The following is a 140,000-nucleotide window of genomic DNA, read 5'->3' on the forward strand; positions in this document are numbered from 1 at the left end:
AAGCAGCGGCGGCACAACTGCATAGACAACGGCACAAACGAGACAGACAAGAGCAAGGTCCACTACAGCTGGGAGACCGGAGACGACCGCTTTCTGTTCCGCCGTTTCCACACCGGGATCTGGTACTCCTGCGAGGAGAACATCCACGGTCCAGGTGAGATGATAATGTTCCTGTTAGTTAGACGCGCTCATAACGAGTCATTAGAATTATTTAAATCCGGGTGAATGTTGACTAATGGTCTCGGGAAATCGGATAAATGGGTTGAAATCACAACTAAAATCTAAGTTTATTTGTCATATGCACAGGATACAATGGGATGTAAACGGTAGTATGTAATGCTTACTTGCCAGCTCTTCTCTCAACAGTGCAGGAATAATATCAAAACATTTCAATAAGTAGGTAAAGAAATACGATGTTGGTATGATAAATAGTCTTAACAAATTGTGCTGACAGTGAAACGTAACTTCTGCTGTTTATTCTCTTTTATAGGCTAAGTAGAATATTACGACCAGAACAATCAGACAGTTATTAGTTAATATTGGACTTTATTTAATTAACAGTGATACTTAGGCCGAACATTTTCACATTGATTGATCTGCAACGTGTATGGTGGACACACCCACTCGTCAATATCTCCCGCGGTACATAACTCATATGAGCTAATCGTTCACTTCAACAACAGGTTAGTCTCAGACTCAAAAATCGAATTAAATCAAAGTTTATTGGTGCATACACAGATAATCAGATGTTATCACAGGTGCAGAGAAATGCTTGTGTTTCTAGCTCCAACAGTGCAGTAATACCCAGCTATACAAAGAAATAGGCACATAATCCACAAAGTAAAAAGAAAGAAATTACAAAATATCACAATGAGCAATGACAGGGTCTTGAATATATATTTTATTTCTTTGTTTTATTACTTTTTTGATTATGTTGTTTTGTATTGCTAGGTATTATTACTGCACTGTTAGAGCTAGAAACACACTGCAGATCAAACACGTTTCTATTCATATACTGTCCATACTGTCGATACACACCATTATATAGAAACGCTGTCTAGGATGCAGTACATATGAAGTAGGTATAGCTGTATGTAAACATTACTAAAGTGACCTGTGTTCAAGGACTCTATGTACATAGGGCAAAGCAGTTTCTAAGGTGCAGGGTAGAGTAAGGGGTGGTAGCCGGTGACTAAGGTTCAGGGCAGGGTAAGGGGTGGTAGCCGGTGACTAAGGTTCAGGGCAGGGTAAGGGGTGGTAGCCGGTGACTAAGGTTCAGGGCAGGGTAAGGGGTGGTAGCCGGTGACTGCGGTTCAGGGTAGAGTAAGGGGTGTTAGCCGGTGACTAACGTTCAGGCCAGGGTACTCGGAGGAGTCCGGCTAGCGGGGAATGTTTAACAGTCTGATGGCCTGGTTATAGAAGCTGTTTTTCAGTCTCTCTGACCCAGCTTTGACATTTCTCATCCACATATTTACCTATTCTTATTCCATTCCTTTTCTTAGATTTGTGTGTATTAGGGAGTTGTTGTGAAATTGTTATATATTACTTGTTAGATATTGCTGCACTGTCGGAAGTAGAAGCACAAGCATTTCTCTACACTTGCAATAACATCTGCTAAACATGTGTGTGTGACCAATAAAATGTGATTTGATTTTGACTTGATTTACTGCTACTAGATGGTAGCGGGTTGAACAGGCCGTGGCTGAGGTCCTTGGTGATCTTCTTGGCCTTCCTGTGACACAAGGTGGTGTAGGTGTTCTGGAGGGCAGTCAGTGTGCCCCCGATGATGTGTTGGGCTGACCGCACCACTCTCTGGAGAGCCCTGCGGTTGCGGACGATGCAATTGCCGTACTAGGTGATGACACAGCCTGACAGAATGCTCTCAATGGTGCATATATATACATTTGTGAGGGTCTTAGGGCCAAGACTAATTTCTTCAGCCTTCTGAGGTTGAAGAGGCGCTGTTGAGCCTTCTTCACCACGCTGTCTGTGTGAAGGGACCATTTCAGGTTGACAGTGATGTGCATGCTGAGGAATATTACATTTTTCACCCTCTCCACTGCTGCCCCGTCAATGTGGATGTGGGCGTGCTCTCTCTGCTGTCTCCTGAAGTCCACGATCAGCTCCTTCATTTTGTTGATGTTGAGGTAGAGGTTATTTTCTTGGCACTACTCTGCCAGGGCTCTCACCTCCTCCCCGTAAAGTTGTGTCATCGTTATTGGTCATTAGGCCTACCTACCACTATTGTGTCGTCAACAAACTTAATGATTGAGTTGGAGACGTGCGTGACCATAAAATCATGGGTGAACAGGGAGTACAGGAGGGGGCTGAGCACGCACCCCTGTGGGGCCTCCATGTTCAGGATCAGCGTAGTGGAGGTGTTGTTGTCTACCTTCACCACCTGGGGGTCGGCCTGTCAGGAAGTCCAGGACCCAGTTGCACAGGGAAGGGTTTAGACCCAGGGCCCTGAGCTTAGTGATGAGCTTGGAGGGGCACTATGGTGTTAGGAAGACTGAGCTGTAGTTGATGAACAGCTTTCTTACATAGCTATTTCTCTTGTCCAGGTGGGATATTGGCACTGTGCAATGCAATGTCGATTGCGTTGTCCATGGATCTGTTGGGGCGGTATTGCGAATTGTAGTGGGTCTAGGATGTCAGGTAAGGTGGAGGTGATTTGATCCATAACTAGTCTCTCAAAGCACTTGATGATGACAGAAGGGCGATAGTCATTTAGTTCAGTTACCTTCGCTTTCTTGGGTAAAGGAACAATGGTTCCGCATCGTGGCTGACTTTCCCTTTATAATCTGTGATTGTCTGGGATCCCTGCCACATACGTATTGTGTCTGAGCCGTTGAATTGCGACTCCACTTTGTCCCTGTACTGTCATTTTGCCTCTTTAATTGTCTTACGGAGGTCATAGCTGGTCTATTTGTACACGCCCATGTTCCTAGTCACCTTGCCGTGGTTAAATGTGATGGTTCGAACTTTCAGTTTTGCACGAATGCTGCCTAATCTAATTGTCACAGAGCAAACAACATCCTCTATGCACTTCCTGATGAACTCAGTCATCGAGTAAGTGTATACGTCGATACTACTTTCAGAGGCATTTCCCAGCCTGTGATGATCAAAACAATCTTGAAGCATAGATTCCGATTGGTCGGACCAACGTGGAACAGTCCTTACCATGGGTACTTCCTGTTTGAGGTTCTGCTTATTTGAGGGAAGCAGCGGAATGGAGCCATGATCTGATTTGCCAAAGGGAGGGCGGGGGAGGGCCTTTTAGCCGTCCCAGAACGGAGAGTAGCAATGGTCAAGAGTTGGTGTTGCTCGTGTAGCACAGAAGATGCGTTGATAGAATTTCGGTAGCGTTTTGTTTCTCAGGTTTCCTTTATTAAAGTCCCCAGCTACAATAAAGGTGGCCTCAGAATATGCGTTTGAGAGAGAGAGAGAGAGAGAGAGAGAGAGAGAGAGAGAGAGAGAGAGAGAGAGAGAGAGAGAGAGAGAGAGAGAGAGAGAGAGAGAGAGAGAGAGAGAGAGAAAGAGAAAGAAAGAAAGAAAGAAAGAAAGAAAGAAAGAAAGAAAGAAAGAAAGACAAACACACACACACACATGCAGAGATTTATGGGAGCTGTGGTAGCCAATGTGGCCTGGTGAGCATTATCTGGCCAAGCCCTTCTAGTTGTTTCAAACCTAACCCAAGCCTTAACCCTAACCATAACCACACTGCTAACCTTAGCCTAACCCTTACCCTAACACCTCTGCCAACCTTATGTCACGACTTCCGCCGAGGTTGGTCCCTCTCCTTGTTCGGGCGGCGGTCGACGTCACCGGCCTTCTAGCCATAGCCGATCCACTTTTCATTTTCCATTTGTTTTGTCTTTGTCTTACACACCTGGTTTCAATCCCCCAATTACTTGTTCATTATGTAACCCTCTGTTCCCCCATGTTTGTTTGTGAGTAATTGTTTGTCTTGTATACGGTCCGTTATTGTGGGCTCGGTATATTGTATTGTATTTGTGTAAACTTGAGTAACTCTCTACACCAGCATCACACAGGACGATTACACCTTATGCCTAACCCTAACTTTAAATTAAGACCAAAAAGCTTATTTATCATTTTTTGGGTACAAAACAATTTGGACTTTGCAGCTAGGCCATTTAGTGGGAACCCAGTGTTCTCTCCTCTCTCTGGGCTGGTAGGCTGGCATTACCTCGTACCTAAACTCCACACACAGCTTTCCTATGTTATCTGCCAGGCAAGCAGGCAGGGTGTGTATGTATGCGTCTCTGTGTGTGTGTGTGTGTGTGTGTGTGTGTGTGTGTGTGTGTGTGTGTGTGTGTGTGTGTGTGTGTGTGTGTGTGTGTGTGTGTGTGTGTGTGTGTGTGTGTGTGTGTGTTTGTGTGTATGCTGCGGTAGGCAGACTCTGACAGACTGTAGCTCTCTCCTGCAGCTGTGGAGGATACTGGTCTTCCTGGGTCTCCCCCGTTGCCACTGGAATTTCCCCTTCCTACAGTGAAGTAGTGCTGTTGGGGATTGCACACCTTCAGCGGCACTTTAACCTCTATGGGACCGGCGGGACGAATTCGTCCCACCTACGTAACAGCCAGTTGAATCCTGTGGCGCGATTTTCAAAACCTTTGAAATGCTATTACTTCAAATTCTCAAACATATGACTATTTTACAGCTATTTAAAGACAAGACTCTCGTTAATCTAACCACACTGTCCGATTTCAAAAAGGCTTTACAACGAAAGCAAAACATTAGATTATGTCAGCAGAGTACACAGCCAGAAATAATCAGAACCCCATTTTTCAAGCTAGCATATAATGTCACAAAAACCCAGAAGACAGCTAAATGCAGCACTAACCTTTGATGATCTTCATCAGATGACACACCTAGGACATTATGTTATACAAAACATGCATTTTTTGTTCAATCAAGTTCATATTTATATAAAAAAACATATTTTTACATTAGCATGTGACGTTCAGAAAAAGCATACCCCCGCAAACTTCCGGGGAATTCACTAACAATTTACTAAATTACTCACGATAAACGTTCACAAAAAGCATAGCAATTATTTTAAGAATTATAGATACATTACTCCTCTATGCACTCGATATGTCCGATTTTAAAATAGCTTTTCGGATGAAGCACATTTTGCAATATTCTGAGTAGATAGCCCGGCATCACAGGGCTAGCTATTTAGACACCCGGCAAGTTTAGCCTTCACCAAAATCCCATTTACTATAACAAAAATGGTTTTACCTTTCCTGTTCTTCGTCAGAATGCACTCCCAGGACTGCTACTTCAATAACAAATGTTGGTTTGGTCCAAAATAATCCATCGTTATATCCGAATAGCGGTGTTTTGTTCGTGCGTCCCAGACACTATCCGAAATGGTAAATAACAGTCGTGCGCATGGCACATTTCGTGACAAAATTTTTCTAAATATTCCATTACCGTACTTCGAAGCATGTCAACCGCTGTTTAAAATAAATTTTTATGCCATTATTCTCGTAAAAAAGCGATAATATTCCGACCGGGAATCTGCAATTAGCTAAACAGCCGAAGGAAAATACTGCACGGGGTCGAATCGGGCATGCGCCTAATTCCATTGTCCTCTGATGGGCCACTTGGAAAAGGGGATAATGTGTTTCAGCCTGAGGCTGCCTCGTCATCGTTCAGGTTTTTCCCGGGCTTTGAGAGCCTATTGGAGCCCTAGGAAATGTCACGTTACAGCTAAGATCCTGACTCTTCAATACACAGAAGCAAGAACAACAACACCTTGTCAGACAGGCCACTTCCTGCATGAAACCTTCTCAGGTTTTTGCCTGCCATAGGAGTTCTGTTATACTCACAGACACCATTCAAACAGTTTTAGAAACTTTAGGGTGTTTTCTATCCAAAGCCAATAATTATATGCATATTCTAGTTACTGGGCAGGAGTCATAACCAGATTAAATTGGGTACTTTTTTTATCCGGATGTGAAAATACTGCCCCCTAGCCCAAAGAAGTTAAATAACTTCCTTTGTGCAGGTATCCACTTCTGACCTCGGTGAAGCCATCAACCGGAAACCGGACTAAAGTCTGGTGGCATTGGGGTGTCTGGTGAAGGGGGCAGGATTGAATGCACCGGGAGCCCTTTTAATTTATTTAAAAAAATGTATTTAACCTTTATTTAACTAGGCAAGTCAGTTAAGAACAAATTCTTATTTACAAAACGGCCTAAACCGGATGACGCTGGGCCAATTGTGCGCTGCCCTATGGGACTCCAAATCACGGCCGGATGTGATGCAGCCTGGATTCGAAAAAGGGACTGTGCCTTAGACCGCTGCGCCACTCAGTAGCCCCAAGATTAAGCCTAGTCTTGGACTAAAACACATTCTCAATAGAAAATCTCCATTGAAAGTGCTGTTTAGACCAGAATTATAGGCTTAATCTGTGTCTGGCAAATTTAGAATACAAATTATAACATGAGAACATGAGAATACACATTAGAACATGAGAGTACACATTAGAACGTGAGAAAAACTCATTAGAACATTACAACATGATAACATACATTAGAACATGAAAATACACATTAGAACATGAGACCATGAGAATACACATCAGAACATAAGAATACACATTAGAACATGAGAAAACACATTAGAACATGACAACATGATAACATACATTAGAACATGAAAATACACATTAGAACGTGAGAATACACATGAGAACATGATAACATGAGAATAAACATTAGAACATAAGAATACGTTAGAACATGAGAATTCAGTTTAGGACATGAGAATACACATTAGAACATGACAACATGACAATATACATTAGAACATGAGAATATACATTAGAACATGAGAATATACATTAAAACATGAGAATATACATTAGAACATGAGAATATACATTAGAACATGAGAACATGAGAATATACATTAGAACATGTCAACATGACAATATACATTAGAACATGAGAACATGAGAATATACATTAGAACATGTCAACATGAGAATATACATTAGAACATGAGAACATGAGAATATACATTAGAGCATTAGAACATGAGAATACACATTAGAACATGAGAATACACATTAGAACATGAGAATATGCATTAGAACATGAGAACATGAGAATATACATTAGAACATGAGAATATACATTAAAACATTAGAACATTAGAATATACATTAGAACATGAGAATATACTGTGGCAAAGAAGGGGGTCGAGTGATAAATGGCAGATATGTGAGAGCAGAACTAGTAAACGGGCTCTGCCCGATCACTAAAATGGCCACCCCTATCATTCTGCGTGGGCCGAGGCACTAATAAAAAAAACGGAAACCGGGACCGGGAGTTGAGGGGGTCTCCCCCCTGAAACCTTATTATCTGTTACAATTGTAATCGACCGGGACATATTGCAGCCTACTGCCCTATTAAAGAAGAGCCAATGCAATGTAACCTCGGTGAAAAAGTTGAGATATGGTATGCATGTCCTGTGGTAACCACTGTACTTGAAAGATCAAGAAACAAACAGGGTGCAGGTTGTGCAGGGTGAAGGTTGAAGGGAAAGAGGTTGTAAGCACTGCTGGATTCCGGCAGTATGCTAACCATGGTCGTTGCAAACCTAGTGCCGACTCATAAACTGGATACAAGTCAGGATATCAGTGTTACGTGCATTCATTGGGATACCCATCTGTACCCCACAGCCTTAGTGAGCATACAAACAGAGGACGGCCTGCGGGATTATGAGGTTGGCGTGGTCCCAAAGATGCCATATGATGTAATATTGGGTAGATACTTTCCTAACTTTGCGAAGTTAGGCCAAAAGAATGGCATATTTGAGAAGCCAACAACTCTGACCAAGCAGGAAGAAGCATGCTTCAACCAAAGTCAAGAAAAGAGGTCTCCCAGGAGCCAACCTCACAGGTACTAGTAGGGGAGGATGAGGATGAAGTGGAAAACCTCGTTGATAATGAACAGCCCAGTACTAGTGGGCCTGGGGTCGATCTGAATCCAGAGGACGACTATCTAGAACCAGCAGACCTGGCAGGATCCATTACTAATTTCAGGACGGCCCAAAACCAGGATCCAACCCTGCAGCAAGCCAGAGCAGACGTGCAGGTCGTAGATGGTACTCCCATAAATGATGGGATTATGCCTAATAGTTTTCCCCACTTCATCATGAAAAATGGTTTGGTGTACAGTCTCAAAAATAGGGGTTGAGGTGGTGGAACAGTTGTTGGTCCCCACCCGGTACCGGAGGACAGTACTGGATCTAGCTCATGGGCACATTCTGGGTGGACACCTTGGTATCGATAAAACCTGAAACCGTATTGTAAGGAGGTTTTACTGGCCGGGAATTCAGGCTGAAGTGGCTCGACATTGTGGAGAGTGCCCGGAGTGCCAGTTAACAGCTCCCGACCAGCTGTTAGAAGCCCGTTAGTGCCACTCCCCATAATCGAAACGCCATTTGAGAGGATAGCGATGGATATAGTGGGCCCACTACCCAAATCCGCCAAAGGGCACCAATACATTCTGGTCATTCTAGATTAAGCCACTCGCTACCCAGAAGCCATTCCCCTTCGGACCATGGCTTCCAAAAATATCGCCAAGGAATTGGTGCTCTTGTTCACCAGGGTAGGGGTTCCAAAGGAGATCCTTACTGACCAGGGGACCCCCTTTATGTCCTGCCTTATGGCGGACCTTTGTAAATTGTGGCACGTAAAACAGTTGAGGACATCGGTTTACCATCCTCAGATGGACGGGCTGGTTGAGAGATTCAACCGGACCCTGAAGTCAATGCTCAGGAAGGTGATCGATAAGGATGGGAAAAACTGGGATTGGATGTTGCCGTATCTGATGTTTGCCATTAGAGAGGTTCCTCAAGCCTCACTGGGGTTTTCTCCCTTTGAGCTGGTATATCGGAGGCACCCCCGGGGAACATCGCCCGGGAAACCTGGGAGCACCAATCCACCCCATATACTAGTGTCATAGAGCACGTCACGGCAATGCAAAACAGGATAGCCACAGTCATGCCCATCGTCAGAGAGCACATGAGACAAGTACAAGAGCACCAGCGGCACACTTATAACCGGCAGGCTACCCTGAGGGAATTTCAACCGGTAGATAAGGTGTTAGTGCTGATCCCCACAGTAGAGTGCAAACTACTAGCCACATGGAAAGGACCATATGAAGTACTGGAGAGAATAGGAGAAGTTAATTATCGGATCTGACAGCCAGGTCGATGGCCCCAGGAACAGATTTATCACATAAACCTGTTAAAAGCATGGAGAGAGAGAGAAACACTAATGGTCACGTACCCCACACACTCAGGAGACAGCTGAAGTAAATATTTCACCTACTCTGTCCCCAGCACAAGTACAGGAAGTAAAGACCCTGATCCAGAAAAAACAGAGATGTGTTTTCAGAGGTTCCCGACCGAACTGAGGTTACGGCTCATGATATCGTTTCCCTACCAGGGAGAAAAGTGAACATGAGGCCATATCGGGTACCCAAGGCTCGACAGGCCGCGATTAGAGCAGAGACGGAGAAAATGTTGACAGCTGGAGTGATCGAAGAGTCACATAGTGAGTGGTCTAGCCCAATTGTGATGGTCTCCAAGCCCGATGGGTCTTTGCGGTTCTGTAACGACTTTCGGAAGGTAAATGAAATCTCCAAGTTTGATGCCTACCCCATGCCCAGAGTAGACGAACTACTGGAGAAAATTGGTAAAGCTCGGTACATTACGACCCTGGACCTGACAAAAGGGTACTGGCAAATTCCTCTGACCTCCAGGGCCAAAGAAAAGACAGCCTTTGCAACCCCTGATGGTTTGTTTCAATACACTGTCATGCCATTCGGCTTACATGGGGCCCCAGCCACCTTTCAACGGCTCATGGACAAGGTCCTAAAACCGCACCAAGCATACGTCGCAGGTTATTTAGATGACGTGGGGATCTACAGCCCAGATTGGGAATCCCACTTACCCCGTGTACAGGCAGTGTTAGACGCCCTTAGAAAGGCAGGGCTCACGGCGAACCCTGCCAAGTGTTACGTGGGGTTAGAGGAAACAGAGTATCTGTAATACACCGTGGGAAGAGGGTTAATCAAACCCTAACGTAAGAAGGTGGAGGCAATTAGAGAATGGCCGAAACCCGTAAATAAGAAGCAGGTTCAAGCCTTCCTAGGGCTGACCGGTTACTATCGGAAGTTTATCCCAAGTTATGCCACAGTGGCCGCCCCACTCACCGACATGACTAGAGCTAGAGGGCCAAACATGGTCAAATGGGATGAAAGGGCCACCAAAGCATTTAGGACATTACAGGAGGCTCTCTGCTGTAATCCAGTGCTGGTGGTACCAGACTTTGAGAGAGAGTTCGTGGTTCAGACGGATGCCTCAGAGGTCGGCTTGGGAGCAGTGCTATACCAAGAGGTAGAAGGGGTGGAACACCCCATCCTGTTTTTAAGCAGGAAGCTGGAACCACGGGAAACCAACTACGCAGTCATTGAGAAAGAGGCGCTGGCAGTAAAGTGGGCTCTAGAAAGCCTGAAATACTACCTGCCACTTCACCCTCATCAGTGACAATGTCCCACTCACCTGGATGCATAGGGCTAAAGAGAAGAGCGCTCGGGTGATGCGGTGGTTTCCGAGTCTCCAACCGTTTCACTTTGACTTGAAACACAGAGCAGGGAAGGAAATAGGAAATGTGGATGGGTTATCCCGCATGCATGCATATTTTGCTGCGGAAGCCCAACCTAGGGGGTCGGTTCTAGGGGGGAGATGTGTGGCAAAGAAGGGGGTCGAGTGATAAATGGCAGATATGTGAAAGCAGAACTAATAAACGGGCTCTGCCCGATCACTAAAATGGCCACCCCTATCAGAACTACAGATCACAAAATAGCCGACTACCAAAACTACAATTCCCAGAAGCATGGGGAACCCTCAGAAGGTGGAGCCGACCCACAGATAAAGGGTCAAGACAAACCAGGAAGGGGAGGAGAGGCCTGGAAGGATCTATGAACCATAGAGAAAGAGACAATCGATATTGGCTGGATTTACCGTGTATGAGCTGGACTGTTTTGGACTTACCTGTTGGCGTTTAGACCTGGACCTACCGAGAACCAGATTTGTGTACCGAACCCTGCTATCCTTGACTTTGCCTGCGGCCTGGGTGGACCAGGACGGAAAAACAAACACACAGGTACTGTCATGTTCGAAAGAACTTTCATTCTGGGCTGATTTTGGTGACAGTTTGGTAATAAATTTTTGACAAACGCTCCTAACCTTGAAGAGGTTTGCCACAATACATTAGAACATGAGAACATACATTAGAACATGACAAAGTGAGAATATACATTAGAACATGAGAATATACATTAGAACATGAGAATATACATTAGAACATGACAATATGAGAATACACATTAGAACATGAGAATACACATTAGAACATGAGAATATACATTAGAACATGAGAATATACATTAGAACATGAGAACATGAGAATATACATTAGAACATTAGAACATGAGAATACACATTAGAACATGAGAATATACATTAAAACATGAGAATATACATTAGAACATGAGAACATGAGAATATACATTAGAACTTGAGAACATGAGAATATACATTGGAACATGAAAACATGAGAATACACATTAGAACATGAGAATATACATTAGAACATGAGAACATGAGAATATACATTAGAACATGAGAATATACATTAGAGCATGAGAACATGAGAATACACATTAGAACATGAGAATATACATTAAAACATGAGAATATACATTAGAACATGAGAATATACATTAAAACATGAGAATACACATTAGAACATGAGAATACACATTAGAACATGAGAATATACATTAGAACATGAGAATATACATTAGAATATTAGAACATGAGAATACACATTAGAACATGAGAATATACATTAAAACATGAGAATATACATTAGAACATGAGAACATGAGAATATACATGAGAACATTAGAACATGAGAATACACATTAGAACATGAGAATATACATTAAAACATGAGAATATACATTAGAACATGAGAACATGAGAATATACATTAGAACATGAGAACATGAGAATATACATTAGAACATGACAACATAAGAATACACATTAGAACATGAGAATATACATTAGAACATGAGAATATGAGAATATACATTAGAGCATGAGAACATGAGAATATACATTAGAAAATGAGAATACACATTAGAACATGAAAATACACATTAAAACATGAGAATATACATTAGAACATGATAATATACATTAGAACATGAGAACATGAGAATATACATTAGAACATGAGAATATACATTACAACATGAGAATATACATTAGAACATGAGAACATGAGAATATACATTAGAAAATGAGAATACACATTAGAACATGAAAATACACATTAAAACATGAGAATATACATTAGAACATGATAATATACATTAGAACATGAGAACATGAGAATATACATTAGAACATGAGAATATACATTAGAGCATGAGAACATGAGAATACACATTAGAACATGAGAATATACATTAAAACATGAGAATATACATTAGAACATGAGAATATACATTAAAACATGAGAATACACATTAGAACATGAGAATACACATTAGAACATGAGAATATACATTACAACATGAGAATATACATTACAACATGAGAACATGAGAATATACATTAGAACATGAGAATACACATTAGAACATGAGAATACACATTAGAACATGAGAACATGAGAATATACATTAGAACATGAGAATACACGTTAGAACATGAGAATACACATTAAAACATGAGAATATACATTAGAACATGAGAATATACATTAGAACATGAGAATATACATTAGAGCATGAGAACATGAGAATACACATTAGAACATGAGAATATACATTAAAACATGAGAATATACATTAGAACATGAGAATATACTTTAAAACATGAGAATACACATTAGAACATGAGAATACACATTAGAACATGAGAATATACATTAGAACATGAGAATATACATTAGAACATGAGAATACACATTAGAACATGAGAATACACATTAAAACATGAGAATATACATTAGAACATGAGAATATACATTAGAACATGACAACATGAGAATATTCATTAGAACATGAGAATACACATTAGAACATGAGAATATACATTAGAACATGAGAACATGAGAATATACATTAGAACATGAGAATATACATTAGAACATGAGAATATACATTAGAACATGAGAATATACATTAAAACATGAGAATATACATTAGAACATGAGAATATACATTAAAACATGAGAATATACATTAGAACATGAGAACATGAGAATATACATTAGAACATGACATGAGAATATTCATTAGAACATGAGAATACACATTAGAACATGAAAATATACATTATAACATGAGAACATGAGAATATACATTAGAACATTAGATGAGAATACATATTAGAACATGACAACATGAGAATATACATTAGAACATGAGAATATACATTAGAACATGAGAATATACATTAGAATATGAGTATATACATTAGAACATTAGATGAGAATACACATTAGAACATGACAACATGAGAATATACATTAGAACATGAGAACATGAGAATATACATTACAACATGAGAATACACATTAGAACATGAGAACATGAGAATATACATTAGAACATGAGAATACACATTAAAACATGAGAATACACATTACAACATGAGAATATACATTAGAACATGAGAACATGAGAATATACATTAGAACATGAGAATATACATTAGAGCATGAGAACATGAGAATACACATTAGAACATGAGAATATACATTAAAACATGAGAATATACATTAGAACATGAGAATATACTTTAAAACATGAGAATACACATTAGAACATGAGAATATACATTAGAACATGAGAATATACATTAGAACATGAGAATACACATTAGAACATGAGAATACACATTAAAACATGAGAATATATATTAGAACATGACAACATGAGAATATTCATTAGAACATGAGAATACACATTAGAACATGAGAATATACATTAGAACATGAGAACATGAGAATATACATTAGAACATGAGAATATACATTAGAACATGAGAATACACATTAGAACATGAGAATATACATTAAAACATGAGAATATACATTAGAACATGAGAATATACATTAAAACATGAGAATATACATTAGAACATGAGAACATGAGAATATACATTAAAACATGAGAATATACATTACAACATGAGAATATACATTAGAACATGAGAACATGAGAATATACATTAGAACATTACATGAGAATATTCATTAGAACATGAGAATACACATTAGAACATGAGAATATACATTATAACATGAGAACATGAGAATATACATTAGAACATTAGATGAGAATACACATTAGAACATGACAACATGAGAATATACATTAGAACATGAGAATATACATTAGAACATGAGAATATACATTAGAACATGAGAATATACATTAGAATATGAGAATATACATTAGAACATTAGATGAGAATACACATTAGAACATGACAACATGAGAATATACATTAGAACATGACAACATGAGAATATACATTAGAACATGAGAATATACATTAGAACATGAGAATATACATTAGAACATGAGAATATACATTAGAATATGAGAATATACATTATAACATGAGAATACACATTAGAATATGAGAATATACATTAGAACATGAGAATACACATTAGAACATGAGAATATACATTAGAACATGATACTATCAACCCAATCTCCAAATAAAATGCCAAACTGGTGTAACAGAGTTACACCATGGCTTGATGCTTTAATTACACCATGTGGTAGTTACTATGAGATTCCATATATGTTGTTTCATAGTTTTGATGTCTTCACTATTATTCTACAATGTAGAAAATAGTAAAAATGAAGAAAAACCCTGGAATGAGTAGGTGTGTCCAAACTTTTGACTGGTGCTGTATGTCAGCTGAGATACAAGCCGGTGCAAATGACCAGTGCATCTGTGTTTTATTGAGGTACTTGCCGACGTGAGTTTCATCCCACTTGATTTGTTCCATCCCACTTGATTTTCTTTCCAATGGGATAGCAGCTTGTAGTGTTGGTAGTAACCATCTGGATGTTACCATGATACAGTCTACTCCACAGTAGGGACAGTTTGAGCTGCAAGATGGCAACACAACAACACGGGCACAGTGTCCTCCGATCCCGCTTGCTGAGCATTGCTCTCCAGCTGTAAAGATAGGGAAGTAGCTAGATAGTGTTGTCAATATTAGGTCAGTAAGGGGGGAAGTAGCTAGATAGTGTAGTCAATATCAGGTCAGTGTGGATAGGGAAGTAGCTAGATAGTGTAGTCAATATCAGGTCAGTGAGGGGGGGAGTAGCTAGATAGTGTAGTCAATATCAGGTCAGTGAGTGGGGGGAGTAGCTAGATAGTGTTGTCAATATCAGGTCAGTGAGGATAGGGAAGTAGCTAGATAGTGTTGTCAATATCAGGTCAGTGAGGGGGGGAGTAGCTAGATAGTGTTGTCAATATCAGGTCAGTGAGGATAGGGAAGTAGCTAGATAGTGTTGTCAATATCAGGTCAGTGAGGATAGGGAAGTAGCTAGATAGTGTTGTCAATATCAGGTCAGTGAGGATAGGGAAGTAGCTAGATAGTGTTGTCAATATCAGGTCAGTGAGGATAGGGAAGTAGCTAGATAGTGTTGTCAATATCAGGTCAGTGTGGATAGGGAAGTAGCTAGATAGTGTTGTCAATATCAGGTCAGTGAGGGGGGGGGAGTAGCTAGATAGTGTAGTCAATATCAGGTCAGTGAGGGGGGGGAGTAGCTAGATAGTGTAGTCAATATCAGGTCAGTGAGGATAGGGAAGTAGCTAGATAGTGTTGTCAATATCAGTTCAGTGCGGATAGGGAAGTAGCTAGATAGTGTTGTCAATATCAGGTCAGTGAGGGGGGGGGAGTAGCTAGATAGTGTTGTCAATATCAGGTCAGTGAGGGGGGGGAGTAGCTAGATAGTGTAGTCAATATCAGGTCAGTGAGGATAGGGAAGTAGCTAGATAGTGTTGTCAATATCAGGTCAGTGAGGATAGGGAAGTAGCTAGATAGTGTAGTCAATATCAGGTCAGTGAGGGGGGGAGTAGCTAGATAGTGTTGTCAATATTTAAACATTGGTTACGTTGTTGTATGGTAATCATTTTTAAACATTGGTTACATGGTTATACAATAATCATCCTTAACCGTTGGTTATGTTGTTATACGGTAATCATCCTTAACCGTTGGTTATGTTGTTATACGGTAATCATCCTTAACCGTTGGTTACATGGTTATACAGTAATCATCCTTAACCGTTGGTTATGTTGTAATACAGTAATCATCCTTAACTGTTGGTTATGTTGTTAAACTTTAATCATCCTTAAACATTGGTTATGTTGTTATACGGTAATCATCTTTAACCGTTGGTTATGTTTTTTATGGTAACTGTGCCAGCCCTGTGTGTGTGTGCCCGTTGAGAGAGAGAGAGGAACGATCACATCCTACAGGGATGACAGACAGAGCTGTTACCGTTTAACGAACCTCCATAACGACCATCAATTAACTAATGAACCCATAAGGAGCTCGGTCCATTAGATCAACCTATTCCATTAGTGATTAACTTCCAGAAATGTTTACAAGCTACTATACTTTTACAAGTTACCTATAGACAGGTCTAGGATCAGCTCAGATCTAGGATCAGCTCAGTACTAGGATCAGCTCAGATCTAGGATCAGAGAGAGAGAGAGAGAGAGAGAGAGAGAGAGAGAGAGAGAGAGAGAGAGAGAGAGAGAGAGAGAGAGAGAGAGAGAGAGAGAGAGAGAGAGAGAGAGAGAGAGAGAGAGAGAGAGAGAGAGAGAGAGAGAGAGGGAACCTTATTGCAGCGAGTATGTCTGTGTGTGACTCTCCCTCTCTCACACATGGATGCACACAATCACTAACACACACATGTTTAATTGGGTGTTCTACATCTTGGAAAGTGAGGGGGGAGATAGTGTGGATGTGTTATCCACAAAAGAGAAGGAGTTTCACCTTCAACTGGGAAATAATGTATTTCTCTCTCTCTCTCTCTCTCTCACACACACACACACACCCTTTTCCAGTCTAATGTTCACAGTGTTTTCCATCCAGTCCATTCATCCAGATTTAATTCCAGCTGCTCTCTTTGCTGTTAACAATATCCCTTTCTTTAAAAAGTTATTTAAAAATCTGAATTGAAACTCTTCTGACTCCCCAAACAATCTGTCCTAGGCTTTGTCCTCCACAAGTGTTTGCTAAGACTTTTCATTATGTACTATGTTGATTTGTCAATGGAGAATAAGGCCTGGGATTTAATCCCATTGCACTTTGTCAGCTTCGTGCCATTTAAAAGGAATTACTATGTTCTGTTGTCTATGGAGAATAAGGCCTGGGATTTAATTCCATTGCGCTTTGTCAGCTACGCTCCGTTTAAAATAACTCCCGAATGAGCCGACATATGCAGCATTTACTGTGAATGCGGTCTCCAGGGAACATTGCCTTTAAAAGGTACATAGCTGACAAAACACAATCAGATAGAATCCTAGCCTTTTAATATTTAAACTCTTTACTGTGTTTTGTACTGTCTATGGAGAGTCATATCCTGAGACTATTTACTAGGTTCTGTTGTCTATGGAGAGTCATATCCTGAGGCTATTTACTAGGTTCTGTTGTCTATGGAGAGCCATATCCTGAGACTATTTACTAGGTTCTGTTGTCTATGGAGAGTCATATCCTGAGACTATTTACTAGGTTCTGTTGTCTATGGAGAGTCATATCCTGAGACTATTTACTAGGTTCTGTTGTCTATGGAGAGCCATATCCTGAGACTATTTACTAGGTTCTGTTGTCTATGGAGAGTCATATCCTGAGACTATTTACTAGGTTCTGTTGTCTATGAAGAGTCATATCCTGAGACTATTTACTAGGTTCTGTTGTCTATGGAGAGTCATATCCTGAGACTATTTACTAGGTTTTGTTGTCTATGGAGAATAAAATCCTAAGAGAGAGGTGTAGTGTAGGTCGGGTCAGTTTTAGGTTTTAATTAGTTTAAATTCTTTATGTTAACAGATATTCATGCCCTTGTACCCCCCCCCCCTCTCTCTCTCTCTCTCAGGTGAGAAGTGCCGTAGCTTCATTGATCTGGCTCCGGCCTCAGAGAGAGGTGAGTAATGTGGTTGTATGTTTGTGTGGGTGTATGTGTGTGTGCTAAGGCCCTAGGTCTGGGATTTGTCTGTACCAGGCTGAAGCAGCATCACCACTGAACAGCTTTTTATAGGAGTTAAAGGTGGGCTGTACCAGGATGAAGAAGCCTCACCACTGAACAGCCTTCTATAGGAGTTAAAGGTGGTCTGTACCAGGCTGAAGCAGCCTCACCACTGAACAGCCTTCTATAGGAGTTAAAGGTGAGCTATACCAGGCTGAAGCAGCTTCACCACTGAATGGCCTTCTATAGGAGTTAAAGGTGGTCTGTACCAGCCTGAAGCAGCCTCACCACTGAATGGCCTTCTATAGGAGTTAAAGGTGGTCTGTACCAGGCTGAAGCAGCCTCACCACTGAACAGCCTTCTATAGGAGTTAAAGGTGAGCTATACCAGGCTGAAGCAGCTTCACCACTGAATGGCCTTCTATAGGAGTTAAAGGTGGTCTGTACCAGGCTGAAGCAGCCTCACCACTGAATGGCCTTCTATAGGAGTTAAAGGTGGTCTGTACCAGGCTGAAGCAGCCTCACCACTGAATGGCCTTCTATAGGAGTTAAAGGTGAGCTGTACCAGGATGAAGCAGACTCACCACTGAATGGCCTTCTATAGGAGTTAAAGGTGGTCTGTACCAGGCTGAAGCAGCCTCACCACTGAATGGCCTTCTATAGGAGTTAAAGGTGGTCTGTACCAGGCTGAAGCAGCCTCACCACTGAATGGCCTTCTATAGGAGTTAAAGGTGGTCTGTACCAGGCTGAAGCAGCCTCACCACTGAACAGCCTTCTATAGGAGTTAAAGGTGAGCTGTACCAGGATGAAGCAGACTCACCACTGAATGGCCTTCTATAGGAGTTAAAGGTGGTCTGTACCAGGATGAAGCAGCCTCACCACTGAATGGCCTTCTATAGGAGTTAAAGGTGAGCTGTACCAGGATGAAGCAGACTCACCACTGAATGGCCTTCTATAGGAGTTAAAGGTGAGCTGTACCAGGATGAAGCAGACTCACCACTGAATGGCCTTCTATAGGAGTTAAAGGTGAGCTGAACCAGGCTGAAGCAGCTTCACCACTGAATGGCCTTCTGAAACGGGCCCATAGCTATCCTCCAGGTCCAGAATAAAGCAGGGCCACATGAAAACAGAAACAGACTGATGCATACTGCAACTGGCATTCTCCTATTTACCACATGATATAATCTTCTGTCCAAAACAGACGTCTTCACTTCCATGTACTGTGCACATTCAATATAGGGATCACTTTTAACAATGATCAACTTGATTGGAATTTGTCGACTAGCAGCAACAACGTTTAGCGTTTCGCAAAGGTGCACAACCACACCGACACACGGAGCGCCGACACTGTGGGAAATATGAACAAATACAACTTCAAATTGAATGAAATGAAATGAGCAGAACTTCTATCTCCTGAGTGTTATGATTACACGTAAACCTAAACAACTTACCCCTCTGAGGTAAAAGGCTAATTTAGCTTGAATAAATTAACTTTTCCAAACAGACATTTCCTAGTGAACTGGGCATTGTTGAAATATAAAGCTACTGTACCTTACTGCTTACAAAATAACTCAATAATAACTCAATGCCAAGAGCCAAGCTGTCAATCTGTCATAAAGGCAAAGGGTGGCTACTTTGAAGAATCTCAAATATAAAATATATTTTGATTTGTTTAACACTTTTTTGGTTACTACATGATTCCATGTGTGTTATTTAATAGTTTTGATGTCTTCACTAATATTCTACAATGTAGAAAATAGTAAAAATGAAGAAAAACCCTGGAATGAGTAGGTGTGTCCCAGCTGTTGACTGGTACTGTATCTAGTCAAACGTTTGGACACACCTACTCATTTCATGAATGAGGCAGGGTTTGTCAGCTAGGTTTGGCCTCGGGCCACATTTTTTCTGAGCCAATAGTCGGTGGGCCAGAACATAATTAGTATATAATATTAGCACAATTAATTGGCCTACACTGAAAATCAAATAACATTTTTAACACGTCTGATTAGTACTTAATACAGTCTGTGACAATAATATACACATTTTGATCTCATTATGCTCATAAAATCACCATGTCTCTTTTCAGTTATTATTGTTGTATATTTCTCTGTGCGTTGATTGGTGGGGAAAACAGGTCTATGTAGCCTACTGTAGTCAACACTACTTTTTTTAATGTCAACATTCGTTCAGAACAATTAGCTTGACAGCAAGAGAACATGTCACCCTCAAAAAGTAGCAAAAGAAAGGTGGATAATGAAAATCAAAAGTTTCAGGGAAGAGTGTACAGAGAGATATGTGTTCATCTTTCCATCTTTTCACAATGACAAGCCAGTGTGTCTTATTTGCAATGAAAATATGGCTGTTTGCAAATAATTCAATCTCAGACGTCACTATGAATCTAAGCATGGAACTTTCAAAGTGGCCTTCTCGCCCCAGACAGAGGCCCGACGCAGAACAATTAAAGCGTTAACTGCAAGCTACACACACAGTTTTTTGGGCTGACATATTCTGTCACTTAAATGAGTTAAATCTGCAGTTACAAGGAAGAGGGAAAACAGTTGTGGACTTGAGGCCTTTACTAGGAAGCTTGAGTTGTTGGATTTGGACTTGTCATCTGGAAGACTACTGCACTTCAGCACACTGAAGAAAAGACAGGCAGAGGGACCAGGTCGCAGCATTGTCACAGAGTTGATGGAAGATTTCATCAAGCAGCTGAGGGACAACTTCTCCACCAGATTTGAAGACTACATCATGCCTGCACGACTTGGCCAAGGACGTTTGTACGTGACCATCTCACAGTCCGCCCAGGTGGAGAATTCTCCTCCCTTGCTAAGAAAATTATACCCTCACTGGATGAGGCCGCAATTCAAACTGAGATGATTGAATTCCAGACATCGAGCCAAATCAGGGATGCAACCAGGAGTGCCGAGTCCTTGTGTGCGTTTTGGATGGCATGCTCAGAGGAATACAACACAATAAAGAAACTTGCATTTTATGTGATGACATTGTTTGGATCGACTTACACCTGCGAGTCCTCATTTTCTACTTTGAACGCAATCAAGAGTCACGACAGGAACCGGCTTTCACATAAGTCAATCAAGACTCACGACAGAAACCGTCTTTCACAGAAGTCAATCAAGACTCACGACAGGAACCGGCTTTCACAGAAGTCAATCAAGACTCGCGACAGGAACCGGCTTTCACAGAAGTCAATCAAGACTCACGACAGGAACCGGCTTTCACATAAGTCAATCAAGACTCACGACAGAAACCGTCTTTCACAGAAGTCAATCAAGACTCACGACAGGAACCGGCTTTCACAGAAGTCAATCAAGACTCGCGACAGGAACCGGCTTTCACAGAAGTCAATCGAGGACTGCCTGCGCATCAACATCACATTCATCTCACCTGACATCCACAATATTGTGTCCGAGGGAAAATGCAACTCTTCCCATTGAGTAAATAACTTAATGGCCTATATGACTGTATTTAGTAAATACTAACATTATTATGAGTGCTTATCCAGGAATATTTAGGTGTCAAGATGACAGTATTTTCTGTTTGTTCTGCCGGTACAGGAGCAGGCTATACCAATACAGACATTCAGATACAGATATATTTTTTTCTTCTTTAAATGATTGTTCTTTGTAGGATGCTACCTTTTTGGCCAGTTGGCCTAATAGTCGGCCTAATAAATAAATACAAATCCCTCTTCTATTAGGCCATGTTGTTGTCTTGTGAAAGATGCTGTTCAGCCACATAGCGTAGCTCAGCCAGTTAAGTTATTTTACATGGGCCTTCGCACTGAAGAAATAGACTTCAATTAAGCACTCTTGTTGTTTGTAAAGTCAAATTGAAATGAAGATTATTGATGAAATGACTTACTCTATTGGTGTAGGTTTTCTCCATCTGTTGCTGGGCAACACTTGCATAACAAGTAAGCAATATTTTCAGCACCAGGCGCTGTTCACCTCCTATTGGTTGTGCTGCAGTTGCAGCTTTATGTTTTAGCACCACAAAATGGTCCGCTGCCTGCTTTATTAGTTTATTAGTATATATATATATATTTTTTTTAAATGAACAAAATGTTAATGTCACGTCCTGACCAGTAAAAAGGGTTATTTGTTATTGTAGTTTGGTCAGGACATGACAGGGGTGTGTTTGTTTTGTGTTGTCGGGGTGTTTTGGGTATTGTTCTATGTTTTGTATTTCTATGTTCGTATTTCTAGTTGTTCTATTTCTATGTTAGTTTTGGGAACGACCTCCAATTAGAAGCAGCTGGTTCTCGTTGGTTCTAATTGGAGGCCATATTTATATGGGTTTATTTTCTCTTGCGTTTGTGGGTGGTTGTTTCTTTGTATAGCTGGTAGCCTTACAGGACTGTTGTTTGTGTTCTTGTTTTGTTTAGTGTTCACGTTTAGTAAATAAAAGTATAAGTATGGACACTTACCACGCTGCGTATTGGTCCGATATTTCTTACTCCTCATCTGAAGACGAAGTTTATGACAGAACCACCCACCAAACCAGGACCAAGCAGCGGAGGAAAGAGCAGCAGGAGGGCTATAAGGAGTCATGGACCTGGGAGGAGATCCTGGATGGGGCAGGACCTTGGCACCAGTCTGGGGAGTACCGGCGCCCTAAGGAGGAGCTGGAGGCAGCCAAGGCGGAGCAGCACCATTACGAGGCGTTATACGCGCCGAGAGGCAAGTGCGAGAGTCAGGATGGAGACCTGAGCCAACTCCCCGTGCTTATTACGGTGAGCGACGGATCAAGAAAGCACCGAGCTATGCGGAAATGCGCACTGTATTGCCCAGACGCATTCAAAGGCTGGTGCGATCGGTAGAAGCTCCTCAGTATGGCCAAGCTATATTGAGCACTCAGCCAGAAGGGGTTGTGTGCTCCAGACCTCTAATGCGTGTTCAAGACCCGGTGTATCCAGTTCCTGCTCCTCGCACTAGCCTTGAGGTGCGTGTCCCTAGTCTGGTGCCTCCTAAGCCAGCCCCACGCACCAGGACTGTAGTGCGCCTGCCCAGTCCAGTATGTCATGTTCCTGCTCCTCACACTAGCCTTGAGGTGCATGTTACCAGTCTGGCGCCTCCAAAGCCAGCCCCACGTACCAGGCCTGTAGTGCGCCCCTACAGTCCGGAACCGGCGCAGCCAGAGTCGCCCTTCAGTCCGGAACCGGAGCAGCCAGAGTCGCCCTACAGTCCGGAGCTCCCAGAGACGCGCCTCAGCCCGAGGTCTCCAGCGACGCGCTACAGCCCTGAGCTTTCAGTGGGGGTGGACAGGTTAGGTTGGGGACTAGGGCCGGAACCTGAGCCACCTCCGTAGGGGGGAGGATTGGGGAAGGGGGTGTGTTTGCACAGGAACTGTCGGTGACGGTGGACACCCTCCCTTCCCTTCCTTTATTTTGGGGTTATTGTGTTAGTTTTTTTTGTTTCAGGTGCATCCGGGGTCTGCACCTTTGATGGGGGAAGGGGGGGGGGTACTGTCACATCCTGACCAGTAAAAGGGGTTATTTATTATTGTAGTTTGGTCAGGACATGGCAGGGGTGTGTTTGTTTTGTGTTGTCGTTTTTTGGGGGGTATTGTTCTATGTTTGTATTTCTAGTTGTTCTATTTCTATGTTAGTTTTGGGAACGACCTCCAATTAGAAGCAGCTGGTTGTCATTTGCTTCAAATTGGAGGCCATATTTATATGGGTTTATTTTCTCTTGCGTTTGTGGGTTGTTGTTTCTTTGTATTGCTGGTAGCCTTACAGGACTGTCGTTTGTTTTGTTAAGTGTTCACGTTTAGTAAATAAAAGTATAAGTATGGACACTTACCACGCTGCGTATTGGTCCAATATTTCTTACTCCTCATCTGAAGACGAAGCTTATGAAAATTAATAATTCATTTTAGGGGGGATAATATTACTGAAGGGCCAGATTGGCCCGCTGGCCGCCAGTTGGGGACCCTGCACTAGAGACTCAGAGGTGTTTCAACAATGTGTGTCTATATCAAATGTTATTGGTCACATACACATATTTAGCAGATGTTTTTGCTGGTTTAGTGAAATACTTGTGTTCCTAGCGCCAACACTGCAGTAGTATCTAAAAATTCACAACAATACACATCTTAAAGTAAAAGAATGGAATTAAGGAATATATAAATATTAGGACGAGAAATGTCGGAGTGGCATTGACTAACATTTTTGGGATAGGGCAGTGTGCAGTATGATGGCGATTGCATCGTCTGTGGACCTATTGGGGCGGTGAGAGAGTTGAAGTGGGTCTAGGATGTCAGGTAAGGTAGAGGTGATATGATCCTTGACTAGCCTCTCAAAGTACTTCATGATGACAGAAGTTAGTGCTACAGGGCGATAGTCATTTAGTTCAGTTACCTTTTCTTTCTTGGGTACAGGAACAATGGTGGACATCTTGAAGCAAGTGAGGACTGCAGACTGGGATAGGGAGAGATTGAATATGTCCGTAAACACTCCATCCAGCTGGTCTGCGCATGCTCTGAGTACGCGGCTAGGTATACCATCTGGGCCGGCAGCCTTGCGAGGGTTAACACGCTTAAATGTCTTACTCACATCGGCCACAGCACATTGTTATCCTTAAAGAAGGTGTTCCGTTTGTTAAAGAAGGCGAAGAAGGTGTTCAGTTTGTCCGGGAGCAAGACGTCGGTGTCCGCGAAGTGGCTGGTTTTCCCTTTGTAATCGTCTCATGTCTGAGCCGTTGAATTGCATTTTGCCTGTTTGATTGTCTTATGAAGGAGATAACTGGACTGTTCCCAGTCACCTCGCTGTGGCTAAATGCGTTAGTTCACGCTTTCAGTTTTGCCGCCATCTATCCACGGTTTCTGGTTTGGGTAGGTTTAAATAGTCACAATGGGACAACATCCCCTATGCACTTCCTGATGAACTCACTCACTGTGTCTGTGTACACGTCCATGCTTTTCTCAGAGGCAACCCAGAACATATCCCAGTCCGCGTGATCAAAACAATCTTGAAGCATGGATTCCGATTGGTCAGACCAGTGTTGAATAGACCTTTAGCATGGGTACTTCCTGTTTGAGTTTCTGCCTATAGGAAGGGAGGAGCAAAATGGACTTGTGATCTGATTTGCCAAAGGGAGGGTGGGGGAGGGCCTTGTAGGCATCCTGGAAGAGGGAGTAGCAGTTGTCAAGTGTTTTTCCAGCGCAAGTACTACAGTCAATGTGTTGATAGAAGTTCGGTAGCATTTTCCTCAAATTTGCTTTGTTAAAGTCCCCAGCTACTATAAATGCAGGCTCAGGATATGTGGTTTCCAGTTTGCAAAAAGTCCAGTGTAGTTCCTTGAGGGCCGTTGTGGTATCAGCTTGTGGGGGAATATACACAGCTGTAACTATAACTGAAGAGAATTCTCTTGGGAGGTAATACGGTTGGTGTTTGATTGGGAGATATTCTAGGTTGGGTAAACAAAATGACTTAAGTTTCTGTACGTTATGACAATCACACCATGAAACATACACTACCACCTTTCTTCTTCCCGGAGAGTTGTTTATCTCTGTCTGCGCGATGTTCTGAGAACACAGCTGGCTGTATGTACAGGGACAGTGTATCCGGAGGGAGCCATGATCCTTTGAAACAGAGTATGTTACAGTCCCTGATGTCTCTCTGGAAGGCGATCCTCGCCCTGAGCTTGTCTACTTTATTGTCCATAGACTGAACATTAGTGAGTAATATCTCTGATTAATACTGCTTTCATTCCTACACTAAGGTCATCTCTGTTTAACTTCCCTGGGCTAGGTGGGACGCTTGCGTCCCACGCTAGTCAACAGCCAGTGGAATCGCGTGGCGCGAAATACAAATACCTCAAAAATGCTATAACTTCAATTTCTCAAACATATGACTATTTTACAACATTTTAAAGACAAGACTCTCGTTAATCTAACCACATTGTCCGATTTCAAAAAGGCTTTACAGCGAAAGCAAAACATTAGATTATGTCAGGAGAGTACCCTGCCAAAAATAATCACACAGCCATTTTCAAAGCAAGCATGTATGTCACAAAAACCAAAACCACAGCTAAATGCAGCACTAACCTTTGATGATCTTCATCAGATGACACTCCTAGGACATTATGTTATACAATACATGCATGTTTTGTTCAATCAAGTTCATATTTATATCAAAAACCAGCTTTTAACATTAGCATGTGATGTTCAGAACTAGCATACCCACCGAAAACTTCCGGTGAATTTATGAAATTACTCATGATAAACGTTCACAAAATACATAACAATTATTTTAAGAATTATAGATACAGAACTCCTTTATGCAATCGCGGTGTCAGATTTTAAAATAGCTTTTCGGCGAAAGCACATTTTGCAATATTCTGAGTACATAGCTCGGCCATCACGGCTAGCTATTTTGACACCCACCAAGTTTGGGACTCACTAAACTCAGAATTACTATTAGAAAAATTGGATTACCTTTGCTGTTCTTCGTCAGAATGCACTCCCAGGACTTCTACTTCAACAACAAATGTTGTTTTGGTTCCAAATAATCCATAGTTATATTCAAATAGCTCCGTTTTGTTTGTGCGTTCAGGTCACTATCCGAAGGGTGACACGCGAGCGCATTTCGTGACAATAAATTTCAAAATATTCCATTACCGTACTTAGAAGCATGTCAAATGCTGTTTAAAATCAATTTTTATGCTATTTTTCTCGTAAAATAGCGATAATATTCCAACCGGGCAACGTTGTATTCATTTAAAGGCTGAAAGAAAAAATTGAGAATTCTTGTGAAAGCGCATCTCAGTCTCACTGTTCCCAGGCTGACCACTCACAAACTCTGCTGCTGTTCTTCGCCCAGAGACAGCAGACACCCCATTCCACTTTTTGGCGGCTTTAGAGAGCCAATGGGAGCCTTAGAAAGTGTCACGTTACAGCACAGATGCTGTATTTTCGATAGAGATGCAACAGAAGGACAACAAATTGTCAGACAGGGCACTTCCTGTATGGAATCTTCTCAGGTTTAGGCCTGCCATATGAGTTCTGTTATACTCACAGACACCATTCAAACAGTTTTAGAAACTTTAGAGTGTTTTCTATCCAAATCTACTAATTATATGCATATTCTCGTTTCTGGGCAAGAGTAGTAACCAGTTTAAATCGGGTACGTTTTTTATCCAGCCATGCAAATACTGCCCCCTAGTCCCAACAGGTTAATACTGCTTTCATCACTACGGTAAGGTCTACTCTATTCGAGAGAGAGAGAGAGGTCTTCCTGTTTAGCCCTGTTACACACAGCCTTACTATGGAGAGAGGGGCGTCCTGGTAGAGAGGGGCGTCCTGGTAGAGAGGGGCGTCCTGGTAGAGATGGGCGTCCTAGTACAGAGGGGCATCCTAGTACAGAGGGGCATCCTAGTAGAGTTAAAGGGTCTCAACTACTTCTTTTAATATCAAGAACTCTCACCGTTTACATCTGGTTTGGGATCAGCAAGCTGTTTTACATAAAATCTGGTCTGGGATCAGCAAGCTGTTTGGTGTGTTCTGTCTCCTTCACTTTGATGTTTCCCTGTCATTGTTTTCTCCTCCCATGACTGTTGTTGTTTGGGATGATTTTTAAAACGTGGCCACCTGTTTCCTGACAACTAGACCCCACCTGAGTGCGTCATGAACAAGAGTGCGTCAGAACTAATTCTCTTGGATTGGTTACTTTAAAAAGCTTTGTCTCACACACACACACACACACACACACACACACACACACACACACACACACACACACACAGTTTATCCTGTTAATGTAATGAATTCAGAGATAGTAAATGTTTTATAGGTGTCTCAGCTACTTAGGGTATATTGACAGACTGAGCCCTCTCATTCCCGTCTCCTTGGATGTCTCCCAAATGGCACCCTGTTCCCTATATAGTGCACTACTTTGATCAGAGCCCTATAGAGCCCTGTTCCCTACATAGTGCACTACTTTTGACCCATATTGGTTAAAGTCTAAATGGATTAGGGTACACCCTGGTCAGAAGTAGTTCACCATGTAGAGAGATAAAGGGTGTCATTTGGGATGTATGTCTTGTGTTCCTGTCATTAAAATACTGACTGACGAGTCATGTCGTCATATATCTGATTCACTGTCTGTGATGAGGTCGGGGAGAAGCAGCACAGTACAGCCTATCAACTCTCATCCCAAAGCTAGGAAAATGTATCCTGGTCTGTCCCCATGCTATCAGAGATGTATTCAACTCTCATCCCAAAGCTAGGAAAATGTATCCTGGTCTGTCCCCATGCTATCAGAGATGTATTCAACTCTCATCCCAAAGCTAGGAAAATGTATCCTGGTCTGTCGCCATGCTATCAGAGATGTATTCAACTCTCATCCCAAAGCTAGGAAAATGCACCGGTGGATGAGAGGGCACATGACAATCATTCTGAATTGATTTCGACATCCCAGAGAAGACAGTAGAAACATCCATATGCTCAGCAAGTAATCGTGCCTCCTAAACGCTGTCATGACGTGGCAAAATGTCCACTTGTGAGAAGGTGGGAATGGTCCGTGGACACTTAAGGGAGGGGTATGACGAGTGTGTTTCATTTGGTGACCTCAGAGAGGGGGAAGACACACATAACTATATCTCTGAATGTGTACATTTCTCAATTATGAGGTTTGCATCGAATTCATGTATAAAATGAATGAGTAAAGATGAAACTATTTGTGAAATGATGTAATGTGATGTTAAACCTTTAATGTGAGAGAATTGTATTCCCTGTAAAGTTTAACTAAGTCATTGGCCCGTCCCCGTGAGCACAGACATGATCTGGTGCCTTTTCTATTGTTACGAATAAAACCCCCTCCTGAGGAAATCCTCTTCAGACCACGCGTACCCCAGTGTAAACTGATGTGGCACAGGTTTGAGTACCAAGACTATGCAAATCCACAATGTGAGCTGTGATTGTGAATAGTTATTGAATTCCTAACCATACCACGTGGAGCATTGGCTACACGGCTGGAAATGGTTAAACTCTATCCATCCCTACAGAATAAGAGCAAATCTTAGATACTAATTACTAGTCTGCAGCTCAAAATTATGTAAACCTGGGATGCGATTACCGTCAACTCCCGAAACATCTATTCTATGAAAAACATTTCTGAATGGTACTCTGAAGTATCCATTCTAACCACAAAATACTTTGATCTTCAGGGAAACAGAAAGAGACTCGGATGAACTCTCCAGCAGACTTACTGGCGATTCCAACAGAGATCACAACAACACATGGGTGTAAACATATATTGATTGCAATTATTCCCGAATGAGTGGGCGTTCATGTGCAAAGGATTAGCATTTCATTTAATATAATTATCAACTGTGTGTAGGGATCCCTTTTGTCTTTCCCGCTTCTTTCTCAGTCCTCACCCCCTTCCCTTTGTCCACCAAGCCATCATATCGGCTTATCCCACTGGGGAATCTTCCCTATCCTTTGTTAGTAACCAATATCTACTGTTGTTTGTTTATGCATTTTTGTGAATATTTAGTTAGTTAGTAAATAAATGATTAAACCAATTGGTGTATGGGTAATTCATAAGGCTGGGTTCGTGCAGATAACCAACAATTTATGATGTTTGGAATGAGACTGACGTGAGGTAAATAATAATTAATTAATAAGAAGACTAATTGATCAGATATTAAAATATCTGAAGAGTTATATTAGTAAAATTATAACTTTGTAATCTGAAGATTTTTCTTGGTGCCCCAACTTCCTAGTTAATTACAATTACATGATTAGTTTAATCACATAATAATAATTACAGAGAATTGATTTGATAAAATAACAGTCTTCGCTTTTAATGATGCCAAAGGCACGACAACGCCAACTTTGACGTTGCTAAAAATGCAGTGGTGTAGATCATCTGCTTGAAAACATCCCTGTTTCTTCTTACCTTCTCGTTGTGTTGCTCAGTTTGAATACGCAGACCTTTATTCAATACAGCTTTTTCCCAGAAGCTTGAATCCGATGTGGGCAGTGAAATCAACTACATTGTCGTTAGTGTTAGTGACTCTGGCAGAGAAAACTGCACTCTGGTAGCTAGCTAACTAGTGGCTACTAAAGTTAGCAAGGCAAATTGAAATAAATTGCATTAACTCAACACAAAAATAAAGTTTTAAAACCAAGAAAACATATAAACATACAATATGTAATCTACTTCCTCCGTATCCTGCAGTTTGAAGAAACTAATTTGTGTAACGTCTGCAGCAGTGGGGTGAGTAGTGGGTGAGTCAGTAGTGGGTGAGTCAGTAGTGGGTGAGTAGTGGGTGAGTAGTGGGTGAGTAGTGGGTGAGTAGTGGGTGAGTCAGTAGTGGGTGAGTCAGTAGTGGGTGAGTAGTGGGTGAGTAGTGGGTGAGTAGTGGGTGAGTCGTGACAATTTGAATAAAAATATATCCCAAAAAAGCTCACTATCTCAAATCAACATCTATCCAACAACTCACCAAGCTTCTAAAACGTGCATAGTATTAGATTAATTCTCTGATTGGGTGGACAACATTTTAGCTTTGATTGGTTGGAGGGCGTCCTCCGGAAGTCGTCATAATTACCATAGGTCTATGGAAGGGGGTGAGGAGCATGAGCCACATAGGTTTTGTATTGAAGTCAATGTACCCAGAGGAGGACAGAAGCTAGCTATCCTCTGGCTACACCATGGTGCTACCCGACAGAGTGCTGTTGAGTCTACTATAGACCTTCATAGCTAAACAATGTGTTTTAATCAATTATTTGATGACGTGAATATATTTAGCCAAGAAAGGATCACTTTTTTTAATGTTGAATTATTTGTGTGTGTGTGTGTGTCCGTGTGTGTGTGTCCATGTGTGTGTGTGTCCGTGTGTGTGTGTGTGTCCGTGTGTGTGTCCGTGTGTGTGTTCCAGGAGTCCTGTGGTTGTCGGTGGTATCAGAGGTACTATACATCATGTTGTTGGTGGTTGGGTTCAGTCTCATGTGTCTGGAGCTGTTCCATTCCAGCAACGTCATCGATGGACTTAAACTCAACGCCTTCGCTGCTGTTTTCACCGTGCTCTCAGGTAACACGGACACACACACACACATGGACACACGCACGCACACACACACACACACACACACACACACACACACACACACACACACACACACACACACACACACACACACACACACACACACACACTACAAACACATACATGTGATACACACTAAATATATAGTACTTCTGATTACCAACAATGTGTAACGGCCGTCGTTAAAGGTGGACCAAGACGCAGTGGGAATATGAATGCTCATCTTTTTTAATTACAATAAAAGTGAACACTACAAACGAAACACGAAAAGAAACGACAGCCAAACAGTCCTGTCAGGAATAACACTAAACAGAAAACAATCACCCACAAACCCCAAAGGAAAAACAGGCTGCCTATGTATGACTCTCAATCAGCAACAACGATCTACAGCTGTTCCTGATTGAGAGCCACACACGGCCAACCAAAGAAACAAATCAACATAGAAAAATAAACATAGAACGCCCACCCATGTAACACCCTGGCCTAACCAAAATAGAGAACTAAAAACCCCTCTCTATGGCCAGGGCGTTACACAATGACGAGACGGCCTACAGGGAGGAGGTGAGGGCTCTGGGAGTGTGATGCCAGGAAAATAACCTCTCACTCAACGTCAACAAAACAAAGAAGATGATCGTGGACTTCAGGAAACAGCAGAGGGAGCACCTCCCCCCCTCCCCCTATCCACATTGACAGAACCACAGTGGAGAAGGTGGAAACCTTCAAGTTCCTCGGCGAACACATCACTGGCAACCTGAAATGGTCCACCCACACAGACAGTGTGGTGAAGAAGGCGCAACAGCACCTCTTCAACCTCAGGAGGCTGAAGAAATTTGTCTTGGCCCATAAAACCCTCACAAACTTCTACAGATGCACAATTGAGCATCCTATCGGGCTGTATCACCGCCTGGTACGGCAACTGCACCGCCCGCAACCGTAGGGATCTTCAGAGGGTGGTGTGGTCTGCCCAACACATCACCGTGGGCAAACTACCTGCCATCCGTGACACCTACAGCCGATGTCACAGGAATGCCAAAAGTATCATTAAGGACAACAACCACCTGAGCCACTGCCTGTTCACCTCAGTACAGGTGCATCAAAGCGGGGACCGAAAGATTGAGAAACTGCTTCTATCTCAAGGCCATCAGACTGTTAAACAGCCATCACTAACATAGAGAGGCTGCTGCCTATATACATAGACTTGAAGTCACTGGCCACTTTAATAATATTTACATATTTTACATTACTCATCTCATATGTATATACTGTATTCTATTCTACTGTATCTTAGTCTATGCCGCTCTAACATTGCTCGTAAATATATGTAAATATTCTTAATTCCATTCCTTTACTTAGATGTGTATTGGGTATACGTTGTGAAATTGTTAGATATTACTGCACTGTCGGAGCTAGAAACACAAGCATTTCGCAACACCCGCAAATCAATAACATTTGATATGAAGTATTTCTTGTATTTCTCGTGTTTTTCTGTCTATATTATTGACTTGAAATGATTGAATTCAATACTGCATTGTTGGGAAAGTGCAGGTAAGCATTTCACTGTTTCCACCTGGTGTATCCTGTGAACTTGACAAATAAATTCTAAAACTTGAAACAAACACTAGAGATCCAGGAAGACTCTCCTAAAGTAGTTCCTCCATCAGGATCTTTTGGACACATACATTGGGAGTGCTATCTATCTATCTATCTATCTATCTATCTACTCTCTCTCTCTCTTTCTGTGTTTCTGTCTCTGTCTCTCTCTCTCTCTTTCTGTGTTTCTGTCTGTCTCTCTCCTGTATCTCTCTTTCTGTGTCTCCCTCTCTTTCTGTATATAAATTCAATTCAAGGGGCTTTATTGGCATGTGAAACATATGTTAACATTGCCAAAGCAAGTGAAGTAGATAATATACACAAGTGAAATAAACAATAAAATGAACAGTAAACATTACACTCACAGAAGTTCCCAAAAAATAAAGACATTACAAATGTCATTATGTATATATATATATACAGTGTTGTAACGATGTACAAATGGTTAAAGAACAAAAGGGAAAATAAATAAGCATAAATATTGTAACGGCTGTCGAAAGGAGTAGACCAAGGCGGAGCATGTTGAGTGCTCATCATAATAATTTTAATAGAACACTTTAAACAAAACAAGAAAACGAACGACAGCCAAACAGTTCTGTCAGGAACATCAACTAAACAGAAAGTAACCACCCACAAAACCCAAAGGAAAACAGGCTACCTAAGTATGGCTCCCAATCAGAGACAGCTGTCCCTGATTGAGAACCATACCCGGCCAAAACAAAGAAATACAAAACATAGAAAAAGGACATAGAATGCCCACCCTAGTCACACCCTGGCCTAACCAAAATAGAGAACAAAACCCTCTCTATGGCCAGGGCATGACAGTACCCCCCCAAAAGGTGCGGACTCCGGCCGCAAAACCTGACTCTAAAGGGGAGGGTCCGGGTGGGCCTTCCTTACGGCGGCGGCTCTGGTGTGGGACGTGGACCCCGCTCCACCTTCGGCTTGGCCCACTTAGGTGGCGCCTCTGGAGTGGGGACCCTCGCTGCAGGCCCCGGACAGGCGGGTGACTCTGGCAGCTCAGGACAGGCGGGAGACTCTGGCACTGGGAGCAGGCACCGGACTCACCAGACTGGGGAGACATGCAAGGGGGCCTGGCTCTGGGAGCAGGCACCGGACTCACCAGACTGGGGAGACATGCAGGAGGCCTGGCTCTGGAAGCAGGCACAGGATTCACCAGGCTGGAGAGACATGCAGGAGGCCTGGCTCTGGGCGCAGGCACAGGACTCACCAGGCTGGGGAGACTTGCAGGAGGCCTGGCTCTGGGCAAAGGCACCGGATAGACCGGGTCCTGGAGACGCACTGGAGGTCTGGAGCGCACGGCCTGCACAACCCGTCCTGGCTGAGTTGTCACTGTAGCCCGGCACGGGCGAAGCGCTGGCACAGGGCGAACTGGGCTGTGCTGGAGAGTGAGGGCTGCTGTGCATAGAACAGGCACAGGGTAGGCTGGACCTAGGAGATGTACTGGACTGTGTGTGCGAATGGGCGAGACCGTGTGCACTTCCGCATAGCGCGGTGCTCTCCACGTCAACCGCTCCCCACGGTAAGCACGGGGAGTTGGCTCAGGTCTATTGCCTGACTTACCCCAACTCCCTGTGTGCCCCCCCAAAATATTTTTGGGGGCTGCCTCTCAGGCTCCTGTAGCTGCCTTAACTTGTCCTCCCAGAATCGACGTTCCGACTTCCATGTCCATCCTTCTCCCCGGTACTCCAATCCACGCTGCTTGGTCTTCTTTTGGTGGGTGGTTCTGTAACGGCTGTCGAAAGGAGTAGACCAAGGAGGAGCGTGTTGAGTGCTCATCATAATAATTTTAATAGAACACTTTAAACAAAACAAGAAAACGAACAACAGCCAAACAGTTCTGTCAGGAACATCAACTAAACAGAAAGTAACCACCCACAAAACCCAAAGGAAAACAGGCTGCCTAAGTATGGCTCCCAATCAGAGACAACGATATACAGCTGTCCCTGATGAGAACCATACCCGGCCAAAACAAAGAAATACAAAACATAGAGAAAAGGACATAGAATGCCCACCCTAGTCACACCCTGGCCTAACCAAAATAGAGAACAAAACCCTCTCTATGGCCAGGGCGTGACAAATATGGGTTGTATTTACAATGGTGTTTGTTCTTCACTGGTTGACCTTTTCTTGTGGCAACAGGTCATACATCTTGCTGCTGTGATGACACACTGTGGTATTTCACCCAGTAGATATGGGAGTTTATCAAAATTGGGTTTGTTTTGGAATTCTTTGTGGATCTGTGTAATCTGAGGGAAATATGTGTCTCTGATATGGTCATACATTGGGCAGGAGGTTAGGAAGTGCAGCTCAGTTTCCACCTCATTTTGTGGGCAGTATGCACATAGCCTGTCCTCTCTTGAGAGCCAGGTCTGCCTACGGCGGCCTTTCTCAGTAGCAAGGCTATGCTCACTGAGTCTGTACATAGTCAAAGCTTTCCTTAAGTTTGGGTCAGTCACAGTGGTCAGGTATTCTGCCACTGTGTACTCTCTGTTTAGGGCCAAATAGCATTCTAGTTTGCTCTGTTTTTTTGTTAATTCTTTCCAATTTGTCAAGTAATTATTATTTTTGTTTTCTCATGATTTGGTTGGGTGTAATTGTGTTGCTGTGCTGGGGCTCTGTGGGGTCTGTTTGTGTTTGTGTTTGTGAACTGAGCCCCAGGACCAGCTTGACTCTTCTCCAGGTTCATCTCTCTGTAGGTGATGGCTTTGTTATGGACGGTTTGGGAATCGCTTCCTTTTAGGTGGTTGTAGAATTTAACGGCTCTTTTCTGGATTTTGATAATTAGCGGGTATCGGCCTAATTCTGCTCTGCATGCATTATTTGGTATTCTGCGTTGTTCATGGGGGATATTTTTGCAGAATTCTGCATGCAGGGTCTCAATTTGGTGTTTTGTCCCATTTTGCGAATTCTTGGTTGGTGAGCAGACCCAGACCTCACAACCATAAAGGGCAATGGGTTCTATAACTGGTTCAAGTAGTTTTAGCCAGATCCTAATGGTTTGTCGAATTTTATGTTCCTTTTGATGGTATAGAATGCCCTTCTTGCCTTGTCTCTCAAATCGTTCACAGCTTTGTGGAAGTTACCTGTGGCGCTGATGTTTAGGCCGAGTTATGTATAGTTTTCTGTGTGCTCTAGGGCAACGGTGTCTAGATGGAATTTGTATTTGTGTTCCTGGCGACTGGACCTTTTTTGGAACACCATTATTTTGGTCGTACTGAGATTTACTGTCAGGGCCCAGGTCTGCTGTACAGAAGATCTGCTTCTTGGTTGGGAAAAGAAGCACCATCAGCAAACAGTAGACACATGACTCCCTGTCTCACCCCACGGCCCTGTGGGAAGAAATGTGTGTTTTTTGCCAATTTTAACCGCATACTTGTTGTTTGTGTACATGGATTTTGTAATGTTGTATGTTTTTCCCCAACACCCCTTTCCATCAATTTGTACAGCAGACCCTCATGCAAAATTGAGTCGAAGTCTTTTTTGAAATCAACAAAGCATAAGAAGACTTTGCCTTTGTTTTGGTTTGTTTGTTTGTCAATTAGGGTGAATACGTGGTCTGTCGTATGATAATTTGGTAAAGCCAATTTGACATTTTCTCAGTACATTGTTTTCAGTAAGAAAATGTGTGAGTCCGCTGTTAATGATAATGCGGAGGATTTTTACAATGTTGCTGTCGACAAATATCCCACAGTAGTTTTTGGGGTCAAATTTGTCTCCACTTTTGTGGATTGGGGTGATCAGACCTTGGTTCCAAATATTGGGGAAGATGCCAGAGCTAAGGATGATGTTGAAGAGTTTTAGTTTAGCCAATTGGAATTTGTTGTCTGTATAGTTGATCATTTCATTGAAGATACCATCAACACCACAGGCCTTTTTGGGTTGGAGGGTTTGTATTTTGTCCTGTAGTTCATTCAATATAATTGGAGAATTCAGTGTGTTCTGGTCGTCTTTAATAGTTGATTCTAAGATTTGTATTTGATCATGTATATGTTTTTGCTGTTTGTTCTTTGTTATAGAACTAAAAAGATTGGAGAAGTGGTTTACCCATATATATATACATCTCCATTTTGGATAGATAATTCTTTGTGTTGTTGTTTGTTTAGTGTTTTCCAATTTTCCCAGAAGTGGTTCGAGTCTACGGATTCTTCATTTACATTGAGCTGATTTCTGACGTGCTGTTCCTTCTTTTTCCGTAGTGTATTTCTGTATTGTTTTAGTGATACACCATAGTGAATGTCTAGACTCAGGTTTTCTGGGTCTCTATGTTTTTGGTTGGACAGGATTCTCAATTTCTTTCTTAGGTTTTTGCATTCTTCATCAAACCATGTATCATTGTTGTTCATTTTCTTCGGTTTTCTATTTGAACATTTTAGATTTGTTAGGGAAGTTGAGAGGTCAAATATACTGTTAAGATTTTCTACTGGCAAGTTTACACCTTCACTATTACAGTGGAACGTTTTGTCCAAGAAGTTGTCTAAAAGGGATTGAATTTGTTGTTCCCTAATTGTTTTTTGTTAGGTTTCTACACTACTTTCCTTCCATCTATAGCATTTCTTAATATTACTCAGTTCCTTTGGCTTTGATGCCTCCTGATTAAGTATTGCTCTGTTCAAATAGACTGTGATTTTGCTGTGATCTGATTGGGGTGTCAGTGGGCTGACTGTGAACGCTCTAAGAGACTCTGGGTTGAGGTCAGTGATAAAGTAGTCTACAGTACTACTGCCAAGAGATGAGCTATAGGTGTACCTACCATAGGAGTCCCCTTGAAGCCTACTGGACCATTGACTATGTACCTACCCAGCGTGCGACAGAGCTGCAGGAGTTGTGACCCGTTTTTGTTGGTTATGTTGTTATAGTTGTGCTTTGGGGGGCATATGGGGGAGGGAATGCTGTCACCTCCAGGCAGGTGTTTGTCCCCCTGTGTGCTGAGGGTGTCAGGTTCTTGTCCGGTTCTGGCATTTAGGTCACTACAGACTAGTACATGTCCCTGGGCCTGGAAATTGATTTCCCCCTCCAGGATGGAGAAGCTGTCTTCCTTAAAGTATGGGGATTCTAGTGGGGATATATAGGTAGCACACAGGAGGACATTTTTCTCTGTTAAGATCATTTCCTTTTGAATTTCTAGCCAAATGTAAAATATTCCTGTTTTGATTAATTTAATAGAGTAAGTTAGTGAGATAGGTCTGCTCTATACCAAATTGGCATACCCCCTGAGTCACTTCCCTGTTTCACATCTGGTAGTTTGGTGGATGGGACTCCCAACTCTCTGTAACCTAGAGGGCAACCAGTGGGTCTGTCTCCTCTATACCAGGTTTCTTGTAGGATGACAATGTCTGTATTTCTAATTTCTTTGATGAAGTCCAGGTTCCTTCTCTTTAGGACAAAGGCAGATGACCTCAGGCCTTGGATATTCCAGGATGAGATAGTGAAGGCTTTGTGTTCCATGAAGTGTCCAATGTTGTTGGTCGTGTGGTTTGGCCTCAGGTCAGTAAGTGCGAGCGGAGCCTGCTGTGCATCTGGTACATTCCATTGGCTTGGGCTAGTGTAAGAGTGGGGGTTGGGCCTGTTTGCCTGCTCACAGCCTGGGTGTATGTGTGACTTCCATGTTGAGGCCCTCTTTACGGGAGTGGGGGGCATGGGGTGGGCAGGAGGGGCATAGGTCTGATCTGAGGGGGCCTAAATGGGGTGTGGGCATGGTTGACTTGGGGGGGGTGATGATTGGTTGGGGTGGGGGTGTGTATATGGCTGGTGGTGTTGTGGTCTGGATGTAGGTCCTCTCGGCGTTGGTCCTCTATGTGTAGGTCCGGGGGGGGTCCTGCAGGTCTGGGAGACTGTCTCGCTGGTCTGGGCGGGGTGTCTATTGATCTGTTGCTCCTGTGTGAAGTGTTGGGGCTGTGTTTGAGAGCAATGTCCTTTAGGGTCCGGGCGAAGGTGGGCACTGCTGCCTTATATAGGTGGACCTGGTCATAAAGGCTGTTCAAGTCCAGGGTGGAGTGGTGGGCCAGGTAAACATTTAGTTTTGAGGCACAGTCACAGGAAATATTTGCATTTACCTGCTGTGTGGTAGCGTGGTGGAAGTCTTTTCGTGGTTTCAGGGTGGAGATAACCACTTGTGCGTTGAGGAAAGTAGAAGAAACTTTTTCTATCACTCCCTTTAGTGCTGTGGCCACCCTTTCCTGCTGTGTTCTCAGGTTGTTTGTGTCTGTGTATTATTATGTGGCTAGGTGAACCTAGTTGGTCACCAGAGTTTGGACACTTGTATATATTTCCTGTTTGAGTCCATATGGAATACAATCTGTGTCTTGTGTATGTCCTCAGTGGGTGTGGGGGGGGTTGTCAGGAGGGATGTCAGGGTGGCTGACGGGGGGGTGCTCAGAGGGGGTGAGATCCCCTGGGCTTGGGGTTCTTAATTTGTCTGTTCAGCTGTGGTGTCGATGCTATGGTCTGGTGTGGGCTGTTCTGCTGTGGTGTCGACGCTATGGTCAGGGTCTGGTGTGGACTGTTCTGCTGTGGTGTCGACGTTATGGTCTGGGTCTGGGGGGGACTGTTCTGCTGTGGTGTCGACGTTATGGTCTGGGTCTGGGGGGACTGTTCTGCTGTGGTGTCGACGTTATGGTCTGGGTCTGGGGGGACTGTTCTGCTGTGGTGTCGACGTTATGGTCTGGGGTAGACTGTTCTGCTGTGGTGTCGACGTTATGGTCTGGGGGGACTGTTCTGCTGTGGTGTCGACGTTATGGTCTGGGTCTGGGGGGACTGTTCTGCTGTGGTGTCGACGTTATGGTCTGGGTCTGGGGGGACTGTTCTGCTGTGGTGTCGAAGTTATGGTCTGGGGTGGACTGTTCTGCTGGGGTGTCGACGTTATGGTCTGGGTCTGGGGGGGACTGTTCTGCTGTGGTGTCGACGTTATGGTCTGGGTCTGGGGGGGACTGTTCTGCTGTGGTGTCGACGTTATGGTCTGGGTCTGGGGGGACTGTTCTGCTGTGGTGTCGACGTTATGGTCTGGGGTGGACTGTTCTGCTGTGGTGTCGACGTTATGGTCTGGGTGGGGGACTGTTCTGCTGTGGTGTCGACGTTATGGTCTGGGTCTGGGGGGACTGTTCTGCTGTGGTGTCGACGTTATGGTCTGGGTCTGGTGTGGACTGTTCTGCTGTGGTGTCGACGTTATGGTCTGGGTCTGGGGGGGACTGTTCTGCTGTGGTGTCGACGTTATGGTCTGGGTCTGGTGTGGACTGTTCTGCTGTGGTGTCGACGTTATGGTCAGGGTCTGGTGTGGACTGTTCTGCTGTGGTGTCAACACTATGGTCAGGGTCTGGTGTGGACTGTTCTGCTGTGGTGTTAACACTATGGTCAGGGTCTGGTGTGGGCTGTTCTGCTGTGGTGTCGACGCTATGGTCAGGGTCTGGTGTGGACTGTTCTGCTGTGGTGCCGACGCTATGGTCAGGGTCTGGTGTGGACTGTTCTGCTGTGGTGTCAACACTATGGTCAGGGTCTGGTGTGGGCTGTTCTGCTGTGGTGTCAACACTATGATCAGGGTCTGGTGTGGACTGTTCTGCTGTGGTGCCGACGTTATGGTCAGGGTCTGGTGTGGACTGTTCTGCTGTGGTGTCAACACTATGGTCAGGGTCTGGTGTGGACTGTTCTGCTGTGGTGTTAACACTATGGTCAGGGTCTGGTGTGGACTGTTCTGCTGTGATGTCGAGACTTTTGTCGGGAGCTGAGGTGGGCTGTTCTGCTGGCTTCTCTGTGGGGGTGGCCACCTCTCTAGTAGGTGGTTCTCTGTCACACGCCACCCCCCTCACCCTCTCCTCCAGTAGTCTGAGCCTCTCCACCATCCCCCTCACCCTCTCCTACAGCAGTCTGATCCTCTCCTCCATCCCCCTCACCCTCTCCTCCAGCAGTCTGATCCTCTCCCTCCATCCCCCTCACCCTCTCCTCCAGCAGTCTGATCCTCTCCTCCATCCCCCTCACCCTCTCCTCCAGCAGTCTGATCCTCTCCCTCCATCCCCCTCACCCTCTCCTCCAGCAGTCTGATCCTCTCCTCCATCCCCCTCAACCTCTCTCCAGCAGTCTGATCCTCTCCCTCCATCCCCCTCACCCTCTCCTCCAGCAGTCTGATCCTCTCCTCCATCCCCCTCACCCTCTCCTCCAGCACTCTGATCCTCTCCTCCATCCCCCTCACCCACTCCTCCAGCAGTCTGATCCTCTCCTCCATCCCCCTCACCCTCTCCTCCAGCAGTCTGAGCCTCTCCACCATCCCCCTCACCCTCTACTCCAGCAGTCTGATCCTCTCCCTCCATCCCCCTCACCCTCTCCTCCAGCAGTCTGATCCTCTCCTCCATCCCCATCACCCTCTCCTCCAGTAGTCTGATCCACTCCTCCATCCCCCTCACCCTCTCCTCCAGCAGTCTGATCCTCTCCTCCAGCAGTCTGATCCTCTCTACCATCCCCCTCCCCCTTTCCTCCAGCAGTCTGATCCTCTCCTCCATCCCCCTCACCCTCTCCTCCAGCAGTCTGATCCTCTCTACCATCCCCCTCAACCTGTCCTCCAGCAGTCTGATCCTCTCCACCATCCCCCTCACCCTCTCCTCCAGCAGTCTGATCCTCTCCACCATCCCCCTCACCCTCTCCTCCAGCAGTCTGATCCTCTCCACCATCCCCCTCACCCTCTCCTCCAGCAGTCTGATTCTCTCCTCCATCCCCCTCACCCTCTCCTCCAGCGGTCTGATCCTCTCTACCATCCCCCTCACCCTCTCCTCCAGCAGTCTGATCCTCTCCACCGTCCCCCTCACCCTCTCCTCCAGCAGTCTGATCCTCTCCCTCCATCCCCCTCACCCTCTCCTCCAGCAGTCTGAACCTCTCTATCATCCCCCTCACCCTCTCCTCCAGCAGTCTGATCCTCTCCTCCATCCCCCTCACCCTCTCCTTTAGCAGTCTGATCCTCTCCACCATCCCCCTCAACCTCTCCTCCAGCAGTCTGATCCTCTCCCTCCATCCCCCTCACCCTCTCCTCCAGCAGTCTGATCCTCTCCACCATCCCCCTCACCCTCTCCTCCAGCAGTCTGATCCTCTCCCTCCATCCCCCTCACCCTCTCCTCCAGCAGTCCGATCCTCTCCTCCATCCCCCTCACCCTCTCCTCCAGCAGTCTGATCCTCTCCTCCATCCACCTCACCCTCTCCTCCAGCAGTCTGATCCTCTCCTCCAGCAGTCTGAACCTCTCCTCCATCCCCCTCACCCTCTCCTCCAGCAGTCCGATCCTCTCCTCCATCCCCCCTCACCCTCTCCTCCAGCAGTCTGATCCTCTCCCTCCATCCCCCTCACCCTCTCCTCCAGTAGTCTGATCCTCTCCTCCATCCCCTCACCCTCTCCTCCAGCACTCTGATCCTCTCCTCCATCCCCCTCACCCGCTCCTCCAGCAGTCTGATCCTCTCCTCCATCCCCCTCACCCTCTCCTCCAGCAGTCTGAGCCTCTCCACCATCCCCCTCACCCTCTCCTCCAGCAGTCTGATCCTCTCCCTCCATCCCCCTCACCCTCTCCTCCAGCAGTCTGATCCTCTCCTCCATCCCCATCACCCTCTCCTCCAGTAGTCTGATCCACTCCTCCATCCCCCTCACCCTCTCCTCCAGCAGTCTGATCCTCTCCTCCATCCCCCTCACCCTCTCCTCCAGCAGTCTGACCCTCTCCCTCCATCCCCCTCAACCTCTCCTCCAGCAGTCTGATCCTCTCCCTCCATCCCCCTCACCCTCTCCTCCAGTAGTCTGATCCTCTCCTCCATCCCCCTCACCCTCTCCTCCAGCACTCTGATCCTCTCCTCCATCCCCCTCACCCTCTCCTCTAGCAGTCTGATCCTCTCCTCCATCCCCCTCACCCTCTCCTCCAGTAGTCTGAGCTTCTCCACCATCCCCCCTCACCCTCTCCTCCAGCAGTATGATCCTCTCCCTCCATCCCCCTCACCCTCTCCTCCAGTAGTCTGATCCTCTCCTCCATCCCCCTCACCCTCTCCTCCAGCAGTCTGATCCTCTCCTCCATCCCCCTCACCCTCTCCTCCAGTAGTCTGATCCTCTCCTCCATCCCCCTCACCCTCTCCTCCAGCAGTCTGAGCCTCTCCCTCCATCCCCCTCACCCTCTCCTCCAGCAGTCTGATCCTCTCCTCCATCCCCCTCACCCTCTCCTCCAGTAGTCTGACCCTCTCCCTCCATCCCCCTCACCCTCTCCTCCAGCAGTCTGATCCTCTCCCTCCATCCCCCTCACCCTCTCCTCCAGCAGTCTGATCCTCTCCTCCATCCCCATCACCCTCTCCTCCAGTAGTCTGATCCACTCCTCCATCCCCCTCACCCTCTCCTCCAGCAGTCTGATCCTCTCCTCCATCCCCCTCACCCTCTCCTCCAGCAGTCTGACCCTCTCCCTCCATCCCCTCAACCTCTCCTCCAGCAGTCTGATCCTCTCCCTCCATCCCCCTCACCCTCTCCTCCAGTAGTCTGATCCTCTCCTCCATCCCCCTCACCCTCTCCTCCAGCACTCTGATCCTCTCCTCCATCCCCCTCACCCTCTCCTCTAGCAGTCTGATCCTCTCCCTCCATCCCCCTCACCCTCTCCTCCAGTAGTCTGAGCTTCTCCACCATCCCCCTCACCCTCTCCTCCAGCAGTATGATCCTCTCCCTCCATCCCCCTCACCCTCTCCTCCAGTAGTCTGATCCTCTCCTCCATCCCCCTCACCCTCTCCTCCAGCAGTCTGATCCTCTCCTCCATCGCCCTCACCCTCTCCTCCAGCAGTCTGATCCTCTCCCTCCATCCCCCTCACCCTCTCCTCCAGCAGTCTGAACCTCTCTATCATCCCCTCACCCTCTCCTCCAGCAGTCTGATCCTCTCCTCCATCCCCCTCACCCTCTCCTTTAGCAGTCTGATCCTCTCCACCATCCCCCTCAACCTCTCCTCCAGCAGTCTGATCCTCTCCCTCCATCCCCCTCACCCTCTCCTCCAGCAGTCTGATCCTCTCCACCATCCCCCTCACCCTCTCCTCCAGCAGTCTGATCCTCTCCCTCCATCCCCCTCACCCTCTCCTCCAGCAGTCCGATCCTCTCCTCCATCCCCCTCACCCTCTCCTCCAGCAGTCTGATCCTCTCCTCCATCCACCTCACCCTCTCCTCCAGCAGTCTGATCCTCTCCTCCAGCAGTCTGAACCTCTCCTCCATCCCCCTCACCCTCTCCTCCAGCAGTCTGAGCCTCTCCACCATCCCCCTCACCCTCACCCTCTCCTCCAGCAGTCTGATCCTCTCCCTCCATCCCCCTCACCCTCTCCTCCAGTAGTCTGATCCTCTCCTCCATCCCCCTCACCCTCTCCTCCAGCACTCTGATCCTCTCCTCCATCCCCCTCACCCACTCCTCCAGCAGTCTGATCCTCTCCTCCATCCCCCTCACCCTCTCCTCCAGCAGTCTGAGCCTCTCCACCATCCCCCTCACCCTCTCCTCCAGCAGTCTGATCCTCTCCCTCCATCCCCCTCACCCTCTCCTCCAGCAGTCTGATCCTCTCCTCCATCCCCATCACCCTCTCCTCCAGTAGTCTGATCCACTCCTCCATCCCCCTCACCCTCTCCTCCAGCAGTCTGATCCTCTCCTCCATCCCCCTCACCCTCTCCTCCAGCAGTCTGACCCTCTCCCTCCATCCCCCTCAACCTCTCCTCCAGCAGTCTGATCCTCTCCCTCCATCCCCCTCACCCTCTCCTCCAGTAGTCTGATCCTCTCCTCCATCCCCCTCACCCTCTCCTCCAGCACTCTGATCCTCTCCTCCATCCCCCTCACCCTCTCCTCTAGCAGTCTGATCCTCTCCTCCATCCCCCTCACCCTCTCCTCCAGTAGTCTGAGCTTCTCCCTCCATCCCCTCACCCTCTCCTCCAGCAGTCTGATCCTCTCTCTCCATCCCCCCTCACCCTCTCCTCCAGTAGTCTGACCCTCTCCCCTCCATCCCCCTCACCCTCTCCTCCAGCAGTCTGATCCTCTCCCTCCATCCCCCTCACCCTCTCCTCCAGCAGTCTGATCCTCTCCTCCATCCCCATCACCCTCTCCTCCAGTAGTCTGATCCACTCCTCCATCCCCTCACCCTCTCCTCCAGCAGTCTGATCCTCTCCTCCATCCCCCTCACCCTCTCCTCCAGCAGTCTGACCCTCTCCCTCCATCCCCCTCAACCTCTCCTCCAGCAGTCTGATCCTCTCCCTCCATCCCCCTCACCCTCTCCTCCAGTAGTCTGATCCTCTCCTCCATCCCCCTCACCCTCTCCTCCAGCACTCTGATCCTCTCCTCCATCCCCCTCACCCTCTCCTCTAGCAGTCTGATCCTCTCCTCCATCCCCTCACCCTCTCCTCCAGTAGTCTGAGCTTCTCCACCATCCCCCTCACCCTCTCCTCCAGCAGTATGATCCTCTCCCTCCATCCCCCTCACCCTCTCCTCCAGTAGTCTGATCCTCTCCTCCATCCCCCTCACCCTCTCCTCCAGCAGTCTGATCCTCTCCTCCATCCCCTCACCCTCTCCTCCAGTAGTCTGATCCTCTCCTCCATCCCCCTCACCCTCTCCTCCAGCAGTCTGAGCCTCTCCCTCCATCCCCCTCACCCTCTCCTCCAGCAGTCTGATCCTCTCCTCCATCCCCCTCACCCTCTCCTCCAGTAGTCTGACCCTCTCCTCCATCCCCCTCACCCTCTCCTCCAGCAGTCTGATCCTCTCCCTCCATCCCCCTCACCCTCTCCTCCAGCAGTCTGATCCTCTCCTCCATCCCCCTCACCCGCTCCTCCAGCAGTCTGATCCTCTCCTCAATCCCCCTCACCCTCTCCTCCAGTAGTCTGATCCTCTCCTCCATCCCCCTCACCCTCTCCTCCAGTAGTCTGATCCTCTCCCTCCATCCCCCTCACCCTCTCCTCCAGCAGTCTGAGCCTCTCCCTCCATCCCCTCACCCTCTCCTCCAGCAGTCTGATCCTCTCCTCCATCCCCCTCACCCTCTCCTCCAGCAGTCTGATCCTCTCCTCCATCCCCCTCACCCTCTCCTCCAGTAGTCTGATCCTCTCCCTCCACCCCCCTCACCCTCTCCTCCAGCAGTCTGATCCTCTCCTCCATCCCCCTCACCCTCTCCTCCAGCAGTCTGATCCTCTCCACCATCCCCCCTCAACCTCTCCTCCAGCAGTCTGATCCTCTCCTCCATCCCCCTCACCCTCTCCTCCAGTAGTCTGATCCTCTCCTCCATCCCCTCACCCTCTCCTCCAGCACTCTGATCCTCTCCTCCATCCCCCTCACCCTCTCCTCTAGCAGTCTTATCCTCTCCTCCATCCCCCTCACCCTCTCCTCCAGTAGTCTGAGCTTCTCCACCATCCCCCTCACCCTCTCCTCCAGCAGTATGATCCTCTCCCTCCATCCCCCTCACCCTCTCCTCCAGTAGTCTGATCCTCTCCTCCATCCCCCTCACCCTCTCCTCCAGCAGTCTGATCCTCTCCTCCATCCCCCTCACCCTCTCCTCCAGTAGTCTGATCCTCTCCTCCATCCCCCTCACCCTCTCCTCCAGCAGTCTGAGCCTCTCCCTCCATCCCCCTCACCCTCTCCTCCAGCAGTCTGATCCTCTCCTCCATCCCCCTCACCCTCTCCTCCAGTAGTCTGACCCTCTCCCTCCATCCCCCTCACTCTCTCCTCCAGCAGTCGATACCTCTCCCTCCATCCCCCTCACCCTCTCCTCCAGCAGTCTGATCCTCTCCTCCATCCCCCTCACCCGCTCCTCCAGCAGTCTGATCCTCTCCTCAATCCCCCTCACCCTCTCCTCCAGTAGTCTGATCCTCTCCTCCATCCCCCTCACCCTCTCCTCCAGTAGTCTGATCCTCTCCCTCCATCCCCCTCACCCTCTCCTCCAGCAGTCTGAGCCTCTCCCTCCATCCCCCTCACCCTCTCCTCCAGCAGTCTGATCCTCTCCTCCATCCCCCTCACCCTCTCCTCCAGTAGTCTGACCCTCTCCCTCCATCCCCCTCACTCTCTCCTCCAGCAGTCTGATCCTCTCCCTCCATCCCCCTCACCCTCTCCTCCAGCAGTCTGATCCTCTCCTCCATCCCCCTCACCCGCTCCTCCAGCAGTCTGATCCTCTCCTCAATCCCCCTCACCCTCTCCTCCAGTAGTCTGATCCTCTCCTCCATCCCCCTCACCCTCTCCTCCAGTAGTCTGATCCTCTCCCTCCATCCCCCTCACCCTCTCCTCCAGCAGTCTGAGCCTCTCCCTCCATCCCCCTCACCCTCTCCTCCAGCAGTCTGATCCTCTCCTCCATCCCCCTCACCCTATCCTCCAGCAGTCTGATCCTCTCCTCCATCCCCCTCACCCTCTCCTCCAGTAGTCTGATCCTCTCCCTCCACCCCCTCACCCTCTCCTCCAGCAGTCTGATCCTCTCCTCCATCCCCCCTCACCCTCTCCTCCAGCAGTCTGATCCTCTCCACCATCCCCCTCACCCTCTCCTCCAGCAGTCTGATCCTCTCCTCCATCCCCCTCACCCTCTCCTCCAGCAGTCTGATCCTCTCCCTCCATCCCCCTCACCCTCTCCTCCAGCAGTCTGAGCCTCTCCACCATCCCCCTCACCCTCTCCTCCTGCAGTCTGATCCTCTCCCTCCATCCCCCTCACCCTCTCCTCCAGCAGTCTGATCCTCTCCTCCATCCCCCTCACCCGCTCTTCCAGCAGTCTGATCCTCTCCTCAATCCCCCTCACCCTCTCCTCCAGCAGTCTGATCCTCTCCCTCCCTGCATCCCCCTCACCCTCTCCTCCAGCAGTCTGATCCTCTCCTCCATCCCCCTCACCCTCTCCTCCAGCAGTCTGATCCTCTCCCTCCCTGCATCCCCCTCACCCTCTCCTCCAGCAGTCTGATCCTCTCCTCCATCCCCCTCACCCTCTCCTCCAGCAGTCTGATCCTCTCCCTCCATCCGCTCACCCTCTCCACCAGTAGTCTGATCCTCTCCTCCATCCCCCTCACCCTCTCCTCCAGTAGTCTGACCCTCTCCCTCCATCCCCCTCACCCTCTCCTCCAGCAGTCTGATCCTCTCCCTCCATCCCCCTCACCCTCTCCTCCAGCAGTCTGATCCTCTCCTCCATCCCCCTCACCCTCTCCTCCAGCAGTCTGATACTCTCCTCCAGCAGTCTGAACCTCTCCTCCATCCCCCTCACCCTCTCCTCCAGCAGTCTGATCCTCTCCTCCAGCAGTCTGATCCTCTCCTCCATCCCCCTCACCCTCTCCTCCAGCAGTCTGATCCTCTCCCTCCATTCCCCTCAACCTCTCCTCCAGCAGTCTGATCCTCTCCCTCCATCCCCCCTCACCCTGTCCTCCAGCAGTCTGATCCTCTCCCTCCATCCCCCTCACCCTCTCCTCCAGCAGTCTGATCCTCTCCTCCATCCCCCTCACCCTCTCCTCCAGCAGTCTGACCTTCTCCCTCCATCCCCCTCACCCTCTCCTCCAGTAGTCTGATCCTCTCCCTCCATCCCCCTCAACCTCTCCTCCAGTAGTCTGATCCTCTCCTCCATCCCCCTCACCCTCTCCTCCAGCAGTCTGATCCTCTCCTCCAGCAGTCTGATCCTCTCCTCCATCCCCCTCACCCTCTCCTCCAGCAGTCTGATCCTCTCCTCCATCCGCCTCAACCTCTCCTCCAGTAGTCTGACCCTCTCCCTCCATCCCCCTCACCCTCTCCTCCAGCAGTCTGATCCTCTCCCTCCATCCCCCTCACCCTCTCCTCCAGCAGTCTGATCCTCTCCTCCATCCCCCTCACCCGCTCCTCCAGCAGTCTGATCCTATCCTCAATCCCCCTCACCCTCTCCTCCAGCAGTCTGATCCTCTCCTCCATCCCCCTCACCCTCTCCTCCAGCAGTCTGATCCTCTCCTCCATCCCCCTCACCCTCTCCTCCAGTAGTCTGATCCTCTCCTCCATCCCCCTCACCCTCTCCTCCAGCAGTCTGATCCTCTCCACCATCCCCCTCACCCTCTCCTCCAGCAGTCTGATCCTCTCCTCCATCCCCTCACCCTCTCCTCCAGTAGTCTGATCCTCTCCTCCATCCCCCCTCACCCTCTCCTCCAGTAGTCTGATCCTCTCCCTCCATCCCCCTCACCCTCTCCTCCAGCAGTCTGATCCTCTCCTCCATCCCCCTCACCCTCTCCTCCAGTAGTCTGATCCTCTCCCTCCATCCCCCTCACCCTCTCCTCCAGCAGTCTGATCCTCTCCACCATCCCCCTCAACCTCTCCTCCAGCAGTCTGATCCTCTCCTCCAGCAGTCTGATCCTCTCCTCCATCCCCCTCACCCTCTCCTCCAGTAGTCTGATCCTCTCCCTCCACCCCCCTCACCCTCTCCTCCAGCAGTCTGATCCTCTCCTCCATCCCCCTCACCCTCTCCTCCAGCAGTCTGAGCCTATCCACCATCCCCCTCAACCTCTCCTCCAGCAGTCTGATCCTCTCCTCCATCCCCTCACCCTCTCCTCCAGTAGTCTGATCCTCTCCTCCATCCCCCTCACCCTCTCCTCCAGCAGTCTGATCCTCTCACTCCCTCCATCCCCCTCACCCTCTCCTCCAGCAGTCTGATCCTCTCCTCCATCCCCCTCACCCTCTCCTCCAGCAGTCTGATCATCTCCCTCCATCCCCCTCACCCGCTCCTCCAGTAGTCTGACCCTCTCCCTCCATCCCCCTCACCCTCTCCTCCTGCAGTCTGATCCTCTCCCTCCATCCCCCTCACCCTCTCCTCCAGCAGTCTGATCCTCTCCTCCCTCCCCCTCACCCGCTCCTCCAGCAGTCTGATCCTCTCCTCAATCCCCCTCACCCTCTCCTCCAGCAGTCTGACCCTCTCCCTCCATCCCCCTCACCCTCTCCTCCTGCAGTCTGATCCTCTCCCTCCATCCCCCTCACCCTCTCCTCCAGCAGTCTGATCCTCTCCTCCATCCCCCTCACCCTCTCCTCCAGCAGTCTGATCCACTCGTCCATCCCCCTCACCCTCTCCTCCAGCAGTCTGATCCTCTCCCTCCATCCCCCTCACCCTCTCCTCCAGTAGTCTGATCCTCTCCCTCCATCCCCCTCACCCTCTCCTCCAGCAGTCTGACCCTCTCCTCCAGCAGTCTGATCCTCTCCTCCATCCCCCTCACCCTCTCCTCCAGCAGTCTGATCCTCTCCCTCCATCCCCCTCACCCTCTCCTCCAGCAGTCTGATCCTCTCCCTCCATCCCCCTCACCCTCTCCTCCAGCAGTCTGATCCTCTCCCTCCATCCCCCTCACCCTCTCCTCCAGCAGTCTGATCCTCTCCTCCAGCAGTCTGATCCTCTCCTCCATCCCCCTCACCCTCTCCTCCAGCAGTCTGATCCTCTCCTCCAGCAGTCTGATCCTCTCCTCCATCCCCCTCACCCTCTCCTCCAGCAGTCTGATTCTCTCCACCATCCCCCTCACCCTCTCCTCCAGCAGTCTGATCCTCTCCCTCCATCCCCCTCACCCTCTCCGCCAGTAGTCTGATCCTCTCCTCCATCCCCCTCAACCTCTCCTCCAGCACTCTGATCCTCTCCTCCATCCCCCTCACCCTCTCCTCCAGCAGTCTGATTCTCTCCACCATCCCCCTCACCCTCTCCTCTAGCAGTCTGATCCTCTCCCTCCATCCCCCTCACCCTCTCCTCCAGTAGTCTGATCCTCTCCCTCCAGCCCCCTCACACATCTCCTCCAGCAGTCTGATTCTCTCCACCATCCCCCTCACCCTCTCCTCTAGCAGTCTGATCCTCTCCCTCCATCCCCCTCACCCTCTCCTCCAGTAGTCTGATCCTCTCCTCATCCCCCTCACCCTCTCCTCCAGTAGTCTGACCCTCTCCCTCCATCCCCCTCACCCTCTCCTCCTGCAGTCTGATCCTCTCCCTCCATCCCCCTCACCCTCTCCTCCAGCAGTCTGATCCTCTCCTCCATCCCCCTCACCCGCTCCTCCAGCAGTCTGATCCTCTCCTCAATCCCCCTCACCCTCTCCTCCAGTAGTCTGATCCTCTCCTCCATCCCCTCACCCTCTCCTCCAGTAGTCTGACCCTCTCCCTCCATCCCCTCACCCTCTCCTCCAGCAGTCTGATCCTCTCCCTCCATCCCCCTCACCCTCTCCTCCAGCAGTCTGATCCTCTCCTCCATCCCCCTCACCCTCTCCTCCCGCAGTCTGATCCTCTCCCTCCATCCCCTCACCCTCTCCTCCAGTAGTCTGATCCTCTCCCTCCATCCCCCTCACCCTCTCCTCCAGCAGTCTTATCCTCTCCTCCAGCAGTCTGATCCTCTCCTCCATCCCCCCTCACCCCCTCCTCCAGCAGTCTGATCCTCTCCTCCAGCAGTCTGATCCTCTCCTCCATCCCCCTCACCCGCTCCTCCAGCAGTCTGATCCTCTCCCTCCATCCCCCTCAACCTCTCCTCCAGCAGTCCGACCCTCTCCCCTCCAGCCCCCTCACACTCTCCTCCAGCAGTCTGATCCTCTCCCTCCATCCCCCTCACCCTCTCATCCAGCAGTCTGATCCTCTCCTCCATCCCCCTCACCCTCTCCTCCAGTAGTCTGATCCTCTCCCTCCAGCCCCCTCACCCTCTCCTCCAGTAGTCTGATCCTCTCCCTCCATCCCCCTCACCCTCTCCTCCAGCAGTCTGATCCTCTCCCTCCATCCCCCTCACCCTCTCCTCCAGTAGTCTGATCCTCTCCCTCCATCCCCCTCACCCTCTCCTCCAGCAATCTGATCCTCTCCTCCAGCAGTCTGATCCTCTCCTCCCTCCCCCTCACCCTCTCCTCCAGCAGTCTGATCCTCTCCTCCAGCAGTCTGATCCTCTCCTCCATCCCCCTCACCCTCTCCTCCAGCAGTCTGATCCTCTCCCTCCATCCCCCTCAACCTCTCCTCCAGCAGTCTGATCCTCTCCTCCATCCCCCTCACCCTCTCCTCCAGCAGTCTGAGCCTCTCCACCATCCCCCTCACCCTCTCCTCCAGCAGTCTGATTCTCTCCTCCATCCCCCTCACCCTCTCCTCCAGCAGTCTGATCCTCTCCTCCAGCAGTCTGATCCTCTCCTCCATCCCCCTCACCCTCTCCTCCAGCAGTCTGATCATCTCCCTCCATCCCCCTCACCCGCTCCTCCAGTAGTCTGACCCTCTCCCCTCCATCCCCCTCACCCTCTCCTCCTGCAGTCTGATCCTCTCCCTCCATCCCCCTCACCCTCTCCTCCAGCAGTCTGATCCTCTCCTCCATCCCCCTCACCCGCTCCTCCAGCAGTCTGATCCTCTCCTCAATCCCCCTCACCCTCTCCTCCAGCAGTCTGACCCTCTCCCTCCATCCCCCTCACCCTCTCCTCCTGCAGTCTGATCCTCTCCCTCCATCCCCCTCACCCTCTCCTCCAGCAGTCTGATCCTCTCCTCCATCCCCCTCACCCTCTCCTTCAGCAGTCTGATCCACTCGTCCATCCCCCTCACCCTCTCCTCCAGCAGTCTGATCCTCTCCCTCCATCCCCCCTCACCCTCTCCTATAGCAGTCTGATCCTCTCCCTCCATCCCCCTCACCCTCTCCTCCAGCAGTCTGACCCTCTCCTCCAGCAGTCTGATCCTCTCCTCCATCCCCCTCACCCTCTCCTCCAGCAGTCTGATCCTCTCCCTCCATCCCCCCTCAAACTCTCCTCCAGCAGTCTGATCCTCTCCCTCCATCCCCCTCACCCTCTCCTCCAGCAGTCCGATCCTCTCCCTCCATCCCCCTCACCCTCTCCTCCAGCAGTCTGATCCTCTCCTCCAGCAGTCTGATCCTCTCCTCCATCCCCCTCACCCTCTCCTCCAGCAGTCTGATCCTCTCCTCCAGCAGTCGATCCTCTCCTCCATCCCCCTCACCCTCTCCTCCAGCAGTCTGAGCCTCTCCACCATCCCCCTCACCCTCTCCTCCAGCAGTCTGATCCTCTCCCTCCATCCCCCTCACCCTCTCCGCCAGTAGTCTGATCCTCTCCTCCATCCCCCTCAACCTCTCCTCCAGCACTCTGATCCTCTCCCTCCATCCCCTCACCCTCTCCTCCAGCAGTCTGATCCTCTCCTCCAGCAGTCTGATCCTCTCCTCCATCCCCTCACCCTCTCCTCCAGCACTCTGATCCTCTCCTCCATCCCCCTCACCCTCTCCTCCAGCAGTCTGATCCTCTCTCCTCCAGCAGTCTGATCCTCTCCTCCATCCCCCTCACCCTCTCCTCCAGCAGTCTGAGCCTCTCCACCATCCCCCTCACCCTCTCCTCCAGCAGTCTGATCCTCTCCCTCCATCCCCCTCACCCTCTCCTCCAGCAGTCTGATTCTCTCCACCATCCCCCTCACCCTCTCCTCTAGCAGTCTGATCCTCTCCTCCATCCCCCTCACCCTCTCCTCCAGTAGTCTGATCCTCTCCTCCATCCCCCCTCACCCTCTCCTCCAGTAGTCTGACCCTCTCCCTCCATCCCCCTCACCCTCTCCTCCTGCAGTCTGATCCTCTCCCTCCATCCCCCTCACCCTCTCCTCCAGCAGTCTGATCCTCTCCTCCATCCCCCTCACCCGCTCCTCCAGCAGTCTGATCCTCTCCTCAATCCCCCTCACCCTCTCCTCCAGTAGTCTGATCCTCTCCCTCCATCCCCCTCACCCTCTCCTCCAGTAGTCTGACCCTCTCCCCCATCCCCCTCACCCTCTCCTCCAGCAGTCTGATCCTCTCCCTCCATCCCCCTCACCCCTCTCCTCCAGCAGTCTGATCCTCTCCTCCATCCCCCTCACCCTCTCCTCCCGCAGTCTGATCCTCTCCCTCCATCCCCTCACCCTCTCCTCCAGTAGTCTGATCCTCTCCCTCCATCCCCCTCACCCTCTCCTCCAGCAGTCTTATCCTCTCCTCCAGCAGTCTGATCCTCTCCTCCATCCCCCTCACCCTCTCCTCCAGCAGTCTGATCCTCTCCTCCAGCAGTCTGATCCTCTCCTCCATCCCCCTCACCCGCTCCTCCAGCAGTCTGACCCTCTCCCTCCAGCCCCCTCACACATCTCCTCCAGCAGTCTGATTCTCTCCACCATCCCCCTCACCCTCTCCTCTAGCAGTCTGATCCTCTCCCTCCATCCCCCTCACCCTCTCCTCCAGTAGTCTGATCCTCTCCTCATCCCCCTCACCCTCTCCTCCAGTAGTCTGACCCTCTCCCTCCATCCCCCTCACCCTCTCCTCCTGCAGTCTGATCCTCTCCCTCCATCCCCCTCACCCTCTCCTCCAGCAGTCTGATCCTCTCCTCCATCCCCTCACCCGCTCCTCCAGCAGTCTGATCCTCTCCTCAATCCCCCTCACCCTCTCCTCCAGTATTCTGATCCTCTCCTCCATCCCCCTCACCCTCTCCTCCAGTAGTCTGACCCTCTCCCTCCATCCCCTCACCCTCTCCTCCAGCAGTCTGATCCTCTCCCTCCATCCCCCTCACCCTCTCCTCCAGCAGTCTGATCCTCTCCTCCATCCCCCTCACCCTCTCCTCCCGCAGTCTGATCCTCTCCCTCCATCCCCTCACCCTCTCCTCCAGTAGTCTGATCCTCTCCCTCCATCCCCCTCACCCTCTCCTCCAGCAGTCTTATCCTCTCCTCCAGCAGTCTGATCCTCTCCTCCATCCCCCTCACCCCCTCCTCCAGCAGTCTGATCCTCTCCTCCAGCAGTCTGATCCTCTCCTCCATCCCCCTCACCCGCTCCTCCAGCAGTCTGATCCTCTCCCTCCATCCCCCTCAACCTCTCCTCCAGCAGTCTGACCCTCTCCCTCCAGCCCCCTCACACTCTCCTCCAGCAGTCTGATCCTCTCCCTCCATCCCCCTCACCCTCTCATCCAGCAGTCTGATCCTCTCCTCCATCCCCCTCACCCTCTCCTCCAGCAGTCTGATCCTCTCCCTCCAGCCCCCTCACCCTCTCCTCCAGTAGTCTGATCCTCTCCCTCCATCCCCCTCACCCTCTCCTCCAGCAGTCTGATCCTCTCCCTCCATCCCCCTCACCCTCTCCTCCAGTAGTCTGATCCTCTCCCTCCATCCCCCTCACCCTCTCCTCCAGCAATCTGATCCTCTCCTCCAGCAGTCTGATCCTCTCCTCCCTCCCCCTCACCCTCTCCTCCAGCAGTCTGATCCTCTCCTCCAGCAGTCTGATCCTCTCCTCCATCCCCCTCACCCTCTCCTCCAGCAGTCTGATCCTCTCCCTCCATCCCCTCAACCTCTCCTCCAGCAGTCCGATCCTCTCCTCCATCCCCCTCACCCTCTCCTCCAGCAGTCTGAGCCTCTCCACCATCCCCCTCACCCTCTCCTCCAGCAGTCTGATTCTCTCCTCCATCCCCCTCACCCTCTCCTCCAGCAGTCCGATCCTCTCCTCCAGCAGTCTGATCCTCTCCTCCATCCCCCTCACCCTCTCCTCCAGCAGTCTGATCATCTCCCTCCATCCCCCTCACCCGCTCCTCCAGTAGTCTGACCCTCTCCCTCCATCCCCCTCACCCTCTCCTCCTGCAGTCTGATCCTCTCCCTCCATCCCCCTCACCCTCTCCTCCAGCAGTCTGATCCTCTCCTCCATCCCCCTCACCCGCTCCTCCAGCAGTCTGATCCTCTCCTCAATCCCCTCACCCTCTCCTCCAGCAGTCTGACCCTCTCCCTCCATCCCCCTCACCCTCTCCTCCTGCAGTCTGATCCTCTCCCTCCATCCCCCTCACCCTCTCCTCCAGCAGTCTGATCCTCTCCTCCATCCCCCTCACCCTCTCCTTCAGCAGTCTGATCCTCTCCCTCCATCCCCCTCACCCTCTCCTCCAGCAGTCTGATCCTCTCCCTCCATCCCCCTCACCCTCTCCTCCAGCAGTCTGATCCTCTCCTCCAGCAGTCTGATCCTCTCCTCCATCCCCCTCACCCTCTCCTCCAGCAGTCTGATCCTCTCCTCCAGCAGTCTGATCCTCTCCTCCATCCCCCTCACCCTCTCCTCCAGCAGTCTGAGCCTCTCCACCATCCCCCTCACCCTCTCCTCCAGCAGTCTGATCCTCTCCCTCCATCCCCCTCACCCTCTCCGCCAGTAGTCTGATCCTCTCCTCCATCCCCCTCAACCTCTCCTCCAGCACTCTGATCCTCTCCTCCATCCCCCTCACCCTCTCCTCCAGCAGTCTGGTTCTCTCCACCATCCCCCTCACCCTCTCCTCTAGCAGTCTGATCCTCTCCCTCCATCCCCCTCACCCTCTCCTCCAGTAGTCTGATCCTCTCCTCCATCCCCCTCACCCTCTCCTCCAGTAGTCTGACCCTCTCCCTCCATCCCCCTCACCCTCTCCTCCTGCAGTCTGATCCTCTCCCTCCATCCCCCTCACCCTCTCCTCCAGCAGTCTGATCCTCTCCTCCATCCCCCTCACCCGCTCCTCCAGCAGTCTGATCCTCTCCTCAATCCCCCTCACCCTCTCCTCCAGTAGTCTGATCCTCTCCTCCATCCCCCTCACCCTCTCCTCCAGTAGTCTGACCCTCTCCCTCCATCCCCCTCACCCTCTCCTCCAGCAGTCTGATCCTCTCCCTCCATCCCCCTCACCCTCTCCTCCAGCAGTCTGATCCTCTCCTCCATCCCCCTCACCCTCTCCTCCCGCAGTCTGATCCTCTCCCTCCATCCCCTCACCCTCTCCTCCAGTAGTCTGATCCTCTCCCTCCATCCCCCTCACCCTCTCCTCCAGCAGTCTTATCCTCTCCTCCAGCAGTCTGATCCTCTCCTCCATCCCCCTCACCCTCTCCTCCAGCAGTCTGATCCTCTCCTCCAGCAGTCTGATCCTCTCCTCCATCCCCCTCACCCGCTCCTCCAGCAGTCTGATCCTCTCCCTCCATCCCCCTCAACCTCTCCTCCAGCAGTCTGACCCTCTCCCTCCAGCCCCCTCACACTCTCCTCCAGCAGTCTGATTCTCTCCACCATCCCCCTCACCCTCTCCTCTAGCAGTCTGATCCTCTCCCTCCATCCCCCTCACCCTCTCCTCCAGTAGTCTGATCCTCTCCTCCATCCCCCTCACCCTCTCCTCCAGTAGTCTGACCCTCTCCCTCCATCCCCCTCACCCTCTCCTCCTGCAGTCTGATCCTCTCCCTCCATCCCCCTCACCCTCTCCTCCAGCAGTCTGATCCTCTCCTCCATCCCCCTCACCCACTCCTCCAGCAGTCTGATCCTCTCCTCAATCCCCCTCACCCTCTCCTCCAGTAGTCTGATCCTCTCCCTCCATCCCCCTCACCCTCTCCTCCAGCAGTCTGATCCTCTCCCTCCATCCCCCTCACCCTCTCCTCCTGCAGTCTGATCCTCTCCCTCCATCCCCTCACCCTCTCCTCCAGTAGTCTGATCCTCTCCCTCCATCCCCCTCACCCTCTCCTCCTGCAGTCTTATCCTCTCCTCCAGCAGTCTGATCCTCTCCCTCCATCCCCCTCACCCCCTCCTCCAGCAGTCTTATCCTCTCCTCCAGCAGTCTGATCCTCTCCTCCATCCCCCCTCACCCGCTCCTCCAGCAGTCTGATCCTCTCCCTCCATCCCCCTCAACCTCTCCTCCAGCAGTCTGACCCTCTCCCTCCAGCCCCCTCACACTCTCCTCCAGCAGTCTGATCCTCTCCCTCCATCCCCCTCACCCTCTCCTCCAGCAGTCTGATCCTCTCCTCCATCCCCCTCACCCTCTCCTCCAGCAGTCTGATCCTCTCCCTCCATCCCCCTCACCCTCTCCTCCAGTAGTCTGATCCTCTCCCTCCATCCCCCTCACCCTCTCCTCCAGCAGTCTGATCCTCTCCCTCCATCCCCCTCACCCTCTCCTCCAGTAGTCTGATCCTCTCCCTCCATCCCCCTCACCCTCTCCTCCAGCAATCTGATCCTCTCCTCCAGCAGTCTGATCCTCTCCTCCCTCCCCTCACCCTCTCCTCCAGCAGTCTGATCCTCTCCTCCATCCCCCTCACCCTCTCCTCCAGCAGTCTGATCCTCTCCTCCATCCCCCTCACCCTCTCCTCCAGCAGTCTGATCCTCTCCCTCCATCCCCTCACCCTCTCCTCCAGCAGTCTGATCCTCTCCCTCCATCCCCCTCACCCTCTCCTCCAGCAGTCTGATCCTCTCCTCCATCCCCTCACCCTCTCCTCCAGCAGTCTGATCCTCTCCTCCATCCCCCTCACCCTCTCCTCCAGCAGTCTGATCCTCTCCTCCATCCCCCTCACCCTCTCCTCCAGTAGTCTGATCCTCTCCTCCATCCCCCTCACCCTCTCCTCCAGCAGTCTGATCCTCTCCATCCCCCTCACCCTCTCCTCCAGCAGTCTGATCCTCTCCCTCCATCCCCCTCACCCTCTCCTCCAGCAGTCTGATCCTCTCCCTCCATCCCCCTCACCCTCTCCTCCAGCAGTCTGATCCTCTCCCACCATCCCCCTCACCCTCTCCTCCAGCAGTCTGATCCTCTCCTCCATCCCCCTCACCCTCTCCTCCAGTAGTCTGATCCTCTCCTCCATCCCCCTCACCCTCTCCTCCAGCAGTCTGATCCTCTCCCTCCATCCCCCTCACCCTCTCCTCCAGCATTCTGATCCTCTCCTCCATCCCCCTCACCCTCTCCTCCAGCAGTCTGAACCTCTCCCTCCATCCCCCTCACCCTCTCCTCCAGCAGTCTGATCCTCTCCTCCATCCCCTCACCCTCTCCTCCAGTAGTCTGACCCTCTCCTCCATCCCCCTCACCCCTCCTCCAGCAGTCTGATCCTCTCCCTCCATCCCCCTCAACCTCTCCTCCAGTAGTCTAATCCTCTCCTCCATCCCCCTCACCCTCTCCTCCAGCAGTCTGATCCTCTCCTCCATCCCCCTCACCCTCTCCTCCAGTAGTCTGACCCTCTCCCTCCATCCCCCTCACCCTCTCCTCCAGCAGTCTCATCCTCTCCCTCCATCCCCCTCACCCTCTCCTCCAGCAGTCTGATCCTCTCCTCCATCCCCCTCACCCTCTCCTCCAGCAGTCTGATCCTCTCCTCCATCCCCTCACCCGCTCCTCCAGCAGTCTAATCCTCTCCTCAATCCCCCTCACCCTCTCCTCCAGTAGTCTGATCCTCTCCTCCATCCCCCTCACCCTCTCCTCCAGCAGTCTGATCCTCTCCCTCCACCCCCTCACCCTCTCCTCCAGCAGTCTGATCCTCTCCTCCATCCCCCTCACCCTCTCCTTTAGCAGTCTGATCCTCTCCACCATCCCCCTCAACCTCTCCTCCAGCAGTCTGATCCTCTCCTCCATCCCCCTCACCATCTCCTCCAGTAGTCTGATCCTCTCCTCCATCCCCCTCACCCTCTCCTCCAGCAGTCTGATCCTCTCCCTCCATCCCCCTCACCCTCTCCTCCAGCAGTCTGATCCTCTCCTCCATCCCCCTCACCCTCTCCTCCAGCAGTCTGAACCTCTCCCTCCATCCCCCTCACCCTCTCCTCCAGCAGTCTGATCCTCTCCTCCATCCCCTCACCCTCTCCTCCAGTAGTCTGACCCTCTCCCTCCATCCCCCTCACCCTCTCCTCCAGCAGTCTGATCCTCTCCCTCCATCCCCCTCAACCTCTCCTCCAGTAGTCTAATCCTCTCCTCCATCCCCCTCACCCTCTCCTCCAGCAGTCTGATCCTCTCCTCCATCCCCCTCACCCTCTCCTCCAGTAGTCTGACCCTCTCCCTCCATCCCCCTCACCCTCTCCTCCAGCAGTCATATCCTCTCCCTCCATCCCCCTCACCCTCTCCTCCAGCAGTCTGATCCTCTCCTCCATCCCCCTCACCCTCTCCTCCAGCAGTCTGATCCTCCCCTCCATCCCCCTCACCCTCTCCTCCAGCAGTCTGATCCTCCCCCTCCATCCCCCTCACCCTCTCCTCCAGTAGTCTGACCCTCTCCTCCATCCCCTCAACCTCTCCTCCAGCAGTCTGATCCTCTCCTCCATCCCCTCACCCTCTCCTCCAGTAGTCTGACCCTCTCCCTCCATCCCCCTCACCCTCTCCTCCAGCAGTCTGATCCTCTCCCTCCATCCCCCTCAACCTCTCCTCCAGTAGTCTAATCCTCTCCTCCATCCCCCTCACCCTCTCCTCCAGCAGTCTGATCCTCTCCTCCATCCCCCTCACCCTCTCCTCCAGTAGTCTGACCCTCTCCCTCCATCCCCTCACCCTCTCCTCCAGCAGTCATATCCTCTCCCTCCATCCCCCTCACCCTCTCCTCCAGCAGTCTGATCCTCTCCTCCATCCCCCTCACCCTCTCCTCCAGTAGTCTGATCCTCTCCCTCCACCCCCCCTCACCCTCTCCTCCAGCAGTCTGATCCTCTCCTCCATCCCCCTCACCCTCTCCTCCAGCAGTCTGATCCTCCCCCTCCATCCCCCTCACCCTCTCCTCCAGCAGTCTGATCCTCTCCCTCCACCCCCTCACCCTCTCCTCCAGCAGTCTGATCCTCTCCTCCATCCCCCTCACCCTCTCCTTTAGCAGTCTGATCCTCTCCACCATCCCCCTCAACCTCTCCTCCAGCAGTCTGATCCTCTCCTCCATCCCCCTCACCATCTCCTCCAGTAGTCTGATCCTCTCCTCCATCCCCCTCACCCTCTCCTCCAGCAGTCTGATCCTCTCCCTCCATCCCCCTCACCCTCTCCTCCAGCAGTCTGATCCTCTCCTCCATCCCCCTCACCCTCTCCTCCAGCAGTCTGAACCTCTCCCTTCATCCCCCTCACCCTCTCCTCCAGCAGTCTGATCCTCTCCTCCATCCCCTCACCCTCTCCTCCAGTAGTCTGACCCTCTCCCTCCATCCCCCTCACCCTCTCCTCCAGCAGTCTGATCCTCTCCCTCCATCCCCCTCAACCTCTCCTCCAGTAGTCTAATCCTCTCCTCCATCCCCCTCACCCTCTCCTCCAGCAGTCTGATCCTCTCCTCCATCCCCCTCACCCTCTCCTCCAGTAGTCTGACCCTCTCCCTCCATCCCCCTCACCCTCTCCTCCAGCAGTCATATCCTCTCCCTCCATCCCCCTCACCCTCTCCTCCAGCAGTCTGATCCTCTCCTCCATCCCCCTCACCCTCTCCTCCAGCAGTCTGATCCTCCCCTCCATCCCCCTCACCCTCTCCTCCAGCAGTCTGATCCTCCCCCTCCATCCCCCTCACCCTCTCCTCCAGTAGTCTGACCCTCTCCCTCCATCCCCCTCACCCTCTCCTCCAGCAGTCTGATCCTCTCCTCCATCCCCTCACCCTCTCCTCCAGTAGTCTGACCCTCTCCCTCCATCCCCTCACCCTCTCCTCCAGCAGTCTGATCCTCTCCCTCCATCCCCCTCAACCTCTCCTCCAGTAGTCTAATCCTCTCCTCCATCCCCCTCACCCTCTCCTCCAGCAGTCTGATCCTCTCCTCCATCCCCCTCACCCTCTCCTCCAGTAGTCTGACCCTCTCCCTCCATCCCCCTCACCCTCTCCTCCAGCAGTCATATCCTCTCCCTCCATCCCCCTCACCCTCTCCTCCAGCAGTCTGATCCTCTCCTCCATCCCCCTCACCCTCTCCTCCAGTAGTCTGATCCTCTCCCTCCACCCCCCTCACCCTCTCCTCCAGCAGTCTGATCCTCTCCTCCATCCCCCTCACCCTCTCCTCCAGCAGTCTCGATCCTCCCCCTCCATCCCCCTCACCCTCTCCTCCAGCAGTCTGATCCTCTCCCTCCATCCCCTCACCCTCTCCTACAGCAGTCTGATCCTCTCCTCCATCCCCCTCACCCTCTCCTCCAGCATTCTGATCCTCGCCTCCATCCCCCTCAACCTCTCTTCCAGCAGTCTGATCCTCTCCTCCATCCCCCTCACCCTCTCCTCCAGCAGTCTGATCCTCTCCTCCATCCCCCTCAACCTGTCCTCCAGTAGTCTGATTCTCCTCCAGTAGTCTGATCCTCTCCTCCATCCCCCTCACCCTCTCCTCCAGCAGTCTGATCCTCTCCTCCAGTAGTCTGATCCTCTCCTCCAGTAGTCTGATCCTCTCCTCCAGTAGTCTGATCCTCTCCTCTAGTGCTCTGTTCTTCTCCTGCTCTTGCTTTTTATATTGTTGAAGTTGTCTCACTACAGTCCAGAGTGCAGATATGTCTCTCTCCACCTCCAGCTCTCCAGGTCTGGTTAAAGGGGTGTTGTTGTGCTGGACTGTTGTCTGGGTCTGTGCTGACTGGAGTGTAATCACCTGCTGTTCCAGCTCCACCTGCCTTACCTCCAGCTGGGTAAATGTATCCTTCATTTCAATGAGGGAGTAGTACTTTGTGCTGGGAGGTTGACTTTCCGCTTGGAGTTGCTCGTCTGTGGGGTTATATAATGAAGAGGTCTGGTCTGACCTGCTCGGGGTATCTTTCTCAAGGGAGAGCTTCTCCTGCAGAGCTAATTCTTTGATTAGGTGAAAGTCCAGCTGAAAGTGTTTGGGGTTGCCCTGTACCAATACTGTTCCAGACTTATAGAGATTGATATTAGCTGACTCAGAGTCCTCATGTCTAATATCCTGAGTTTCCAGCCCTCATTAACACCCCCCCTCTTGACAGAGGGGTAGTGTGTTACTATAACACTGTGCCATGCCAGGGGATGGTCTGGTTAATATAGCACTGTACCATGCCAGGGGATGGTCTGGTTAATATAGCACTGTGCCATGCCAGGGGATGGTCTGGTTAATATAGCACTGTGCCAGGGGATGGTCTGGTTAATATAGCACTGTGCCATGCCAGGGGATGGTCTGGTTAATATAGCACTGTGCTTTGCCAGGGGATGGTCTGGTTAATATAACACTGTGTCAGGGGATGGTCTGGTTAATATAGCACTGTGCCATGCCAGGAGATGGTCTGGTTAATATAACACTGTGCCATGCCAGGGGATGGTCTGGTTAATATAGCACTGTGCCATGCCAGGGGATGGTCTGGTTAATATAGCACTGTACCATGCCAGGGGATGGTCTGGTTAATATAGCACTGTGCCAGGGAGTGGTCTGGTTAATATAGCACTGTGCCATGCCAGGGGATGGTCTGGTTAATATAACACTGTGCCATGCCAGGGGATGGTCTGGTTAATATAACACTGTGCCATGCCAGGGGATGGTCTGGTTAATATAGCACTGTGCCATGCCAGGGGATGGTCTGGTTAATATAGCACTGTGCCAGGGAGTGGTCTGGTTAATATAGCACTGTGCCATGCCAGGGGATGGTCTGGTTAATATAGCACTGTGTCATACCAGGGGATGGTCTGGTTAATATAGCACTGTGTCATGCCAGGGGATGGTCTGGTTAATATAGCACTGTGCCATGCCAGGGGATGGTCTGGTTAATATAGCACTGTGCCATGCCAGGGGATGGTCTGGTTAATATAGCACTGTGCCATGCCAGGGGATGGTCTGGTTAATATAACACTGTGCCATGCCAGGGGATGGTCTGGTTAATATAGCACTGTGCCATGCCAGGGGATGGTCTGGTTAATATAGCACTGTGCCATGCCAGGGGATGGTCTGGTTAATATAGCACTGTACCATGCCAGGGGATGGTCTGGTTAATATAGCACTGTGCCATGCCAGGGAATGGTCTGGTTAATATAGCACTGTGTCATGCCAGGGGATGGTCTGGTTAATATAGCACTGTACCATGCCAGGGGATGGTCTGGTTAATATAACACTGTGCCATGCCAGGGGATGGTCTGGTTAATATAGCACTGTGCCATGCCAGGGGATGGTCTGGTTAATATAGCACTGTGCCAGGGGATGGTCTGGTTAATATAACACTGTGTCATGCCAGGGGATGGTCTGGTTAATATAGCACTGTGCCATGCCAGGGGATGGTCTGGTTAATATAGCACTGTGCCAGGGGATGGTCTGGTTAATATAACACTGTGTCATGCCAGGGGATGGTCTGGTTAATATAGCACTGTGCCAGGGGATGGTCTGGTTAATATAACACTGTGCCATGCCAGGGGAGGGTCTGGTTAATATAGCACTGTGCCAGGGGATGGTCTGTGTGGAAGATAAAGTTGCTTATGTTCCCATTTTTATAACAGTCAACAAGAAGTGTCTCTTGATTTTCCATAAGGAGCTTCATTTTGTACTCTTTTCTTGCCTTATCATTTTTTATATTGTCACGATTCCCACCGACGGTGGCGCCCCCTCCTGCTCGGGTGGCGCTCGGCGGTCGTCGTCACCGGCCTATTAGCTGCCACCGATTCCCTTTTGCTTTTCCCTTTTTTTATTTTGTGACACCTGTGGTCAATTAGCCATTAGAGGGGCTATTTAGTTTAGCTGGCCCGCTCCTGTTCGTGCGGGATTAATGATTGTTTCTTGTGTGACGGCTTGTGTTCATGTCGACGTTGTTGTACGCCGCATGTATTTTCTCCCCTGTGTGTGGGAACATTTGTTTTTTTTTGGTGAGTGTATATTAAAAACACCACTACCCTGTGTTCGCTGGTTCCTGCGCCTCATTCCTCCTCCACAATTACCAAGCCTTAACAGAATCCCGCACCTCGATAGAAGGCATGGAATCAGCGGGAGCAGCGGCCACTCCTCTGCCCTCGATGGAGGAACGCGTACTCCACCACACGACAGTCCTCCATTGCATCGGATCGGCAATGGACCAGATGATGGAGAGGATGGACAGATGGGAGAGAAGTGGTATCCTCTCTCCACCTCCACCTGCCCCGATACAGCCATCTTCGCCTCCCATGACGTCTGGCTCTGGCGCGCTTCGTCTGGCGCTCCCGAGGGAGTACGATGGGGCGGCGGCTGGGTGCCAGGGGTTTTTGCTCCAGCTTGAGCTGTACCTGGCCACCGTTAGACCTGCTCCCACGGGGGAGGAGAGCGTGAGTGCCCTCATTTCCTGCCTGACGGGCAGAGCTCTGGAGTGGGCTAATGCGGTCTGGAACGGTCCAGACTCGGCGAGGGACCACTACCCGGAGTTCACCCGCCGCTTTCGGGCCGTGTTCGACCACCCTCCGGAAGGAAGAGCGGCGGGTGAACGGCTGTTCCACCTCAGGCAGGAGACGAGGAGTGCCCAGGACTTCGCGCTGGACTTCAGGACCTTGGCTGCTGGGGCGGGGTGGAACGACAGGGCCCTCATAGACCACTACCGCTGCAGTCTCCGGGCGGACGTCCGCAGGGGAGCTGGCCTGTCGGGACACAGCTCTGTCCCTGGACGAACTGATAGATATGTCCATACGACTGGACAACTTGCTGGCTGCCCGCGGGCGTTCGGAGAGGGTCCTGCCCGTTCCACCCCGTGCACCCCCGCCCCTACCCCTATGGAGGTAGGGGGGCCGTGCCAAGGGGCACCGGAGGAGGTGGCTCCTCCTGCACCAGCTGTGGTCGGAGAGGACACACGGCCGACCGGTGCCGGAGGAGCCAGTCTGGGAGTCGAGATGGTAGGCAGAACACTTCTCGGTTACCTCAGGTGAGTCAGCACCAGATTCACCCAGAACCCCCTGTTGGTCATGTGTTTTTACCTGTTTTGTTTACTAAATTTTTTCCCTCTTCCCAGCATAGGGCGCTAGTCGATTCAGGCGCAGCTGGGAATTTTATGGACCGTGGACTTGCCATTAAGCTGGGCATTCGCGGGTGCCGATAGATTCTCCTTTCCCCGTGCACTCCCTAGATAGCCGACCATTAGGGTCAGGGGCTAGTCAGGGAGTCTACGGTGCCACTGGACATGGTAACGCTGGGGAATCATAAGGAACGCATTCGTTTTTTCCTTATTGACTCGCCTGCGTTTCCGGTGGTGCTGGGGGTCCCCTGGCTGGCTGGTCACAATCCCCGTATTTCGTGGAAACAGGGGGTTCTCCAGGGGTGGTCAGAGGAGTGTTCAGGTAGGTGCCTAGGAGTTTCCATAGGTGCCACGTCGGTGGAGAGTCCAGACCAGGTGTCCACCGTGCGCATTCCCCCCGAATACGCCGATTTGGCGATCGCTTTTTGTAAAAAGAGGGCGACTAAATTACCACCTCATCGACAGGGGATTGTGCGATAGATCTCCAGGTTAACGCTGCGCTTCCCAGGAGTCACGTGTACCCCTTGTCACAGGAGGAGACGGCGGCTATGGAGACATATGTCACGGAATCCCTGGGACAGGGGTACATTCGGCCCTCCATCTCACCCGCTTCCTCGAGTTTCTTTTTTGTGAAGAAAAAGGAGGGAGGTCTGCGTCCGTGCATTGATTACCGAGGTCTAAACGCTATTACGGTGGGGGTTTAGTTACCCACTACCTCTCATCGCTACGGCGGTGGAATCATTTCACGGAGCGCAGTTCTTCACAAAACTGGATCTCAGGAGCGCGTATAACCTGGTGCGTATCAAGAAGGGAGACGAGTGGAAAACCGCCTTTAGTACCACATCGGGCCATTATGAGTACCTCGTCATGCCGTATGGGTTGAAAAATGCTCCAGCCGTCTTTCAATCCTTTGTTGACGAGATTCTCAGGGACCTGCACGGGCAGGGCGTGATTTTATATATCGATGACATTCTGATATATTCCGCCACCCGCTCCGCGCATGTGTCCCTGGTGCGCAAGGTGCTTGGTAGACTGCTGAAGCATGACCTATACGTTAAGGCTGAGAAGTGTGAGTTTTCCAAACGAGCCGTCTCCTTTCTGGGTTATCGCATTTCCACCACGGGGTGGTGATGGAGTGTGACCGCGTTAAGGCCGTGCGTGATTGGCCGACTCCAACCACGGTGAAGGAGGTGCAGCGGTTTTTAGGCTTTGCCAATTACTACCGGAGGTTTATCCGGGTTTTGGCCAGGTAGCGGCTCCCATTACCTCACTGCTGAAGGGGGGGCCGGTGCGTTTGCGATGGTCGACGGAGGCGGACGGAGCCTTCAAGAAATTGAAGACGCTGTTCACCGACGCACCCGTGTTGGCGCACCCGGACCCGTCTTTAGCGTTCGTAGTGGAGGTGGACGCATCCGAGGCTGGGGTGGGTGCCGTGCTATCACAGCGCTCGGGTGCGCCATTGAAACTCCGCCCCTGCGCTTTCTTTTCGAAGAAGCTCAGTTCGGCGGAGCGTAACTCACGATGTGGGGGACAGGGAGTTGCTAGCAGTGGTTAAAGCTTTGAGGGTGTGGCGGCACTGGCTTGAGGGGGCTAAACACCCCTTTCTCATCTGGACCGACCACCGAAACCTGGAGTACATCCGGGCAGCGAGGAGACTGAATCCACGTCAGGCGAGGTGGGCCATGTTCTTCGCCCGGTTTAGGTTTACCATCTCCTATAGACCGGGTTCCCTAAATACTAAGGCCGACGCGCTGTCCCGTCTCTATGACACGGAGGACCGGCCCATCGATCCAACTCCCATCATTCCAGCGTCTAGGCTGGTGGCACCAGTGGTGTGGGAGGTGGACGCGGACATCGAGCGGGCATTGGTGTTGGAACCTGCGCCTGCGCAGGTGCCCGTGGGGCGCATGTATGTGCCGCTCGGTGTTCGTGATCGTTTGATTCGGTGGGCGCACACGCTACCTACTGCGGGTCATCCTGGTGAGGCGAGGACAGTGGGGAGTCTAAGGGGGAAGTACTGGTGGCCCACCTTAGCTAAGGACGTGAGGGCCTATGTCTCTTCCTGTTCGGTGTGTGCCCAGAGTAAGGCTCCTAGGCATCTACCAAGAGGGAAGTTACAGCCCCTCCCCGTTCCACAACGACCATGGTCGCACCTGTCCATTGACTTCCTGACAGATCTTCCCCCCTCTCAGGGGAACACGGCGATTCTGGTGGTTGTGGATCGGTTCTCTAAGTCCTGCCGTCTCCTCCCATTGCCCGGTCTCCCTACGGCCCTGCAGACTGCGGAGGCCCTATTTACCCACGTCTTCCGGCACTACGGGGTGCCGGAGGACATTGTCTCTGATCGAGGTTCCCAGTTCACATCCAGGGTCTGGAGAGCGTTTATGGAGCGGCTGGGGGTCTCGGTCAGTTTGACCTCCGGTTATCACCCCGAGAGCAATGGGCAGGCGGAGAGCGTGAACCAGGAGGTGGGCAGGTTCCTGAGGTCGTATTGCCAGGACCGGCCAGGGGAGTGGGCGAGGTATATTCCCTGGGCTGAGTTAGCCCAGAACTCACTTCGCCACTCCTCTACTAACATATCACCCTTTCAGTGTGTGTTAGGTTACCAGCCGGTCCTGGCACCATGGCACCGGAGTCAGACCGAGGCTCCTGCGGTGGAGGACTGGGTCCAGCACTCCAAGGAGACCTGGAGAGCCGTCCAGGACTCACTAAAGGAGGCCAGTGCGCGGCAGAAGAGGAGTGCTGACCGCCACCGCAGTGAGGCGCCCGTGTTCGCACCGGGAGACAGGGTCTGGCTCTCGACCCGGAACCTGCCCCTCCGCGTGCCCTGCCGGAAGCTGGGGCCGCAGTGTGTGGGGCCCTTCAAAGTCCTGAGGAGGATAAACGAGGTGTGTTATCGGTTGCAACTCCCTTCCTATTACCGTATTAACCCCTCGTTTCATGTGTCTCTCCTCAGGCCGGTGGTAGCTGGTCCCCTTCACGAAGATGAGGTGCCGGAGGTCCCTCCGCCCCCTCTGGACATCGGGGGGTCCCCGGCGTACAGCGTAAGGGCCATTCTGGACTCGCGACGCCGGGCGAGGGGCCTACAGTACCTCGTGGACTGGGAGGGTACGGCCCGGAGGAGAGGTGCTGGGTGCCGGCGGCGGACGTCCTGGACCCATCTATGTTGAGGGAGTTCCACCACCTCCGTCCGGATCGCCCTGCCCCTCGCCCTCCGGGTCGACCTCGAGGCCGGTGTCGGCGCGCTGCGGGAGCCGCGCGTCAGGAGGGGGTACTGTCACGATTCCCACCGACGGTGGCGCCCCCTCCTGCTCGGGTGGCGCTCGGCGGTCGTCGTCACCGGCCTATTAGCTGCCACCGATTCCCTTTTGCTTTTCCCTTTTTTTATTTTGTGACACCTGTGGTCAATTAGCCATTAGAGGGGCTATTTAGTTTAGCTGGCCCGCTCCTGTTCGTGCGGGATTAATGATTGTTTCTTGTGTGACGGCTTGTGTTCATGTCGACGTTGTTGTACGCCGCATGTATTTTCTCCCCTGTGTGTGGGAACATTTGTTTTTTTTTGGTGAGTGTATATTAAAAACACCACTACCCTGTGTTCGCTGGTTCCTGCGCCTCATTCCTCCTCCACAATTACCAAGCCTTAACATATATACAGAGGGTACAGTATTTTAATTACCTCTGAACAGCAGGAGGCAACTTCCCTGTAGCTCAGTTGGTAGAGCATGGTGTTTGCAACACCAGGGTTGTGGGTTCGATTCCCACGGGGGGCCAGCACAGATAAAAAATGTATGAAATGTATGAAATTGTATGAAATGTATGCATTCACTACTGTAAGTCGCTCTGGATAAGAGCGTCTGCTAAATGACGTAAATGTAAATGTAAATTTAAACTTCAAAGCCCTCTGCGTTTGGTTAGCCTGTTTGATTCTCCTGCCATTGTTGGTCTAAAGGGCTCTGACACCTCTGACTTGACACGTCAGTGCTAATTAAAGTTGTATCTCCTTGTCCTAGCAGGCTTAGTAGTCCAACTCAGCATTCAGTCCTCAAAAAGTAAAATATATCATTGTAATGTATTTTTCTTCTTGGCTTTTGAACATAAAATATGGCTTCAGACTAAACATTACTCACTCAATTCCAGGTTGGATGGTGTTTTCAGTTTGTTTGCCAGAGCATTTGGTGTATGGCTTGGGCATTCCAGGTGATTCCGTAATTCCGTCCAACATCAGGGTGTAGGTTTGGAGTTTTGATCTGGAGCGAAGGTTAGGCTGTGGAGGGTAGAATCCTGTACATGTCCCTGCCAAAAAATCAAAGTTTATCTAACTCCAAATCTATATTTTTCCTAGAACATGCTGAAAAATGCAGGAGCTCATCTGCGCCTGACCTCTCTGTCCTCTGTCTTCTCTCTCTCTGGTGGTATATCTCTCTCTCCTCTTTCTTTCTCTCTCTCTCTCTTTCTGTATCTCTCTCCCGTCCTCCTCCTCTCTTCAGAGCAGGTTAGAGCAGGTCAGCACCATAGACACCAGTGAGTAATGACTGCCTCCACTGGCTGACATTCATACCACATGAATGGTGTGTGTGTGTGTGTGTGTGTGTGTGTGTGTGTGTGTGTGTGTGTGTGTGTGTGTGTGTGTGTGTGTGTGTGTGTGTGTGTGTGTGTGTGTGTGTGTGTGTGTGTGTGTGTGTGTGTGTGTGTGTGTGTGTGTGTGTGTGTGTGTGTCTGAAGGTGTGTGTGTGTGTGTTTGACTGTGTGTCTGAAGGTGTGTGTGTGTGTGTGTGTGTGTGTGTGTTTGTGTGTTCCGCCCAGAGCGGGTCGTAGCTGTTTCAGCCCAGCTGCTGTAGCCGGAGGACAGTGTTGCTCTCGCAGGCAAATGGCACCCTATTCCCTACATAGTGCACTACTTTTGACCAGAACCCATAGAGACTACAAAGGGAATAGGATTATACGCGTAAAAACAACAGCTGCATGTCGGTGTTGTAATCCATTTACACATACACTTTATATCCATATAAATGTTATTTCATGTGTACAGTGTGTTTATGAGTCATTACCATATCTAATGTCATATATGCTCATAGAGATGACAATGTGTTTATGAGTCATTACCATATCTAATGTAATATATGCTCATAGAGATGACAATGTGTTTATGAGTCATTACCATATCTAATGTAATATATGCTCATAGAGGTGACAGTGTGTTTATGAGTCATTACCATATCTAATGTAATATATGCTCATAGAGATGACAATGTGTTTATGAGTCATTACCATATCTAATGTAATATATGCTCATAGAGATGACAATGTGTTTATCAGTAATTACCATATCTAATGTAATATATGCTCATAGAGATGACAGTGTGTTTATGAGTCATTACCATATCTAATGTAATATATGCTCATACGTGCCTAATTGGTTTATTGATACATTTTGAAGTTCATAACTGAACAATCTCCTCAAACAATAGCATGGTATCCTTTCACTGTAATAGCTACTGTCAATTGGACAGCGCAGTTAGATGAACAAGAATTTAAGCTTTCTGCCAATATCAGATATGTCTATGTCCTGGGAAATGTTCTCGTTACTTACAACCTCCTGTTAATCACGTTAGCTCAACCGGCCCGCAAGGGGGAACCACCGATCCTGTAGAGGTTAAACGTGTGTGTGTGTGTGTGTGTGTGTGTGTGTGTGTGTGTGTGTGTGTGTGTGTGTGTGTGTGTGTGTGTGTGTGTGTGTGTGTGTGTGTGTGTGTGTGTGTGTTTCTCTGTATCTGCGTCTCCTCAGGTCTGCTAGGCATGGTGGCCCATATGATGTACACCCAGGTTTTCCAGATCACAGTTAGTCTGGGTCCTGAAGACTGGAGACCCCACTCCTGGGACTATGGATGGTCCTTCTGGTCAGTACTCATACTGTCTGTCTGTGTGTTTGGTATGAGTGATGACTGTTCCTCTGGTCAGTACTCATACTGTCTGTCTGTCTGTCTGTCTGTCTGTCTGTCTGTCTGTCTGTCTGTCTGTCTGTCTGTCTGTCTGTCTGTCTGTCTGTCTGTCTGTCTGTCTGTCTGTCTGTCTGTCTGTCTGTCTGTCTGTCTGTCTGTCTGTTTGGTATGAGTAATGACTGTCCCTCTGGTCAGTACTCATTCTGAAGCAATATCGTTGTCTGAATATGGTTGGTTACTTACTGTACATTTCTCCAGTGAAGCACTGGTCTCACAGTCAAAAAGCAGCAGAAATGGTGTAGTATATAAACCAGTGATTCCAGAATGCACTGAACATTCTAGATGTTCTATTCATTCCATGTCATTCTATACTGTCCATCTCCATCTCGGAACACAAGCAACATCTCCATCTAGAAACCAGCTGACGACCGACCGTTGTGTCCATATCAACCCAGTCGTATTTACAAACACCAACACATATGGCTGTTTTCTCTAGGCGCTTCATCCCAAATGGCACCCTATTTCCCAAATGGCACATAGTGCACTACTTTTGGCCAGACTCTGCCTTATGCGCATAGGGTGCCATTTGGGTGTACCTTAGATTGTCCTTGACTTTCTATCTTCTACATCTTTTGTGGGAGCTAGAGAAAACAGCTGTTGTCTGGGACACGCACACGCAGACACACACTCACGCTCTCAAACACACACTCAAGAGGAAGAAGAGGTATGTCCATTGGCTGAATCAGTCTCTCTCTCTCTCTATCTCTCTCTCTCTCTCTCTCCCTCTCCCTCTCTCCCTCCCTCTCTCTCCCTCAGCCTGGCATGGGGCTCCTTCACCTGCTGCATGGCAGCTTCCGTCACCACCCTCAACTCCTACACCAAGACGGTCATCGAGTTCCGGCACAAGCGCAAACTGTTCGAGCAGGGTCTCAGGGAGGAGCAGAACTACCTCGACCAGGAGGCCTTCCATTACTTCAGAGACCGCTCCCTCCAGTCCATATCCAGCTCCATGGAGGTCTACCCTGGGCACGGGGGAGGAAGGCTGCCTGGGGGGCCTGGAGGCCTGGTGGGGTCTGGGCTGGTTGGAGTACCAGGGAGAGGGAAGATGGGGGGGTCCTCAGGTTCCATCGACCTGGGAGAGAACTCAGAGTCCCTGGGGGAGGAACAGTGCTGAGAGAGAGAGGGGGGAGAGGGTTGGGGAGTGGAGGGTTGCAAAATTCTAGTAACTTTCTGGGACTCAGGTGGGAATAATAAGCAGAAAATTGGGAATCCTAGAACCAGGAGGAAAACCTGGGGATTTACAACCAGGAGGAAAACCTGGGGATTTACAACCCTAGTGTTGAGAAGTTGATGAAGACGATGCTGATCTCGGATCAGTTTTGTATTTTCGGCACCAATGGTTCAGGTTAGGAGAGGTGTATATAGTGTCATGCTTTGGTCTGAACAAGTAGTGCACTATACTGTACACAGTGCCTTGCAAAAGTATTCATCCCCCTTGGTGTTTTTCCTATTTTGTTGAATTACAACCTGTAATTTAAATGGATTTTTATTTGGATTTCATGTAATGGACATACACAAGATAGTCCAAATTGGTGAAGTGAAGTGAAATGAAAAGCAATTACTTTCCTAAAAACGAAAAAACGGAAAAGTGGTATGTGCATATGTATTCACCCCTTTGCTATGAAGCCCCTAAATAAGATCTGGTGCAACCAATTACCTTCAGAAGTCACATAATTAGTTAAATAAAGTCCATCTGTGTGCAATCTAAGTGTTACATGATCTCAGTATATATATATATATACCTCTTCTGAAAGGCCCCAGAGTCTGCAACACCATTAAGCAAGGGGCACCACCAAGCAAGCAGCACCATGAAGACCAAGGAGCTCTCCAAACAGGTCATGGACAAAGTTGTGGAGAAGTACAGATCAGGGTTGGGTTATAAAAATATCCGAAACTTATGGATATCTGAAACTTTGAAACATCCCACGGAGCACCATTAAATCCATTATTTAAAAAATGGAAAGAATATGGCACCACAACAAACCTGTCAAGAGAGGGCCGCCCACCAAAACTCACGGACCTGGCAAGGAGGGCATTAATCAGAGAGGCAACAAAGAGGCCAAAGATAACCCTGAAGGACCTGCAAAGCTCCACAGCGGAGATTGGAATATCTGTCCATAGGACCACTTTAAGCCGCACACTCCACAGAGATGGGCTTTATGGAAGAGTGGTCAGAAAAAAGCCATTGCTTAAAGAAAAAAATAAGCAAATACATTTGGTGTTCGCCAAAAGACATGTGAGAGACTCCCCAAACATATGGAAGAAGGTACTCTGGTCAGATGAGACTAAAATGTAGCTTTTTGGCCATCAAGGAAAACACTGTCTGGCGCAAACCCAACACCTCTCATCACCCCTAGAATATCATCCCCACAGTGAAGCATGGTGGTGGCAGCATTATGCTGTGGGGAATGTTTTTCATTGGCAGAGCTTGGGAAACTGGTCAGAATTTAGGAAATGATGGATGGCGCTAAATACAGGGAAATCCTTGAGGGAAACCTGTTTCAGTCTTCCAGAGATTTGAGACTGGGACGGAGGTTCACCTTCCAGCAGGACAATGACCCTAAGCATACTGCTAAAGCAACACTTAAGTGGTTTATGGGCCTAGTCAAAGCCCATACCTCATTCCAATTGAGAATCTGTGGTATGACCTAAAGATTGCTGTACACCAGCGGAACCCAACCAACTTGAAGGAGCTGGAGCAGTTTTGCCTTGAAGAATGGGCAAAAATCCCAGTGGCTAGATGTGCCAAGCTTATAGAGACATACCCCCAAGATATTTGCAGCTGTAATTGCTGAGAAAGGTGGCTCTACAAAGTATTGATTTTTTTTGGGGGGGGGTGAATAATTATGCACGCTAAAGTTTTCAGTTTTTTTGTCTTCTGTCTTGTTTGTTTCACAACAAAAAATATTTTGCATCTTTAAAGTGGTAGGCATGTTGTGTAAATCAAATGATACAAACCCCCAAAAATCTATTTTGATTCCAGGTTGTAAGGCAACAAAATAGGAAAAATGCCAAAGGGGGTGAATACTTTTGCAAGCCACTGTATATGTGGAATAGGGTGTCATGTGACACAGACAGTGATGAGGTAGATAGAGTTATGTAGACAGGGTGATGAGGTAGATAGAGTTATGTAGACAGGGTGCCAGGGGGAACAGTGATGAGGTAGATCGAGTTATGTAGACAGGGTGGCAGGGGGAACAGTGATGAGGTAGATAGAGTTATGTAGACAGGGTGGCAGGGGGAACAGTGATGAGGTAGATAGAGTTATGTAGACAGGGTGATGAGGTAGATAGAGTTATGTAGACAGGGTGATGAGGTAGATAGAGTTATGTAGGCAGGGTGCCAGGGGGAACAGTGATGAGGTAGATAGAGTTATGTAGACAGGGTGATGAGGTAGATAGAGTTATGTAGACAGGGTGGCAGGGGGAACAGTGATTTAAGTCTCAAATGACAGTCTATTCCTAATGTAGTTCAGGCTCTGGTCAAAAGTAGCACCCTTCAAAAGTAGTGCCCTACATTAGAGATTCAATCCAATGTTGATGTGGAAAGAAGGAGCAATGTGGCGATGGAGAGGGTGCTAAGAGGAAACCAGACAGCTCCTCCTCATCACAGAGGATGCGTTCCACATGGCAATATATCCCCATATGTAGTGTACTCATTTTAACCAGAGCTCTATGTGCCATAGTGCACTATAAAGGGAATAGGGTGCGATTTGGGACGTAACCCAAACCTCACCCGAAGCACTGTAAAGACTTCAAAAAAGGCCTCATTGCATTTTAGGACCCTTGAAGAAGTATATGGAAGGACTGAGGTAAAAATAATTAATGAAGAGTCGTAAGAAACCTGACCAGATGATCAGAACATTATAGACATACCAGCCACACAACAAAATATATATTCAAAGGTTTAGTAAAAAATTTTTTTTTAAAAAGATTATATGAATATATTTGACCTTGTGAACTGTGACAGAAAGGAGTGTTTTTTGGGGGAGGGAAGGTATAGGAGATTAAATTATATATTTATGAAAGTATATATTAAATACTATTACTAAATATATGAAATATATATTTCCGTATAAGAGTTGTAATATTTTCAGTCAGTTGGGTGCAGGGATATTATAGCTCTGTATTCATTAAGTTATTATGGATATTATTGAAACATACTCTTACATTGTGATGTTGAATGTGCAACAAAAAGAAAAGGATATTTAAGCATTAAAAGGCACGAGGAGGTGTGGTATATGGCCAATAGACCACGGCTAAGGGCTGTTCTTATATACAACCCTTGGCCATATACCACAAACCCCTGAGGTGTCTTATTGCTATTATAAACTGGTTACCAACGTAATTAGAGCAGTAAAAATACATGTTTTGTCATACCCGTGGTATACCACGGCTGTCAGCCAATCAGCATTCAGTGCTCAAACCACCCAGTTTATAATTGGAGATATAAGATGTAATATATTTATAATACAGAGTAAGGTTGATTGTTTTGATCAGATGTTTGATTGTTTGATAAGAACACTTTAACACTGTCTCATGGTCATAATATATGTGTTACAATACTACACATTACAGTACAATACAATACAGTATAATACAGTAAGGTTCATTGTTTTGATCAGATGTTTGATTGTCTGAACACTTTAACACTGCTTCATGACCATAATATATGTGTTACAATACTACACATTACAGTAGTACACATTACAGTACAATACAATACAGTAATATACAATACAGTACTATAAAATACAGTACAATACAATACAGTACTATACAATGCGGTACAATACAGTACTATACAATACAACACAGCACTGTACAATACTATACAGTACAATATTATACAGTACAGTACAATACTATACAATACAGTACAGTACAGTACAGTACAGTACAATACAGTACAATATAATACTATACAGTGCAATACAGTACTATACAATACTATACAATACAGTACAATACAATACAGTACAATACACTACTATACAGTACAGTACAATACTATACAGTACAATACAACACAGTACAATACAGTACTAAACCATACAGTACTATACAATACATACAGTATAATACAGTACAATACAATACAGTACATTGAATACAATACAATACTTGACAATACAGTACAATACAATACACTGTACAATATTAGACAATATAATGTGCAATACAACTGCTCTAGCACAGTAACAACATGTATGCTTATTAAATACTAATGTTTTGGTGTTGAGGACTTAAAGAGGATGTGTTTAATATGTTCTGTCTCACTTGAATATGCCTTCATATGCAGCTTGTTGAATTTCATACGTTCATTTATTGTATTGATATATTCATAAAGAAATATCCTGGTGAAAACAGTAATAATGCTCTCCTTTACTTTCACTTCAACTAATCATCAACTAATCATCAACTAATCATCAATTAATCATCAACTAATCATCAACTAATCATCAACTAATCATCAAGCCCTTGACTAGGTGAAGCAGGTGAGGTAGTTCAGAGCTACTTACGACATGACGTAAGGTCTGGGGGTCTCCGAGGAGAGGTTTGAGAACCACTACAGTACAGCACAGTCTTCTCTGCCTATAAATGTAACGGTTCCGTAATGGCAGTCGCTGGGAGACGGGAAGCAAGTACAGGGTGAAGATTTAATTATAAATAGACATGAAACTAAACAAGAACAGCGTCTGGACAAGAAAAACAAAACAACATCAATGCAGACACGGGAATGAAACTGAGGAAGTGACAGATATAGGGGAGGCAATCAATGACGTGATGGAGTCCAGGTGAGTCCGATGGAGCCTCGCTTAGTGTGCGTAACGATGGTGACAGGTGTGAGTAATGATGAGGAGCCCGGCGACCTCGAGCGCCAGAGAGCGGGAGCGGGAGCAGACGTGACAATAAAAGGTAGACTCAGCCAGATGACGTTGCACAAACAAAGTAAACACAATATCGGATACATTTCCACAACAACAAAGACCGTTGAAACTTCTCCAGTGTTTTGGTCCTGTAGCTAGCCTGTTGTAGCAGCCTGAAGTGCACCCCGTGCTCATGGTAGATACTCTGTGTGACGGTGTGAAAGCAAAGTCTTGCATCGCAGGCATCTCAACATCTGCGGACGGCGCTGCTCGTTGCAACTTCAATCCAGCTGAGTCTACCGTTAAAGTCTCATCTGGGCCTTGTGTGACACACACAATCATGTCACATGACCTGGATCTTAACATTTATTTAAAGCTGTTTCGTCAAACTGTCTGGTCTGTAAACTAGGGGGTGGAATTGGCTTGTCTGGTCTGTAAACTAGGGGGGTGGAATTGGCTTGTCTGGTCTGTAAACTAGGGGGGTGGAATTGGCTGGTCTGGTCTGTAAACTAGGGGGGTGGAATTGGCTGGTCTGGTCTGTAAACTAGGGGTGGAATAGGCTGGTCTTTTTAGGTTCTTGCATGATTGCATATTTGTTATTTTATAGATTTGACATCTTCACTATTATTCTACAATGTAGAAAATAGTAAAAATAAAGAAAAACCGTTGAATGAGTAGGTGCATCAAAACTTTTGACTGGTACTGTCTGTTACAGTAAACCTTTAGACAACAGGTCTGTTAAACTACACCTGTTATATTAAACCTGTTATACTGAACCTGTTATATTAAACCTGTTATACTGAACCTGTTATATTAAACCTGTTATACTGAACCTGTTATATTAAACCTGTTATACTGAACCTGTTATATTAAACCTGTTATATTAAACCTGTTATACTGAACCTGTTATATTAAACCTGTTATACTAAACCTGTTATATTAAACCTGTTATACTACACCTGTTATATTAAACCTGTTATACTGAACCTGTTATATTAAACCTGTTATACTGAACCTGTTATATTAAACCTGTTATACTGAACCTGTTATATTAAACCTGTTATATTAAACCTGTTATACTAAACCTGTTATATTAAACCTGTTATACTAAACCTGTTATATTAAACCTGTTATATTAAACCTGTTATATTAAACCTGTTATATTAAACCTGTTATATTAAACCTGTTATACTAAACCTGTTATATTAAACCTGTTATATTAAACCTGTTATATTAAACCTGTTATACTAAACCTGTTATATTAAACCTGTTATATTAAAACCTCTATGGGCTAGTGGAATCCCGTGGCGCATTATTCAAATACCTTAGAAATGCTATTACTTCAATTTCTCAAACATATGACTATTTTACAGCATTTTAAAGACAAGACTCTCGTTAATCTAACCACACTGTCCGATTTCAAAAAGGCTTTACAACGAAAGCAAAACATTAGATTATGTCAGCAGAGTACCCAGCCAGAAATAATCAGACACCCATTTTTCAAGCTAGCATATAATGTCACATAAACCCAAACCACAGCTAAATGCAGCACTAACCTTTGATGATCTTCATCAGATGACAATCTTAGGACATTATGTTATACAATACATGCATGTTTTGTTCAATCAAGTTCATATTTATATCAAAAAACAGCTTTTTACATTAGCATGTGACTAGCATGTGACTAGCATTCCCACCGAACACTTCCGGTGAATTTACTAAATTACTCACGATAAACGTTCACAAAAAACATAACAATTATTTTAAGAATTATAGATACAGAACTCCTTTATGCACTCGCTATGTCCTATTTTAAAATAGCTTTTCGGTGAAAGCACATTTTGCAATATTCTAAGTAGATAGCCCAGCCATCACAGGCTAGCTATTTTGACACCAACCAAGTGTGGTACTCACCAAACTCCGATTTACTATTAGAAAAGTTTGATTACCTTTGGTGTTCTTCGTCAGAATGCACTCCCAGGACTTCTACTTCAATAACAAATGTTGGTTTGGTCCCAAATAATCCATAGTTATATCCAAATAGCGGCGTTTTGTTCGTGCGTTCAAGACACTATCCGAAGTGTAAATAAGGGTCACGTGCACGACGCATTTCGTGACAAAACATTTCTAAATATTACATTACCGTACTTCGAAGCATGTCAACCGCTGTTTAAAATCAATTTTTATGCCATTTTTCTCGTAAAAAAGCGATAATATTCCGACCGGGAGTGGTGGTTTTCGTTCAAAGAGAGAGAAAGTAAACATGGAGTCGACTCGGGCACGCGCGCCCCGTCCCATTGTCCTCAGATCGACCACTATCAAAATGTGCTAATGTTTTTCAGCCATGGGCTACAAAGCCACGATTCAGCTTTCTGGCGCCTTCTGAGAGCCTATGGGAGCATTACAAAATGTCACGTCATGCCAGAGATCCCCTGTTTTTGTTAGAGATGATCAATAAGGCCATGAAATGGTCAGAGAGAGCGCTTCCTGTTTGGAATCTTCTCAGGTTTTGGCCTGCCAAATGAGTTCTGTTATACTCACAGACACCATTCAAACAGTTTTAGAAACTTTAGGGTGTTTTCTATCCAAATCAAACAATTATATGCATATTATAGTTACTGGGCAAGAGTAGTAACCAGATTAAATCGGGTACGTTTTTTATCCGGCCGTGCAAATACTGCCCCCTAGCCCCAACAGGTAAAACCTGTTATACTAAACCTGTTATATTAAACCTGTTATACTAAACCTGTTATATTAAACCTGTTATATTAAACCTGTTATATATTAAACCTGTTATATTAAACCTGTTATACTAAACCTGTTATATTAAACCTGTTATAGTATTCAGTTATTACCAACTCCTTGACTAATTCTCCTCTCTGTCTCCTTTACCTGATGCTCATTACTAACTCCTTGACTACATTTCCTTTCCTGTCTTTAGCTAACCCTGCAGTACACGCTATGTGTGTGTGTAACAGTTTAAAACACACACACACACACACACACACACACACACACACACACACACACACACACACACACACACACACACACACACTACTTTCTCTCTTAGGGATTTTAATTTACATTATATTATAGAAACAGAGAATTTATGTGGTTCCAAGCCACTTAATTCCGTGAGTGTTTACTGTCATAAACCGATGTGTCGGGGTTACGGAACGCACAGACCACTGAATCCCCCTCGGAGTATACTGCCATTTCAATTACAGCTGATTGATCCGAAGGCTAACAGGCTAACGCTAGCCTCACCGTTTTTACCATAGAAATGGATTCAGTCTGGCTCACGTTCAGTGGTGGAAAAAGTACCCAATTGTCATACTTGAGTAAAAGTAAAGAAACCTTAATAGAAAATGACTAGTAAAAGTGAAAGTCACACAGTGAAAAACTACAAGTATAAATCATTTCAAATTCTTTATATTAAGCAAAGCAGACGGCCACATTTTCTAGTTTTTATTTATTTACGAATAGCCAGGGGCACACTCCAACTCTCAGACATAATTTACAAATGAAGCATGTGTGTTTAGTGAGTCCACCAGATCAGAGGCAGTAGGGATGACCAGGGATGTTCTCTTGATAAGTGCGTGAATTAGACAATTTTGCTGTCCTGCTAAGCATTCAAAATGTAACGAGTATTTTTGGGTGTCATGGAAAATATATAGAGGAAAAGCACAATACTTTTCTTTAGGAATGTAGTGAAGTAAACATAAAAGTATTAATAGTTAGTACAGATACCCCCAAACACTCCTTAAGTAGTACATTACAGTATTTTCACTTAACTACTTTACACCACTGCTCACGTTATCCGTGCAGCTTATAATACTATCCTCACAGCTTTAAATACTATCCTCACAGCTTATAATACTATACTCACAGCTTTAAATACTATCCTCACAGTTTATAATACTATCCTCACAGAGTTTAATACTATCCTCATAGCTTATAATACTATCCTCACAGCTTATAACACAATCTCTACTGCTTATAATACTATCCCTACAGCTTATAATACTATCCTCACAGCGTTTAATACTATCCTCACAGCTTATAATACTATCCTCACAGCTTATAATACTATCCTCACAGCTTATAACACTATCCTCACAGCTTATAACACTATCCTCACAGAGTTTAATACTATCCTCACAGCTTATAATACTATCCCTACAGCTTATAATACTATCCTCACAGCTTTAAATACTATCCTCACAGCTTATACTATCCTCACAGCTTATAATACTATCCCTACAGCTTATAATACTATCCTCACAGCTTATAATACTATCTCTACAGCTTTAAATACTATCCCCACAGCTTATAATACTATCCTCACAGCTTATAACACTATCCTCACAGCATTTAATACTATCCTCACAGCAATTAATACTATCCTTACAGCTTATACTATCCTCACAGCTTATAATACTATCCCTACAGCTTTAAATACTATCCCCACAGCTTATAATACTATCCTCACAGCTTATAATACTATCCCTACAGCTGTAAATACTATCCTCACAGCTTATAATACTATCCCTACAGCTTATAATACTATCCGCACAGCTTATAATACTATCCCTACAGCTTTAAATACTATCCCCACAGCTTATAATACTATCCTCACAGCTTATAATACTATCCCTACAGTTTATAATACTATCCCTACAGCTTATAATACTATCCCTACAGCTTATAATACTATCCCTACAGCTTTAAATACTATCCTCACAGCTTATAATACTATCCTCACAGCTTATAACACTATCCTCACAGCTTATAATACTATCCTCACAGTTTATAATACTATCCCTACAGCTTTAAATACTATCCCCACAGCTTATAATACTATCCTCACAGCTTATAATACTATCCTCACAGCTTGTAATACTATCCCTACAGCTTATAATACTATCCTCACAGCTTATAATACTATCCCCACAGCTTATAATACTATCCTCACAGCTTATAATACTATCCTCACAGCTTATAATACTATCCCTACAGCTTTAAATACTATCCTCACAGCTTATAATACTATCCCAACAGCTTATAATACTATCCTCACAGCTATAATACTATCCTCACAGCTTATAATACTATCCTCACAGCTTATAATACTATCCTCACAGCTTATAATACTATCCCTACAGCTTTAAATACTATCCCCACAGCTTATAATACTATCCTCACAGCTTATAACACTATCCTCACAGCATTTAATACTATCCTCACAGCAATTAATACTATCCTTACAGCTTATACTATCCTCACAGCTTATAATACTATCCCTCCAGCTTATAATACTATCCTCACTGCGTATTATACTATCCCTACAGCTTATAATACTATCCTCACAGCTTATAATACTATCCCTACAGCTTTAAATACTTTCCCCACAGCTTATAATACTATCCTCACAGCTTATAATACTATCCCTACAGTTTATAATACTATCCCTACAGCTTATAATACTATCCCTACAGCTTATAATACTATCCCTACAGCTTTAAATACTATCCTCACAGCTTATAATACTATCCTCACAGCTTATAACACTATCCTCACAGCTTATAATACTATCCTCACAGTTTATAATACTATCCCTACAGCTTTAAATACTATCCCCACAGCTTATAATACTATCCTCACAGTTTATAACACTATCCTCACAGCTTATAATACTATCCTCACAGCTTTAAATACTATCCTCACAGCTTATAATACTATCCCTACAGCTTATAACACTACCCTCACAGCTTGTAATACTATCCTCACAGCTTATAATAATATCCCTACAGCTTTAAATACTATCCTCACAGCTTATAATACTATCCCCACAGCTTATAACACTACCCTCACAGCTTACAATACTATCCTCACAGCTTTAAATACTATCCTCACAGCTTTAAATACTATCCCTACAGCTTATAATACTGTCCTCACAGCTTATAACACTATCCTCACAGCTTATAATACTATCCTCACAGCTTTAAATACTATCCTCACAGCTTATAATACTATCCCTACAGCTTATAACACTATACTCACAATTTATAACACTATCCTCACAGCTTTAAATACTATACTCCCAGCTTTAAAAACTATCCTCACAGCTTATAATACTGTCCTCACAGCTTATAACACTATCCTCACAGCTTTAAATACTATCCTCACAGCTTATAACACTATCCTCACAGCTTATAACACTATCCTCACAGCTTTAAATACTATCCTCACAGCTTATAATACTATCCTCACAGCTTATAACACTACCCTCACAGCGTTTAATACTATCCTCACAGCTTATAATACTATCCTCACAGCTTATAATACTATCCTCACAGCTTATAATACTATCCTCACAGCTTATAATACTATCCCTACAGCTTTAAATACTATCCCCACAGCTTATAATACTATCCTCACAGCTTATAACACTATCCTCACAGCATTTAATACTATCCTCACAGCAATTAATACTATCCTTACAGCTTATACTATCCTCACAGCTTATAATACTATCCCTCCAGCTTATAATACTATCCTCACTGCGTATTATACTATCCCTACAGCTTATAATACTATCCTCACAGCTTATAATACTATCCCTACAGCTTTAAATACTTTCCCCACAGCTTATAATACTATCCTCACAGCTTATAATACTATCCCTACAGTTTATAATACTATCCCTACAGCTTATAATACTATCCCTACAGCTTATAATACTATCCCTACAGCTTTAAATACTATCCTCACAGCTTATAATACTATCCTCACAGCTTATAACACTATCCTCACAGCTTATAATACTATCCTCACAGTTTATAATACTATCCCTACAGCTTTAAATACTATCCCCACAGCTTATAATACTATCCTCACAGTTTATAACACTATCCTCACAGCTTATAATACTATCCTCACAGCTTTAAATACTATCCTCACAGCTTATAATACTATCCCTACAGCTTATAACACTACCCTCACAGCTTGTAATACTATCCTCACAGCTTATAATAATATCCCTACAGCTTTAAATACTATCCTCACAGCTTATAATACTATCCCCACAGCTTATAACACTACCCTCACAGCTTACAATACTATCCTCACAGCTTTAAATACTATCCTCACAGCTTTAAATACTATCCCTACAGCTTATAATACTGTCCTCACAGCTTATAACACTATCCTCACAGCTTATAATACTATCCTCACAGCTTTAAATACTATCCTCACAGCTTATAATACTATCCCTACAGCTTATAACACTATACTCACAACTTATAACACTATCCTCACAGCTTTAAATACTATACTCCCAGCTTTAAAAACTATCCTCACAGCTTATAATACTGTCCTCACAGCTTATAACACTATCCTCACAGCTTTAAATACTATCCTCACAGCTTATAACACTATCCTCACAGCTTATAACACTATCCTCACAGCTTTAAATACTATCCTCACAGCTTATAATACTATCCTCACAGCTTATAACACTACCCTCACAGCGTTTAATACTATCCTCACAGCTTATAATACTATCCCTACAGCTTTAAATACTATCCTCACAGCTTATAATACTATCCTCACAGCTTTAAATACTATCCTCACAGTTTATAATACTATCCTCACAGAGTTTAATACTATCCTCACAGCTTATAATACTATCCTCACAGCTTATAACACAATCTCTACTGCTTATAATACTATCCCTACAGCTTATAATACTATCCTCACAGCGTTTAATACTATCCTCACAGCTTATAATACTATCCTCACAGCTTATAATACTATCCTCACAGCTTATAACACTATCCTCACAGCTTATAACACTATCCTAACAGAGTTTAATACTATCCTCACAGCTTATAATACTATCCCTACAGCTTATAATACTATCCTCACAGCTTTAAATACTATCCTCACAGCTTATACTATCCTCACAGCTTATAATACTATCCCTTCAGCTTATAATACTATCCTCACAGCTTGTAATACTATCCCTACAGCTTATAATACTATCCTCACAGCTTATAATACTATCCCCACAGCTTATAATACTATCCTCACAGCTTATAATACTATCCTCACAGCTTATAATACTATCCCTACAGCTTTAAATACTATCCTCACAGCTTATAATACTATCCCAACAGCTTATAATACTATCCTCACAGCTTATAATACTATCCTCACAGTTTATAATACTATCCTCACAGAGTTTAATACTATCCTCACAGCTTATAATACTATCCTCACAGCTTATAACACAATCTCTACTGCTTATAATACTATCCCTACAGCTTATAATACTATCCTCACAGCGTTTAATACTATCCTCACAGCTTATAATACTATCCTCACAGCTTATAATACTATCCTCACAGCTTATAACACTATCCTCACAGCTTATAACACTATCCTAACAGAGTTTAATACTATCCTCACAGCTTATAATACTATCCCTACAGCTTATAATACTATCCTCACAGCTTTAAATACTATCCTCACAGCTTATACTATCCTCACAGCTTATAATACTATCCCTACAGCTTATAATACTATCCTCACAGCTTGTAATACTATCCCTACAGCTTATAATACTATCCTCACAGCTTATAATACTATCCCCACAGCTTATAATACTATCCTCACAGCTTATAATACTATCCTCACAGCTTATAATACTATCCTCACAGTTTATAATACTATCCTCACAGAGTTTAATACTATCCTCACAGCTTATAATACTATCCTCACAGCTTATAACACAATCTCTACTGCTTATAATACTATCCCTACAGCTTATAATACTATCCTCACAGCGTTTAATACTATCCTCACAGCTTATAATACTATCCTCACAGCTTATAATACTATCCTCACAGCTTATAACACTATCCTCACAGCTTATAACACTATCCTAACAGAGTTTAATACTATCCTCACAGCTTATAATACTATCCCTACAGCTTATAATACTATCCTCACAGCTTTAAATACTATCCTCACAGCTTATACTATCCTCACAGCTTATAATACTATCCCTACAGCTTATAATACTATCCTCACAGCTTGTAATACTATCCCTACAGCTTATAATACTATCCTCACAGCTTATAATACTATCCCCACAGCTTATAATACTATCCTCACAGCTTATAATACTATCCTCACAGCTTATAATACTATCCCTACAGCTTTAAATACTAACCTCACAGCTTATAATACTATCCCAACAGCTTATAATACTATCCTCACAGCTTATAATACTATCCTCACAGCTTATAATACTATCCTCACAGCTTATAATACTATCCTCACAGTTTATAACACTATCCTCACAGCTTATAATACTATCCTCACAGCTTTAAATACTATCCTCACAGCTTATAATACTATCCCTACAGCTTATAACACTACCCTCACAGCTTGTAATACTATCCTCACAGCTTATAATACTATCCCTACAGCTTTAAATACTATCCTCACAGCTTATAATACTATCCCCACAGCTTATAACACTACCCTCACAGTTTACAATACTATCCTCACAGCTTTAAATACTATCCTCACAGCTTTAAATACTATCCCTACAGCTTATAATACTGTCCTCACAGCTTATAACACTATCCTCACAGCTTATAATACTATCCTCACAGCTTTAAATACTATCCTCACAGCTTATAATACTATCCCTACAGCTTATAACACTACCCTCACAGCTTATAATACTATCCTCACAGCTTTAAATACTATCCCCACAGATTATAACACTATCCTCACAGCTTATAATACTATCCTCACAGCTTATAACACTATACTCACAACTTATAATACTATCCTCACAGCTTATAATACTATCCTCACAGCTTATAACACTATCCTCACAGCTTATAACACTATCCTAACAGAGTTTAATACTATCCTCACAGCTTATAATACTATCCGTACAGCTTATAATACTATCCTCACAGCTTTAAATACTATCCTCACAGCTTATACTATCCTCACAGAGTTTAATACTATCCTCACAGCTTATAATACTATCCTCACAGCTTATAACACAATCTCTACTGCTTATAATACTATCCCTACAGCTTATAATACTATCCTCACAGCGTTTAATACTATCCTCACAGCTTATAATACTATCCTCACAGCTTATAATACTATCCTCACAGCTTATAACACTATCCTCACAGCTTATAACACTATCCTAACAGAGTTTAATACTATCCTCACAGCTTATAATACTATCCCTACAGCTTATAATACTATCCTCACAGCTTTAAATACTATCCTCACAGCTTATACTATCCTCACAGCTTATAATACTATCCCTTCAGCTTATAATACTATCCTCACAGCTTGTAATACTATCCCTACAGCTTATAATACTATCCTCACAGCTTATAATACTATCCCCACAGCTTATAATACTATCCTCACAGCTTATAATACTATCCTCACAGCTTATAATACTATCCCTACAGCTTTAAATACTATCCTCACAGCTTATAATACTATCCCAACAGCTTATAATACTATCCTCACAGCTTATAATACTATCCTCACAGTTTATAATACTATCCTCACAGAGTTTAATACTATCCTCACAGCTTATAATACTATCCTCACAGCTTATAACACAATCTCTACTGCTTATAATACTATCCCTACAGCTTATAATACTATCCTCACAGCGTTTAATACTATCCTCACAGCTTATAATACTATCCTCACAGCTTATAATACTATCCTCACAGCTTATAACACTATCCTCACAGCTTATAACACTATCCTAACAGAGTTTAATACTATCCTCACAGCTTTAAATACTATCCTCACAGCTTATAATACTATCCCTACAGCTTATAACACTACCCTCACAGCTTGTAATACTATCCTCACAGCTTATAATACTATCCCTACAGCTTTAAATACTATCCTCACAGCTTATAATACTATCCCCACAGCTTATAACACTACCCTCACAGTTTACAATACTATCCTCACAGCTTTAAATACTATCCTCACAGCTTTAAATACTATCCCTACAGCTTATAATACTGTCCTCACAGCTTATAACACTATCCTCACAGCTTATAATACTATCCTCACAGATTATAACACTATCCTCACAGCTTATAATACTATCCTCACAGCTTATAACACTATACTCACAACTTATAATACTATCCTCACAGCTTATAATACTATCCTCACAGCTTATAACACTATCCTCACAGCTTATAACACTATCCTAACAGAGTTTAATACTATCCTCACAGCTTATAATACTATCCCTACAGCTTATAATACTATCCTCACAGCTTTAAATACTATCCTCACAGCTTATACTATCCTCACAGCTTATAATACTATCCCTACAGCTTATAATACTATCCTCACAGCTTGTAATACTATCCCTACAGCTTATAATACTATCCTCACAGCTTATAATACTATCCCCACAGCTTATAATACTATCCTCACAGCTTATAATACTATCCTCACAGCTTATAATACTATCCCTACAGCTTTAAATACTATCCTCACAGCTTATAATACTATCCCAACAGCTTATAATACTATCCTCACAGCTTATAATACTATCCTCACAGTTTATAATACTATCATCACAGAGTTTAATACTATCCTCACAGCTTATAATACTATCCTCACAGCTTATAACACAATCTCTACTGCTTATAATACTATCCCTACAGCTTATAATACTATCCTCACAGCGTTTAATACTATCCTCACAGCTTATAATACTATCCTCACAGCTTATAATACTATCCTCACAGCTTATAACACTATCCTCACAGCTTATAACACTATCCTAACAGAGTTTAATACTATCCTCACAGCTTATAATACTATCCCTACAGCTTATAATACTATCCTCACAGCTTTAAATACTATCCTCACAGCTTATACTATCCTCACAGCTTATAATACTATCCCTACAGCTTATAATACTATCCTCACAGCTTGTAATACTATCCCTACAGCTTATAATACTATCCTCACAGCTTATAATACTATCCCCACAGCTTATAATACTATCCTCACAGCTTATAATACTATCCTCACAGCTTATAATACTATCCTCACAGTTTATAATACTATCCTCACAGAGTTTAATACTATCCTCACAGCTTATAATACTATCCTCACAGCTTATAACACAATCTCTACTGCTTATAATACTATCCCTACAGCTTATAATACTATCCTCACAGCGTTTAATACTATCCTCACAGCTTATAATACTATCCTCACAGCTTATAATACTATCCTCACAGCTTATAACACTATCCTCACAGCTTATAACACTATCCTAACAGAGTTTAATACTATCCTCACAGCTTATAATACTATCCCTACAACTTATAATACTATCCTCACAGCTTTAAATACTATCCTCACAGCTTATACTATCCTCACAGCTTATAATACTATCCCTACAGCTTATAATACTATCCTCACAGCTTGTAATACTATCCCTACAGCTTATAATACTATCCTCACAGCTTATAATACTATCCCCACAGCTTATAATACTATCCTCACAGCTTATAATACTATCCTCACAGCTTATAATACTATCCCTACAGCTTTAAATACTAACCTCACAGCTTATAATACTATCCCAACAGCTTATAATACTATCCTCACAGCTTATAATACTATCCTCACAGCTTATAATACTATCCTCACAGCTTATAATACTATCCTCACAGTTTATAACACTATCCTCACAGCTTATAATACTATCCTCACAGCTTTAAATACTATCCTCACAGCTTATAATACTATCCCTACAGCTTATAACACTACCCTCACAGCTTGTAATACTATCCTCACAGCTTATAATACTATCCCTACAGCTTTAAATACTATCCTCACAGCTTATAATACTATCCCCACAGTTTACAATACTATCCTCACAGCTTTAAATACTATCCTCACAGCTTTAAATACTATCCCTACAGCTTATAATACTGTCCTCACAGCTTATAACACTATCCTCACAGCTTATAATACTATCCTCACAGCTTTAAATACTATCCTCACAGCTTATAATACTATCCCTACAGCTTATAACACTACCCTCACAGCTTATAATACTATCCTCACAGCTTTAAATACTATCCCCACAGATTATAACACTATCCTCACAGCTTATAATACTATCCTCACAGCTTATAACACTATACTCACAACTTATAATACTATCCTCACAGCTTATAATACTATCCTCACAGCTTATAACACTATCCTCACAGCTTATAACACTATCCTAACAGAGTTTAATACTATCCTCACAGCTTATAATACTATCCCTACAGCTTATAATACTATCCTCACAGCTTTAAATACTATCCTCACAGCTTATACTATCCTCACAGCTTATAATACTATCCCTACAGCTTATAATACTATCCTCACAGCTTGTAATACTATCCCTACAGCTTATAATACTATCCTCACAGCTTATAATACTATCCTCACAGCTTGTAATACTATCCCTACAGCTTATAATACTATCCCTACAGCTTTAAATACTATCCTCACAGCTTATAATACTATCCCTACAGCTTTAAATACTATCCTCACAGCTTATAATACTATCCCCACAGCTTATAATACTATCCTCACAGCTTATAATACTATCCTCACAGCTTATAACACTATCCTCAGGGTTTAATACTATCCTCACAGAGTTTAATACTTTCCTCACAGCAATTAATACTATCCTCACAGCTTATAACACTATCCTCACAGCTTATAACACTATCCTCACAGCTTTAAATACTATCCTCACAGCAATTAATACTATCCTCACAGCTTATAATACTATCCCTACAGCTTATAATACTATCCTCACAGCTTATAATACTATCCTCACAGCTTATAATGCTATCCTCACAGCTTATAATACTATCCTCACAGCTTATAACACTATACTCACAACTTATAACACTATCCTCACAGCTTTAAATACTATACTCCCAGCTTTAAAAACTATCCTCACAGCTTATAATACTGTCCTCACAGCTTATAACACTATCCTCACAGCTTTAAATACTATCCTCACAGCTTATAATACTATCCTCACAGCTTATAACACTACCCTCACAGTGTTTAATACTATCCTCACAGTTTATAATACTATCCTCACAGAGTTTAATACTATCCTCACAGCTTATAATACTATCCTCACAGCTTATAACACAATCTCTACTGCTTATAATACTATCCCTACAGCTTATAATACTATCCTCAAAGCGTTTAATACTATCCTCACAGCTTATAATACTATCCTCACAGCTTATAATACTATCCTCACAGCTTATAACACTATCCTCACAGCTTATAACACTATCCTCACAGAGATTAATACTATCCTCACAGCTTATAATACTATCCCTACAGCTTATAATACTATCCTCACAGCTTTAAATACTATCCTCACAGCTTATACTATCCTCACAGCTTATAATACTATTCCTACAGCTTATAATACTATCATCACAGCTTATAATACTATCCCTACAGCTTTAAATACTATCCCCACAGCTTATAATACTATCCTCACAGCTTATAATACTATCCTCACAACTTTAAATACTATCCTCACAGCTTATAACACTATCCTCACAGCTTATAATACTATCCTCACAGCTTATAATACAATCTCTACTGCTTATAATACTATCCCTACAGCTTATAATACTATCCTCACAGCTTATAATACTATCCTCACAGCTTATACTATCCTCACAGCTTATAATACTATCCCTACAGCTTATAATACTATCCTCACAGCTTATAACACTATCCTCAGAGCTTATAATACTATCCTCACAGCTTTAAATACTATCCTCACAGCTGTAAATACTATCCCAACAGCTTATAATACCATGCCCACAGCTTATAATACTATCCTCACAGCTTATAATACTATCCTCACAGCTTATAATACTATCCCTACAGCTGTAAATACTATCCTCACAGCTTATAATACTATCCCTACAGCTTATAATACCATCCTCACAGCTTATAACACTATCCTCACAGCTTATAATACTATCCTCACAGCTTATAATACTATCCTCACAGCTTATAATACTATCCTCACAACTTATAATACTATCCTCACAACTTTAAATACTATCCTCACAGCTTATAACACTATCCTCACAGCTTATAATACTATCCTCACAGCTTATAATACAATCTCTACTTCTTATAATACTATCCCTACAGCTTATAATACTATCCTCACAGCTTATAATACTATCCTCACAGCTTATAATACTATCCTCACAGCTTATAATACTATCCTCACAGCTTATAATACTATCCTCACAACTTGAAATACTATCCCCACAGCTTATAATACTATCCTCACAGTTTATAACACCATCCTCACAGCGTTTAATACTATCCTCACAGCTTATACTATCCTCACAGCTTATACTATCCTCACAGCTTATAATACTATCCCTACAGCTTATAATACTATCCTCACAGCTTATAACACTATCCTCAGAGCTTATAATACTATCCTCACAGCTTTAAATACTATCCTCACAGCTTTAAATACTATCCCAACATCTTATAATACTATGCCCACAGCTTATAATACTATCCTCACAGCTTATAATACTATCCTCACAACTTATAATACTATCCCTACAGCTGTAAATACTATCCTCACAGCTTATAATACTATCCCTACAGCTTATAATACTATCCTCACAGCTTATAATACTATCCTCACAGATTATAATGCTATCCTTACAGCTTATAATACTATCCTCACAGCTTATAACACTATCCTCACAGCTTATAATACTATCCTCACAGCTTATAACACTATCCGCACAGCTTATAATACTATCCTCACAGCTTATAATACTATCCTCACAGCTTATAATACTATCCTCACAGCTTATAATACTTTCCTCACAACTTTAAATACTATCCTCACAGCTTATAATACTATCCTCACAACTTTAAATACTATCCCCACAGCTTATAATACTATCCTCACAGTTTATAACACCATCCTCACAGCGTTTAATACTATCCTCACAGCAATTAATACTATCCTCACAGCTTATACTATCCTCACAGCTTATAATACTATCACTACAGCTTATAATACTATCCTCACAGCTTATAACACTATCCTCAGAGCTTATAATACTATCCTCACAGCTTTAAATACTATCCTCACAGCTTTAAATACTATCCCAACAGCTTATAATACTATGCCCACAGCTTATAATACTATCCTCACAGCTTATAATACTATCCTCACAACTTATAATACTATCCCTACAGCTGTAAATACTATCCTCACAGCTTATAATACTATCCCTACAGCTTATAATACTATCCTCACAGCTTATAATACTATCCTCACAGATTATAATGCTATCCTCACAGCTTATAATACTATCCTCACAGCTTATAACACTATCCTCACAGCTTATAATACTATCCTCACAGCTTATAACACTATCCTCACAGCTTATAATACTATCCTCACAGCTTATAATACTATCCTCACAGCTTATAATACTATCCTCACAGCTTATAATACTATCCCTACAGCTTATAATACTATCCTCACAGCTTATAATACTATCCCTACAGCTTTAAATACTATCCCCACAGCTTATAATACTATCCTCACAGCTTATAATACTATCCTCACAACTTTAAATACTATCCTCACAGCTTATAACACTATCCTCACAGCTTATAATACTATCCTCACAGCTTATAATACAATCTCTACTGCTTATAATACTATCCCTACAGCTTATAATACTATCCTCACAGCTTATAATACTATCCTCACAGCTTATACTATCCTCACAGCTTATAATACTATCCCTACAGCTTATAATACTATCCTCACAGCTTATAATACTATCCTCACAGCTTATAATACTATCCCTACAGCTGTAAATACTATCCTCACAGCTTATAATACTATCCCTACAGCTTATAATACCATCCTCACAGCTTATAACACTATCCTCACAGCTTATAATACTATCCTCACAGCTTATAATACTATCCTCACAGCTTATAATACTATCCTCACAACTTTAAATACTATCCTCACAGCTTATAACACTATCCTCACAGCTTATAATACTATCCTCACAGCTTATAATACAATCTCTACTGCTTATAATACTATCCCTACAGCTTATAATACTATCCTCACAGCTTATAATACTATCCTCACAGCTTATAATACTATCCTCACAGCTTATAATACTATCCTCACAGCTTATAATACTATCCTCACAGCTTATAATACTATCCTCACAACTTGAAATACTATCCCCACAGCTTATAATACTATCCTCACAGTTTATAACACCATCCTCACAGTTTATAATACTATCCTCACAGCTTATAATACTATCCTCACAACTTTAAATACTATCCTCACAGCTTATAATACTATCCTCACAAATTTAAATACTATCCCCACAGCTTATAATACTATCCTCACAGTTTATAACACCATCCTCACAGCGTTTAATACTATCCTCACAGCAATTAATACTATCCTCACAGCTTATACTATCCTCACAGCTTATAATACTATCACTACAGCTTATAATACTATCCTCACAGCTTATAACACTATCCTCAGAGCTTATAATACTATCCTCACAGCTTTAAATACTATCCTCACAGCTTTAAATACTATCCCAACAGCTTATAATACTATGCCCACAGCTTATAATACTATCCTCACAGCTTATAATACTATCCTCACAACTTATAATACTATCCCTACAGCTGTAAATACTATCCTCACAGCTTATAATACTATCCCTACAGCTTATAATACTATCCTCACAGCTTATAATACTATCCTCACAGATTATAATGCTATCCTCACAGCTTATAATACTATCCTCACAGCTTATAACACTATCCTCACAGCTTATAATACTATCCTCACAGCTTATAACACTATCCTCACAGCTTATAATACTATCCTCACAGCATATAATACTATCCTCACAGCTTATAATACTATCCTCACAGCTTATAATACTATCCTCACAACTTTAAATACTATCCTCACAGCTTATAACACTATCCTCAAAGCTTATAATACTATCCTCACAGCTTATAATACAATCTCTACTGCTTATAATACTATCCCTACAGCTTATAATACTATCCTCACAGCTTATAATACTATCCTCACAGCTTATACTATCCTCACAGCTTATAATACTATCCCTACAGCTTATAATACTATCCTCACAGCTTATAATACTATCCCTACAGCTTTAAATACTATCCCCACAGCTTATAATACTATCCTCACAGTTTATAACACCATCCTCACAGCGTTTAATACTATCCTCACAGCAATTAATACTATCCTCACAGATTATACTATCCTCACAGCTTATAATACTATCCCTACAGCTTATAATACTATCCTCACAGCTTATAACACTATCCTCAGAGCTTATAATACTATCCTCACAGCTTTAAATACTATCCTCACATCTTTAAATACTATCCCAACAGCTTATAATACTATGCCCACAGCTTATAATACTATCCTCACAGCTTATAATACTATCCCTACAGCTGTAAATACTATCCTCACAGCTTATAATACTATCCCTACAGCTTATAATACTATCCTCACAGCTTATAATACTATCCTCACAGCTTATAATGCTATCCTCACAGCTTATAATACTATCCTCACAGCTTATAACACTATCCTCAAAGCTTATAATACTATCCTCACAGCTTATAATACAATCTCTACTGCTTATAATACTATCCCTACAGCTTATAATACTATCCTCACAGCTTATAATACTATCCTCACAGCTTTAAATACTATCCTCACAGCTTTAAATACTATCCCAACATCTTATAATACTATGCCCACAGCTTATAATACTATCCTCACAGCTTATAATACTATCCTCACAACTTATAATACTATCCCTACAGCTGTAAATACTATCCTCACAGCTTATAATACTATCCCTACAACTTATAATACTATCCTCACAGCTTATAATACTATCCTCACAGATTATAATGCTATCCTTACAGCTTATAATACTATCCTCACAGCTTATAACACTATCCTCACAGCTTATAATACTATCCTCACAGCTTATAACACTATCCGCACAGCTTATAATACTATCCTCACAGCTTATAATACTATCCTCACAGCTTATAATACTATCCTCACAGCTTATAATACTATCCTCACAACTTTAAATACTATCCTCACAGCTTATAATACTATCCTCACAACTTTAAATACTATCCCCACAGCTTATAATACTATCCTCACAGTTTATAACACCATCCTCACAGCGTTTAATACTATCCTCACAGCAATTAATACTATCCTCACAGCTTATACTATCCTCACAGCTTATAATACTATCACTACAGCTTATAATACTATCCTCACAGCTTATAACACTATCCTCAGAGCTTATAATACTATCCTCACAGCTTTAAATACTATCCTCACAGCTTTAAATACTATCCCAACAGCTTATAATACTATGCCCACAGCTTATAATACTATCCTCACAGCTTATAATACTATCCTCACAACTTATAATACTATCCCTACAGCTGTAAATACTATCCTCACAGCTTATAATACTATCCCTACAGCTTATAATACTATCCTCACAGCTTATAATACTATCCTCACAGATTATAATGCTATCCTCACAGCTTATAATACTATCCTCACAGCTTATAACACTATCCTCACAGCTTATAATACTATCCTCACAGCTTATAACACTATCCTCACACCTTATAATACTATCCTCACAGCTTATAATACTATCCTCACAGCTTATAATACTATCCTCACAGCTTATAATACTATCCTCACAACTTTAAATACTATCCTCACAGCTTATAACACTATCCTCAAAGCTTATAATACTATCCTCACAGCTTATAATACAATCTCTACTGCTTATAATACTATCCCTACAGCTTATAATACTATCCTCACAGCTTATAATACTATCCTCACAGCTTATACTATCCTCACAGCTTATAATACTATCCCTACAGCTTATAATACTATCCTCACAGCTTATAATACTATCCCTACAGCTTTAAATACTATCCCCACAGCTTATAATACTATCCTCACAGTTTATAACACCATCCTCACAGCGTTTAATACTATCCTCACAGCAATTAATACTATCCTCACAGATTATACTATCCTCACAGCTTATAATACTATCCCTACAGCTTATAATACTATCCTCACAGCTTATAACACTATCCTCAGAGCTTATAATACTATCCTCACAGCTTTAAATACTATCCTCACATCTTTAAATACTATCCCTACAGCTTATAATACTGTCCTCACAGCTTATAACACTATCCTCACAGCTTATAATACTATCCTCACAGCTTTAAATACTATTCTCACAGCTTATAATACTATCCCTACAGCTTATAACACTACCCTCACAGCTTATAATACTATCCTCACAGCTTTAAATACTATCCCCACAGATTATAACACTATCCTCACAGCTTATAATACTATCCTCACAGCTTATAACACTATCCTCACAGCTTATAACACAATCCTCACAGCTTATAACACTATCCTCACAGCTTTAAATACTATCCTCACAGCAATTAATACTATCCTCACACCTTATAATACTATCCCTACAGCTTATAACACTATCCTCACAGCGTTTAATACTATCCTCACAGCAATTAATACTATCCTCACAGCTTATAACACTATCCTCACAGCTTATAACACTATCCTCACAGCTTTAAATACTATCCTCACAGCAATTAATACTATCCTCACAGCTTATAATACTATCCCTACAGCTTATAACACTATCCTCACAGCTTTAAATACTATCCTCACAGCTTATAATACTATCCTCACAGCTTATAATACTATCCTCACAGCTTATAACACTATCCTCACAGCTTATAATACTATCCTCACAGCTTATAATACTATCCTCACAGCTTATAATACTATCCCTTCAGCTGTAAATACTATCCTCACAGCTTATAATACTATCCCTACAGCTTATAATACTATCCTCACAGCTTATAATACTATCCCTACAGCTTTAAATACTATCCCCACAGCTTATAATACTATCCCTACAGCTTATAATACTATCCTCACAGCTTTAAATACTATCCTCACAGCTTATAATACTATCCTCACAGCTTTAAATACTACCCCCACAGCTTATAATACTATCCCTACAGCTTATAATACTATCCTCACAGTTTATAACACTATCCTCACAGCGTTTAATACTATCCTCACAGCGTTTAATACTATCCTCACAGCTTATAACACTATCCTCACAGCGTATAACACTATCCTCACAGAGTTTAATACTATCCTCACAGCTTATAATACTATCCTCACAGCTTATAATACTACCCTCACAGAGTTTAATACTATCCTCACAGCTTATAATACTATCCTCACAGCTTTAAATACTATCCCCACAGCTTGTAACACTATCCTCACAGCTTATAACACTATCCTCACAGCTTATAACACTATCCCTACAGCTTTAAATACTATCCTCACAGCTTTAAATACTATCCCTACAGCTTATAATACTATTCCTACAGCTTATAATGCTATCCCTACAGCTTTAAATACTATCCTCACAGCTTTAAATACTATCCCCACAGCTTATAACACTATCCTCACAGCTTTAAATACTATCCTCACAGAGTTTAATACTATCCTCACAGTTTATAATACTGTCCTCACAGCTTATAATACTATCCTCACAGCTTATAATACTATCCTCACAGAGTTTAATACTATCCTCACAGCTTATGCTCTCCTCCCATCATTTAATAATATCCTCACAGCTTTTTACCATTGAAATCAGATTTGCTGTTTACCAAAGACATTAATCAGTCTGGCTAATGCCAGCCACACAGCTTTAACCTGAAAAATACATGAATGAGCATACACACACACACACACACACACACACACACACACACACACACACACACACACACACACACACACACACACACACACACACACACACACACACACACACACACACACACACACACACACACACACACACACACACACAGTTCTGGCCCTTTGAAATGTCAGACTGATTCATGCACACACACTCTCTCTCTCTTACTCTCTCTCCCTCTCTGTCTCTCTTTCTCCCTCTCAGTCTCTCTCATGCTCTGTCTCTCTCTCTTTCTCTCTGTGTCTCTCCCACGCTCTCTCTCTCTCTCGCTCTCTCTTTGTCTGTCTCTCTCTCTAGCTCTCTCTCTCGCTCTTTCTCTGTCTGTCTCTCTCTCCTTCTCTCTGCCTCTCTCTCTCTTACCACTAGTGAAGCAGGGTGTGAGTGTGAGACTCCAACAGTATATGTGTTTGCGAGGACTCTGGTTACCGGCCCACATTTTCTAACCTCGAGGCTAGCGCTGGCCCCCTAATCTCAAAATGACATATTCTCAGGTATATATGACACCCTCTAACATAATGTTGAACCTGCGTTATAGAACCATTTCACAACAGTCAGATATATGGCTATAGCTACGCACCGTATCTGTGCAGTGCAGCGGTACATTCCTCAGCCCTAATATGCCTCCCAAATGGCACCCTATTCCCTTTACAGTGCACTACTGTTGACCAACGCCCATAAGGGATAGGGTTCAAGTTAAACTATCATTGTGACATCAGGGATGAATTCTAGAATATACTATATAGCCTAGAAACCTGGTTAAACTATCATTATGACATCATGGATGAATTCTAGAATATACTATATAGCCTAGAAACCTGGTTAAACTATCATTATGACATCATGGATGAATTCTAGAATATACTATATATCCTAGAAACCTGGTTAAACTATCATTATGACATCATGGATGGCCAGTCCTTGTATTCATAGTGCAGTGAATTCAGGGGGTAGCCCTGAGCTGAACTCAAACCTGGGTCCAGTGACTGTCATGCCAACACCTTATAACTGTTACGCCAAGATGTCTGAACTTCTTGACGAGGTCCCTATGAATGTGAGAGTGGTTACAATTCTCCAGCTCCCATCCCTCAGCTGTTCACCAAACCAAGTCTCTGCCACCCCTAGAGGGACCCAAACATCAAGACATGTTGTAATATCAGGCTGCCACCCCTAGAGGGACAGAGACATCAAGACATGTTGTAATATCAGGCTGCCACCCCTAGAGGGACCCAAACATCAAGACATGTTGTAATATCAGGCTGCCACCCGTACAGGGACCCAAACATCAAGACATGTTGTAATATCAGGCTGCCACCCCTAGAGGGACCCAAACATCAAGACATGTTGTAATATCAGGCTGCCACCCGTACAGGGACCCAAACATCAAGACATGTGGTAATATCAGGCTGCCACCCCTAGAGGGACAGAGACATCAAGACATGTTGTAATATCAGGCTGCCACCCCTAGAGGGTCCCAAACATCAAGACATGTTGTAATATCAGGCTGCCACCCGTACAGGGACCCAAACATCAAGACATGTTGTAATATCAGGCTGCCACCCCTAGAGGGACCCAAACATCAAGACATGTTGTAATATCAGGCTGCCACCCCTAGAGGGACAGAGACATCAAGACATGTTGTAATATCAGGCTGCCACCCCTAGAGGGACAGAGACATCAAGACATGTTGTAATATCAGGCTGCCACCCCTAGAGGGACCCAAACATCAAGACATGTTGTAATATCAGGCTGCCACCCCTAGAGGGACAGAGACATCAAGACATGTTGTAATATCAGGCTGCCACCCCTAGAGGGACAGAGACATCAAGACATGTTGTAATATCAGGCTGCCACCCCTAGAGGGTCCCAAACATCAAGACATGTTGTAATATCAGGCTGCCACCCCTAGAGGGACCCAAACATCAAGACATGTTGTAATATCAGGCTGCCACCCCTAGAGGGACAGAGACATCAAGACATGTTGTAATATCAGGCTGCCACCCCTAGAGGGACCCAAACATCAAGACATGTTGTAATATCAGGCTGCCACCCCTAGAGGGACCCAAACATCAAGACATGTTGTAATATCAGGCTGCCACCCGTACAGGGACCCAAACATCAAGACATGTGGTAATATCAAGCTGCCACCCCTAGAGGGACAGAGACATCAAGACATGTTGTAATATCAGGCTGCCACCCCTAGAGGGTCCCAAACATCAAGACATGTTGTAATATCAGGCTGCCACCCGTACAGGGACCCAAACATCAAGACATGTTGTAATATCAGGCTGCCACCCCTAGAGGGACCCAAACATCAAGACATGTTGTAATATCAGGCTGCCACCCCTAGTGGGACCCAAACATCAAGACATGTTGTAATATCAGGCTGCCACCCCTAGAGGGACAGAGACATCAAGACATGTTGTAATATCAGGCTGCCACCCCTAGAGGGACCCAAACATCAAGACATGTTGTAATATCAGGCTGCCACCCCTAGAGGGACCCAAACATCAACTGTTAAACAGCATGATCATTACACAGGTGCAGCGGACAATAAAAGGCCATTCTAAAAGTTTTGTCATACAACACAATACCACAGATGTCTCAAGTTTTGAGGGAGCATTCAGTTGGCATTATCTTGTTTCTACCATGTTACTTTCACATATCCAGTCCTGTAAGATCTGTGAAGAGGAGAGAGAGGACAGAGGAGCTCTCTTGATATGCCACACCTGTCAGGTGGATGAATTATCTTGGCAAAGGAGAAATGCTCACTAACAAGGATGTAAACAAATTTGTACACAACATTTTAGAAAAATAAGATTTTTGTGTATATGGAACATTTCTGGGATCTTTTATTTCAGCTCATAAAACATGGGACCAACACTTTACACGATGCGTTTAAATTTTTGTTCAGTATAGATAAATGAACATGGTAGAAACTAGATAAATGAACATGGTAGAAACTAGATAATGTAAGATAGCAGAAACTAGATAATGTAACATGGTAGAAACTAGATGTCAGATAGTAGAAACTAGGTAAATGAACATGGTAGAAACTAGATAATGTAAGATAGCAGAAACTAGATAATGTAACATGGTAGAAACTAAATGTCAGATAGTAGAAACTAGGTAAATGAGCATGGTAGAAACTAGATACATTAACAAGAAGGAAAGTGATGGAGTGCTGCATCAGATGACCTGGCTTCCACAATCCCCTCGACTTCAACCAAATTAAGATGGTTTTGGATGAGTCAGACCCCAGAGTGAAGGAAAAGCAGCCAACAAGTGCTCAGCATATGTGGGAAATCCTTCAAGACTGTTGGAAAAGCATACCAGGTGAAGCTGGTTGAGAGAATGCCAAGAGTATGCAAAGCTGTCATCAAGGCAAAGGGTGGCTATTTGAAGAATCTCAAATGTAAAATATATTTTAATTTGTTTAACACTTTTTTGTTTACTACATGATTCCATATGTCTTATTTCATAGTTTTGATGTCTTCACTATTATTCTACAATGTAGAATAATAATGAGTAGGTGTTCTAAAACTTTTGACCGGTAGTGTAGATCAGCGATTATTCACCAGCATTTCCATCAGAATTTCAACTTCCCTGAATTGGATTCTTTGTTGAACTCCTCGAGGCAGTTCTATTCATCCCAGGGGCTGCTCCAAATTACTCACTGACGTTCAGTCCCTGGACAATAAAGTAGACAAGCTCAGGGAAAGGATCTCCTTCCATACTCTGTTTTACGGAATCATGGCTCTCTCCGGATATACTGCCCCCTCCATTCAGCCAGCGGGGTTCTCCATCTATCGCGAGGACAGGAAGAAAGAACTCTCTGGGTAAAAGAAAGGTGGAGGTGTGTGTTTCATGATTAACTACTCATGGTGTGTTCATGGTAACGTACAGGATCTCAAGTCCTTTTATTCTCCCAATCTAGAATACCTCACTATCAAATGCCGACTGCATTACCTCCCAAGATAATTGTTTTTGTTCATTGTCACGGCTGTGTATATTTCCCCCCAAGAACAACACTGCACCGGCTCTCAAGGAACTACACTGCACTTTGTGCAAACTGGAAACCGCATATCCAGTCACCTTGATGAACGTGCTCTGAATTGAGGTGCGCGAGGCGGAGCCCTGGAGTGCGTCCAGCCGCCCTGATTGGCTGGAATTAAATAGGTGACTTTAGACCTGTCAGTGTAAGAGGTTAACCTCTCCCACAATTTCAACAAAACAAAGGAGCTGATCGTGAACTTTAGGAGACAGCAGAGGGAGCACCCACCCACCCCTCCCCCATCCACATTGACAGGGCCTCAGTGGAGAGGGTGAAAAGCTTCAAATTCCTCGCCGTGCACATCACTGACAAACAGAAATGGTCCAGTCACACAAACAGTTTGGTGAAGAAGGTGAAATGTGTCTTCTACAGTTGCTCCATTAAGAGCCTCCTATCGGGCTGTATCACCGCCTGGTGCCAGGTAGCCTCGTGGTTAGAGCGTTGGGCCAGTAACCCAAAGGTTGCTGGATTGAATCCCCGAGCTGTCGTTCTGCCCCTGAGCAAGGCAGTTGACCCACTGTTCCCCGGGCACCGAAGACGTGGATGTCAATTAAGGCAGCCTGCCTGCAGCTCTCTGATTCAGAGGGGTTGGGTTAAATGCAGAAGACACATTTCAGTTGAAGGCATTCAGATGTACAACTGACTAGGTATCTCACTTTCCCAATTACACTGTCTGTTACCGTAGGGCTTTCCAGAGAGTGGTATGGTCAGCCCAACGGGACACTGTCTGCCCTCCAGGTCATTTACAGCATGTGGTGTTACAGAAAGGACAAGAAGACCATCAAGGACCTCAGCCACCCGAGTCACAGCCTGTTCAACTCGTTACCATCTAGAAGACCATCAAGGACCTCAGCCACCCGAGTCACTGCCTGTTCAACTCGCTACCATCAAGGACCTCAGCCACCCGAGTCACTGCCTGTTCAACTCGTTACCATCAAGGACCTCAGCCACCCGAGTCACTGCCTGTTCAACTCGTTACCATCAAGGACCTCAGCCACCCGAGTCACTGCCTGTTCAACTCGCTACCATCAAGGACCTCAGCCACCCGAGTCACTGCCTGTTCAACTCGCTACCATCAAGGACCTCAGCCACCCGAGTCACTGCCTGTTCAACTCGTTACCATCAAGGACCTCAGCCACCCGAGTCATTGCCTGTTCAACTCCCTACCATCAAGGACCTCAGCCACCCGAGTCAAGGCCTGTTCAACTCGCTACCATCAAGGACCTCAGCCACCCGAGTCAAGGCCTGTTCAACTCGCTACCATCAAGGACCTCAGCCACCCGAGTCACAGCCTGTTCAACCCATTACCATCTAGAAGATCATCAAGGACCTCAGCCACCCGAGTCAAGGCCTGTTCAACTCGCTACCATCAAGGACCTCAGCCACCCGAGTCACTGCCTGTTCAACTCGCTACCATCAAGGACCTCAGCCACCCGAGTCACTGCCTGTTCAACTCGTTACCATCAAGGACCTCAGCCACCCGAGTCATTGCCTGTTCAACTCCCTACCATCAAGGACCTCAGCCACCCGAGTCAAGGCCTGTTCAACTCGCTACCATCAAGGACCTCAGCCACCCGAGTCAAGGCCTGTTCAACTCGCTACCATCAAGGACCTCAGCCACCCGAGTCACAGCCTGTTCAACCCATTACCATCTAGAAGATCATCAAGGACCTCAGCCACCCGAGTCACGGCCTGTTCAACCCATTACCATCTAGAAGATCATCAAGGACCTCAGCCACCCGAGTCACAGCCTGTTCAACCCGCTACCATCAAGGACCTCAGCCACCCGAGTCACAGCCTGTTCAATCCATTACCATCTAGAAGATCATCAAGGACCTCAGCCACCAGAGTCACGGCCTGAAAAACTCTCCAGGCCATCAGACTGTTAAACAGTCACCACAAGTCGGCCTCCACCCAATACCGTTCCCTGAACTTAGTCACTGTTACTAGCCGGCTACCAGGGCCAGCTTCATTGCCCTAACCGTCCCACCCAGCTTTGTTGGGACAGAATGGGTCAACGAGTAGCGCTGACACATCAGCTACGCAGAAGCCTCTGGAGGGACCTGTGTGTGTGTGTGTGTGTGTGTGTGTGTGTGTGTGTGTGTGTGTGTGTGTGTGTGTGTGTGTGTGTGTGTGTGTGTGTGTGTGTGTGTGTGTGTGTACAAAATAAACCAGGTCAGTGGTGATGAACAACAGGCCATGATGTGGAGAAGGGAAGGGAATGGAAGAGAGGAGAGGAAAGGGGGGGAGGAGAAGGGAAGAAAGGAGAGGAGAGGAGGGAGAGGGGGAGAGGAGTAAGGAAGAGGAGAGGATAAGAATAAAATAATCCCCTTTATAACCATAATAATAACTGTGGTATGAACTATCCTAATGAACTGAACTGGAAACCCTTACTGACGTAAGCACTTGTTTTTCTAATGAAAAAGGGGGTGGGTGGCGAGAGGAAGAAAGCGAGAGGGAGAGAGAGGGAGAGAGAGAGGGAAAGAGAGAGATAGAGAGAGAGAGAGAGAGAGAGAGATAGCGGGTATGAGATAAAGAAAGAAAGAAAGAAAGAAAGAAAGAAAGAAAGAAAGAAAGAAAGAAAGAAAGAGAGAGAGAGAGAGAAAGATAAAGGTGGCTCAGTGTGTTGTTAACTAAGCTGTGTGTGCTCTCTCAGACAAAGTCCAGCCACTCTCCTCTTCCTCTTCTCCCCCTGCCAGCTAAAAATACTAATTTTCAGTCCTGCGTGTGGCGCCCTTTGAAGTGCTGGCCACTCCGGGCACTGTGCGTCAGTGCTGACGTCAATCAGCTGGAGAGAGAAAGAGAAAGAGAAAGAGAAAGAGAAAGAGAGTGAGAAAGAGAGTGAGAAAGAGAAAGAGAAAGAGAAAGAGAAAGAGAGAGAGAGAGAGAGAGAGAGAGAGAGAGAGAGAGAGAGAAAGAGCAAAGCCCTTAAATTGAATTGAGAGAGAGAGAGAGAGAGAGGGGGGGGCTTCTGTGGAGGAGGAGCTGTGTGTCTGTGGGCCAGCTAGCCTAGCATAGCGCTTTTGCCTGCTAGCTCTTCAGTGTACAGTTGCCTTAGTTTACTAGCGCTTTAGCTTAGCAATTAGCCTAGCATGCTAGCACTGCAAACAGCATGAATGAAACTCCACAGAGAAGAAGGGCCAATCAAAATACAGAACATACAGATAACATGTATCAGGCAAACACAGAATAGAATAGACTAGATTAGAATAGAATAGAATAAAATTAACATTCCCCACAGCATGTTCAATGCAGCACAGAAAGGAGAGCAGATGAGAGGAGAGAAGGATCAGCTGGGAGGAGAGGGGTGGAGAGGACAGGCGAGTGGAGAGGAGGGGTGGAGAGGAGAGGAGAGGAGAGGGGAGGAGAGTGGAGGCGAGGAGTGGGGTGGAGAGGAGTGGAGAGGAGATGGGAGGAGAGGGGTGGAGAGATGAGGGGAAGAGAGAGGTAGAGAGGAGAGGGGTGGAGAGGGGAGGAGAGGGGTTGAGAGGAGAGGGGGGAGAGGGGTTGAGAGGAGAGGAAAGGGGAGGAGAGGGGTGGAGAGGAGAGGAGAGGGGAGGAGAGGGGAGGAGAGGGGTGGTGAGGAGAGGGGAGGAAGTGGAGGAGAGGAGTGGAGAGGACTAGCTTCACACAGTGCAGGGTGGAGGAAATAGTCAGACAGCCATAGCTTTACTAGTAATAATAATGTCAGAGAGAACACAGCTATCTCTCAAGCTGGTTGTCTTGTCAGAGAGAACACAGCTATCTCTCAAGCTGGTTGTCTTGTCAGAGAAAACACTGCTATCTCTCAAGCTGGTTGTCTTGTCAGAGAAAACACTGCTATCTCTCAAGCTGGTTGTCTTTTCAGAGAGAAGACAGGTATCTCTCAAGCTGGTTGTCTTGTCAGAGAAAACACTGCTATCTCTCAAGCTGGTTGTCTTTTCAGAGAGAAGACAGGTATCTCTCAAGCTGGTTGTCTTTTCAGAGAGAAGACAGGTATCTCTCAAGCTGGTTGTCTTGTCAGAGAACACAGCTATCTCTCAAGCTGGTTGTCTTGTCAGAGAGAACACAGCTATCTCTCAAGCTGGTTGTCTTGTCAGAAAGAACACAGCTATCTCTCAAGCTGGTTGTCTTGTCAGAAAGAACACAGCTATCTCTCAAGCTGGTTGTCTTTTCAGAGAGAACACAGCTATCTCTCAAGCTGGTTGTCTTGTCAGAGAGAACACAGCTATCTCTCAAGCTGGCTGTCTTTTCAGAGAGAACACAGCTATCTCTCAAGCTGGTTGTCTTGTCAGAGAGAACACAGCTATCTCTCAAGCTGGTTGTCTTTTCAGAGAGAACACAGCTATCTCTCAAGCTGGTTGTCTTGTCAGGGAGAACACAGCTATCTCTCAAGATGGTTGTCTTGTCAGAGAGAACACAGCTATCTCTGAAGCTGGTTGTCTTGTCAGAGAGAACACAGCTATCTCTCAAGCTGGTTGTCTTGTCAGAGAGAACACAGCTATCTCTCAAGCTGGTTGTTTTGTCAGAGAAAACACAGCTATCTCTCAAGCTGGTTATTTTGTCAGAGAGAACACAGCTATCTCTCAAGCAGGTTGTCTTGTCAGAGAGAACACAGCTATCTCTCAAGCTGGTTGTCTTGTCAGAGAACACAGCTATCTCTCAAGCTGGTTGTCTTGTCAGAGAGAACACAGCTATCTCTCAAGCAATGTGAAAGTGGACCAATCCGGATGAAGGGTTGAAATGGTTCAGCTGCCATGGAATCTATAGTTCTGTGTGCACGGACATAAAAATCATAAGTCTCTCAAATTCAAGACACATTTTCCAGAACTGGAAGTTTGCATACCTCTGAATCATGTCTGATATCCATGTATCAAAAGAAACACATGTGGACTCCAATAGCCAAGCATTTTTGACAATGAAAACAAAGTAACTTGATGACTGTGCCTGGTTTTAGTCAAGTGTGCTGCCTTCAATAATGAGCTTGCTATCCCTGAAGGTGCCACCTCAGCTTCACACAAGGCAGATGTCCAACCTGAGCCATCAAAGTTCTCCTGTTGTGTGTCTTAGGACCGTCTCTATGTGAAGTCCACCAAACATTAGGAAAAGCTCCACTGAACTAAGAGCATACAATGGTTGTTCTAAAGCCATCACAGGTCTTTGGCCAGGATTGAGATGTTCTGTGATCTGACCACGGTGAAACTGGCTGCTTTCTCTGAAAAACGAGAAGGGTATTTAGTGTCGCTGGGTCTCTATGGAGTGAAGCATGGTGTGCTGGGTCTGTGAGATCTGGCTGTAGTGAAACATGGTATGCTGGGTCAGTGGGGTTTCTCTGGAGTGAAGCATGGTATGCTAGGTAAGTGGGGTTTCTCTGGAGTGAAGCATGGTATGCTGGGTCAGTGGGGTCTCTATGGAGTGAAGTATGGCATGCTGGGTCAGTGGGGTCTCTCTGGAGTGAATTTTTTTTTGAAAAATTCAAAAAAAAAATCAAAAAAAATGTACAAATTTAAATTTAATTTAAATTTTAGTCATTTAGCAGACGCTCTTATCCAGAGCGACTTACAGTAGTGAATGCATACATCTCATACATTTTTTCTCCGTACTGGTCCCCCGTGGGAATCGAACCCACAACCCTGGCGTTGCAAACACCACGCTCTACCAACTGAGCCACACGGGACCGAGTGAAGCATGGTATGCTGGGTCATTGGGGTCTCTCTGGAGTGAGAAGCATGGTATGCTGGGTCATTGGGGTCTCTCTAGAGTGAAGCATGTAATGCTGGGTCAGTGGGGTCTCTCTGGAGTGAAGCATGGTATGCTGGTCCGTGGGGTCTCTCTGGAGTGAAGCATGGTATGCTGGGTCATTGGGGTCTCTCTGGAGTGAAGCATGGTATGCTGGGTCAGTGGGGTCTGGCTGGAGTGAAGCATGGTATGCTGGGTCAGTGGGGTCTCTCTGGTGTGAAGCATGGTATGCTGGGTCAGTGGGGTCTCTATGGAATGAAGCATGGTATGCTGGGTCAGTGGGGTCTGGCTGGAGTGAAGCATGGTATGCTGGGTCAGTGGGGTCTCTCTGGAGTGAAGCACAGTATGCTGGGTCATTGGGGTCTCTCTGGAGTGAAGCATGGTATGCTGGGTCATTGGGGTCTCTCTGGAGTGAGTAGCATGGTATGCTGGGTCCGTGGGGTCTCTCTGGAGTGAAGCATGGTATGCTGGGTCATTGGGGTCTCTCTAGAGTGAAGCATGTAATGCTGGGTCAGTGGGGTCTCTCTGGAGTGAAGCATGGTATGCTGGGTCCGTGGGGTCTCTCTGGAGTGAAGCATGGTATGCTAGGTCATTGGGGTCTCTCTGGAGTGAAGCATGGTGGGTGGGTCATTGGGGTCTCTCTGGAGTGAAGCATGGTATGCTGGGTCAGTGGGGTCTCTCTGGATTGAAGCATGGTTTGCTGGGTCATTGGGGTCTGGCTGGAGTGAAGCATGGTATGCTGGGTCAAAGGGGTCTCTCTGGAGTGAAGCATGGTATGCAGGGTCCGTGGGGTCTGGCTGGAGTGAAGCATGGTATGCTGGGTCATTGGGGTCTCTCTGGAGTGAAGCATGTCAGGTTATCTTTCATTTCAGTTTGATTTGCAACAGGCACCAACATTGTTTTTACATAGCAAGTAACCTCTGGCACTGTTGTGTAGCTAGCTATAAGGAACAATTAGAGGTTCATGAGAGTTCGTTTCTGGATGGTAATTTGTTCTCTGCCGGCATTTGAAGATGATGGGAACTGGAACACTTATTCCTGTTCCATGAAATGAGCTCTGGGCAGTAGTTAAGAAGGGTTGTGGTCTATGTCATGCTACATACACCACTATTATGGAAGAAGGGTTGTGGTCTATGTCATGCTACATACACCACTATTATGGAAGAAGGGTTGTGGTCTATGTCATGCTACATACACCACCATTATGGAAGAAGGGTTGTGGCCTATGTCATGCTACATACACCACTATTATGGAAGAAGGGTTGTGGTCTATGTCATGCTACATACACCACCATTATGGAAGAAGGGTTGTGGCCTATGTCATGCTACATACACCACTATTATGGGAGAAGGGTTGTGGTCTATGTCATGTTAGATACACCACTATTATGGAAGAAGGGTTGTGGTCTATGTCATGCTACATACACCACTATTATGGAAGAAGGGTTGTGGTCTATGTCATGCTACATACCCCACTATTATGGAAGAAGGGTTGTGGTCTATGTCATGTTACATACACCACCATTATGGAAGACGGGTTGTGGCCTATGTCATGTTAGATACAACACTATTATGGAAGAAGGGTTGTGGTCTATGTCATGTTACATACACCACTATTATGGAAGAAGGTTTGTGGTCTATGTCATGTTAGATACACCACTATTATGGAAGAAGGGTTGTGGCCTATGTCATGTTAGATACACCACCATTATGGAAGAAGGGTTGTGGCCTATGTCATGTCACATAGAGACTCTCACGATCACACACATGTAACATGTTCTGTTCTATGATGCTCACAAGCTACACAGGACTCTTTACAAGGTAAGGGGTTCTTCTACATAGAAGACCATAGTAAATCCCAGGTCATAGTGTCTATAATACTGTAAGGGGTTCTTCTACATAGAAGACCATAGTAAATCCCAGGTCATAGTGTCTATAATACTGTAAGGGGTTCTTCTACATAGAAGACCATAGTAAATCCCAGGTCATAGTGTCTATAATACTGTAAGGGGTTCATCTACATAGAAGACCATAGTAAATCCCAGGTCATAGTGTCTATAATACTGTAAGGGGTTCTTCTACATAGACCATAGTAAATCCCAGGTCATAGTGTCTATAATACTGTAAGGGGTTCTTCTACATAGATCATAGTAAATCCCAGGTCATAGTGTCTATAATACTGTAAGGGGTTCTTCTACATAGAAGACCATAGTAAATCCCAGGTCATAGTGTCTATAATACTGTAAGGGGTTCTTCTACATAGAAGACCATAGTAAATCCCAGGTCATAGTGTCTATAATACTGTAACAAGCTCACCTAGTTGCTGTCACCATTTACAAACTCCACACAGTGGTCACTGACTAATTGGACATTAATTTCCCACTGAGCAAACCCTTTCTGTACTTACAGCACTCTGTAACGTCTGCGCTAGGAGTCAGGAAGTAGGTGCATAAGGTCAGTTTAATAATGAGAATAAGAAGAAGAACAAAACAAGAGAAGCGTACTGAACGTAACCAAAATCCATACTGCCTGAAGACTGAGGCTACTGAGGGCTAAATAAAGGGGAAGTAATTAAGGTAATGATGAAGTCCAGGTGTGTGTAATGTGGGTTGCCAGGTGTGCCTAATGTGGGTTGACAGGTGTGTGTAATGTGGATTGACAGGTGTGTGTAATGTGAGTTGCCAGGTGTGCGTAATGTGGGTTGTCAGATGTGCGTAATGTGGGTTGCCAGATGTGCGTAATGTGGGTTACCAGGTGTACATAATATGGGTTGCCAGGTGTGCGTAATGTGGGTTGCCAGGTGTACGTAATGTGGGTTGCCATGTGTGCGTAATGTGGTTTGCCAGGTGTGCGTAATGTGGGTTGCCAGGTGTACATAATGTGGGTTGCCAGGTGTGCGTAATGTGGGTTGCCAGAGCCGGTGGTATATTGTTGAAGACTGGTCCACTATTTAACAAATGCACAAGATTAAAAAATATATATATTTGCCAACAAAAAATCAACAGAATATCCTAAATCGGATTCAGTATTGGTGGCCATTTTGGATTATGTAAAAAGAAACATGGGTGCCATGCCCTAATGTTGGGCTTCTAATATCAATGCATACATTCCATAGAGCATTTATACCAAATATCACCGCTTCTTTCCACCGCGTCACGGTTTCATCACTTTGTGACACAAATGTGTACCTTAACGTGTAAGTAGATACGAATCTTTGAATGTGGTTCATAAGCGTGTGTGTGTGTGTGTGTGTGTGTGTGTGTGTGTGTGTGTGTGACATCACATTCATTACATACAAACTAATACAACACACACTCAAACATACACACACAAACACGCACACGTTGTTACTTGGCAACCGCTCAGTTACCAAGAGACTGATTGCAGAAGTGCTGGTTTCCATGGTTACGGTGGAGGCTGAGTCATCCTCACTGCAGTGTGTCCCGTTTTATCGTGTGTGTGTGTGTGGGGGGGGGAGCATGATTGAAAAGTGCTCATAATGATGATTTGTGGTCAAATTTAAAGTGATAAATAACTAGTTATCAACATGACTTATTATACAAGACTGTTCTTGTGTGTGTGTGTGCGTGTGTGTGTGTGTGTGTGTGTGTGTGTGTGTGTGTGTGTGTGTGTGTGTGTGTGTGTGTGTGTGTGTGTGTGTTGTTCTGGGGCTGACTGTGAGGGAACTCTTGTTTCTCTTTTTGTGTCCCATGAATGATGCCTGTCATGAACATGGTGACAGCCACAGAATGGTACTTCCTCCCCCGTCCTCTCCCTCTCCCCCGTCCCCTCCCTCCCCATCCCCTCCCTCCCCGTCCACTCTCTCCCCCGTCCCCTCCCTCCCCATCCTCTCCCTCCCCCGTCCCCTCCCTCCCCATCCTCTGCCTCCCTCCCCATCCTCTCCCTCCCCGTCCCCTCCCTCCCCATCCTCTCCCTCCCCTCTCCCTCCCCCGTCCTCTCCCCCCCGTCCCCTCTCTCCCCGTCCCCTCCCTCCCCGTCCCCTCCCTCCCCGTCCCCTCCCTCCCCCGTGCCCTCCCTTCCCCGTCCCCTCCCTCACCCGTCCCCTCCCTCCCCCGTCCCCTCCCTCCCTCCCTCCCCGTCCCCTCCCTCCCCCCCAGTCCCCTCCCTCACCAATCCCCTCCCTCCCCGTCCTCTCCCTCCCCGTCCCCTCCCCATCCTCTCCCTCCCCTCTCCCTCCCTCCCCGTCCTCTCCCCCCCGTCCCTTCCCCCCCCGTCCCCTCCCGTCCCCTCCCTCCCCGTCCCCTCTCCCCCCGTCCCCTCTCCCCCCGTCCCCTCCCTCCCCGTCCCCTCCCTCACCCATCCCCTCCCTCCCCGTCCCCTCCCTCACCCATCCCCTCCCTCCCCGTCCCCTCCCTCCCCGTCCTCTCCCTCCCTCCCCGTCCTCTGCCCCCCGTCCCCTCCCCCCCGTCCCCTCCCTTCCCCGTCCCCTCCCTCCCCGTCCCCTCCCTCCCCATCCCCTCCCTCCCCTGTCCTCCTTCTCCCCCGTCCCCTCCCCGTCCCCTCCCTCCCTCCCCCCCGTCCCCTTTTGTGAGTGAAATGTTTACTGTAAAAAATGTTATTGTTTATTTCACTTTTGTTTAATATCTATTTCAATTGCTTTGACAATGTAAACAAATGTTTCTATCCCGATAAAACCCCTTAAATTTAAAATGAATTGAGAGAGAGACGGAGAGGGAGAGAGAGAGAGAGTCAGAGAGAGAGAGAGAAAGAGACTAGGAAAGTCAGTTAAGAACAAATTCTTATTTACAACAACGGCCTACCCAGGACGACGCTTGGCCAATTGTGCACCGCCCTATGGGACTCCCAATCACAGCCGGTTGTGATACAACCTGGAATCGAACCAGGGTCTGTAGTGACACCTCTAGCACAGAGATACAGTGCCTTAGACCACTACGCTACTTGGGAACCCGAACTAGAGTCTCATTAATGCCATACATCATTAATGAGGGGGCGGTGTCAATGCTCTGAGAGAAAGATAGAATTTCTCTGTTAGTTGTGTTGGGGGGCAGTAGTGTTTGTCTGTCTGTCTGTCTGTCTGTCTGTCTGTCTGTCTGTCTGTCTGTCTGTCTGTCTGTCTGTCTGTCTGTCTGTCTGTCTGTGTGTGTGTGTGTGTGTGCTGGGGGCGGGAGCGTGGCTGAACAGACGGCACAGTTCTATAAATAGAAGTCTCTCTCTTTCTGCTCTATCTCTTTCGCTCTCTCTTACTTCTCTCACTCCCTCTCTCTCTTTCCCCTCCTGCAGCAAAGCACCCCCACAACATGACGCTGCCACCCCCGTGCTTCACAGTTGGGATGGTGTTATCCGGCTTGCAAGCCTCCCCTTTTTCCTCCAAACATAACGATGGTAATTATGGCCAAACAGTTCTATTTTTGTTTCAGAGGACATTTCTTCAAAAAGTACGATCTTTGTCCCCATGTGCAGTTGCAAACCGTAGTCTGGCTTTTTTTATGGCGATTTTAAAGCAGTGGTTTCTTCCTTGCTGAGCGGTCTTTCAGGTTATGTCGATATAGGACTAGTTTTACTGTGGATATAGATACTTTTGTACCTGTTTCCTCCAGCATCTTCACAAGGTCCTATGCTGTTGTTCTGGGATTGATTTGCACTTTTCGCACCAAAGTACATTCATCTCTAGGAGACAGAACGCGTCTCCTTCCTGAGCAGTACGACGGCTGCGTGGTCCCATGGTGTTTATACTTGCATACTATTGTTTGTACAGATGAACGTGGTACCTTCAGGCGTTTGGAAATTGCTCCCAAGGATGAACCCAAAGATGGCTTTTTCACGTGATTTTTATTTTGGTGACTGATTGTATCTCAGCTATCCCTGGACCTGATTTAACTTTGAGCTTTTTAAATGTATTTAATACCATTGTAGATAATCATTCTCCATTCAAAGTTAGAGTGAGAGGAGGGAAAAAGTGAGAGTTAAGGTAGATGGAATGCCTGGTCCACTCCTGATTTATTATTATACCTTTATTTAACTAGGCAAGTCAGTTAAGAACAAATTCTTATTTTCAATGACAGCCTAGGAACAGTGGGTTAACTGCCTTGTTCAGGGGCAGAACAACAGATTTTTACCTTATCAGCTCAGGGATTTGATCTTGCAACCTTTCGGTTACAATCCCAACACTCTAACAACTAGGCTACCTGCCGCCCCAAAGTCCTTCATAAGGGAAATGTTTCCTGGGACAAGGCCAGGAACACAGGCTTTTAGGCAACTGGGGAACGATCAAAAAGGCTAAATCTGATTATTATGTAACCACTCGTTCTGATTCTAATGGAATCCCGGCTAAATTCTGGAAAACTGTCAAAAAGAAGCCCTTCCTTAATATACAGTAGATACCCAGAAATCCACAAGGGCTGACCAATTGGAGCCGGGTCTGCTCAAGTGTGCTGCCACCCTGATTTCTGGCTCAGTAACCCATATCTAAAATCTAACATTATAACTAAGAAATATTCCAAAAGTATAGAAAACAGATTATGTACTGCGTTTAAAAAAAACATACAAATGAGCTTGTTGAGAAACTAAGATTTAAAGTGAGCTTTATTTTGTCTTTTTTACAGAAACAGAACTTTTATCTCTCTAGTCAGCAGGAAGCTGATTGTGCAGTTAACCTTTCTACCTGTTCTTGATTTACAGTGATACTATTTATCAAAGCTGCCTCTATTTAAACCCCTTGGATGCTGTTTTTCATAGGATTTTTATAATGAAGAATGTGTTTTGTTTTAGTTGACTGTGTTTTGTGTATATCGTGTGTATTAATGTCTGTCTACGTCGTATATGTTGTGCTGCATTTTAGTCGTTTAATATTTTATTTTTTAATCTATTTCATGAAATTGTACATGCAGGGCTCCCTTGTAAAAGAGTCACTGGTTTCACTGGTGACTCCCTGACTAAATAAAGGTACATAAAGGCTGTACATGGCAATATGAATGTTCAATACGCACAATAGACTGACTGGGAAGGTGATTTGCCACAGTTCATGTCCTGCGATAAGACAATGACAACTCATTGCAGGTGTGTTCTGTGGGTGTCACTGAGTAGGCTGATAGACCGTTTCATGGACCCCAGATCCATAAGTAAGGCTGTACATTGTAATATAACTATGCCCTAATGCAATCCCGAAGTCTATACATCCACAATGCGATTTCAACTGATTTTTTGTTCTTGTCAAATTGACTAATTATTGTATGTATTTTTATTTATGTAACAAAACTCCAACCTTGTTTTGCGTGATCTCGAGCAATTGTGGCATGATTCCAATATTTTAATCTGCATCAGTTTCAATAGGATCTTTTATTTTGAAGGTGAATCGCCGATTCCACAACTGTTGATCAGGCTAATGTTGTTCACGACACACACGTGAGAGGGCGGCCAATAGGAGAGAAGAGGAGAAAGGAGGAGAGAGCGAGACAGAGCGAGCAATCGAGAGAGAGCGAGAGAGGAAAATCACGCTTTGTGTGACAGTGGACGAATATTGAATGAAGAGGTATCGGATGCCCCTTATTTGAGCGTTAACGGATTTTGAGGGTAAAACATCTATTTTGTGTAACATACGCGTTGTTTTTATCCGTCTCCGTATTTAAGGATCGGATTGACGCGTCGATGGCATCAGTACCGGAGGGTGTCCCTCTTGCCTCCACCAGGCACAGCCGGTAACGGGAAGGGCTGCTGCTGCTCCCGTTTCTAGGGTTATAGATTTATTTCTTCTCGTGCGAGCTGTAACGTTGAGGGAAACGTGACCAGAGTAAACCGGGACATTTCGCCGATCATGGAGTAATGACCGAGTGAGCAGCGTATGAGAGGTAAGGGATGCGCAGAGCATTCAGCGGTTTGATTCTTCTTATTCTCACCGAAGGACTGATGCTGATGAGCTGAACTGATACATTGTGATCAGCCCTCTCAACCTGATATTACATAGGCTACATTATCGATCACGGATCACCATGTAACCATTCAGCAACACCACCCTGTCCTCGTTGAAATCATCCAGCGACAGAGGAGTTGGATCTAGCCTGCGATCGGCTCGATGGATAACCGTTCATTGCTCATCCGCACAGAGATAGCCTAGGCTATTTATCGATTATGATTGGTAACGGGATTGAAAGATATACCATCGATAGAAGTGATTATGAAAACACAGAAAGTATCATTGCATTCCTGTTATCGCTGTATGTGTAGATGATATCGCGAGTCTTTGTCTTGCCTCGGTACGCAGCACAGTGCGAGCCGCAGCAGCGGGCTGGGAAAATAGGAACGCGACCGCAAACATATGACGCCAACCTTTCCCACGCCTATGACGTAAACGCGCTTATAGGCCTATTCTGTAAATTGTGCAGCCTTATCTATTCTATACAGTATAATTGTGTAATGGAGATTAGTTAGGCTATTCTGACTATCTCCATGTATTAGGCTACCAGTCAGAGGCCACACCAGTCCCCTCCCCTGTAACATAGGCATATAACAGTAGGCTATGTAACCGTGTTACAGCATAGTTTATTAGGCTATTATCAGTGCAGCATAGCAAAGCATAGGCCTAAATCAGTTTAGCCTAATGGTATTACAACATAGCTACAGCATAGGAGGAACTGTTTCTGCTATAGGATAAACGTTTGATTCTACATGATGAACTGGACATAGAATGTAATTGAATAGAATAGAATAGAATAGAGTTGATTGTCTTCACGGGAGGAAATTCTTTCCCACAAGCGTATACATTCCACACCAAAAAACCAACACCATCACCACAGACATTAACAAGTACATCACCAGTTCCCAATAGCCCAACACCACCACCACAGACATTTACAAGTACATCACCAGTTCCCAATAGCCCAACACCCTCACCACAGACATTAACAAGTACATCACCAGTTCCCAATAGCCCAACACCACCACCCAGACATTAACAAGTACATCACCAGTTCCCAATAGCCCAACACCACCACCCAGACATTAACAAGTACATCACCAGTTCCCAATAGCCCAACACCACCACCCAGACATTAACAAGTACATCACCAGTTCCCAATAGCCCAACACCATCACCACAGACATTTACAAGTACATCACCAGTTCCCAATAGCCCAACACCACCACCCAGACATTTACAAGTACATCACCAGTTCCCAATAGCCCAACACCACCACCCAGACATTAACAAGTACATCACCAGTTCCCAATAGCCCAACACCCTCACCACAGACATTTACAAGTACATCACCAGTTCCCAATAGCTCAACACCACCACCCAGACATTAACAAGTACATCACCAGTTCCCAATAGCCCAACACCACCACCCAGACATTTACAAGTACATCACCAGTTCCCAATAGCCCAACACCACCACCCAGACATTAACAAGTACATCACCAGTTCCCAATAGCCCAACACCACCACCCAGACATTAACAAGTACATCACCAGTTCCCAATAGCCCAACACCACCACCCAGACATTAACAAGTACATCACCAGTTCCCAATAGCCCAACACCACCACCCAGACATGTACAAGTACATCACCAGTTCCCAATAGCCCAACACCACCACCCAGACATGTACAAGTACATCACCAGTTCCCAATAGCCCAACACCACCACCCAGACATTAACAAGTACATCACCAGTTCCCAATAGCCCAACACCACCACCCAGACATGTACAAGTACATCACCAGTTCCCAATAGCCCAACACCACCACCCAGACATGTACAAGTACATCACCAGTTCCCAATAGCCCAACACCACCACCCAGACATGTACAAGTACATCACCAGTTCCCAATAGCCAAACACCCCCACCCAGACATGTACAAGTACATCACCAGTTCCCAATAGCCCAAACACCCTCACCCAGACATGTACAAGTACATCACCAGTTCCCAATAGCCCAACACCACCACCCAGACATGTACAAGTACATCACCAGTTCCCAATAGCCCAACACCACCACCCAGACATGTACAAGTACATCACCAGTTCCCAATAGCCAAACACCCTCACCCAGACATGTACAAGTACATCACCAGTTCCCAATAGCCCAACACCACCACCCAGACATGTACAAGTACATCACCAGTTCCCAATAGCCCAACACCACCACCCAGACATGTACAAGTACATCACCAGTTCCCAATAGCCCAACACCACCACCCAGACATTAACAAGTACATCACCAGTTCCCAATAGCCCAACACCACCACCCAGACATTAACAAGTACATCACCAGTTCCCAATAGCCCAACACCACCACCCAGACATTAACAAGTACATCACCAGTTCCCAATAGCCCAACACCACCACCCAGACATTAACAAGTACATCACCAGTTCCCAATAGCCCAACACCACCACCCAGACATTAACAAGTACATCACCAGTTCCCAATAGCCCAACACCACCACCCAGACATGTACAAGTACATCACCAGTTCCCAATAGCCCAACACCACCACCCAGACATGTACAAGTACATCACCAGTTCCCAATAGCCCAACACCACCACCCAGACATTAACAAGTACATCACCAGTTCCCAATAGCCCAACACCACCACCCAGACATGTACAAGTACATCACCAGTTCCCAATAGCCCAACACCACCACCCAGACATTTACAAGTACATCACCAGTTCCCAATAGCCCAACACCACCACCCAGACATTAACAAGTACATCACCAGTTCCCAATAGCCCAACACCACCACCCAGACATGTACAAGTACATCACCAGTTCCCAATAGCCCAACACCACCACCCAGACATGTACAAGTACATCACCAGTTCCCAATAGCCCAACACCACCACCCAGACATTAACAAGTACATCACCAGTTCCCAATAGCCCAACACCACCACCCAGACATGTACAAGTACATCACCAGTTCCCAATAGCCCAACACCACCACCCAGACATTAACAAGTACATCACCAGTTCCCAATAGCCCAACACCACCACCCAGACATTAACAAGTACATCACCAGTTCCCAATAGCCCAACACCACCACCCAGACATTAACAAGTACATCACCAGTTCCCAATAGCCCAACACCACCACCCAGACATTAACAAGTACATCACCAGTTCCCAATAGCCCAACACCACCACCCAGACATTAACAAGTACATCACCAGTTCCCAATAGCCCAACACCACCACCCAGACATGTACAAGTACATCACCAGTTCCCAATAGCCCAACACCACCACCCAGACATGTACAAGTACATCACCAGTTCCCAATAGCCAAACACCCTCACCCAGACATGTACAAGTACATCACCAGTTCCCAATAGCCAAACACCCTCACCCAGACATGTACAAGTACATCACCAGTTCCCAATAGCCCAACACCACCACCCAGACATGTACAAGTACATCACCAGTTCCCAATAGCCCAACACCACCACCCAGACATGTACAAGTACATCACCAGTTCCCAATAGCCAAACACCCTCACCCAGACATGTACAAGTACATCACCAGTTCCCAATAGCCCAACACCACCACCCAGACATGTACAAGTACATCACCAGTTCCCAATAGCCCAACACCACCACCCAGACATGTACAAGTACATCACCAGTTCCCAATAGCCCAACACACAACACATACTGTATATTATAAATAATTGTAATGTGCATATCATTCCAGAAGACAGGAGTCTACCCTTATGAAGCTGTATTATCTGTAGAGTACAGTGCAGAAGAACTCCATCTACCAAGATGCAATAGGGCTATATACAGTACTTCCTGCTTGATCCCTAGAGAGATGGACAGCTGGAGGACACATCTTCCCTCTCCTCTCTAACTGCTCTCCCATCCTTCCCTCTCCCCTCCTCTCCCCTACCCTCCTCTGTATCCCTGTCTAACCCGGGTGTGTTTAGCAGCCTAAACACAGGAAAATACCTTCTTAGTCCAGAGAGCTTTCAGGAGACTGAAAGAGCTGATTAGCATGCTCTAAACAACTAAGCTAATGAAAGAGCTGATCAGCATGCTCTAAATATCTAAGCTAATGAAAGAGATGATCAGCATGCTCTAAACAACTAAGCTAATGAAAGAGCTGATCAGCATGCTCTAAATATCTAAGCTAATGAAAGAGATGATCAGCATGCTCTAAACAACTAAGCTAATGAAAGAGATGATTAGCATGCTCTAAACAACTAAGCTAATGAAAGAGATGATCAGCATGCTCTAAATATCTAAGCTAATGAAAGAGATGATTAGCATGCTCTAAACAACTAAGCTAATGAAAGAGATGATTAGCATGCTCTAAACAACTAAGCTAATGAAAGAGCTGATCAGCATGCTCTAAACAACTAAGCTAATGAAAGAGATGATTAGCATGCTCTAAACAACTAAGCTAATGAAAGAGATGATTAGCATGCTCTAAACAACTAAGCTAATGAAAGAGATGATCAGCATGCTCTAAACAACTAAGCTAATGAAAGAGATGATTAGCATGCTCTAAACAACTAAGCTAATGAAAGAGATGATCAGCATGCTCTAAACAACTAAGCTAATGAAAGAGATGATCAGCATGCTCTAAATATCTAAGCTAATGAAAGAGATGATCAGCATGCTCTAAACAACTAAGCTAATGAAAGAGATGATTAGCATGCTCTAAACAACTAAGCTAATGAAAGAGATGATCAGCATGCTCTAAACAACTAAGCTAATGAAAGAGATGATTAGCATGCTCTAAACAACTAAGCTAATGAAAGAGATTATTAGCATGCTCTAAACAACTAAGCTAATGAAAGAGATGATTAGCATGCTCTAAACAACTAAGCTAATGAAAGAGATGATCAGCATGCTCTAAACAACTAAGCTAATGAAAGAGATGATTAGCATGCTCTAAACAACTAAGCTAATGAAAGAGATGATCAGCATGCTCTAAACAACTAAGCTAATGAAAGAGATGATCAGCATGCTCTAAACAACTAAGCTAATGAAAGAGATGATCAGCATGCTCTAAACAACTAAGCTAATGAAAGAGCTGATTAGCATGCTCTAAACAACTAAGCTAATGAAAGAGATGATTAGCATGCTCTAAACAACTAAGCTAATGAAAGAGATGATCAGCATGCTCTAAACAACTAAGCTAATGAAAGAGCTGATTAGCATGCTCTAAACAACTAAGCTAATGAAAGAGATGATTAGCATGCTCTAAACAACTAAGCTAATGAAAGAGATGATCAGCATGCTCTAAACAACTAAGCTAATGAAAGAGCTGATTAGCATGCTCTAAACAACTAAGCTAATGAAAGAGATGATTAGCATGCTCTAAACAACTAAGCTAATGAAAGAGATGATTAGCATGCTCTAAACAATTAAGCTAATGAAAGAGATGATCAGCATGCTCTAAACAACTAAGCTAATGAAAGAGCTGATCAGCATGCTCTAAACAACTAAGCTAATGAAAGAGATGATCAGCATGCTCTAAACAACTAAGCTAATGAAAGAGCTGATTAGCATGCTCTAAACAACTAAGCTAATGAAAGAGATGGAGAGGGAGAGAGGAGGGGATTGTTTATTTTTGACACCACTATTGTTTTTTTTCTCACTTTTGTTTATTATCTATTTCACTTGCTTTGACAATGTTAACATCTGTTTCCCATGCCAATAAAGCCCCTTGAATTGAAATTGAATTGAATTGAGAGAGATCGAGAGAGCGGGAGGAAAGGGGGACAGAGAGGGGCTGTTGGGGAGAGAGGGGCTGGTGGGGAGAGAGGGGCTGGTGGGGAGAGAAAGAGAGAGGTAGAGAGAGGGGAGGGAAGAGGGACAGAGAGAGGGGGAGAGAAGAGGGACAGAGAGGGGGGCTGGTGGGGAGAGAAACAGAGAGAGGGGCTGGCAGGGAGAGAAATAGAGAGCGAGAGAGGGGAGGGAAGAGGGACAGAGAGAGGGGCTGGCGGAGAGAAAGAGAGAGATAGGGGGAGGGAAGAGAGACAGAGAGAGGGGAGGGAAGAGGGAAGAGGGACAGAGAGAGGGGCTTATGGGAAGAGAGAGAGAGAGAGGGGGCTTGTGGGGGGAGAGAAAGGGGGCTTGTGGGGGGAGAGAGAGAGGGGCTAGTGTGGAGAGAGATATAAAACTACAGGCAGTGCATGCAGGGCAGAACTGGGACAATATCCACTAATAATAAAAACTAAAAAAAGAGCAATTAAGTTTTGGAAACATTTAAAATACAGTGACCCCCTCTCATATCATTACCAAGCCCTGCAATGCCAAGAGCTGAGCAAAGAAAATAGTCCCCTCATCCAGCTGGTCCTGGGGCTGAGTTCACAAACCTGTTCTACTAACACACAGATTATTTTGTGCCCAATAGAAATAAAAGTGACTCCAAAATGACGCAGTACGTTATGCATCCAACAAGTTTGTGGAGTCACAAGTTTGATGATCAAATCAATCAATCAAATGTATTTATAAATCCCTTTTTACATCAGCCGATGTCACAAAGTGCTGTACAGAAACCCAGCCTAAAACCCCAAACAGCAAGCAATGCAGGTGTAGAAGCACGGTGGCTAGGAAAAACTCCCTAGAAAGTCAGAAACCTAGGAAGAAACCTAGAGACGAACCAGGCTATGAGGGGTGGCCAGTCCTCTTCCGGCTGTGCCGGGTGGAGATTATAAATGAACATGGCCAAGATGTTCAAACGTTCATAGATGACCAGCAGGGTCAAGTAATAATAGTCACAGTGGTGGGGAGAGAGAGTCATTGCGTGCTAGGAAATATGGGACCAAATACTAAACTTTTGACTACTCTACTTGTAAGACTCTTTAGGGGTGTCAATAATTTTGACCCCTACCTTTTTAATTAAAAAAAATGAGCAATAGCATTAGTATAAAATAATATTTCCTCAATTTTCTTGTATACAATATACCTCACTATTTGAATTATTTATTATATACATTCATTATTGCTCATCTTTATCAATGGTGTCAGTAATTTAGGATCCCACTGTATAGGCTTAGCTGCAGTCAAAACAGCTCATAAAGTCTGTCAGTGGTATAAATACTTGGTAGAGCTGTAGTACAGAAACCAGCAGCTCATAAAGCCTGTCAGTGGTATAAATACTTGGTAGAGCTGTAGTACAGAAACCAGCAGCTCATAAAGTCTGTCAGTGGTATAAATACTTGGTAGAGCTGTAGTACTGAAACCAGCTGCTCATGAAGTCTGTCAGTGGTATAAATACTTGGTAGAGCTGTAGTACTGAAACCAGCTGTTCATAAAGTCTGTCAGTGGTATAAATACTTGGTAGAGCTGTAGTACTGAAACCAGCTGCTCATAAAGTCTGTCAGTGGTATAAATACTTGGTAGAGCTGTAGTACTGAAACCAGCAGCTCATAAAGTCTGTCAGTGGTATAAATACTTGGTAGAGCTGTAGTACTGAAACCAGCTGCTCATAAAGCCTGTCAGTGGTATAAATACTTGGTAGAGCTGTAGTACTGAAACCAGCAGCTCATAAAGTCTGTCAGTGGTATAAATACTTGGTAGAGCTGTAGTACTGAAACCAGCTGCTCATAAAGTCTGTCAGTGGTATAAATACTTGGTAGAGCTGTAGTACTGAAACCAGCTGCTCATAAAGTCTGTCAGTGGTATAAATACTTGGTAGAGCAGCTGCCCTCTGAATGTACACATAGTGCTCTATTGGTGTGTATTCTTGGAAAAAATCGTATTCTACTGAAAATAGTATATTAAAAATACCATAATTCCTATAACATTCTCCAATATTCTTTATGTGCAACTTGTTAAGGTGTTTTGGGTGCTTTACCATTGGTTTAAAGGATTTTGACATTTAAAACCATGCTGCCAAAGCCCCTACCACTCTCAACAGTGATGCTAATGCTGTCTTCTAAATAAAGAAAACTAAGCCGTATTTTTGGTCGCTGTCTCTTAGGATCACTTTCTTGATGTGAATTGAATGCATTTTTTATCAATACATTTAAGTATATTTCAAATGTTGGTGTACTGCCACTTTAAATGGCAGTAGTTTTTACAACATAAATGACTAAATTAATATTTTCAGAATTTAGAACATTTTGAAAAACGAAATGATACTATACTATATCACCCCCGCCCTTCACTTCGAGTCCTTAGGAAACTATGCACTATTTGGTTGTTGTATGTATTATTTCTTACACTGTTACCCCAAGAAATCTTAAGTCTTATTACATACAGCCGGGAAGAACTATTGGATATAAGAGCGACGTCAAATTTACCAACATTACGACCAGAAATACGACTTTCCAAAAGCGCATACTCTGTTTGGACTACCACCCAGGACAATGGATCAAATTCCAGTAGCCGACCCAAAACTACGGTGCCGCAGAAGGGGCAGACGCAGCGGCCTCCTGGTCAGGCTACGTTGATGTGCACATCGCCCACCGCTCCCGAGTATACTACTCGCCAATGTCCAGTCTCTTGACAACTAGGTAGACAAAATTTGAGCAAGGGTTGCCTTCCAGAGAGACATCAGCGATTATAGCATTCTCTGTTTCACGGAAACATGGCTCTCTCGGGATATGTTGTCGGAATCGGTTCAGCCACCGGGCTTCTCAATGCATCGCGCTGTCAGAGATAAACACCTCTCTGGGAAGAGGAAGGGCAGGGTTGTATGCTTCATGATTAACGACTCATGGTGTAATCATAACAACATACAGGAACTCAAATCCTTCTTCTCACCCGACCTAGAATTCCTTACAATCCAATGCCGGCCATATTACCTCCCAAGAGAATTATCGTCATTTATCTTCACAGCTGTGTACATTCCCCCTCAAGCAGACACCAAGATGGCCCTCATGGAACTTCACTGGACTCAATATAAACTGGAAACCATATATCCTGAGGCTGCATTTATTGTAGCTGGGGATTTTAACAAAGCAAATTTGAGAACAAGGCTACCTATATTCTATCAGCATATTGATTGTACTACACGCGGGGGTAATACACTCAATCACTGCTACTCTTAACTTCCACGATGCGTACAAAGCCCTCCCCCGCCCTCCCTTCGGCAAATCCGACCACGACGCCATCTTGCTCCTACCGTCTTATAGGCAGAAACTCAAACAGGATTTACCAGTGACTAGAACCATTCAACGCTGGTCTGACCAATCAGAATCCACGCTTCAAGATTGTCTTGATCACGCGGACTGGGATATGTTCCGGTCAGCCTCAGATAACAACATCGATCTATATGCTGACTCGGTGAGTGAGTTTATAAAGAAGTGCATTGTAGATGTTGTACCCACTGTGACTATTAAAACCTACCCTAACCAGAAACCATGGATGGATGGCTGCATTCGCACAAAACTGAAAGCGCGATCCAACGCATTTAAACAGGGAAAGAGGTCTGGGAATATGGCTGAATATAAACAGTGTAGTTATTCCCTCCACAAGGTAATCAAACAAGTGAAACAGCCGGTACAGGGACAAAGTGGATTCGCAATTCAACGGCTAAGACACGAGACGTACAGTTGAAGTCGGAAGTTTACATACACCTTAGCCAAATACATTTAAACTCAGCTTTTCACAATTCCTGACATTTGTCATGACGTTGCCCTCTGGGTTTTCTATGCACCATCCCCCGACCTCTATACTTCTGACACAAGGCTGTGTGAAGGGGTCGTAAAATTCCAAAGGAGAATGTCCTGCCTCATGGCCCCAGTATAAAGAGACAGAGTGTTTTCATGGAGAGAACAAAGGATTCTTCCACCTCACAGAATTGGAGAACCGAACGACATTTATGTTCTGGAGAAGGTATAAAAGATCGGTGAAGAATCCAGCTACGAACTGGTCCGCTTGGTACAATTGTGTGAGGCTCATTAGAGACAATATGGCCATATTACCATACTAAGGTTTATATACTAGCCTCAGCGATGAGACTTACATCTAATGGTTGTATAAAATGATTTAATAAGATTAAAGCTATTTGGAATATTTTGAGATGCTATGTACTGATGTTAATGTGAGAGAATTGTATTTCTGTACAAAACTTAACTCAGTCATCGGCACGCCCCCAGGGACACAGACAGGACAAGGCGTCATGTGACAGCCTTTTCTATGTTCAGTATAAACCCCCACCCAGAATTTCTTTCTTTAGACCAGCTTACCTTAGAAGAGAGAGCCAAGGTTTGACCGTGCATTCCTCTACTGAACTTTGACCATACCACGTAGTTAAACTTTTAGACTATCGATACCGACAGAATAATAACAAGTCTTTGATATTAATTACTAGTCTGCAGCTAGAAATTCGGTGTCATTGAACGCGAAGACCGACGAAACATCCATTCTATAACGACATGAACGAATGTCACTTTGAAAGATCCATTCTAACCGAGAGAGAGAACGCGGACAAAAACTCTCCAACAAGGATCCCGAAGACACACTGAGCGTAAATATATATTGATTGCAATTGTTCCCGAATGAGTGAGCGTTCATGTGCAAAGGATTAGCATATCAATTGTTAATATTTATCAACTCTGTTGTGCCTTCTCCACTGCCCTCAACCCCCTTGTTTGTTTAACAAGCCGCCATGCCGGTTTAGCCCACTAGGGCACATTACTCTACCATTTCTTAGTAACGATAACTACTGTTTGTATGCTTTCTGTGAATTACTTAGTTTAGTAAATAAATGATTTGAAGACAATTGATGTATGGATGACTTAGTGAAGACAGGGTACGTGCAGATAACAACAATTTACGACGTTTGGAATGAGACTGACGAGGTAAAGAATACACCATTTAAACCAGAAGATAATCGGTCAGATACTATAATATAATATATAATGTTATAATATAGGAAAGTTATATTAGGAAAATTATAACTTTGTAATCTGAATATTTTCCTTGGTGCCCCGATCTCCTAGTTAATTACAGTTGAACGATGAATCAGTTTAATCGCATAATAATAATTACAGGGAGTTATTTGATAAACATGTCTTCAGTTTAATGGTGCCCCAAAGACACGACACATTTAATCCTAGTAAAAATTGCACTTTATTTTAAGAATGTGAAGTGTCAGAATAATAGTTGAGAGAATTATTTATTTAAGCTTTTATTTCTGTCATCACATTCCCAGTGGGTCAGAAGTTTACATACACTCAATTAGTATTTGGTAGCAATGCCTTTAAATTGTTTAACTTGGGTCAAACGTTTTGGGTAGCCTTCCACAAGCTTCCCACAATAAGTTAGGTGAATTTTGGCCCATTCCTCCTGACAGAGCTGGTGTAACTGAGTCAGATTTCTAGGCCTCCTTGCTCACACATGCTTTTTCAGTTCTGCCTACACATTTTCTATAGGATTGAGGTCACGGCTTTGTGATGGCCACTCCAATGCCTTGATTTCGTTGTCCTTAAGCCGTTTCGCCACAACTTTGGAAGTATGCTTGGGGTCATTGTCCATTTGGAAGATCCATTTGCGACCAAGCTTTAACTTCCTGACTGATGTCTTGAGATGTTGCTTCAATATATCCACATAATTTTCCTACCTCATGATGCCATCAATTTTGTGAAGTGTACCAGCCCCTCCTGCAGCAAAGCATCCCCACAACATGATGCTGCCACCCCCGTGCTTCACAGTAGGATGGTGTTATCCGGCTTGCAAGCCTACCCCATTTTCCTCCAAACATAACGATGGTCATTATGGCCAAACATTTCTATTTTTGTTTCAGAGGACATTTCTCCAAAAAGTACGATCTTTGTCCCCATGTGCAGTTGCAAACCATAGTCTCGCTTTTTTATGGCGATTTTGAAGCAGTGGCTTCTTCCTTGCTGAGCGGCCTTTCAGGTTATGTCGATATAGGACTCGTTTTATTGTGGATATAGATACTTTTGTACCTGTTTCCTCTAGTATCTTCACAAGGTCCTTTGCTGTTGTTCTGGGATTGATTTGCACTTTTCGCACCAAAGTACGTTCATCTCTAGGAGACAGAACGCTTCTCCTTCCTGAGCGGTATGACGGCTGCGTGGTCCCATGGTGTTTATACTTGCGTACTATTGTTTGTGCAGATGAACGTGGTACCTTCAGGCATTTGGTAATTGCTCCCAAGGATGAACCAGACTTGTGGAGGTCTACAATTTTTTTCTGAGGTCTTGGTTGATTTATTTTAATTTTCCCATGATGTCAAGCTAAGAGGCACTGAGTTTGAAGGTAGGCCTTGAAATACATCCACAGGTACACCTCTAATTGACTCAAATGAGCTTCTAAGCTTCTAAAGCCATAACATCATTTTCTGGAATTTTCCAAGCTGTTTAAAGGCATAGTCAACTTAGTGTATGTAAATTTCTGATCAACTGGAATTGTGATACAGTGAATTATAAGTGAAATAATATATCTGTAAACAATTGTTGGAAAAATTACTTGTGTCATGCACACAGTAGATTTCCTAACCGACTTGACAAAACTATAGTTTGTTAACAAGAAAATATGTGGAGAGGTTGAAAAACAAGTTTTAATGACTCCAACCTAAGTGTATGTAAACTTCCGACTTCAACTGTATGTGGCAGGGTCTACAGGAAATCACGGACTACAAAAACAATAACAGCCACGTCACGGTCACCAACATCATGCTTCCAGACAAACTAAACACCTTCTTTGCCCTCTTTGAGGATAATACAGTGCCACCGTCGCGGCCCGCTAACAAGGACTGCGCCCCCCCCCTTCTCTCTTTCCGATTTGAGTAAAACATTTAAACGTGTTAACCCTCGCAAGACTGCTGGCCCAGACGGCATCCCTAGCTGCGTCCTCAGAGCATACGCAGACCAGCTGGCTGGTGTGTATACGGTCATATTCAATCACTCCCTATCCCAGTCTGCTGTCCCCACATGCTTCAACATGGCCACCATTGTTCTTCTACCCAAGAAGGCAAAGAAAAATGAAGGCAAAAAAAATGACTATCGCCCCATAGCACTCACATCTGTCATCATGAAGTGCTTTGAGAGACTAGTCAAGGATCATATCACCTCCACCTTACCTGTCACCCTAGACCCACTTCAGTTTTTTTCCGCCCCAACAGGTCCACAGACGATGCAATCACACTGCACACTGCCCTAACCCATCAGTACAAGAGGAATACCTATGTAAGAATGCTGTTCATTGACTACAGCTCAGTATTCAACACCATAGTACCCTTCAAGCTCATCATCAAGCTGGAGGCCTTGGGTCTCAACCCCGCCCTGTGCAATTGGGTTCTGGACTTTCGACGGGCCGCCCCCAGGTGGTAAAGGTAGGAAACAACATCTCCACTTTGCTGACCCTCAACAGTAGTGGGCTTGATGACCAACAATGACGAGACAGCCTACAGGGAGGAGGTGAGGGCACTTGGAGTGTGGTGTCAGGAAAACAACCTCTCACTCAACGTCAACAAAACAAAGGAGATGATCGTGGACTTCAGGAAACAGCAGAGGGAGCCCCCCCATATCCACATCAAAGGGACAGCAGTGGAGAAGGTGGAACATTTTAAGTTCCTCGGCGTACACATCACAGACAAACTGAAATGGTCCACCCACACAGACAGCGTGGTAAAGAAGGCGCAACAGCGCATCTTCAACCTCAGGAGGCTGAAGAAGTTTGTCTTGTCACCCAAAACCCTGACAAACTTTTACAGATACACAATCGAGAGCATTCTGTCGGGCTGCATCACCACCTGGTACGGCAACTGCTCCACCCACAACCGTAAGGCTCTCCAAAGGGTAGTGTGTTCTGCACAACACATCACCGGGGGCAAACTACCTGCCCTCCATGACACCTACAGCACCCGATGTCACAGGAAGGCCAAGAAGATCATCAAGGACAACAACCACCCAAGCCACTGCCTGTTCACCCCGCTATCATCCAGAAGGCGAGGTCAGTACAGGTGCATCAAAACGGGGACCGAGAGACTGAAAAACAGCTTCTATCTGAAGGCCATCAGACTGCTAAACAGCCATCACTAACTCAGAGAAGCTGCTGCCTACATTGAGACCCAATCACTGGCCACTTCAATAAATGGAACACTAGTCACTTTAAACAATGCCACTTTAAATGATGCCACTTTAATAATGTTTACATATCTTACATTACTCATATCATATGTATATACTGTATTTTATACCATCTATTGCACCTTGCCTATGCCGCTCGGCCATCGCTCATCCATAAATTTATATGAACATATTCTTATTTCATCCCTTTAGATTTTGTGTATTAGGTAGTTGTTGGGAATTGTTAGATTACTTGTTAGATATTACTGCACTGTTGGAACTAGAAGCACAAGCATGTCGCTAAACTCGCATTAACATCTGCTAACCATGTGTATGGGACCAATACATTTTGATTTGATTTATAATCAAATGATTTTAGTACTAATGTGGAAAAAAGCTGCACATTCTATAAAGGACAATTTTATATTTTTGTTCTTCAGAATATGCAAATTAACGAATTTTCTTAAAATAACAGTCTACTTTGGCCATTTTCTATTTCAGATAACATGAATTACTTGTGTAATGATGTTTTGATAAGAAAGAAATAGATTTTTTTTCTGTAATTGTAGCTTTTTCTAAAATCATTTCTTCTTGGGGTCCAAATTACCCCAGTTGGTAATCGATGTATGTCAAATATGTCGGTAGCTTGAGGGTTAATATTGTAAATTAATCACTTAATTTCCAGTGTACGCTTTGGCAATATGTACATTGTTACATCATGCTAGTAAAGCAAGAGAGAGAAGGAGAGAGGGTGGAGAGAGAAGGAGAGGGGGTGGAGAGAGATGGAGAGAAATGGAGAGGGGGTGGAGAGAGATGGAGAGGGGGTGGAGAGAGATGGAGAGGGGGTGGAGAGAGATGGAGAGGGGGTGGAAGGGGGACAGAGGAGAAATATGGAGATGGCGAGGGAGGGAGGAGGGGCTGGGAGAGAACTGAGAAATGCACCCCTTTTTCATTTTCTCTCATCCTCTGTCTCTCTGTACTTCACAACTCTGATCTCTCTCCTCTCTCCCTCTCTCTCTGTATTTCACAACTCTGATCTCTCTCCTCTCTCTCTCTCTCTCTCCCTCTGTACTTCACAACTCTGATCTCTCTCCTTCTCTCTCTGTACTTCACAACTCTGATCTCTCTCCTTCTCGCTCTGTACTTCACAACTCTGATCTCTCTCCTCTCTCTGTACTTCACAACTCTGATCTCTCTCCTCTCTCTGTACTTCACAACTCTGATCTCTCTCCTTCTCTCTCTCTGTACTTCACAACTCTGATCTCTCTCCTCTCTCCCTCTCTCTCTGTATTTCACAACTCTGATCTCTCTCCTCTCTCTCTCTCTCTCCCTCTGTACTTCACAACTCTGATCTCTCTCCTTCTCTCTCTGTACTTCACAACTCTGATCTCTCTCCTTCTCGCTCTGTACTTCACAACTCTGATCTCTCTCCTCTCTCTGTACTTCACAACTCTGATCTCTCTCCTCTCTCTGTACTTCACAACTCTGATCTCTCTCCTTCTCTCTCTCTGTACTTCACAACTCTGATCTCTCTCCTTCTCTCATTCTCTGTCTCTCTGTACTCACAACTCTGATCTCTCTCCTCTCTCTTTCTCTCTCTCACCCCTCCCTTGCTCGACCGCCCCTGAGAGAGAGAAATACAAATAAACATGTTTGTCCTGTTCCAAAGAAGCAGGTTTGAATTGATTTGCAATGAAGCTGTGTTCTTGTCTTTGCGTCAACGCTATACACATTGTTCAGTTGATCAATCTTTCTCCTTGGGATTAGAAAAACCTTGTTTTGGCTTACTCCAGAAACTTCTGGTTTCAGGCTTTGATTGAACAGCAGTGTCCTACGCTTCAGGTCACCAGCTGGTCTAACACTGATAAGGCAGACTACTCTCTCCCTCCCCTCCATCCCTACATCTCACCCTCCCTCCCTCCTTCGCTTCATCCTTTTCTCCATCTGCACTGGTAGAGGGAAAGTGGACAGACAAAATGCTTCAAAAAAAAAAGATCAAATCCTCTCAGACACTAACTGCCAAGACCATCCACTCTGAGGAACCTCTCTCTCCTTCTCTCATCCCTTCCCTCCATCCCTCTCTCCACCCTTCCTTTCTGTCCCCTAACCCCCACTGATGAGTTGCCCTGGCATATATGGCAGTGGCAAGAGGGACCGCAAACCATTACAGCCCTCTCTCTCTCTTTTTTTCTCTCTCTTCTCTCTTTCTCTTTTCTCTTTCTCTCTCTCTCTCTCTCTCTCTCTCTCTGTCCTCTCTCTCTTTTTCTCTCTCTCTGTTCTCTCTCTCTTTTCTCTCTCACACACTATCAGAACTCAGGATAAGATGCAGACAGTTTGAATCACAGATATTTATTAACAAAACAGGGGGAATGCAGAAGTCGGTAATCCAGGGCAGAGTCAGTAAGGTACAGAACGGCAGGCAGGCAGGGTCAGTAAGGTACAGAATGGCAGGCAGGCAGGGTCAGGGTCAGGGCAGGCAGAGGTCAGTAATCCGGGGCAGTGTTCGACAAGTACAGAACGGCAGGCATGGTCAGGGCAGGCAGACTAGTCAAAACCAGAAAAACTAGAAAAACAGGGGCAAGAGAGAAACAGGAGTACAGGATGTCTGGTGGGGTAAGTGTGTGTGTCAGAGCTGTGTGTGTCACACCCTGATCTGTTTCACCTGTCTGGTGCTTGTCTCCAGCCCCCTCCAGGTGTCCCCATTTCCCCCATTATCCCCTGTGTATTTATACCTGTGTTTTCTTTTTGTCTTTTGCCTGTTCGTCTTGTCTTGTCAAGCCTACCAGCGTGTTTTTCCCCACCAGGGGTCTTTTCATAGTCCCCAAATCCAGAACAAATTCAAGAAAGCGTACAGTATTATATAGAGCCATTATTGCATGGAACTCTGTTCCATCTCATATTGCTCAAATGAACAGCAAACCTGGTTTCAAAAAACATAAAGCAACACCTCGCGGCACAACGCCTCTCCCCTATTTGACCTAGATAGTTTGTGTGTATGTATTGCTATGTAGGCTACTGTCACGATTGTCGTAAGGAGTGGACCAAAACGCAGCGGGAAAATGTATACTCATCTTCTTTTTTATTTGAAGAAGGAAAAACAAAATAAACACGTATACAAAACAACCGACTCCAAACAGTCCCGTCAGGTGCAACAAATACTAAACCAGGAAGTAACTACCCACAAACCCCCATAGAACAAACACCCCTATAAATAGGACCTTCAATCAGAGGCAACGAGAAGCAGCTGCCTCCAATTGAAGGTCAACCCAATAAACACCACATAGAAATAGACCAACTAGAAACAACATAGAAATACACTAACATAGAACATAACCCAAACAACCCCGAAACACCCTAAACAAACACCCCCTGCCACGCCCTGACCAAACTACAATAACAAACAGCCCCTTTACTGGTCAGGACGTGACAGTACCCCCCCCAAAGGTGCAGACCCCGGATGCACCTTAAAACAAATAAAAAAAATAAAAATAAACCCCAACACAAAAATAATCCCCTAACTAAAGGGAGGGAAGGGAGGGTGGCCACCGTCACCGACGGTTCTTGTGCTACACCCCCCCTCCCAACCTCCTACTACGGAGGTGTCTCAGGCTCCGGCCTTACTCCCCAACTTAACCTGTCCACCCCCGCTAACTGCTTATTATTATTTACCCCTCCCGAAGTCTCTGGACTAAGGCGAATCGCTGAAGACCTCGGGCTGAGGCGCGTCGCTGGAGACCTCGGACCGGGGCGCGTCGCTGAAGACCTCGGACCGGGGCGCGTCGCTGGACGACTCGGGGCTGATGAGCGTCGCTGGACGACTCGGGGCTGATGAGCGTCTCTGGAGACTCGGGGCTGATGAGCGTCTCTGGAGACTCGGGGCTGATGAGCGTCTCTGGAGACTCGGGGCTGATGAGCGTCTCTGGAGACTCGGGGCTGATGAGCGTCTCTGGAGACTCGGGGCTGATGAGCGTCGCTGGACGACTCGGGGCTGATGAGCGTCGCTGGACGACTCAGGGCTGATGAGCGTCTCTGGACGACTCGGGGCTGATGAGTGTCTCTGGAGACTCGGGGCTGATGAGCGTCTCTGGAGACTCGGGGCTGATGAGCGTCTCTGGAGACTCGGGGCTGATGAGCGTCTCTGGAGACTCGGGGCTGATGAGCGTCTCTGGAGACTCGGGGCTGATGAGCGTCTCTGGAGACTCGGGGCTGATGAGCGTCTCTGGAGACTCGGGGCTGATGAGCGTCTTTCGATTCCGGACTGTAGGGCGACTCTGCTGGCTCCGGACTGTGGGCCGTCTCTGCTGGCTCCGGACTGTGGGCCATCTCTGCTGGCTCCGGACTGTGGGCCGTCTCTGCTGGCTCCGGACTGTGGGCCGTCTCTGCTGGCTCCGGACTGTGGGCCGTCTCTGCTGGCTCCGGACTGTGGGCCGTCTCTGCTGGCTCCGGACTGTGGGCCGTCTCTGCAGGCTCCGGACTGTGGGCCGTCTCTGCAGGCTCCGGACTGTGGGCCGTCTCTGCAGGCTCCGGACTGTGGGCCGTCTCTGCAGGCTCCGAACTGTGGGCCATCTCTGCAGGCTCCGAACTGTGGGCAATCTCTAGATGGGGGACTGTCGTCGGAAGCTCTGACGGGGAACTGTCGCCGGAAGCTCTGGACGGGGAACTGTCGTCGGAAGCTCTGGATGGGGAACTGTCGTCGGAAGCTCTGGACGGGGACTGCGCACTGAAGGCCTGATGCGTGGGGCTGGCTTTGGAGACGCCAGACTAGGGACACGCACCACAGGGCTAGTGCGAGGAGCAGGAGCAGGACGAACTGAACTGGGCTGAGACTGAGGCGTGGGGCTGGACTGGGGCCCAACAGGCGTACTGGACTGGGCTGACGCACTGGAGGCCTGGTGCGTGGTGCTGGCTTTGGAGGCACCAGACTGGAAACACGCACCTCAGGGCTAGTGCGAGGAGCGGGAACTGGATACACTGGATCATGAGTAGGCACCGGCGGTCTGGAGCGCACCGCCTGCACAACCCGTCCTGGCTGGATGGTAACAGTAGCCCTGCACAAGCGGAGTGCTGGCACAGGGCGAACTGGGCTGTGCAGAGGCCTGATGGCTGCCGTGCGTAGAGCAGGCGTAGGGTAGCCTGGGCCTAGGAGGCGCACTGGTGGCCAGATGTGCTGTGCAGGCATACTCCTACCCGGCTGGATGCCCACTCTAGCAAGGATGCCCTCTTGCGAGGAGCTGGGATCGCTCGCACCGGACTGTGCGTGCGCATGGGCGAGATCGTGCGCACTTCTGCATACACCGGTGCTCTCATGATCCGTTGCTCCCCATAAGCACGGGAAGTTGGCTCAGGTCTATTGCCTGACCTAGCCACTCTCCCCGTGTGCCCCCCCACAAAAACAAATTGGTGGCTGCCTCTCGCACTTGCCCCTCGGTGCGTATAACGCCTCGTAATGGCGCCTTTCCGCCTTGGCTGCCTCCAGCTCCTCCTTAGGGCGCTGGTACTCCCCTGCCTGGTGCCATGGTCCTGCCCCGTCCAGGATCTCCTCCCATGTCCATGAATCCTTATATTCCTCCTGCTGCTCCCTCCTCCACTGCTTGGTCCGTTTGTGGTGGGTAGTTCTTTCACGATTGTCGTAAGGAGTGGACCAAAACGCAGCGGGAAAATGTATACTCATCTTCTTTTTTATTTGAAGGAAAAACAAAATAAACACGTATACAAAACAACCGACTCCACACAGTCCCGTCAGGTGCAACAAACAGGAAATAACTACCCACAAACCCCCATAGAACAAACCCCCCTATAAATAGGACCTTCAATCAGAGACAACGAGAAGCAGCTGCCTCCAATTGAAGGTCAACCCAATAAACACCACATAGAAATAGACCAACTAGAAATAACATAGAAATACACTAACATAGAACATAACCCAAACAACCCCGAAACACCCTAAACAAACACCCCTACGCCCTGACCAAACTACAATAACAACCAGCCCCTTTACTGGTCAGGACGTGACAGCTACGTGTGCCTTGATTTATAATTTTTTTGTATGTAGTTCTGTTCTTGTCCATTAATGTTCTGTATTATGTCATTTTTCATGTTTTGTGTGGACCCCAGGAAGAGTAGCTGCTGCTTTTGAAACAGCCAATTGGGATCGTAATAAAATACCAAAAAGTTTAATCCTGGGGTCCCAAAGGGGCCAACACTAGACTAGTTTCATCCTGTGGTCCCAAAGGGGCCAACACTAGACTAGTTTCATCCTGGTCCTGGGGTCTCAAAGGGGCCAACACTAGACTAGTTTCATCCTGAGGTCCCAAAGGGCCAACACTACATTTACATTTTAGTCATTTAGCAGACGCTCTTATCCAGAGTGACTTACAGTAATGAATGCATACATTTCATAAATTTTTCCTAATTTTTTTCTCCGTACTGGTCACCTGTGGGAATCGAACCCACAACCCTGGCATTGCAAACACCATGCTCTACCAACTGAGCCACACGGGACCTTTCAGACCCCAGGACCAGGATGAAACTAGACTAGTGTTGGCCCCTTTCGAACCCCAGGGCCAGGATGAAATTAGTCTAGTGTTGGCCCCTTTGGGACCCCATGACCAGGATTCAGAAACACTGCAGTCTACCAGAGAGAGATCCTCCATCCCTCTGTCCCTTACTTCCAGGATATAAAGCTCTCTATATGTGCAGCTCAGTTCTAGAGGATACTTCCAGGATATAAAGCTCTCTATATGTTCAGCTCAGTTGTAGAGGATACTTCCAGGATATAAAGCTCTCTATATGTTCAGCTCAGTTGTAGAGGATACTTCCAGGATATAAAGCTCTCTATATGTTCAGCTCAGTTGTAGAGGATACTTCCAGGATATAAAGCTCTCTATATGTTCAGCTCAGTTGTAGAGGATACTTCCAGGATATAAAGCTCTAACTGGATGGCACTGCTTATTGTTCCATCTCTGTTTCTCTCTCTCCGTCTCTCTCTATCTCCTCTTTTTCTCTCTCTCCTCTTTCTCTTTCTCTTTCTCTTTCTCTTTCTCTTTCTCTCTCTCTCTCTCTCTCTCTCTCTCTCTCTCTCTCTCTCTCTCTCTATCTCCTCTTTTTCTCTCTCTCTCTCCTCTTTCTCTTTCTCTCTCTCTCTCTCTCTCTGCTGTGAAGTGTTGTAGTTTGGTTCAGTACTGTGTGTCCAGGGAACTTGATGACAGTAGCACTAGCCGTAGCTTTGACTGTAACTGCTGTAAAGCTGTGCTGCTCTCCTTGGTGCTGAAGTTACACAGAGAAAGGCCCTATTTCTCTCTCTCTCTCTCTCTCTCTCTCTCTCTCTCTCTCTCTCTCCCTGAACAAAAACATATAAACACAACATGTAAAGTGTTGGTCCCATGTTTCATGAGCTGAAAAAAAAATCCCAGAAATGTTCCATATGCACAAAAAGCTTATTTCTCTCAAATGTTGTGCACAAATGTTTACATCCCTGTTAGTGAGCATTTCTTCTTTGCCAAGATAATCCATCCACCTGACAGGTGCGGCAAATCAAGAAGCTGATTAAACAGCATGATCATCATTACACAAGTGAACTTTGTGCTGGGGACAATAAAAGGCCACTCTAAAATGTTCAGTTTTGAAACACAACACAGCCACAGAAGTTTTGAGGGAGTGTGTAATTGTCATGAGGACTGCAGTAATGTCCACCAGTTGATGTCAGAGAATTCAATGTTCATTTCTCTACCATAAGCCACCTCCAACTTTGTTTTAGAGAATTTGGCAGTACATCCAACCGGCCTCATAACCACAGACCACGTGTAACATGTCAGCCCAGGACCTCCACATCCGTCTTCTTCACCTGCGGGATTATCTGAAGGGAGATGAGGCGGGGTGATGAGAAGTATTTCTGTCTGTAATAAAGCCCTTTTGTGTGGAAAAACTCATTCTGATTAGCTGGGCCTGCCTCCCCATTGTGTTTGCCTGGCTCCCAAGTGGGTGGGCCTTTGCCCTCCCAGGTCCACCCATGGCTGCACCCCTTCCAAAGTAATGTAACATCTATAGATTAGGCCCTAATGCATATATTTCAATTGACTGATTTCCTTATGTGAACTGTAACTCAGTAAAATCTTTTCAATTGTTGCATGTTGCGTTTATATTTTTGTTCAGTATATCTATCTATTGATCGTTCGATCTCTCGATCGGTCAGTAGGTCGAATAATCAGTGAACTGTAGGAGGGACTGAGACCATCCAGATCAGACCAGGAATAATCAGTGAACTGTAGGAGAGACTGAGACCATCCAGATCAGACCAGGAATAATCAGTGAACTGTAGGAGAGACTGAGACCATCCAGATCAGACCAGGAATAATCAGTGAACTGTAGGAGAGACTGAGACCATCCAGATCAGACCAGGAATAATCAGTGAACTGTAGGAGAGACTGAGACCATCCAGATCAGACCAGGAATAATCAGTGAACTGTAGGAGAGACTGAGACCATCCAGATCAGACCAGGAATAATTAGTGAACTGTAGGAAGGAATAGGACCCATAGGGCTCTGGTCTAAAGTAGTGCACTATATAGGGAATAGGATAGGGCTCTGGTCTAAAGTAGTGCACTATATAGGGAATAGGGTGCAGAAATGACATCATGACTGGAACTAGCATGTCTTGTGCAGTGAGATGACCTGATAGGGCCTAGATATCACATCAACACTCATTCCTATTTCTTCTTTCTTCTCCCTCAGCCTTCTCTTTTCTGTAGCCTGTCCCCCTCTCTCTCTCTGTCTCTCTCTCTTTCTCTCACTCTCTCTCTGTCTCTCTCTC

The 140,000-nt window shown here is 45.9% G+C and overlaps 3 protein-coding genes, 1 long non-coding RNA gene and 1 other non-coding gene across 5 annotated transcripts in view; 3 read left to right on the forward strand and 2 right to left on the reverse strand.

Moving 5' to 3' along the window:
- LOC106577362 (germ cell-specific gene 1-like protein) overlaps positions 1-1,800 on the forward strand; it is a 2,350-nt gene extending 550 nt beyond the window's left edge. The window contains exons 1-2 of the mRNA XM_045721271.1: positions 1-154; positions 1,745-1,800. The exon at positions 1-154 is cut by the window's left edge and continues 550 nt beyond it. Coding sequence (XP_045577227.1) covers positions 1-154; positions 1,745-1,800 — 210 coding nt within the window. The remainder of the gene's footprint in view (positions 155-1,744) is intronic.
- Positions 1,801-31,264: 29,464 nt separating this feature from the next.
- Positions 31,265-72,932, forward strand: LOC106596073 (germ cell-specific gene 1-like protein). Its single transcript, XM_045719668.1, has 3 exons — positions 31,265-31,413; positions 71,245-71,356; positions 72,215-72,932. Exons 1-3 carry the CDS (start codon positions 31,302-31,304, stop codon positions 72,570-72,572), a joined length of 582 nt encoding a protein of 193 aa, XP_045575624.1. The 5' UTR covers positions 31,265-31,301; the 3' UTR covers positions 72,573-72,932.
- On the reverse strand, positions 72,399-100,235 carry LOC123743374 (uncharacterized). The gene is made up of 3 exons (XR_006770110.1): positions 100,032-100,235; positions 76,980-77,084; positions 72,399-72,568 (listed from the first exon to the last, which is right to left on the reverse strand). It is a non-coding gene; the product is annotated as an uncharacterized lncRNA (long non-coding RNA).
- An 8,852-nt stretch (positions 100,236-109,087) lies between these two features.
- trnaa-ugc (transfer RNA alanine (anticodon UGC)) lies at positions 109,088-109,163 on the reverse strand. Its single transcript has one exon. It is a non-coding gene; the product is annotated as a tRNA-Ala (tRNA).
- Positions 109,164-116,628: 7,465 nt separating this feature from the next.
- Positions 116,629-140,000, forward strand: part of LOC106606338 (F-box and leucine-rich repeat protein 16) — a 48,113-nt gene continuing 24,741 nt past the window's right edge. Inside the window, exon 1 of the mRNA XM_045719669.1 lies at positions 116,629-117,049. The gene's annotated coding sequence lies outside the window, so the exon portion shown is untranslated. The remainder of the gene's footprint in view (positions 117,050-140,000) is intronic.

The sequence above is a fragment of the Salmo salar genome, chromosome ssa06, assembly GCF_905237065.1.
Source record: "Salmo salar chromosome ssa06, Ssal_v3.1, whole genome shotgun sequence".
NCBI classification, from domain to species: Eukaryota; Metazoa; Chordata; class Actinopteri; order Salmoniformes; family Salmonidae; genus Salmo; species Salmo salar.

Excerpts from the sequence above, each read along its gene's own strand:
- LOC106596073 (XM_045719668.1), top strand. The coding sequence starts at position 31,302 with ATGTTGTTGGTGGTTGGGTTCAGTCTCATGTGTCTGGAGCTGTTCCAT. Across the intron at positions 31,414-71,244 it reads TGTTTTCACCGTGCTCTCAG|GTCTGCTAGGCATGGTGGCC; the intron begins GTAACACGGACA and ends GCGTCTCCTCAG. Across the intron at positions 71,357-72,214 it reads GACTATGGATGGTCCTTCTG|CCTGGCATGGGGCTCCTTCA; the intron begins GTCAGTACTCAT and ends TCTCTCCCTCAG.